Here is a 144,179-nt window from a genome sequence, read left to right as displayed (position 1 = left end):
AGAGGCCTTGTTGGTGTGCTTAAGTGTGAGGGATGTAGATGTGTTCCCCCTAAACACAACTATTGAATCTCTTGATTAATAAATGATGTGCCAATGAAATGAGTGAATCTATGCTAAAATGAGTGGAGAATTCCTTCAAGAAATGGCTATGAATGAGCCAATCCTCAAAGGATTCTAGGATGTGAAATGGAATACAAAGAACCAAACTGGTAACAAGAATCTATATGAAAGACACAAGCATAAATGCAAGAAATTTAACATCTACCAAAGGTTAGCGACAAACATGAAAATCACTAGCACAACTAGAAAGCTTCTAACTCTAAACTAGCATGATAACAATGCAAGTGAGAGAGATGATGAAATGCTTGAGACAAGGGCTCTATTTATAGGTTTGAGAGAGGCCTTGGGGAGGTGGCATCCATGTGGCATCCACATAGGTGCGAGTTAAAGGACAAAGCCATGCAAAACTTAAAACAAGCCTTTATGATTGAGAGGCTCAAGGTTTGCTCACACATGTGTGAGCACCCTTGGGGGGAGGAGTGGGGGACAAAGGTGTAATAGGTGTAAGAGGTGTAAATGAAGTCGAAGCTTTATTACATCATGAGCTTTTCACACATGTGTGAGCAAACACTTAGGAGCTAAAAGTGTTTAGAAAGGTGTTTAAGGTAAATATGTGGGATTAAGTAGTGGGTAGGCTTAGAAGGATGAGAGTGATGGGTGTAGACTAGGTTTTAGGATGGGATTAGGATTAAATTAAATAAGATTTAACTTAATCATAGGATTAGAGAATTTAATAAAGCAGAGGGAATTAAATAAATTAGAATTTATTTAAAAGGGGATTTACAGAGCACTATACATTAAATAAATTTAATACATTAGAGGGGAAATACTTAAACTAAATTTAAATACATTAGGAAATGAACCTATTTAATTAAATAAATTTAATTACATAGGTAGAATAATTTGACAAAATATAATTAATTATTAAATAATTAATTATGATGTCAAAGGAAATATTAAATGAATTAATATAGCATTTGGGACAATTTTATGCGTCTACATTTTTCCCCTCTTTGATGTGATGTTGGGACAACATTATATCAAAGAAAAGAAAATATAGGTTGCCCCAGAGAAGATAGGAGTCCTAGGAGATGTGTTGTATTGACAACAGGGGAGGAGGGTACCCCCTCGAGGAAATAGGGTGAAAAGAAATATATTTTGCCCCATTTTCTCGAAAAAAGACACAGGAAGGAAAAGGGAAACAAAAAGGCTTAAAAGAAGGTCTTGCATGAATTTTTGGTAAGAGTGGAATGAAGCAGGGTGAATTGGATAATGATTAATCTAAATGTAGCTTAACTACATCAATGCGCGGGATTCAGTTGTGTTCATATGGGAGAGCACACCCTAGTCTGATATTGCAAAAGGAGTTATGCACCAAATGTTATAGTAGCATAGATGACAAGATTCCTTTGCATGGACTAGAGTCTTTAAAAAATTAGAGACTTTAGGAACATAGATAGTAAGTTTCATAGTCATAATGGAACAAATGACATATACGCACTGAAGAGGCCTGGGCACACCCAAAGTCTTGTTAGGGATCTTGGTGGAAAGCGTGCTAACCCATTGCCCCCAGTGAGCAATGCATAACAATAACTCAAAAACTGATAGAGATGTGCTAAAGAATCATGAAAATAGATCATATTGCAAAATGACAAGTGTAATCAAGTTAAGTCATTCAAATGATACCAAGATATTGAAGATCAAGGCACACTTGAGAAGGCTATAGTTGATATATAAAGATAAATCAACAAAAGACCTTATGACCAAGTAGTCATTTAGTCCACAGTTATTGCCATGAACTTGATTCTGATAGTGAAATTTGTTAAGCTTGTGTAGGAAGGGTTCATCCTATAAGGTGAAAATTGATTGTTTGATTGAATTGAATTTAAATGTTTGCAATTGTTCATTGGCAATTCTGTGAAAGGAACAAGGTTCTCAAATCATTTAGTCTCAATGTGAATTTGTGTAAGTTTTGTTTGCAATCACTAGTTTGATAAGCTTAGTTTAATGGGTTGAAGCTCAGTGTCATGAGATAAATAGAAGAATTTGGATAAGATATGATAAGATAATGGATGAATTAAATTGGAATGGAAGGGGAATGCAAGAGAGCAAGTGATAAAAGTTCTCTAGAGGAAAGTTGGCTTAATGGAAGACTAGAAATTTGATCAAGGTATATGCAAATAGATGGAAAAATGAAGCAATTGATTATGGAAAATGGTGTGTATGAAATGATTAGAAGAAGGGAACATGATTAGATTAGAGGAGAAATGAATTGATTGAATTGATGAAAATGACTAGATTGGGACCACTGACAAGGGAGATCCAAGGAATGGTAAATGGATGAAAAGGGTGGGGATATATGAATGGAGGAATAATATGGGGGACCAAAGGATTTGGTATAGGACAATGGGGAGCCAATGACCATGTTTCAAAGGAGTGATCAAAAATTCCCCATATGAAGGATAGGAAAAATGGAAGGAAAAATGGTGGGAAAAGATGTGTGGAAATGGAAAGATGGTGCGAAGGCTATTGTCATGGAGGAAGTGAAGGCATGTGTATTTCCAAAGCATATATGAACATTTTATTTTTGTGCCTCTAGTATTGATCATGAGCATGGGCATGAAAGTGGAATGAATGTGGGATATGGGAGGGAGGGTATGAATATGATATGGATAATGATATGAAGGATATGGATGAAATGTGGAATATGAAATAGAGGAAATGGATGAGATAACCAAGACCAAGGGCATATGAAAGAAGGATGGAAGTATGTAGGAGTATGGATGGAAAATGGATGAAATGAACATGACAAGGACTATGGGATGCAAGATATGGATAGAATGTCAAGATCAAATATTAGAAAAGATGGTGGGAGTATGTAGGATAATGGATAGATATGAAAAGTGGGCATGAATGGATGAAAGGAATAGGATAGTCAAGATCAAAGATGGAAAGGATGGTGGATAACATATGTAAATATGGAAGATATGTAGGGTAATATAGTATGGATTAAGCTTGCCACTAGTTAAGAATGCAAGTGGAAGAGGAAATAAGAATGGATGGATAAGTGGAATTGGAAGATAATTGACACATGATAAGGAAACAAAGAGAGGACTCAAGTATCTAGTTACATGGATGGGATCCCTTGATATCTTTTCCCTTTTTCTTTGTTATTTTCAAGGAATTTTTACTAATTTCTTATAGATGTTGGTAGTGTAGTGAAAAGAAGGGTGAAATGGTTTGGTAAATGAAGGGTAAGGACTTATGAAAAAGTTTGGATTAAGGGGGTGGAGTGGTTGGGAGGAAGACATGGTTCATGGATGCTAGGTTGGAAGACGTGTGAATGAGTGGATGAAGGAGGTGGAAAGATCATCATTGACACACACTTGAAGGGTGATGGGAAGGAGGAAATTTCAAAGGATATGTAGGAGAAAGTATGAATTTTGGGATATAAGGACCCAAAATGGATGAAGGAGACAATGGATTTAGGATGGTGGATTTGGGTATATAAGGACCCAAAATGGATTTGGAAAATGGAAGCTTGGATGATTTATGAATGAGGGAAGCCTTTGGATTAGCAAAGTTGGATGCCCTTTTGAATCTTTCTTTGAGATTCATTGCTTCATTAAGTAGCTTTAGAATCCACAAAAAAATTTCATGTTTCATTTTTAGCCTTTGTGGCCTTTTGATTTTTTTTTTGGGTCATATTTTTCTTTTCTTGAACATGTCTTTTAGAGGGGACATATTGATCCTTGGATTTTTGTGGATTTTTGGCTTGATTCACTTTATCTTTGGCATCCAATTTGCTTCCATTGGCCATGGTATGGGTCCATGAAGATAAGTGGTATGGAGATATAGTGGATGAAGTTATGGAGGGTGAACATTGGAAGGAATTCAAGGATGTGTGCCTTTGTTGATCTTTAATAGGTATATGAGGGGATGAAGTGGAAGAATTGGATATTATGTATGGATGTATGTAAGGACCCAAAATGGATGGAAGGGATGAAGGGTTTGGTTTTGGAACATAAGAACCTAAAATGGATGGAAGTGAGGAAGGAACGGGGATATGGATATAAGGGCCCAAAATGGACTTGGAATATGGATGATGGGAACATTTAGGTTTAGATGGAGGAATTTTAGATTTGGAAGGAGTGGAAGGTGTACCAACATCTTGAGACCGTATTTCTTCAATGGGATACTTATTATTTTCAATACAAGATTGGAGTCCATGTATATGGGGTTAATGAGTGGATTGGATAGGTATGATCGGGTCATGTGGATGGTTAGGATCACAAGGGGGATTATGAGGGATAATAGGATCTTGAGATGGATTGGGATCATGAAATGCAAATGAAGGGGTACTTTGATCTTGACTTATAAGAGCATCATGTAGTGGGATGGAAGGAATGATTGGATCATCTAGTGGGATAGGATCATATAATGGAGTGGAGGGAATGGAATTATGAGATGGAACATTTTGATCTTGACATGGAGGAGTATTAGCAAATGGAGTGGAAGGAGAATCTTCATGAAGTGGAGGTTCAATGGATGTTAACTCATGAGATGGAATGGAATCATTTATGTGCACAGTACATGGAATATCTTGATCCTGATTAGGAAGGGGATCTTGAGATGGATTAAGAGGGACAAATGGATCTTGAGGGATAAGAGAATAATGGGATGGAGAAATGCTCAGATCTAGAGAAGAAAAGGAATCCATAATGGAATTCTTTGGTGGAAGGTCTTCAGATGGAATTGGGTGTATGACATTGGGTAACTAGATCACTTTATTTTGAGTTTTGTACTTAGACAAGGTTTCTAGTGACATAAACCTATTACAAGGTGGGGATGGTGTTGATTTTGAAGGATTAAGATTGTGTGAAGGTAGAGGCATGGGTAGGGTATTGGGATGATGTTTTTGGACATTAAGCTCAAAGTATGGGGAATTACATGGAGGATTTGAGTTGGATGGGACATGAGGATTATGGTCTTCAAAACATGGGGGAAGAGGACATATGTCATGGAAGGTGGACTTTTTCTTTTGATTTGCTAGGCTTAAGATATAATTCTTCAGTTCCTCAATTTGTTTGGCAATGACATTTCTATTTGAGGAATTGTGTGGGCTATGAATGAAATCATATGTGGTTGAAGGATAATGAGGTGGATTTTCCTTGTCAAAGGTCGAAGAATAATGAACATGAGATGGATTAGAATTGGATATGAAGTTTTAGGATTTATTTGATACGTAGGTTGAAAGGGAGGTATAACTCCAGATTTCCTTTGAAGATCTTCAACCATTTGGTTAATCCAATTTTTATCCATGGAACTTAGATGAGGGGTGATGAAAGATTTGATGATGGATGAAATATGAACTTGGGACTAGGATCAATTTTGGACTTTTGTGTTTGATTTGACTTGAATTGGATTTGATTTGGTTTGATATTGGATGAAGGTTTGAGATAACCTTGATAAAATTTGTGTCATTCAAGATAACTAGGATTATGATAGTGCTCCTAAGTCTAAAGTAGAAGATTTTATGAAAATTTGAATTAGAAGAAGATTTGAATAGATGAAATTAGAAAGATTGACTCTGGATGAAGATGTAAATGGATTGAATTAGGAATTGATTAGAAAATAATGAATTTGACAAGGGATTGGATTAAGAATCATGAAGATGAATCATTGAATGAGGGAATTGGATCTTGATGTGGATATCGAATCATGATTGGAATGAAGATTAGGGATTTGATTGAATGATTAAGAAGATGAGGAAATAATTCGGATAATTAGAGATGATTAAGATTTTGAGGAATGATTTGAATGATTAATACAAGAGATGCATGATGGTGATGAATTTCATGGATAGAAGAAGTGATGTGGAAAATAAGAGCTTCTTTTTGTTATTTTATTATTTTTGAAATGTTTTTGGATTTTGGATTTTTATGATGTTTTTGGATTTTCTGAAACATACCATGCAAAGCATAAAATGAAATATATACAAGAAAATTTTAGATGGTGTGTCCCCTTTCAAATTGGGGGATTTTTTGAAAACTTAGCACGTCAAACACACCAACAATACTATAAGGTTTTGACTAGGATATACAAGCTCGGCTAGGGGTGTCCTCAATATACAAAAGGCACATGAGGCCCAAATCTATAGATGAAAGAAAATAATACCACACAATCAGGAGGAGACGGTAACCCAAATCTCCACCTTCACTTCCCAAAGGTATAAAGTTCTTTGGGGCTTAGCCAAGAGTGACAAGATCTTGCTTCCAAGAGAGGTGTCTTTCGATTCACCTCTTGATATTTATACTCTATCTAAATGCTAGAGTTGAGGTCATCCCATGGGGTGGTGAAATCCCCAAGAAGACCTCCTAAAAAGTGTAAAACAAGGCCACTTATTTCTTGTGCACTCAAGTTCACCCAAAGGTGCGAGAGGAGTGAATGCATAAATGGTCTTGGGATTAAAAGATAGTTGTTCTTTGCCAATTGATGCTTAGATTTTCTATCTACTTTTGAAGACACTCATGTTTATATCATATAATGTTCTTTCCAACTTGACAACGTCGTCAACATAATAAAAAATTGAGAGTTCACCAATATAAGAAAATCGAGCATCATCAACATAAGAAATTTGATAAGGAAAGAGTCAATTCCTTTATGCATTCTAGATTGAGTGAGTGTTTTTTTTTAAACACCAAATTCAAATAATCATTGCAATGTTCTTTTAAACTCAAATTGAAATGTGTATCATAACATTATTCTTTGACCTTTATGCATTCAAGAGTGTATTTTGACTTGTAAGCATTCGTTCCAATGAAAAGCATGTCAATTCCGTAAGGCACTCAAGAGTGTATTTTGACAACATCTATTCAAATAAAATGTTTTGTTCAATTGATTATGCATTCAAGATTGGATTTGCTTGTTTTAAGTTTAGTCATTCAAGAGTGTGTTTGATTTATCTAAATAATTGCAACATACATTCAAAGACAAATAATTAAGCATTCAAGTCCATTCCCACGAGCAATAAAATATTAAGGGAAACCTACAAAAACACCTGGTTAGGTGTTTCCAAAATGCTCACATCTGCAATGTTGCAATAAACAAGTTGATTAGCTTCATCAAAATCTCAAAAAATGAAAGTTAACTATGAGAAAAATTATTTTAATTGTTATTTTTTCTATACGTAAATAAGCTTAGAATGACTCCAATCTTATGGATCCACAAAAAGTCAAATTTTATTTTATACTCAAATGACAGAATGCAGGCAGAGACAATAAAGAACAAAGATGAAAAAACACACAGCCGACAGAACACGAAGTTTCAGAGATGACATACAACAAATATTACAGCTTTACTACCACCCGCAACGTAGATGACAGACTAGGCAAGCTTCAGAGACAACAGTATACAAAATATTTTACGTTTTCAACCACCCACAATGGAGATGATAGACTAGGCAAACTTTGGAGACGACAGTTGTAATACCCCAAAATTGGCTCATTGCCATTATACCAATTCTGGTCTATTTCTAATAATTTCTAAGTCCTATTCTAATAGGCAATTCTCATTCTGCTATTCGCTACTTGACTTAATTGTCAGATACAGAAAACCCTAATCTGCATTCATCATATTTCTTATTTAATTCCTATAATACACACTCATATTAGTCGAATTAAAGCTACTTGATTTAATTATAATTTAATTATTAAGTATTTATACTTTAATTAAATTATAATTATATCCTAAGGCTAATGTACTATGGAATTAAATTTATTTAATTTAATAAATACGCCTATCTTGATTAATTAAATGTAATTATTTAATTAAATGGGAAAGGTATTTCTAATTAATTAAACAAAATTATTTAATTAAATCGAGTACTTACTTCTAGTTAATTAAACAAAGTTATTTAATTAAATGGGAAGCCATTCCTAATTAATTAAATGAAGTTATTTAATTAAATAAGAAAAGTGTCTCTAATTAATTAAAGATTATTTAATTAAATAGAAAAGGTAATTATGAGAGCATATCTCATTTTATTAAATTAAATATTTCACCAAAATCCAATGTTCATTTCAGGATGAATCTGCATACAATGACCGTGTTGAAGTGTGTGTGTGTTAGCAGAGGCCACATATTCACGCATACAACAGTATACCAAATATTGCATGTTTTCAACCACCCACAATGCAGATGATAGAATAGGTAAATAATGCAAACGACTATATAAATGACAGAGATGATAAAATAGCTCATTTGTGGTATGAAGTGGTTTTTAAAATGTTACAAGTGAAGATGCCAAACTGTAGAGATGCTAATTTTTGGAGACGCAGTTCTGTGCAGATGACACTACGTCCTAACGTAGATGATAGTGCGCAGTTTCTATGGAAAAATCTAAGTGTTTTTACCGACTTTGAATAAGGAAAAGGCACATAGGACCCACCGAGCATGCCAAAATGTATGTGTAAAAACCTAACATGTCGAGAGCACGTGTAAACAATGAAACATTAGTAGCATATGCATAAAACCATATCGAAATCAAAAAACTACTAACCAATATTGTGTTTTAAAACTAATGCAATCAATAAGAAAGAGTTCTCACACAACCTCAAAGTAGTTCAACAAGGGCACCCATAAGAGGCCTTGTTGGTGTGCTTAAGTGTGAGGGATGTAGATGCGCTCTCCCCAAACACAACTATTGAATCCCTTGATTGATAAATGATGTGCCAATGAAATGAGTGAATCTATGCTAAAATGAGTGGAGAATTATTTTAAGAAATGACTATGAATGATCCAATCCTCAAAGGATTCTAGGATTTGAAATGGAATGCAAAGAACCAAACTAGTAACAAGAATCTGTATGAAATATGCAAGCATAAATGCAAGAAATCTAACATCTACCAAAGGTTAGTAACAAACATCCAAATCACTAGCACAACTAGAAAGCTTCTAACTCTAAACTAGCATGATAACAATGCAAGTGAGTGAGATGATGAAATGCTTGAGACAAGGGCTCTATTTATAGGTTTGAGAGACGCCTTGGGGAGGTGGCATCCATGTGGCATCCACATGGGTACCAAAAGGAAGACACATGGGTTAAAGGACAAAGCCATGCAAAAGTCAAAACAAGCCTTTATGATTGAGAGGCTCAAGGTTTGCTCACACGTGTGAGCAACCTTAGGGGAAGTAGTGGGGGACAAACGTGTAATAGGTGTAAGAGGTTTAAATGAAGTGGAAGCTTTATTAGATCATGAGCTTCTCACACGTGTGAGCAAACACTTAGGAGCTAAAAGTGTTTAGAAAGGTGTTTAAGGTAAATAAGTGGGATTAAGTAGTGGGTAGGCTTAGAAGGATGAGAGTGATGGGTGTAGACTAGGTTTTAGGATGGGATTATGATTAAATTAAATAAGATTTAACTTAATCATAGGATTAGAGAATTTAATAAAGTGGAGGGAATTACATAAATTAGAATTTATTTAAAAGGGGATTTATGGAGTACCATGCATTAAATAAATTTAATACATTAGAGGGGAAATATTTAAATTAAATTTAAATACATTAGGTAATGAACCTGTTTAATTAAATAAATTTAATTAAATAGGTAGAAGAATATGACAAAATAAATTAATTATGATGTCAAAAAAAATTAAAAGAATTAATATAGCATTTGGGATGATTTTAAGCGTCTATAGGTACCGTTTGAGATAGTTTGCTTTTAGGTGATTCCTTGACTTAGATATTGGCTATGACTTGTGTTGTTGATATCCATATGGAACTTGAGTTTATCTCCTCAACATAGTGGGAGTGAACCATTTAGGTTACACGAAGTCGTGTGGTAGTGCATTTTCTTATATCATTGAGATCCAAATGTTGGATGTCGTTGCTAGAGATTCTTATGCATTTAATCTTTCTTTCTAATCTTGTATTTTTTTTGGATGGTTATTCTCTTTTGTACTACATTTTTTTATCAAAGATCTTATGAGATGTTGTATATTATTGTTGGTGTATATTCTTTCAACCTTTCATACCCTGTGATTTGTACAATTGATGATTGTGCATTTTGATTATTGTCAAGTGGCATCCTGTAATTATATATTATTTGAATGGATTTGTACTTATGATTATTCTTTAATGTGGATTTCTTGTGTATCAATTTTCTTACTTAATTAGGCTTAAATGTGATTCAACGTCATGGGACCCTTAAGAGTTTTAACCTGTATATGATGGTTGTTGTGTATGTGAGTTAATGCTTTCACTATATTTTATCTATTGTGGTTTATTATCTTTATTAAAAAAATGTTTGAAAAACTTAGTGAAACTTTAGGTTATTTTCTTTTGGGTTCCCTAGTGGGGCATTACTTCTGGTATTAGAGCCCGAGTTTCTACATTGGGAGCTCTGGGTATATTGGAACACCACTAGTTGTTAACTAGTTGAACTAAAACAAAACTTGAACTTTTACATGTATCTATTACAAACTTGAAACACTTGAACTAGTTGAACTAAAAATGAAACTTAAACAATGTTATGTATCTTTTGCAACTTGAACACTTGAAAACTTTAACTTGATTTCTTGAAACATAGAAAAAGGAAACCTTGTGAGCTAGATTTCAAAAATATTTTCTTATGAATGTGCTTTAAGATAGTATACCTTTGATTTACTTGTGAGAATTATTGTTGTCCTTACTTGGGTGTTGTAGGAAGATGGTGTCTGAGACTAGATTGGTTGTTACAGGTCGTAGTTCAAGCAGAGCTAGAGGTCATGGTAGAGGTGGGCATGATAGTCCTCCTCCAACTCATGTAGAGAGTCTTATTTAGGAGTAAAATAGGGAAGAGAGCCATCAGGAAGATCATGTTGACTTAGAGAGGACTGATTTGAGACAAATGATTAGGGTGATTATGAAGCGCCTACTTCCTCCCAAGGGTGTTGATAAGGAAGGATCACATCATGCAGGAAATAAGGAGAGGCATAGGTCTAGGAGTCCTTGGAGAGACCTTCATGGTAACAGTCAGAGGTTAGTTAAGGCCACACATATGAAGGACCTATAGAGTTACAAGGTCAAACCCTTCAATGGGGTTGGTACATGTTATGTGGCAGAGGAGTGGCTAATTACTTTAGATAGGTGTTTTATGATGTAGGAATTTGACTCTAATGTCAAAATGAGGTTTGTCATCACCCACCTAGTGTAGACACCTAAATTTGATTACACCGCTTTGGTAATCTAATTTAGCCATCTCTAAAGGCATCATTAATTAAATTCTTATTTAATTAATCATTTTCCATCCCCTAGCTGATTAATTTAATTAATCATCTATAGTCCTAATTGATCAATCAAATAACCTATCATTTATCAATTAAATCCTATTCTCCTATCTAATTCCAAAATCCCCATTTATTAAATAAATCTATTTGATAAATAAATCCCTCAAATCTAAAAGCCCCTAACTTATCCCTAATCCTCCATTTAGCCTAATCCACCCCATCCACCCATACTAACCAAGCTTAGCCACTAACTCACCCAACCTCATTAATGTCATCCACTTGCACATCTCTAACATCCCTAATCTAATCCTAAACCCAAGCCTAATACACCCCCTAATGTTGTCACATTTCCTAAACAAGTTTAAGACTTTCCTAAACCAAACCAAAGTCTCCCCTCAAAATATCCCAACCACAAACTTGATGAAGCCCACAAACCCTTAAATGCTCTTACAAGCCCACTCATGACTCTTACATCCCTCTTACATACTCAACCTCCCTCATCAAGCCTTTAACCAACCCCTTATCCTATCCTCTCACACTCATCCTCCTTGTAACAAGTGTCACCTTCCCACTGGTGCTAAACAAGTACAATCCATGTGCTCTCCTTTGAGTGCATCCTAGCCCTCCTTAAGCTTTCATCTCCCCTTGCATCTAAGCCATCCATCCCTCTACCCTTTGGCCTATAAATTGAATCCCCTCCCAAGCCATATCATCACAATCCTTTTAGTAAAGTCATAATGCTATTTTGAGAGCCAAATCCATAACCATACCCTTATAATGCCAAATTAAGAGCTCACAAAGCTACCAATTTGCCATTACCCATCTCCATCCATTGAAGCCATCTTGAGCATTTAAGCACACATACCAAATCTAAGCAAATAGACTCATCCCGAAAACAAGAAAGGCATTCATTGAGAGAACCTCTTAATGGTTCATATTCTCAATTGAGGGCTTATCTTAGTCTCTCTTATATGTTATGGTGGTTTAATGTGTGAATGCTTTTGTTTTCATTAAATTAGTGTTCTTAGCATATTAGATTAGTGTATACACCTAGAACTCTTTAGGGCCACATGGTGGAGCATCAAAGAGAAGAAACTAGGGGTGAACATGAACACCGTTACATGGGAGTTATTCTTTGAGAACTTCTATGAACGCTTCCTACTAGAGGAATGACACCAACAAAGGGTCGATGAGTTTCACAAGCTGAGACAATATACTATGCCTATGGAAAAGTATGAACAGAAGTTGTACGAGCTCATGCCTTATGTAGGGACTAGTGAGAGTTCACTATTGATGGTTCAACACTTCATTTGAGGTCTGAACAACTGTCTTATTGGGGGTGTAAAAGTTTTCCAACCTAAAACCCTTAAGGATGCAACACATCAAGCTATCCTAGTAGGGCAGAGCGTTACCCTAGGACATGGTGGTTTTGTGGGAGCACCTATAATATTAGGGTCCAAAGGTAATTAGGGTTCAGGTAGCAATAGAAAGGCTAATTCTTCAAGAGGCAATCAACAGCAGTATCAAGGAGGATCCTATCTTGTAGTACAGAGTGGTACCAATGATTCACATTCTAGGGATTCTCAGTGTAATAAGCACAACCAGTATGACCAACCATCATAGAGTACTCAGTCTTTTGCTAGTGGAGATAGTTTCCAACATTCTAGCATAGCTAGAGTGTAGAGGGGTTTTGATGGAGAATGTTTTTCATGTGGACAATGCAGACACAAGTCATCTCATTGTCCTTAATGGAAATCAGAGTTCTCAAATCAGAGACCTACAACTTCAGAACCCACGGTTGGAGATTTGGGTAGATCGCAGAGGTTATTTTCAATGGAGTCTTATCCTCCTACAAGAGGAAAGAGTCTAGTGGGACCCACACAGTGAATGCTAGAGTTTTTATCTTTCTTGTAGGATTCTAGGAATAAGCCAAGTCTAGGGGGAGTGGATGTAATGCCTACCCCTAAATTACTTTTTTGATGTATTGTTGGATTCTTTTAGGGTAATTTTTTTATTATATTTTATGATTATCGTTACTTGGTTACCAAATTGTTTAGATGTTATTTTATACTCAGTTGATTTATGTGATGAGTTATTTGGTTATTTCAGTTATTTCATGTGTTTATGCCTATCCTTTCGATGATTGATATATATATGTATGTATGTATGTATGTATGTATGTATGTATGTATGTATGTATGTATGTATGTATGTATGTATAGTTAGTGATAGCTGATATTTCATGATGTTTAGTAGATGGATTATTTATATGTCGTTCTATGGTTACTTACCCCATACTTGCATGTGTATGGTGTACTTTTCTGTTTTACTTTATGTACGATGTTTCTAATGTGGTTGAGGTAGGGAGTCGTAGTCACCTGCTAGTCAAGATTTACACGATGCATCACTTCTCTCCATTGTCTGTTTAGTTTAGAATATACGTTTATGTACATGTGTGGATTTTATGCAAATTGTAGGTACCAAGTATTAACTTCCCTAAATTGCCAGGATGAGCGTGCCCTATCGTAGTATTTCAATGGTATAAGTGGGGAGATAATTCTTGAGTCTGAATCCTAAACTCTAAGCTAATTGTCCTAGAAAGTAGGACAGATATCTGAGTTAATTTACTTGTCTAAATCCATCAAGTGATGAGAATTTGTGATTTTGACCCGGGAGTTTGATTATGTTCTTTGTCTTCAATTGAGTTGTCATATTTGGCTTTATGGGTCTATGATGATTTTCTGTTATAATTAAATCAAATTAAAAGATAATTTGTTGATTTAATTTAATGAAAATTTTATAAAGAAAATCTGATATTTAATTATATTTAATTAATTGTGAAATTAAATAATTAAATTTTAAAAGATTTGATTTAAAGTTCTAATTTTGGTGTATTTACAATTATTTAATTTAATAATAATTTATTTAGGAGTTTTATTTTAATTAATAAACTCCAAATGTTATTATTAATTAAATTAATAAATATTATATTAAAAAAAGTTGCACAATTTAATGAGAGAGAAAGCTTTAATTTAATAAATTTTACTTTAATTTAAATGCAAAAAATGTGTGCATGAAAATTAAAATATAATAAATAGTAAAAGGCAAAGAGTTTTCACATGCTTGCATTATCAAAGCCCTGATTTGGGGGAAAGCTCTTTATTAGCAAATCATAGCTCATTCCTCCATACACATGTTTGGAGGAGCCAATTTTCGAAAAGAGGGTTTTTGAAGGAAAAGGAAGATTCCTGCGTGTTTGTGCGTTCGTTGTTTTAACATCAGATCTAGGTAGGATTATGTGGGTTTGTGCAGTAGTTGCTTGTTATTTGATTTCTTTGTCTTCTCTATGTTTGTGAATCTATTTTCAGAATTCAATTGGGTTGAAACCCTTATATGTGATTTTGTCATTTTTCATTAAGAAATCTCTGTATATGAATTGAGAATCTGAAAACCATTATTTGTGTCTTTATTGCTCTTTGTTTTCAAAAGCATCTATAATGAATGGAGGATTGAAACCCTTGTTGTTAATTTGAGATTTTGTATATGGATTTGTTAAAATCGGGGTTTGGGTTTTGAAAAGAAAATACGTTTTGTTGTATAGAATTTGATTGGTTGGTTCAGATTTCTATAGCAGGATTCTATTGGAAAATTTATCAAATATATATATATAATAATATAATTACATAGTAATCTGTAATTACATTATTAAATATATTAAAAAATGCATGGGGGTTGTTTCTTTTATATATATATATATATATATTTATTTATTTATAAAATAAAAATAAAAATTTTGGGTAGGCAGGGGCCACCTCCCCCACCCCCCTTTCTCCTCCCCTTATTCTTTTTCTGGTGACATCTTTAATGCTGTTGCACAACATGTATTCCTGCAGCAATAGTATATGTACTATTGTTGCGGCAGCATTGCGAACAGGGTCAGCGGGCCATTATCACATTCTCTTTGTTTTATTTTAATGTTATTTTATTAAAGTTTATTAAATTTAATTTTATAATTTAATTTAATTTAATAAAGTTGTGTATTATTAATTTATATATATAATTATTATATAATGAAATTTTAGATATTTTTTATTATTAATAGATTAATATTAAAATATAATTTTATTAATAAAATAATAAGTATTATGATTAACAATTATTATTATTATTGATTGTTGATAATAATATTTAAATTTCATTAATGGGTTATTCTAGTTTGGTTTATTAAACATCTTATTAATTACTTTATTAATAATGTTTTTAATGAAGTAAAATGACAATGGTGATTCAAGTAGGAAAATTTGACTATTTTAAAGTAAACTCGTATTTTACTTGATGATGTAATTATGGAAACAATTTCTATTATTAGGGAAATTTATTACATCTCTTGATAATTTGAAAACTCTATCAACTCGATATACTTGGCGACGAAAATTGAATCCCTAGTTGTATATCGAATCTTGTATTTTGAAAACAAATTGAACTATGAAAATGATGTTTAAACAACTTGTTGTGATTTGTTGAGTGTTGAGACTCGTGTGGACTCAAAAACTTTAGCATATGTGTAACACCTGAAAAATGAAAACTTGAAACCTTTAGTGAAAATTGAACTATTGTGTTTTCAAAACCTAATGAATTATGAAGGTTACTTTGTATGTACATTATGTGATGTGTGGATTATTGATGTTGGGTTTGGGTTGACTTAGTGTTTGATCGATCAGGTTGTATTACTAGAGGCTTGGGAGTTTTGTTCTGTGATAATGTTATGGCTTATTTTGATTATGATCTTTTATACTCGACCATAGTAATGTGTCATGTGTGTTCTTTGAGGAATTTGTTCAGATGGTTGTTATTGCTTTCCAGTATCTCTTGTGTAGAACTAAAGTGAATAGTGTGACTTTTCTAGTATAACCTTTTGAGTCCTCAATTAGTTATCTTTGGATTGCTTCCTAGTTGCTTATATAGGATTGAGGTGATTATGTGATTTGTTCTTGGTGATGTCATGTTATGAAGTGGATTTGGTTTATGTGTACTTGATTTTGGATTAGTCCTGTTAGGATGATCGTATTGGTGAAATCTATGATTTTGATTAGTTATACTTCAGTGCTTTCCAGTTGCTTGTTTAAGAATTGATGTGTGATTTATGGTCATATGTGACCTTCTACTTTTGTTGAGCTTAGGCTAGGTTATTTGTATATCATGTTGGGAAGTGGCTTGCAATGGAGGTCGAGGCCCTAAGCAGGTTGTCGGGTAACCCATTACAGGTTATTTTAATAAGTGATAATATTTCATTAAATGAGTTTAAAATGAATTAATAAGGTATTGGTACCACATAAAGTCACTAGGGGGTCCAGAGTCTTAAAATATTGCCAAGGTAACCTTAGAGTTGACTTGTTAGTATGTTTTGTTTGTATGAAAGGATATTGATGTCGCATAGAGACACTAGGGGGTCTAGAGTCCATAGTGGCTACCAAGGTAACCTTAGAGTTGGCTCATGCAATGAAACTTGCCCACTTGCATAGTAGATTTTCTATGTGTCTTTGTCGCCTCTGGGATTAGTTGATACTTGTATCTTGGTACCCTTTGAGATAGTTTACTTTTAAGTGTTTCCTTGACTTAGATATTGGTTATGAATTGTGTTGTTGATATCCAATGGGACTTGAGTTTATCTCCTTAGCACAGTGGGAGTGAGCCATTTAGGTTCCATGAGGTCAAGTGGTAGCGCATTTTCTTCTACCATTGATATCTGACTGTTGGATGTCATTGTTGGAGGTGTTTATGTAGTTGATCCTTCTTTCTAATCTTATATTTTTGTTGGATGGTTATTCTCTTTTGTACTACATTTGTTTATTAAAGATCTTATGAGATGTTGTATATTATTGTTGATGTATATTCTTTCAGCCTTTCATACCCTGTGACTTGTACAGTGGATGATTGTGCATTCTGATTATTGCCAAGTGACATCCTATAATTATATATTATTTGAATGGATTTTTAGTTATGATTATTCTTTAATGTGGATTTATTGTGTATCGGTTTTAGTACTTAATTAGACTTAAATGTGATTCAATGTCATGGGACCCTTAAGAGTTCTAACCTATATATGATGGTTGTTGTGTATGTGAGTTAATGCTTTCGCTATATTTTATCTGTTGTTGTTGTTTATCTTTAAAAAAAAATGTTTGACAAACTTAGTGAAACTTTAGGTTATTTTCTTTTGGGTTCCCTGGTGGGGTGTTACATAAAAAGAGAGGATAAAAAAAGCAAGTACTTTATGATGTGAAAAAGATTTTTGTTGATGCTTTTTATATTCAAAATTTTGATGAAGAAGCCCCAATCATTAACCAACTTGTAAATATTGTTGAACAAGTGAATGTTGGTAATATGGAATCAAATGAAAACTTGATGGATTGGTCAACTAGAAGATTCAAGAATTAGGTTGTGGATAAAGTTTCCATAACCATTGCTGAGTAGAAAGTGCAACTACAAGAGCATGTACAAGTTATGACAAGACTTATACAATTTGTACAACATTTTGTCAGGTGTGCCAAGATTCACAAATGATATTCAGGCACAAATACACTAGATTCAGACTAAGATGAAGAGATCCAACAACATTATTTCATAATCAGCAAGATCTAGTATTGATCATTACAATAATTTTTTGAATGCTCAAGGCACATTGGCCAAGCTTCAGATAGTTGATATCAACATAAGATCTAAATTGATCTCTATTCAAGCAATGTTGATACTTCATTTGGAGGTCATGCAAAGGGAGATGCAATCAGCCCAGGATCTTATCAAAGAAGATCACAATCTTTCAATCACTGACAACTTAATTGATTTTGCTGCAAGATTATAGTTGGATAATCACATTTTGGAGGCAACAAGAACCACATGGAATCATGCATTATCCATGGTCACCTAAATTCAGAAGACATCCATTGATAAATATGGTCTGCTTCCACCCATTCAACCCCAACAATCATGACATAAGTGTTAACAAATAAGGGGGAAATGGATTTGTTAAAGAAGGAATTCATTTTACATTGTTTATTCATTATTCATTTTGGAAAAAGTCACAATACTTAGCGGGAGAGCTCAATATCAGATTATATTTGTAATGATGTAAATATGACAAAGTGTTTCTTCCACTAATGTCAAAGGGGGAGATTGTTGGTATCTCTAGCTATTTTTGTCTATTAGCATCAAACACTTAGTCATTTACAAGGTAGAGTTAGATGATCATCATTATGATCAAGCTACTCTATATAGACCAAGTCATGTACATAAGTAAGTATGTATCGAGCTCTATAGGAGCCGAGTAATTGTATGGTCACCAAGTATTTTCTATACAAATTGAGCTCAACATCGACCAAGCAGTTTCAAGAATACAAGTGTCGAGTTACATAATACACATCGAGCACAATACAAACTGAGCAACAACAGTGTCAAGTATTAGAAAATAGTAAAGGCTGAGCAATGCAAAGTTTACATAAAAGTCAGGAATGATATATATTTTGAGGTAAGTCATTTTCAAGCTGACATGGAAGGAACATTTAATATATGTAGAGGTTGTTATAGAGAGAGTTTTACACATTAATGGTGTGGATCATAGATCCTTATGTTTTGTGATCAACGATTCAGATGGAGAGGCTAATTATGGAAGCATCTAGAATTTTTTTTAAGAAACTCTTTAAATAGAGAAGATATTAACCTAGATCGAAAGGAGAAGATAATCGTCTGGCAATGAGATGAGAAGAGAAGAGTGTGCATGCGAACAAGAAGTAATATGAAAATAGTGAAGTGAAAGATTGATATCAGTTTAGAAGTCAGTAAAAGTGTTTTCTTATCTCTTAACAGAGAAAGTGACATAATCTAAGCAATGAAGAGAAAGAAAACTATTATTAGATTAGAGGACAGGATTAGATAGCAAAGAGAAGACTTGAATTCAACTTACAAAGCATGTCGAGAGTCAAGTACTGAATCAGTTCTAACAAGCTTGAATCAAGATAAATCTCTTATCAGAGTGGTCTTAACAGATCTTTGTAAATCTCCTAAAAAAGTCCTTACTTTATTATAAGTGTTAGATCCTCTAACAAGGTGAAACCTAGCAGTCTCAAATGTTTTTAACTAGGCAAACCTCTCATAGGGTAGATCATTTATTATGATGAAACATTGTAACGCTAACAGGTCAACTTTATTACTACAGTATTGAAGATTTGAGGGTGTCATCCCCACCCCAATTTTACCTTCACCTTGGAGGGTTTTTGGGTAACAAATATTGTGTTATGTATTTTTTTTTCATGCATATGATTGATCAAATTTATATGTTACAACAAGCTTATTATTACAAGTTTTACATGTACAAGTTAACTATTGGATGTGTGAATTAATTTTTGAAGAGAAAAAGTACTTAAGATTCTGATTCCGCACCCCCCCCCCCCACTTTCGTATCTTTTTATCATATTTATACCTCCATTAATCAATAAGATCTTATATGTCTCTGCTCAAAAATCTTAACTACATTGCTCGGTCTTAATACTCTGATTCACCTCCAAAACTTTGCATGCAATCAGAATCTTCACACACACACACACACACGCACGCACACGTACACACACACGCACACGCACACGCACGCACACACACACACAGAGGCGTGCGTGCATGCCCATATGCTCATACATTACAAAATATGTCATAGACCCTACTTAAATAGATGTTTGGGTGAACCTTCTAGATCTAAATCAATGATCTAAAATGAATCCTTTTTCTACTTATTCCTTGCATTTTTTTGATTGGTGGATTGCCTGACATAGGCATTAATGATCTTCCTTTCAATGTGTAATCACCTCCTTGATTACCTCCTCAATCTTAAAAACATGCTTCTAGCTTGATAAAAATGGTTTACCTTAGATTGTGTGCCATTCCAAAAAAAATGTTAAACTATGTTACTCGACACTTACATCACACTGAGGCCCACAATAAAATATTTCACCATGCTATCCCTCGACCTTAACTTTGCTTGGCTTGAACTAAATAACTTGACCTCTATATAAATGTCAATAATTACCCCTAAAAGACTCAACAATCACTGGAGTAATCAGTGACCATTAGCTCGCTCAACAATAACTACTGCTTAGTACATGACTTGGAATATGTACAACTCTTCAGTAGTTAACTCAACCTATATAGGATGACTTGGTCATAGTGATAACTGAATAACCCTACCTTATGAATGACTAAGTGTTTGACACTAATAGACAAATGACTTAGGGATCAATAGAGTCTTCCCAAAATAAGGCTTCCTCCCCTTTCCCTATGTCCCACATTTAATTGTTATTGATAATAGGGTGACATTGTAACATGAAATTTCATGATTTGGAGCATTTTAGTGGGTTTCTAGTTCTGAAGAGGGATAGAGGATCTATTTTCCAAAAGATAATTATGGTAAAGTATTTTTTCCCACTTGATTTCTTTCTCTTAATACATTCTCCAGTTTAGTTTGTCTCCCAAAGCTTCAGTTTTCCAACTAAGATTATTGATTCCTAAGCTACCTAATTCTTTTGGTTTACAAATATTTTCCCATTTGATCATGGCTAGTTTCTTCTTCCCTTCTATCCCTTTCCAAAAGAAGTTTGAGTCTATCTAATTTATTTGTTACCCCTTTTGGTAGGGGGATGCAAGACATTGGATATGTAGGTATGACTGATTTCACTGCTTTAATTTTTGTTGCTCTTCCTACCTTAGTTAGCCATTTCCCTTTCCATATGTCTATATGTTTATCTACTTTTTCTAGGATAGGGTTCCAAGTTTTGGAATCTCTAACATTGTTTTCTTGATATATTCCTAGGTATTTATAGGGGAATGAGCATTTTTTGAAACCCATAATGTTATAGATATTTCTTTCCATTTCTAGGGATGTATTAAAAAAGATCTTTGACTTTTTAGTGTTAGCCATTTTCCCTAATGCCCCCATGTAAGTTTGTATAATTTGTTTGAAATTTTGTGCTTCTTCCATTGTGCTTTCCCTAGGTAGAATTGTGTCGTCTGTGAATTCTTGGTGTGTTACATTCAGGATATCTTCTGCTACGGTTATCCCTTTAATTTTTCTCTCTTCTTGGGCTTTTTAAATTGCTCTACCAAATGCTTCAGCCATGATGCTGAATAGAAAGGGTGAGATCGAATCTCCTTGTCTTATTCTTATGGATATACTAAATAACCCTTCTGAAGAGTCGTTAATGAGAAGTGATATTTTAGTGGTGGTGATACAAGTGAGGATTAGGTTTATCCATTGATGTGAGAAACCAAATGCTTCTAAATTTTTTCATGAGAATCTCCAATCCACCTTATCATATGCATTTGGATGTCTAGCTTCATTAGCATACATGAATTCTTATTGTTTTGAGTAGAATGTATTATTTCCTAAATGACAATGATCCCATCAAAGATAGATCTTCCTGGTATAAAAATTGTTTGTTATTTCTAATATTAGTTTTGAGAGAACATTTTTAAGTCTATTTTCTAGTGCTATTGGTCAAAAGTCACCAGGTTCCTTGTGATTTTTCTTTTCTTGGCATTAGCATTAAAAAGGTATTATTAATCTCAATCAGGAGAGGTCTTGCATTTCTAGTGGCTTCTATAACTTTCCATAGGTCAACCCTTAAGATATCCCAACACTTTTGAAATAAAAAAGCTTGGAAGTCATTTGGCCCAAGTGATTTATCTAGATTAAGACTGAATAATGCTTTTTTGATTTCCTCAATTGTGAGGGGTTTACTTAATGATTTATTGTCCTTGATTGTGATGAGTTTAGGGATAACACTTTCTATAATTTTTTGTGCTATATGGTTAGAGATATCAAAGTTGTTTAGGATATTGTTATTAAAAATCACAAATACGTAAGCTATTTTACTAGGATCTTCTTCCAAGTTTCCTTCATTATTTTTTATTTTAGTAATTCTACTAATATTTCTATAATTAATAGTGCTATTATGAAAAAAAATTGTGTTGTGATCCCCCTCAGATAGCCATGTCTCTCTCAATTTTTGTTTCCAAAAAATCCTTCTTTTGCTAATAAGTTTTCTTGTTTTGCTAATAATTCATTTTCTTTGATGTATTTTTTATTGTCCATTCCTTTTATTATTATTTCTTTATTGGGTTTCTTAAGTTCTTCTTCATGATCTAGTTTCTCTTTGAATATATTATTAAAATGGTCTTTATTCCATTTAAGGATGTTTTCTTTAAGCAATTTAATTTTGGAGACAAAACATTATATTTTGGAACCCTCAAAAATACTTTCTTGCCATCATTATTTGATGTTGTTCATGAAGTTATCCATAAACCATATGTTTTCACTCTCAAATGGATTTCTTGATGACTTTTGGGCTTCTTCAAATTCTATTCTGGCTAGGAAATGATTTGAACCAGCATTTGGGAGAATTGTAGAGTGAAATGATAAATTCATAGTGCTTAGATCCCCTTTGAATATGAATCTATTTAGCCTTCTGGAAATGTAACAAAAGCCTAGTCTTTTGTTGTTCCAAGCATATATTCTATTATTTAGTGGGATGTCTGTTAAGTTGCTCCTTTCAAACCATTCTCTAAAATAAATTATGACATGTATTATTGTTTGAGATCCACTATACTTTTCTTCCAAGTTTAGGATTGTATTGAAATCTCCTCTGATACATAAGTTATCTATGTGGTTGGTTTCCATGAAATTGATTTGGTAAAGTCTATCTTTCAAGGGTTCCATATAATACCAATGCCTCCTAACACTCCAATAGATTCTACTAATTATGATTTTGAGTTACCCAATTTCTTTCCTAGTTTGATTCCTTCTTCTTTGTTTAATTTGGTCTATTTAATTAAGATTATCTCAGAGTCAAATAAGGATAAGTTGCGCTTCTTGATAGGGGCATTTATACCCCTAGCATTCCATGTTGCTATCCTCATTACTATATGGGAAGGAACTTCCCCTTCCCTGCATTCAGAATATCTCTAATTTTTATTTTTATTTTTCCTTCGCAATGACATATCACAATTTAGCAAGAGTCTTTCTTCCTCGCTTCATTTTTTGCTTTCCACATCTTGGAGCTTCTAGACCATCTTGGTTAACTGAAATACCTAATTTTTCAATGTGTTCATTGGTGATGTTAATACTACTAGATATCGTGTTATCCTCCATTGCCTCTTCATCTTCTTTCAATTCTTGCAATATCTAGTCCCCTATCATTGGTATCTCTAACTATTGTTCTATATTAGTTTCAAACACTTCATCATATACAAGGCAAAGTTAGACGGTCATCATTGCAACCAAGTTACTCTACATAAGTCAAGTCATTGATATAATTGTATATAGACATATATGTACCGAGCTCTATAGGAGGCAAGTACTATTTTGGTCGTCAAATATTTTCAATACAAGCCGAGTTCAATACCTACCAAGTGTTAAATTGTAGCTTTTGTCGGATTGAACTGTCCTAGAGTTGATCCTTTCTATGGTTATTGTTAATCATTAATTATACATACTCTAATAGATCTATATATATATATATATATATATATATATATATATATATATATATATATATATATATATATATATATTGTATGCTATATATTATATATAATATATTTCTATATCATATAGATATGTTATAATTAATAATGTTTTAATTAATGATTAATTAATATATATAACCATAGAGACATGTCTCTTTACAAGACATGCCTCTTGAAGATATATTTATATACCTTGGAAATCTGCAATTGAAACACATAGAATTACAACAAAGTTATTACATTTGCAGAGATCCGAAAACTAACATGGTATCAGAGCAAGGCTGCAAATGTAGGAAACAAGTTTGATTTGGAAAGAGAGTCACACATTGTGATTTGAATGCCTAAAATCACTCAAGATTATCACAATGAGGAGTTTGGAAAAGCAAGACCTCATTCAGATCTCTACATCTTAATACGACAGTAATGTCTAAAAAGCTTCTTGTAAGCCGTCTCAACCTGAATCTCAAGAACTACTCTGGCAGAACTCTCTGGAGGAAACTCCTTATCAAAGTAGTCTATTTTGACATAAAAGGGTGCCCCGTGTGCCTTGGTAAGCTTACTAAATTGATAAGATCCACTTCCTTGCAATGCATAATTGGGTTCCAAGAAAGGAAAATGGCTCACAAAAAAAAAAAACCAGTAGAATCTGTAACAAGAGCACCAGTAATCTGAAGCCATCTAAAGACCTAAAAATGATGTGCGGATTGTACTAGGACTGGGATTGGACCTTGTCACTTGATGAATTACCATCCCCTCCTTCTTCTTGGGGCGTTGTTCTTTTCGGGAAGAATCTTCAGCAATAACTTTCTGTATGCCTTTCGTATTTCTTGGACAGAAGAATTCTTAGCAATACCCAAAATGATGTAATGGTTTCATGTGATTATATGCAGTAACTATACAACAGCGATGAATATGGACAAATCGAATTTAAATTTGAAGCTTTCTTGCATGTTGCTAATGTCGGGTTGAGATAACTCTATTTAAAGTAACAAAACAACAAATGAAGTGCAATGATATTAAAAGAGAAACACTTCAGCATTATCACATAGTATGCTTGCTTAAAATAAAATAAAAATAAAAGAGAGACATTCAAAATCCTGATGGTAATGAAGTGCAAATGAAGGAGGGTAAATCACATCATAAAATTTCGACGTATGACTGTCACAAGGACTATAGGGTCCCACCACAAAAGTAAAGAGAAAGAGGGTGCCCTTCTCATTGACTCACCCTTCATACAAAGCATGAAAAAGTGTTAATTCCCCTACTCCACCACCATGGGAATTCTGTAGACTGCACGAAATATGGTCCCACCCACATTAAGATGTGACACCCGCGAACAATACAACATGGAAAGGGTAAATAGATTCTTGCGTACAAGGAGAAGTAATTACATGTAGGACAGGCAGGTAAGGAATAAGGTACCTATGACAACTACATATAATAGTCAATTATTTTTTAGTGCCTAGATATATCAAAGGTCTATTGGGACCTCGGGTACTAAGACATACAAAAAGGACTATTGTGTTTCGAGCACCGGTCCAACTAAGGTAAGTATACATGATAAATGATTTAATGTTTCTTCTTCATATTATTATTATGAAGTATATTGTTTAAATTTTATTTATTATTGATAGATGTATAGTAAGTATTTAATAAATATTATATGAAATATTATAATTGAGAATATGTGGCAATAAATTATATATGTATAATTATATTTGAATTATATACATTAATTCAAAATGATATTTAGTACTTTGATATAATATTTGTTAAATATAAAGAGACTCATTATAGGAGTATGAATGGTAAATATTGAGTATTTTGTTATCTTACTTCTTTTTATTAAAAATTTAAAATAAATTATGTTACAATCATTTATGTTATTGTTAGTAATAAAGATCAAGTCAAATTACTAACATCCTAATTGATGTTAACATTCTTATTTATATTTCTATACGAGCTATATCCCGTGATATTTTCCCTTGAGAATGTTCTCACAGGAAAAGAGGGAGATTGAGATTCAAAGGGAGGCTGACAATTCACGCAACCTTGAAAGAGAGGGAGTCGATAAAGGATATGATTCAGTCAACCTTTGGTGATCTCGATCATATTGATTCAGAGGGAGTAAAACTATGTTGTAAAAGAATCTTCAGTGATCGATAAATTGTAATAATCAAAGAGGACTGTAATTCATGCAACTATGTGATTTTAATGGGCCCACCCCTTGTGTACATCATAAGAAAGTGTTGACTTCACTTGAACCATCTAGGATAAATGATAAATGAAACTTGATGTATGAGTTGTAGAGTCATTCAAGCGGCACAATCATACTCATTCAAGATATTGGCATATTGTGGATGAGTTTGTGTCCACTTATACTATTAAGCTAAATGAATGTTTGGGCCTTAAATGATTAAAAGAGCAAGTTGTAAATAAATTGTCATATTTAATTCTAAATTGTTCAACAATATAAGAATGAGTGGAAATTTTACATTGAAGGGGGAATAAATAGGCAATGTTTCATTCCCACTTGAACCTTATTTAGAAAGGAAACGTTCCAATCTCTAAAGATAATTCTTGAATCTTCATGTGCAGATAAGTAATCTTATATTAGTTTAACTTCTTGTACTCTCTCCCTTATTTGTAGTTCTAGATGTACTATATGAACTAATTCCCTTAATCTTTTCCTTTGTAGATGATCTTGCAGGAAAAGTAAGATGGTACATTAGGCATATTGTGCAGACTCAATCTTATGAAGTAGCTCCAAAGAAGTTGTGATCTACAATTCATTAGTCTTATGATGATCAAGTTGGATAATGTGAGGATCTTTTTTTTTTTTTTTTTAATTTTAATTTTTTTAAATATATATATATATATATTCATAATGATTGAGATTATGAGTATCCTTCTTTATTAAGAAGGAGTCTAACATTTCTTCGAAGAAAACGTTGGAGCTTGAAAGATTTATAATCAGAGGGAGTCTAGAAATACATGTGTATGACTTCATGATTTTGATGGGCCTACTTCTATGTACATCATGAGGAAGTATTGACTTATCACCTGAAGGTTGAAAAGATTAAGATATTCAAAGGAAGTTCAAATTTTTTTATAAGTAACAAAATGATTTTAATGGGCCGCACCTTGTGAACATGACAAGAAAATGAAAAGATCCTTAAATAACTTGCATGATCATTCACTAAGTATCGAGTACGTAAAATTGATCAATGATATAAAGGTTGGAATTTCACATTGTGGGGGGTAAATTTAATAAACAATGTTCAAATTCCCACTTGAAACCATCTTTAGAGAGGAGATTTAATGATTTGACATTTATGGATTGTCATAGAAAGATGTTCTTGCAGAAAAGGAAAGTTGGTACGTTTGCTACCAGGATTGTTGTGCAGGCTCTAGAAGTGAACATCTTTATCATTAAGATTATGAAGAAGAAATTTGACATTGCTTCAGATTAAGAGGGAGCAAATAAGAACATGATTCTGTCAATTTTTTATTCAGAGGGAGTAGATCATATCACTTCAGAGGTAAACTTGACATGATTAATGATTATTGTTTCTTATGCACTTATTGACTAACATCATATGGTTGATGATTATATGCATACAATGATAAATCTACTCTTGTAGAAAATGCTTCATGACTTAATGTCACGTGACCTTGTGATACTAGTGCATTTATCACAAGGATGAATTATATTAGTATAGATGAGCAAAGTGCTGATATTTTTACCATGCCTCTTGCAAAGTTGAAATTGTGTACTTTAGAGGTAAAATTGATATGACTTTGTTGTAAATGCATTTAATTAAACTATATATTTATGAATATAAAATTATTTTTGCTTGCAAGCTTGTATTGTGAAAAGTCACGACTTTTCTTGTGAAAGGTGATGACCTTTCATGTGTTCTGATCCTATTATAAAGTGACGACTTTATTTTAGTTGATCTGTTTTCAAACAATTGTTGAATTTGGTGTTATCTTTCAGGCCAAATTTTGTCAGACACATTGATAACCTTCATGGGTCTTTTGGGCGATAGCCGGACACCATGAAAACCCATTGTTTTGAAAGTTTGGGTTATCCTTGTTCTTCAGGCCGAATTTTGCCAGACACATTGATAACCTTTATGGGTCTTTTGGGTGATAGCCGGACACCATGAAAACCCATTATTTTGAAAGTTTGGGTTATCCTTGTTCTTCGGGCCAGATTTTGCCGGACACATTGATAACCTTCATGGGTCTTTTGGGCGATAGCCAGACACCATGAAAACCCATTGTTTTGAAAGTTTGGGTTATCCTTGTTCTTCGGGCCAGATTTTGCCGGACACATTGATAACCTTCATGGGTCTTTTGGGTGATAGCCGGACACCATGAAAACCCATTGTTTTGAAAGTTTGGGTTATACTTGTTCTTCATGCTGGATTTTGCCGGACACATTGATAACCTTCATGGGTCTTTTGGGCGATAGCCGAACACCATGAAAATCCATTATGTTTTGTTTATTCTCGCTCTCTCTTAGTTTAAAACATAATGATGATTACACCTTATTGTGTAAGTTAAACTTATTTCAATTTCCTTTTGCTTAAGAGGGAGTATTGAGGATTCTAGCCTCTTAGTATATTGAAGTAAATTCCATATGTTAATTTACATATGTGTGTTGATGAATTCATATTGATATGCCATTTTAGGGATATCATAGTGAGATGATATCTCCTTATACTCAAGAACATAACATGTTATATATCAATCTTCCCAAATAAAGAGGGAGTGTTGAGATAGCTTCGATTGTATCTAAGTCATAGCTATGGTAGAAAACAATTGATATACATATCATTGTTAGAATTAGATGTTGTTGGCATGTTTGTTTTGACATATTTCGTGAAGCGATGTCTACTATAAAAAGATTTCACCTATGCTATAGACTTCTTGTTGAGACTTATATTATCTAAGGATAATGTATCTAGTGTGATATATATATTAAGGTCTTTAATATGACATTCTAAGATTATTGTGATAATGTATTCTATAACAATCCTCCTGAGCTAAGAGGGAGTGTTAAATTGTAGCTTCTGTCGGATTAAACTGTCCTAGAGTTAATCCTTTCTATGGTTATTGTTAATCATTAATTATACATACTCTAATAGATATATATATATATATATATATATATATATATATATATATATATATATATATATATATATATATATATATATATATATATATATATATTGTATGCTATATATTATATATTATATATTGTATGCTATATATTATATATTATATATTTCTATATCATATAGATATGTTATAATTAATAATGTTTTAATTAATGATTAATTAATATATATAACCATAGAGACATGTCTCTTTACAAGACATGCCTCTTGAAGATATATTTATATATCTTGGAAATCTGCAATTGAAACATATAGAATTACAACAATGTTATTACATTTGCAGAGATCCGAAAACTAACACCAAGAAGTTTAAGTATATTGATGTCGAGTTACACTGAAGGTGTTGAGCACAGTAGAGACCGAGTATCGGTAAAGTGTCAAGTATCAGAAACAGTAAGTGCCGAGGAACAAAGAGTTTACATACAAGTCAAGAATGATAAAAACTTTAAGGTAAGCCACTTTCAAGCTGACATGGAAAAAACATTTAATGTTTGTAGAGGTTGTTAGAGAAGAGGTTATGTGTTTTATGACATGGATCATAGATCCCTATGTTCTGTGATGAACAAATTAGATGAAGAGGCGAAACAAGGAAGCATCTACAAAACTCTTTATGAAACTCTTTAAATAGAGAAGATCCTAACCTAGATGAAGAGTGTGTGTGACAAACAATGCAAAGAGAGGAGTAATACACATATGGTGAAGTGAAGGATCAAAATCATAGCAGAATCAAGCATTGTTATTTCTTAACAGAGCAAGCGACCTAGTAAGAGCAGTGAAGGGGCAACAAAGCTTTACTAGATCAGAGAGAGGATCAGTTTGTAAAGAGGAGACTTAAAATCTGCTTATAGAGAAAATCGAGGGTCATGTATTGAATCAATTCCAGTTAATTGAATTGGAGTAAATCTCTTAACATAGTGGTCTTAATGAAATGTCCCTTTTCTAATTTTACATGATATTTCCAACCTTTAATCAGATCTTTAAGATCAAACAACTAATATCACAAAGATCCTCCAAATTTCTCAAGAAACCCCAAATCGGGTATGCCAGAAATTGTGCCAAAAGCTTCACAGCTTCACCAAATACTAATAAATCTGAAAATGGAAATTTTTACAGAACTTTCAGCAGCATAACAGCCTACAAATTGACATTTCCAGATCCGTATAGCCTTTACACAACAGCTCAAAAATGTAGGACCAAAACTATGCTCATCGGGCTCCCGAAATAGCACAAAATATGCCCGAAAACACCACAAGAACACTAATAATCTATCTCAGAAGTTTAATCACATCCCAATATATATATTCAGATCTATTTTAATAGCTTAAAGTCTAAAATACAGCAGCAACCAAAACTGATATGAAATACTCAACCGGAAACACCAAACTCTTACAAAAATACACCCGGAAACTCACAAATCTGCACTGTTCAGCACAAAGGCAAACTCTGTATGAGCATGCACATGGAATGGCTTCAAACTCCCGTCCTTAGCCTTCCTGGAAACCTGCAAACTCCCGTTCTTGGGTCTCCCTGGAAACCTGCAAACTCCCGTTCTTGGGTCTCCTTCTCCACAGGTTTGGCAGCCTCTGAAGAATAACAAAGAATGAGCGAAAATCAAGTCTGGAATCCCCCCAAAATGCCTCCAAACCTCTTTAAAAAGGGCATAACTGTAACTCACGTCCAAGAGAGGTTAATGAAACATATTTTAATAATAATTATCATTTATTAGTCCAACGGTTTCCAAAGATTAACTCCCTTTTTCTGAAACTTCACTTTCTTGGGCCTGCCTGCCTTAGCAAAGATTTTCTTTTTTTTAAATTATTTGAAAAGGGGACATGACAAGTCCTCCCCTCCCAATCATTGCTTGTCCTCAAGCAATGGCTGAACAATAAACCAATCAATCCACCTGGATCCCAAATGTAGTCATGAACTATACTACTACCAATTAACATAGGCTCCTGCAATATCCTTTGCAATATGACCAAGAGGAATCCATAATCAAATTGACAATTATAGCTCAACCAAACTCCGAAATCACCACTACCACAAACAAAAACCCATGAGGCACAAACTCTTAGAACATCAGAACCCAAGTAAAGTGGACAAATCAAACTACCAACACAGTAAATACCATCAACGCATCCCACTGGCCTATATGGAATGTACAATCCAACTCTGAAACAATGGTGAACCCTCTTGAATGAAACTGTACCAAGTATGGAGAATCCACACACTGTACAACTCCTACAGTCAACACAACTCTGCAAATCATCGGCCACTATCTCATAACCATAACTCCCATACACTGCTGATGGTGAAAAGACATTACAAGATAAAGAGTAAGAAATGGAATCCAAACCAAATTTGTCTACCATCAACTCCTCAGCACAAGGATCAAATGCTAACTGATGTACATACCCTGCAATATAATGTTGATAAAAAAAACCAACCTCAGTCAACAGCTCACCATGAAGAAGTGATACAACCCACTGTGACTGATCACCAGCTAAGTCAAGAGATGTCATAGCCAAAGGAGTAGAATCAATAACAACACCTGCTGAAGCATCACTCTGAAACTCCTGCTCTAAGTCATGTATTATCAAGCTGTCAACTGTAGAACCTATCGCCATGTCATGCCCATCACAACTCTCATCTTGAGGCATCAAATTGTCCCATAACTGATGATAAGCACTAGGAACCAAAGTACATCTCTGTATCATCATCTCATCAACATGGTCATCAAAGGTAGATAGATGAGCATACCTCACAGTGTAATGCCGATAGAATGCACCAATCTCAGTCAGTGGCTCAGACTGCAATCCAGATGTAACTAACTGCAATCGATCATTAACCAAATTGGAACTGACTACTACCTCTGAAGACATTGCGAAGGGAGTAGTATTACTAGTAGGAACCATGCCAACTATCAGCTCACCAATGTCACACATGGTCTTTGATACAACATCTCTAGTCTTCGTGCCATTAGTACTAGAGGTCACCACCATGTCAGGCATACAACAATCTGCTACAACACCCAACTCAATTGAACCTAACTCTAGTGGGAATGAACCTGATATTCCAATGTTAGTATCAAGAATGGATGCATCCCCATCTCCACTGTCTCTGACAATCTCGGCCATGGACATTCTCGGATCACCAAACACCACTGCTTGTGACTGTATAGAATCAGGTGAAGACTGTAGTCGCTCTAACTCCATGGTCACCTTAGCCAAATGAAACTGTGACTCCTTGAAAGCCAACTGTGTACTCTCAAGAATCTCAGAAGTCACCACAAGCTGCTCAGTAATCTCACTCACCTCATCTTCCTTGGCCAACAATGCATCATATGCTGTACTGCCCCACTTCATAAGATAATCTCTGTCGGCTACCAACTGCATATAATCCTGTCTCAGAATCTGGATAGCCTCCCATAAAGAGTGGAACTCTGTCAAGGAAAGATAACTGCCTCCCTGCTCATCACTAGTAGGAGAACCCCATCCATAAACTGCTAACAACTGACGAGCAGCATCGAAATGCTGGCAAGTGATAGCAATGTCTTGGTCACTAACTCTCAACTGATTAGACACATGATGGCACTGGCTTGACTGTCTCCTACAAACCTCCTCTGATGCACTGTCTAAAGGAGTATCCTCAAAGTTACTAGTCTCTAGAGTATTACCATCCATATCCTGTGAATCAAATCTAAAACTCATATCAACATACAGAGTATCAAAAACATTAGCATTTCTGTCCAACTCCTCTATACCCAAGGAAACTAAGTCTTCAAAATTGCCCATTGCATCCTTCTGGATGTCATCAATGCCAATATGATCCTGGGACTCATCTATACACACTGCCAAATATGAAATATCATCAACACATTCCAACAAGTATGGCCGACTGGATATATGAACAAGGCCCAACATTGGTGTATAAAAACTAATACCAACATCAGACAAGATACTGGCACAAGAAAAGACAACACCATGTAATCTGCTAATCAAATCCATGATAGCACCCAAACAAACACTGCTACCAAAAAGTGTTAAAGATATCCAGTCAACTAAATCCCAAATGCCAATATAACAATCTCGAGTCCATATCCGTAAACTAGAATCAACTGGTAACTCAAGCAAACTCCTCACCTGAGTAATATGACCAATACCAACTAACTCCACATACCTGTCATGATGAGATAATGAAGTCACAATACTATCTTGGTTCACCTTCAGCTGGCTGGACAAATCATGTGAAGTACTACCAGCCTCAACCTCATGTGATGAAGCATCTAACTGTGCCTGGTACTCTTTCTCAGCAAAGTCATGAATGCTCAATGTCTGCTCATCTCTACCAGGTATCTCACCATCCTGCACAACAACATCCTCATAATCATCATCTGAACCCACTACACTGTTGTCACTGCCTGTTGTAACTATACCATCCTGAATACCTATGGCATCACCCTTTGACAACCTGTAAACAATTGTCTCAATTTGAGTATCAAGTTGACCGTTACTATCAATCTGTGTAATATCCTTTCCCACCACCTCCTGTGGCAGAGTAGAATCTGAGACCTCTACCTGGCTATCAGCTATTTTCTCAAACTCCTCATGCAAGTTCTTGGAAATTGTGTCATCTGTCCTGTGAGAAAATCTGCCAAATAGAAATCCAGTCAACTTATCCACCTTAGCTGGGTCAGATAACATGTCATTTATACGGTGGTGCTCAACCAACTGTTTAGACATGTCATGGCTTATTTTCATAAGTTTATCTCGAATGTCTAAATAACCATCCTTTCTATTATTTTGACTCTGGCTATCAATTGTCCAAGATTGTTCCCTCTGAGACTCTGTACTATACCTGTCCATTCTGGATAAAGTAGAGTGTAACCCCAATAGGATATAACTTCTTCAAACACCAAGAACTAACATGCAAATGATTATAAGTAGCATGCAACCATAGATTTGGACATGCAACTGATTAGAAGCAACATGCAACCACCAAATTATGACATGCAAGATCTGGGTAGTTGTCAAAACTGAAATGCAAACTTCTACAACCACCAAATTCACCAAGAACTAACATGCAAATGATTAGAAGTAGCATGCAACCATAAATTTTGACATGCAACTGATTAGAAGCAACATGCAATCATAAATTATGACATGCAAGATTTGGGTAGTTCTCAAAACTGAAATGCAAGATCTGGGTAGTTGTCAAAACTGACCTGCAACTTCTACAAACCCTCAGGCTGGCAAGATCATGGCTCTGATACCACTGAAATGTCCCTTTTCTAATTTTACATGATATTTCCAACCTTTAATCAGATCTTTAAGATCAAACAACTAATATCACAAAGATCCTCCAAATTTCTCAAGAAACCCCAAATCGGGTATGCCAGAAATTGTGCCAAAAGCTTCACAGCTTCACCAAATACTAATAAATCTGAAAATGGAAATTTTTACAGAACTTTCAGCAGCATAACAGCCTACAAATTGACATTTCCAGATCCGTATAGCCTTTACACAACAGCTCAAAAATGTAGGACCAAAACTATGCTCATCGGGCTCCCGAAATAGCACAAAATATGCCCGGAAACACCACAAGAACACTAATAATCTATCTCAGAAGTTTAATCACATCCCAATATATATATTCAGATCTATTTTAATAGCTTAAAGTCTAAAATACAGCAGCAACCAAAACTGATATGAAATACTCAACCGGAAACACCAAACTCTTACAAAAATACACCCGGAAACTCACAAATCTGCACTGTTCAGCACAAAGGCAAACTCTGTATGAGCATGCACATGGAATGGCTTCAAACTCCCGTCCTTAGCCTTCCTGGAAACCTGCAAACTCCCGTTCTTGGGTCTCCCTGGAAACCTGCAAACTCCCGTTCTTGGGTCTCCTTCTCCACAGGTTTGGCAGCCTCTGAAGAATAACAAAGAATGAGCGAAAATCAAGTCTGGAATCCCCCCAAAATGCCTCCAAACCTCTTTAAAAAGGGCATAACTGTAACTCACGTCCAAGAGAGGTTAATGAAACATATTTTAATAATAATTATCATTTATTAGTCCAACGGTTTCCAAAGATTAACTCCCTTTTTCTGAAACTTCACTTTCTTGGGCCTGCCTGCCTTAGCAAAGATTTTCTTTTTTTTAAATTATTTGAAAAGGGGACATGACACTTAACAAATCTATGTAAATCTCTTAACAAAGTCCTTACTTTTTTGTAAGTGTGAAATCCTCTAATAGGGTGAGACCTAACAGTCTAAAAAGCTTTTAACAGGGTAGACCCCTCACATGGTAGATCATATTTTATGGTCAAACATTGTAACCCTAACAGGATAACTTTATTATTGTAGTAGTGAAGATTTGTGGGTGTCATCCCTACCCCACTTTTACCTTCAGCTTGGAGAGTTTCTGGGTAACCAAATATTGTGTTATGTGTTTAATTTTCATGCATGTGATAGACTAGATCTACATGTTACATCAAGTTTACTTTTACAAGTTTTACATGCATAAGACAATTGGTGAATGTGTGAAAAGTACAAGTGTTTAAGATCCTGATTAACCCCCCCTAGTATCTTTTTGTCCAATTTATACTTCCAACAATTGGTATCAGAGCAATTTTCTTGAGAAAGCAAGACAAGACTTGAAGAAATCCCTAAAAAGAAGAAAGGAATTGGTTATTTGGGATAAACAATTTTCCTATGAAGAAGTTGAGATCGAAGGACTGTTTGAAGCAATAAATCCAAATGACAAAGCATTTGTAGATCTACTTGAAAGGAACAGACTCTTGAATGAAGAAATTAGAGGATAGAAAAGGGAACATGAAATTCAATCAGTAAGGCTATGTAAAGTGACCGAGAAAAGGAAGAAAACTAAGACAAGGCAATGGTTGAGGAAGACAAAAAGGTAATGGCAACTAGACTTGAAGAAGGGATATCAAATGTGCAAAAGCTAACAAACACTCAACTGGACAAGATGAATCAATAGATGCTTGCAAATCAAGAACTAAACCAAAAGGATGTGGAAATAACATATCTCAAATCATAGAAGGACATATTGAAGAATGAACTACAAGGTGAGAAAGAACTTATGAAAAGATTCAACAAGCTAAATGAAGCAATGAAACATTTTGAAGAACTTATGAAGTCATCTAGCATTAATGATGGTTGAGGACATTCATGTACTGAGCAAGAAGAATTGTCCAAAAGTGGAGAACTAAAAAATGCAATGCCCAAAGGCAAACCAACATGTTATCACTATGGAAAACTTGGTCATACTGCAAACATATGCAGAAGTAAACATGGTATGAAAAATCCTAAACCCAAATTTACTGGTAATTATTTTTACTGCAAGAAACAAGGACATCAAATACATGAGTGTAGGTCAAGAATGAAGAATGCATCAACTACACCTAGATTTGAAGGATATTGCTATAATTGTCAAAAATATGGACATAAAGCATATGAATGCAAATCACAAATAAAATCCTATTGGAAAAATCAGAGGCAAAATTATGCACCTAAAAATGCATGTTCCAAGTGTCACAAATTTGGACATTTAAGTAAGAATTGTAGGACTTAAGCACCACCAACAAATCATAATAATAAAAAAGGCAAAAGTAAAGTGGACATTGAGCAAGTAAAGAAGGAGATGAATCAAATGTGGAATAAGAAGGAAAACAATGGAAGCAGTGGAACAAATGGAGTTAAAGTCACCCAATCCAATGGAGAAGGTGATCATGTCATCTCAAATTGAGCAAGAGAGGTATGTATGGAATTGTATATTCAATTGATATATCATACATTAGTTCCTAACACAAAATGCATGAAAGTTCATATTTACAAATGTAAAGATGCACGAGATTAAATTTGTGAAAGGACAAGTACAAAAGAAGCAGTCATAAAGTCAATACCAAACATCTATAAATTGTTTATATTGACCGAGCATTGCAATATGGATCAAGTACTTAAGAAGTAAACTGGTGCATAGGTCGAGTTAGATGGAAGAGACCAAGTTGTATAATGAAGACCGAGACAATTGGCTTCCACCTACCTGAGTACACAACAATAATGGATACCCTAAATCGATCAAAGGAAGGTATATATCAACATTTGAAGACATTATTTCATACCTTTCATATAGATTTCAAGATCACAAAATAATCTAATGATTTGAGAAACTGGCAAAGAGATTTAAAGGCGATTTGGAGTGAATATGGGAATGCAAGCCTGATCGAGTCAAGGATTGGAAGGTGTTGAGTTATCTAGTGAACTGGAGAAGTTTGAAACCCTAACGAAGCAATGACAACATCATCAACTGCAGGAATGAGCCAGGAGGTTAGTAAAATTCAATTGGTGAAGAGTTATGCTTGTCCTCCACCTAAGTTTCATGCCATTCCACAAATAGAAATGAAAGGTGACTCAATGGGCATGCTATCCTCGATACCGCCCAAGGTTATCATGAGGTAAAATTTTGTTACATTTGTAAGATTGGAGAAGTAGGAGATTATGAAATATGTGAAGCGTATGAGAAACTATGTAATGAAGGAATTTTGAAGGACGAGTTTAAAATTGTTGAAAAGAAAGGGTTAACTCATGCACAATAATTTTTAGGAATTTCAAGATCAAATGGATTGAAGTTGTTTTGAGCATAATCCATGATATGAAGTTTTTGTTACAGAATGGACCCATTAGGATTATGAAGAAAATAATTCACAAGGTTATAGGCTATCCAACCCTAGATAAGAAGAAAAACATGTGATGCCTAAGTCAGGAGGAAATTTAGGCAAACATTGGTGCCGAGTAGAATGGGCGAGGGTTGTCCATCACAAACATTTATGATCTATTGGTTGAATTTGCAGCAAGGGTTATTGATCACAAAACTTTCCAATCAAGCAGATCGAACAATATGTCGTGTATGACAATAGATTGGACATGGTAGATAGTAATGAAAGATCATGAATATGATCTTGCTGAGCTTCAATGACTACAATTGGCACAAAATCTAGCATCTATTAGGAAAACAAAGAATTCAATGTGTAAGTTTGGATCCCTCATTATGTGTATTTTCTTTTATATGTAGAATTTTTTTCCTAGTATTGGTGATATTGTTTGGGAACGAAACAAACTGGTGGTAAGACAAATAAGTGAATACATTACTCAATTAGGAGCAAATTTTGAGAATGTCATGAATGTATATTTTGAGGAGTTCAAGAAAATACTGAAGATGAGGATGAGAACACCTGAAGAGTTGGTAACAAGGTATTACAATGATGCATGTTTTCTTGCAGATATAGATAATATGTTTGTATAGGTAGTAAAGCCGAGGAAGGCTTGGTAGTGATTTGGTAAATGCAAACATTGTTGCACTATTAAAGGAAGAAATAAACAATAATGCTGAACCTTTTGGAAAATATGAAGAAGCTAAGGCTATAATAACTGTAAATATTAAGATAGCTTCTAAAGAGAAGAAAAGGAAAAGAATGATTGATGACCTAGAAGCAAAACTAGGCATTTAGGGAAAAGGCAAGGAAACCTTGCAGCTCACATAAGGTCTTGGAGAAGATGAAGAACATGATATCAGTGATGAGGAAGATGAAGAAGAAGAAGGAGACAAGGGTAAATCCCCAATTGTTGTCACTTCACCTAGCAAAAAGGCTAAAGCAACTACAAAGAAGCTAGAAGTGACACCCCTCTGTCCTCCACCACCGACCAAACCAAGGACCAGGGCATTAGCTAGTGCCAATTAGATTACAAAATAAAGAGTAGTAAAAACTATTGAGCTTGGTGGATCAAAACCAAAGAGAAGAAGATTAGTCAAAGGACCACCCACAAGAAGAACAAAATCTATTGATGAGGTATGTGCCAACATCTAGAGCTTTATAGGGTTGTCATGTTTTAGCTTTGTAAAATATGAAACTCTAGATGATGAAGATATATTAAAGGTTGAGGAGGCCATGGTAGATAGATGGCCAATAATCATCTATTTGTTACAAAAATTGAGAAGAGAATCCTGACAAGTTTATCCAATAGGCTAGACCAAAGATGGCAATAGGCCATGGTAGTAGAACAAGACATAAGGGCAGGCACATTGACAAAGGTCATGCCTGACTTATTAGATGAGAAGAAGAGAACATTTTTGGAGAAGTACATGAACAAATTTCTTCCTAAATTCACATTTTTTATGATTATGTAGAATAAGATTGAAGCTATAGTACAACAAAATGAATTACTTTGGAAAAACATTTTTGGGTTATCCACCAAGGTAATGGATACAGAAAAAGGAATTGAGGCAGTAACCATCAAATATGATCATAGCAATGGTGGAAGCTTAGGTGTGCTGAGTCTACAAGGAAACATGTCACCAGTACATGTTGACACCCCTAACACTCCAAATGTTGAGCAATCAAGTCTCACAGAAACTATTAAAGTGAAAGAGGCAGAGACAGAGATAAGGGACACAAGTGTAGAGAGTCAAAGTGTGTCAGTGCCTCACATTAAGGTAAATAAAGAGGTGAGTAAAGATGAGTCAAGTGTACATATTGTTGTCTCATGTATTGATACATTAACATGATCAAATGGTGAAACCCCCTCACCAACTCCCAAAGCAGTGTCGAGCAGCAGCACTCCTTCACCCGGTAAAGGAAAGCCAATAAAATACAACTCACTAGATATTGAAGTTAGTTTGGATGAAGTAATTGAGATGCCATAGTTGGATCTAGCAAATCTCACATTGGAGCAAACAATTTTGTTACAAGAGATTTTGGCAAAGAAAAAGAAGCAAGAAGAGCTAAGGAGAGAGCATCAACAAAAGAAGGTATTGCATGATGTAAAAGACATTTTTGTTGAAGCTTTTGATATTCAAAATGTTGATGGGGCAATCCCAATTATTACCCAGCTTGTAAATATTGTTGAACAAATAAATGCTGGAGATATTGAATCTAATGAGAAATTAATGGATTGGTCGGCGAGAAGACTTGAGAATAAGGTTGTGGATAAAGTTTCTACAATAATTACTGAGCAAAAAGTTCAATTACAAGAACATGTATAGAATACAATAGAACTTATACAGAGGATACACCATTTGTACACCATTTTGTCAATTTTGCCAAGATTCACAAGTGATCTTAAGGCATAAAGTCAACATATTCAAGCTGAGATGCAAAGATCCAGTAACATTATTTCTCAGTCAGCAAAATCTAGTATTGAACATTACAACAAGCTATTGAATGCTCAAGGCAAATTGGTCGAGCTTCAGGCAGCTGACAACAACATGAGATCCAAATTGATCTCTATATAATCAATGTTAATACCTCATTTGGAGTCATGCAACAAAAAATGAAATCAACACAAGATCTTATCCAAGAAGATCATAATCTTTCAGTGGCTAATAGTTTAATTGATTTAGCAACAATATTATAGTTGCAGAACCACATTTTGTGGGCAGCAAGAACCACTTGGGATCATGCACTTTCTATGATCACCCAAGTTCATAAAACATTTATTGACAAATATGGTTTGCTTCCACCCATTCAACCCCAACAATAGTGACATAAGTGACAAAACCAAGGGGGAATGATTGTCATGCAAAAATAATGTTAATGAAGGAAGAATTGACAAAGAATGGGCCATGAAATTCTGAAGTTCAGCAGACAACCATTGGTATGACATTGTGGTATTAGACTACTTAGAGTCACGTGTACAAGTATTCATTTATACAATGTTTATTCATTGTTTATTTGACATAAGTCAAAGTTTTGAAGTTTTTGAACTGAGTCAAAGGCTTAGGGGGAGTACTGGTATCATATTATTTGTAATGATGTAATCATGACAAAGTTTTTTTGCCACTAATGTAAAGGGGGGAGATTGTTGGTATCTCTAACTATTGTTGTCTATTAGTGTCAAACACTTAGTCATATACAAGGAAGAGTTAGACGGTCATCACTACAACCAAGCTACTCTACATAGGTCAAGTCATTGATAGAGTTGTATATAGACATGTATATATTGAGCTCTATAGGAGTCGAGTAATATTTTGGTCACCAAGTATTTTCAATACTAGCCGAGTTCAATAACTACTGAGCAGTTCAAGTATATTGATGTTGAGTTACTTTGAAGGTTCCAAGCACAATAGAGATCGAGTATCAGCAGAGTGTTGAGTATTAGAAACAATAAGTGCTGAGCAATGCAGAGTTTACAAACTTTAAGGTAAACCATTTTCAAGACGACATAGAAATAACATTTAATGTTTGTAGAGGTTGTTACAGAAGAGGTTACACATTTTATGATGTGGATCACAGATCCCTATGTTCTGAGATGAATAAATCAAATGAAGAGGTGAAACAAGGAAGCATCTAAAAAACTCTTTATTAAACTCTTTAAATAGAGAAGATCCTAACCTAGATGAAGAGTGTGTGTGACAGGAAATGCAAAGAGAGGAGTAATATAGATATGGTGAAGTGAAGGATCATGATCATATCATAATCAAGCAGAAGTGTTCTATTATTTCTCGACCTAGTGAGAGCAGTGAAGGGGCAACAAAGCTTTATCAGATCAGGGAGAGGATTGATTTGTAAAGAGGAGACCTGAAATCAGCTTATAGAGAAAATCGAGGGTTAGGTACTGAATCAATTCCAGTTAATTGAATCAAAGTAAATATATTAACAGAGTGGTCTTAACAGATCTATGTAAATCTCCTAACAGAGTCCTTACTTCATTGCAAGTGTGAAATCCTCTAATAGGGTGAGACCTAATAGTCTCAAAAGCTTTTAATGTGGTAGACCCCTCACATGGTAGATTATGTTTTATGGTCAAACATTGTAACCCTAACAAGTTAACTTTATTACTGTAGTAGTGAAGATTTGTGGGTCTCATCCCCACCCTAGTTTTACCTTCACCTTGGAGGGTTTCTAGGTAACCAAATATTGTGTTATGTGTTTAATTTTCATACATGTGATAGATTAGATCTAAATGTTACAACAAGTTTACTTTTACAAGTTTTACATGCATAAGACAATTGGTGAATGTGTGGAAAGTACAAGTGTTTAAGATCCTACTTCACCCCCCCTCAGTATCTTGGTGTCCAATTTATACTTCCAACACCTATATCAGTCTCTTTATTCTCTATTTCCTTTTCTTCTTCATTTTAAAATTCAATTATGTTTACCTTTTTATTCTCTTTGTTATGTTCCAAAATACCGAGTACCCCAAACTCCTCCATGAATGACTTTTCTCTAGCTCATTCCCTCTGATTTTTCCTTTTTCCTTACTAATTTCTTTTTCTATTGGACTTACTGCCATAAGCCTACTCATAAAGGTCTCTACCTCCAATGGTATAAGAGTTCCCCTACTATTATCTGAGTTTCCATTCTAATTGAGATTTTGACCTCCATCTATCTCCTCGAATGGATCCTTCCCATCCAAGGGGGTTTGCTAGAATTTATGGGATTTCCTTTTACCCTCTTTAGATATTTTTCTAATAGTGACATTTCCCCACTATTATGAAGATGATGGGGGATAGTAGATGGATGAAGTTGAGTCACTGCTTGTTGGGTCGGTTCTATCATTTCCTTTCTTATTTGTCCATTTATTAGTGCCAATGTTTCAAAAAATATATTTCCTTGATCTAAATATTGCACATTCATGCTATTTGTTCCTTTATGAACCTCTGGGTAGATACTTTTTGCCTTTGCTTTGATTGTGCCTTCTTGATCCTTGTCTCTTATTAATTCACTTTCTTGCTGAAATTCTTATGGTTCTCTAACTTCATCTGGATCTTGTTGTTTATCATTTTTTGAACATGTGCCTGCCATGGCATTTCCCATGTTAGACATCTTATGGACCCTAGAGATCTTCTTGTTATTGGAAGCTAGGAGTCTCAATCCTAAATTATTATCCTCTTGAGTTAAGTATGCTTCCACGTTTTCTTCACAAGTATTTGTTCTACCTTTTTCTCCAAGCGTGTTCTCTCTTAGATTTCCATTTGATGTTTGTTTAAATATTGGTATTGTTTTTTATTGCTTTGTCTGCCTCTTCTTTGTATCCTCCTATATTCTTTCTATTCTCCTGCTCATTTTCCTTTTCTGCTATCTATACCTGATTGAGATTGCTATGGAATTCTGCATGAGCTTGTTCCTCCAAAGTTGTTTGATCATGTATATCCTTTTGAATTAATAGAAGGTTGCAGGTTAACCTTTTGTGAGTCTTAATGTTGTTGCTTATGTCCTCAAAGATCAAGTTGTATTTTTGGCATTGAGTGTATTGTTGTAATCTAGATATTTTTTTTTGTTGAATGTCTCTACTAAAATCTATGCCATGACCTTCCTCTTTTGAGTTCTCCCTTCTTCCCTGACCCTCTTCTCTTTTCTTTTGTTGATGATATGTTTGATTTGTGGTCTTGTTCTCTATTTCTGGTTCTTTGAATTCTCTGTCCTCTAGTGTTTCCTTACTGTCTCCCATCTTGCTGTTAATTCTGATATGATTGTGGTTAGACTCTATTATCACTTCGGATTTCATATAAGTAGGATTATTTTCTTTTAAATGTATTATCCTGAAAGTATCTTCAAGTTTTGAAGTTCTATGGATATGGTTTAATGTTCTATTAGAGTCTGTATTAATGATGTCTTTGATTTTTCCTTCATACCTAGAGAAGGATAGTTTATCAATAGATCTATTTGTTATTATTATTTTGGTTTTGAGCTTATTTTGACCTATTTCTAGATTAAGGAGAAATTCAATGTCATTAGAAGTATTAAAATCTATTTTGATACCTATAAGATTGCCTAAATCTTTCCCAATTTTATTAAGGATTTGAATTTGGTTGAGTTCAAGAGGTCAAGTTTTGCAAACTATCCAAGTAGGAAAGAAATGTTTATCCACCATTTGTTCATTGAAGTTAGGTTCCCATTTTAGAAATTTCAGAGAGTAACCCTTGTATAAACAATAAGATACTGAAAGAAATCCATTCCTAATATATTTATTTTGGTAATGAAAGTAAATCAACCGATTAGAGAAAGTAGAGATACTTACCTATTCCCCACAAAAGTCCTGCAACCATCTTACTAGATTGGGAATTTTAGATTTGGGGCCATTCTAATAGGCATACAATCCTAATTCTTGATATGCAATCCATATGCTCTCACTGAATTCATCACTGATGATTTGCATATCTTCTGAATAGGAGTGTAGGTGTCTTGATGAGTTGGAATCTTCATTTTGGTCTGCTAATCTAATGCCAAAAGTTTTAGCTCTTTTTTCTTTTGCCTTAGGACTAGAATAGAGGGATCCAAAGTTAGGGGTGCTGATGGATTTTTGTATATGAGGATCAAGCTTATTTAGATAGGATTATGATAAAGCGTGTTTCCAATGAGGCAACATATAGGTGCTTGCACTTTTGTTTAAGGAGTTGATCTTGCTCGGCTTCTGGTATTGCCGTGGGATAATACTAGCATAATTTTAAGAAGAATGTTTGGGTCCAATTGGAATGCTATAGGCTACTAAAAGAAATTTAGGTCGAGGCTTGTTAGGGCTAAGGTTCCTACGATACTCTCCCAATTTAGATTTAGTCTAGAAGGATACCTCTTTATCCCTTGCATACTATGCATATTTTGAATTGGAGAAGTGAGTTTCTTGCTTCTTCATGCAATCTATTGCCCGATCTTCTAGAGCTCTGTGGAAATTGGTTTTTGTGATACTAGCATTTTTGGATGGAGGTCGATCTAGAAAAGTGACCTTAATTAGATGATAAGATGTGGTTTTTGGCCCTTTTTTATACTTTTTTGTTGTGAACAGATTGTCATCCTTCTTCTTGCCCTTCCATTGTAGAGGAGTTTCGTGAAATTTTGGGAGAAAACTTTACCTTGGATTCGTTATTTGCTTTGAGCATCTAATTGCCTTTGTTAGGAATGTCCTCTACTTTCTATGCCCTAGAGATTTATTTTCCTCTGATTTCATGAAGTTTGGCTAGGGCTGCAAAGCTATTGGAACACTGGATAGAAAATTCTGATCGATGTTTGGCCTTGGTAAAATGTTTGGAAGCAATTTCCTAAGAGAATGCAGACCTCCATGGATTTGAATTTATCTACACCTTAGCTTGGTCAGAAGGTTGCCATTTGGAGATCACACTAATTGTTGTGCCCTTGCCCTGGTAATGGGATTTTTTGTTTGGAACATGTAAATCTTTTAGAGTCATTTGTGAAATTGCAAACGTGTTTGAGGTTGCAAGATGGTTCTGGATGGCATATTTGTGTTGCTGAAGAATGATTTTGCATCAATTTTTGAGTTTCCAGTGCGTGATTCTTTGCTAGATTCACATTATTTGTAGGGTTGGTCGACTTCAAATTGTTTGCGTTACATACAAAACATAAAACTCCATTTTTTTTCTAAATATTAGTGTTAGTATATTTATATACAATTAATTTCTTCAATGAATATAATTTATGTTTTTTTTTAATATAGCCCCAAAAAATGAAATATATATAATAAATTTATTCCTCTACAAAATCAATAGAATCTTTAATATAGCCTTGAAAAATGAAATATATAGCCGAAAATATGAAATGAATAATTTTTTTTGAAATGTTCTGAAAAATAAGATAGAGCAACTAATCAAATTACGTGTAATTGTGGCCTATAAAAAACACTTACAAAACAGTACTAATTGAGTCTATATTTGGGCCCTGTTATCCCATGCAGATATCGGTCTGCCGTCATATATTGTGTGTGGGAAAGTGTGCTAAAGGTTGCGACCGATTGAATGAAAACATAGCTGAAGGGTGAGATTGACAATGGTGAACTAAAGTTCTTAGATTTTCGGGTATGTTTACACGTCTCTGGATCGTGAAACGAAATGATGGTTTACTGGGTCTGAAGATATACAAATCAGTCGAACGTCACTAAAATTAGTCTAACTCGTAGATACCCATGAAAAGCAACGGGAATGGCAATTTTCGACAAGAGTGCTCAGATCTAAATACAAACCAAATGCTCTTTGCCCACACAGATGCTCAAAAACTGAACGTGGGTGAGTGACAGGGAAGAGAAGGGCATGGAGGCATACAAGCAATGGGTGAGAGCCAACAGGCAATTCATATCTTCAATAGAAACTTGTGCAAATGTAAGGCGACTCCTCTGCATGATTTGTCAGTTGTTTATTAATTGATGCCCACATATTCTATTTGGGTTTTTGCACCTTTGGTATTCTCAAAACATTTATAAGGCTTTCAAATTTGATTTGGGCTTGTGTCTGATTTATGTGACACATGGTCAAGGTGCAGCACAAATACTTACCCTGTTCGTATGCAGCGACTGTTTGATATGAGAGTAATTTTGTCTTCCTAATTATGATGTGCAGGCCATGACTTGGTTTCTTCCCGAGAGATTTTCTTCCTCTGAGATTGGGGCAGAAGCTGGTATTCGTTATGCTATTTACTTTCTTAATCAAATATTATATATTTTTTTCTCATATATATTTTCCACTATATGCAATCACAAGATACCATATTAATATACAGTTGAAATAAAACATAAGTTCAGGATAAATGGAATCCGGATTTTAACTAGCTCAAAGCTTACTTAATGCAGATGACTGGAATTTTCATTATTCTACCTGGATTTTGCTCCATGGAAGTTAAATTATCCACTAATTTGAATCAAAAGATACTTATAAATTGTGGTCTTTACACATCACTTTGTACACAGCTGAAATGAAGAATGAGTTCAGAAGTATTTGAATTTGAATTTTTCCAAGCTAATAGCTTAGGTTAAGCAGACTACTGGAATTTTCTTTAAACTAGCTTGACTTGTCCCTGATGAAACTCAAATTCCTGGAAATTTTAAAATAGACAATCTTGATTTTGTTTAAATGTAAACTATAGATGACAGCCTACGTTTATCAATTGCTGAATTGGGTCCACTTACCTTCACATAATTTTTTAAAATTAAGATCTTCTCAGAGTATTGAATTGTGGACTCTGAGCTTAAATTTAGCAATTAGCTAATATGTTTTAGGGCTTATGCTTGACTTCCTTATGTTTTCCAGTATCTGCATTTGTTGGTCTAATTGCGGCCATTAATCAACATATTATCGAGAACCCACCCACGCTTCCTCCCAGGATTGTTGGCTGGGATTCACAAGGACATGTCCAACATCCGCACGTTGGTCAACCACGATTCCCCTGGTCCTTATGCATATCTGCAGTAAAAGAGACAGAGGTTTTCTTTGAGGTTGTTGCAGAGCAGTACCTTGGAAAAGATAAGATCTGGTCTTTTTTGACTGGAATGGAAGGTGTCAAGTAAGTAGATCTCCTTTATTGTGTCACTGCACTGGATATATGATTTGTAGGACTAAATTATTGGGCACAGTGTTAAATTCTTATTGGCTTATGCAACTGTTAGCTTGTCGTACTTTGAAACCAAAGTGATGTAACGTCCATCAATTAAATAAGTGTAAAATCCTAATGTTTATCTGTAAAGATAGGGTTTGTGAGGATGGATATTTTCCCTTCGCTGTTTGACTTATTGTATACCTGGATGATAATGCAGGGCATTCCTTCGATTGATTTTGTTACATAAAAGTGGCTACAAAATGCTAATAGATGGAGGAGCAACAGTTAATGTAGACAAGGTTGTTGGGCCACCCAATTACCCTCGCTGGAGTGCAGGTGGCAGAGGTTTGGAAGGCAGAGCGATGCGGGCATTTCAGAAGTTTGGAGAAAATGTTCAGAGATCTCATTTGTCCTCACAGCAACCCTCTTGTAAGTTATAATCTGGTGGCATATTTTATTTTATTTTCATTCCGAACCATCAATAGAATCTCACAGATCATCTTGATTTGAAATTTTATGATATCTCTTAAGGACCACTGATTTTCAACACATATGGAAAGAAACATATTCATAGTTGCACAAGCTTTGAGAAACAAACGTACTAGACCACTCATTTGAATATAAGAACTCCAAAATATGCAACAGTGGCATCCTGGTGTGCATACATGGTATGGAAATTCTATGCTCTAGTAGGAAAAATAAATTTAATATTGACATCAATCATTTTGGTAATTTGTTTAATGAGTTTTTCTTTAGTTAATGTTCAAGGCAATGACAGTGATGTGCTAGCTATTTGAAATGGGGATTATTGTTATTTTTCCATAAGAAATGTGTGGAAAATTCCAGAGACACTTAGTAGTGCTTCAGCAGCTGCAATTAACTACTTGCATTACCATATTTTTGCATTTGTGCTACATTGTTTGAATAATGGCATATTTAAGGTGGGTATAATGTAATTGGAGTAGTAAAGAAGTCATTATTCCAGCTTTGAAACACTCTATCCTGCTATAACCTTTATTTGTGCAGTGAGAAATAGTACCTGAAGTTCTAGGCTCATGAAAGAACTTCTGGTTGTTTCAGATGTTATTCTTTTGAGTCACAGCATGCACTATAACCTTTCAAAGCAATTGTTAATCAAACTTCTTAGGAATTTATGAATACGTTCAATATATTCCTATTTTATACATCATGGTGATGTAGACTTTTGTCAGTCTGCTTATGTAATCCGTTATTTATAATTCTAAAAATTTCAACTTTCAAGCAATTTTTGCTTAATCATTTTCAAGTGAAACTGTTTTATATTTGTGTTTAACTCATAAAGAGATTCATCAACAGCAAAATTGACTTGTCATTATACATCACAAGCTCTCAAGCAATAGGATTTTCATTGAATCTAAGCTTGAATTTATGGAAATATGATGAGATAAAAATCATACTATCTTCAAATGTTAAGGGTGGCAAGTTTTCTAGTTTCCTGTCATGAAATAAACTTCATGGAGCTGTGCAACGGTATTAGAATATATATGCTTAGGAAGATTTTATCAGGTATGTAATTGTAGGTCTGGCAGTAATGTGTATTCTCTGCATAAATTAGTTGAAGGTGACTTGTTAGAAGGCATTGTGATGCCTCTGCAGCAGTTGAGATTGGAGCTATTAGAGATATTGCTAACAGTTTTGATAACCTTAGTTTCTTCACTGTTCCTAGTTTAATATCAATAATGCATTTTGAGGCTTCATTGACCAGCTTTGAGATGAAGTGTATGAAGTTGCTCATAGGCAATGCCCTACTAATGCATAGTATGCGGTAGAGACATTGCTAATCTTGTTTTTAAATGACAGTTTATCTTGTTTATAAAAAGTGATTTGTAACACAGGCAGATGTTTAGGCATTGTGATAGTTGCATTGTCATGATGGCGTTTCTTTTCTTTTTATTTGATAAATATGCTCTGTGCTGAAGTAAATAAATACAGAAATACATGTGTATTATTATTACAACTGGTTAGAACAAAGAGTTAGTGCGTTTAAAGGGCAGAAAATTTGGAATTATAACTAGACTCTAGGTTGATTACTTCCTTCTTTCAGCTTGTTCCAGCCACTGGAGGGTCAGTGTCTAGTCAGTACTGCAATCGCTAATGCAGATGCTGATGGATCTGTGCATGTCATCCCCTTTGCAAGCATCCTCTGGGGCACATTAAACCACATATTCTTTCTTGTTAAGAGCTTCAGCCACTTTCCGCTATTTAATTTCCAAACCACAGGGGCACATATGTTCTAGTGTTTAATTTCACTATGTTGCAGGATTAGTGTCTATGCATGATAACCGACACTGGGTGCCCTACTCTGCTTACTCAGATTGTACAGCCATGCCTTGTTATCCTAGGGTATGTCCTTGAGGAGATCATCAAATTGGTCTTGTATGGTAATCTGTGAGAATGCTGACCCATCTCTTGACGAACATGAAAACTATAGCTTTGTTCTCTACTCACCCTTTTGTTGGCTATATCAACAGTTCTTCTTAACTTGGGGACTTCTGAAGGGTTGATTTGTAATTGATGACTTTCCTATGGTTTACTAGGTGCCTAATGAGGGTTGGTCCTTTCATAGCGTTTCTTTTCTTTTTTATTTAATAAATATTCTCTATGCTGAAGTAAATAAATACAGAAGTACAAGTGTATTATAATTACAACTGGTTAGAACAAAGAGTTAGTGCATTTAAAGGGCAGAAAATTTGGAATTATAACGAGACTTTATGTTGATTACTTCCTCCTTTCAGCTTGTTCCAGCCATTGGAGGGTCAGTGTCTGGTGAGTACTGCAATCGCTAATGCAGATGCTGATGGATCTGTGCATGTCATCCTTTTGCAAGCATCCTCTGGGGCACATCAAACCACATATTCTTTCTTGTTAAGAGCATCAGCCAGTTTCCTCTATTTAATTTCCAAACCACAGGGGCACATATGTTCTAGTGTTTAATTTCACTATGTTTGCAGGATTAGTGTCTATGCATGTTAACCGACACTGGGTGGACTACTCTGCTTACTCAGATTGTACGGCCATGCCTTGTTATCCTAGGGTATGTCCTTGAGGAGATCATTCGAATTGGTCTTGTATGGACCATGGTAATCTGTGAGAATGCTGACCCATCTCTTGACGAATATGAAAACTATAGCTTTGTTCTCTACGCACCCTTTTGTTGGCTATATCAATAGTTCTTCTTAACTTGGGGACTTCTGAAGGGTTGATTTGTAATTGATGACTTCCCTATGGTTTACTAGGTGCGTAATGAGGGTTCGTCCTCTCATATGAGATCTCTGTTATCTAGATTTAGATTTAGTAGTCTGCACTTTATTTCCAGGGTCTGTTTGGTACTCATGGTTTGCTATTATAAGTGGATCATTCATTAAAATGGAAATAATTCCTTTTTCCGTTACAATTTCATCCTTTCCAGGCAAGTTATTTGATCGTAGTTTTTGCCCAAGTTAACGTTATGGTAAATTGATGATGGTGTAGTTGTATTAAACAAAGGAATCATATAGATTTACAAAGACGATGGTTCTAAAAGAAACAATCGTGAACTAAAGATGGAAATAGAAACTACCTAATAAACTAAAAACTATCTAAAATGACCATTAAAGAAATATTCTAATATTCTAATACCCTCCCTTAATGGTCATTGTCTAACTGCTGTCTTTTGGTCACAAATGCTTCAAAACATTTTGTTGTTGCTGAGACCTTCCCTGGATCTGCAAATTGTTAATGACCAATAAGCCAAAATTCGTCCATAAAAGAACATAATAGGGTGTCCCTTCTTTAGAATGCTTTGCAACAAGAGACATGAGCTTGCCATTGACTCTTCCACTGAGATGAGTTTTCCAATAACCCTCCTAGAATCAACTAAACTTTAACCATAAATCATCATAAAATATCCAACTTGATGTTGGATAACAGAGCTGCTCTTCCGTGGAGACAGAGACAAACACTGAGAACAACTAGCATGATTTTGAGAAAAAAATGACAAACCCTCCGAACTTTGCAGATGAGCATAATGCCCCAAAATAGACTGCAAAAAGGCACAATTGTTTAGGAGAAAAAATGGAAAAATCAAACATGATTTTTGAGGTGAAAAATCGATCAACATCCAACATATTCTTTGAGCTGAAAAATCAATCAAAACCAGACAATACAAAGCTTTATTTTTTAGGAAAAAAGTAAAACCCACTAGATAAATTTTGAGGAAAAATTTATAAATCCACAAAGGAATCCCACACAACTTTTCAAATTACATAAACAAAATTTTTTCGAGGGGAAAAAATAATGAAAACCTATTAGAAATTATTTTTAAGGGAAAAATTTATGAAAACCCATCAGAATTTTTTTAAGGGAAAAATCTAAAACCCATGAGAATTTTTTAAAGGCGACAAAAGATGAGACTTTGCATGGTAAACTAGCACATGCAAGCGACATGCAAGCACATACATGTACATGCAACCCTAAAAACAGAGACTTTTGCTCCAACCAAGAAATTGTGGGATCAAAACCCTTAACTAGTCTTACAATTTCTAGCAAAAAACCTCGAAGTCGAACCTCAAAAGTTTCATAAAATATCTCGCACGATTTTTATTTCTAAAAATTGAAAAGCAAGCTTTTGGAAAAAATTCGAGATCAAAAGAGGCTTGAATTTTCCTTAAAAAATTTGCCAAATATTATAAAATCCCATCAACCTGCTTGGATACCATGTTATGGTAAATCGATGATGGTGTAGTTGTATTAAACAAAGGAGATTAAAGCTCCTTATATAGGTTTACAAAGACGACCTTTCTAAAGAAACAATCATGAACTAAAGACGAAAATAGAAACTACCTCATAATCTAAACACTAACTAAGATGACCACCAAAGCAACATAATAATATTCTAATAGTTAATCCTGCCTTCCATGTATGCAATTTACTTGTTTTATCTATGTTGGTTGCCAGCCTTGTCTTGCGTATTATTTACATGCCATTATTCATGTGTCTTTGTCAACTATATTTATAGTATATGAGTGCCTTATCTAGGGCACAAAGTAAAACTACTCTATAAAAACTACAGATTATTAGACAGTTCCTAAGTTGCTGGTTCAGATTTGGCTTGTAAATTTTTTCTTTTTTTTTTTGGGTGGGTTCAAACCTGTTTTGGGTTCATTCGTTATATATGCAGCAGCAAATAAGTTCACACACCACCAATCTAATAGTAAACTAACATAGTGAAATGCAACCACCATATATATTAACATTTCCATTGGTCTATCGGTGAAGTTAGGTTCTTAAAGAGCCCACCAGAGATCAAGTTTTGCTGACTGCATGGCTCTGACATTGAAAAGGGATGAGGCGGGGAACGTGCCCCAGGCAAATTTGGCAGAATGGATACCCCTTAGTCCTTGGTTCTTAGCCAAAGAGGTTCAGCCGTAAGGCTCTTGCCCCCGTATCGAGTAGCTACAAATATTTCGTGGAGGACCTCCATAAATAAAACAAAAAAATGTTTCAGTCCAAATGACGTAAAACATCGTTTTTGACCTTTGTAGGGCTAGAGGGTTGAATAGACTATATTAAACAAAACAAACTTTAGAAGGTCCAAAAAGTCATTTTTTGCCCAAAGTCAACCCCAGTTCTCTTGCTGGGTTTCAAATTCGCTTGAAATTCTTCCTGGGTTTTGCTGATAGACTTGTTGATGTCATTTTTGTACCACTACATAACATATAGCAATTGAATACTTGATATGGAATTTCAAACACTCAACTCTCTCTTGAAAAGTAAATACTCATGAAGAACATGAGAAAAACTCCAAGATTCCTTACACCTGTGGATACTAACTCAGTTATATTAATGTGATTTGCTGATTAATCACGTAGGCGGGCTTACATTGTTCTTTCAAAGATGTTGAACTTTTGCGGTGATGATGATGAAATCTAGCTTTGTAATGTATATGAGCGCCAAATAATGTTGATGGCGATGATGGAGGGTATGTCCACCAATAGTGCTTCTAATTTTTAGAGTTGTTCCAAGAATGAATTCCAACTACTACACTACTCGCTGCTTTACTTCTACTCCTATGAATGGAAAGATTAGCAAATGGACGGGAATCAAATCTGATGAAAGCTTACCAGCGGCGCTACCTCCATAGATGCAATGATTCGAGGGAAAAAAAGACTAGATTACCACGCAAGGCTTCCTAACAAGTTGTTAGGATGCTAGTGGCCTAGTTTATGGATCCCTATCAAACATCCACTAATATCATCATACAACTATCCATCTATTCTTACTCTTGCTTAACAACTTTCTTAAAATAAAATCTACTTTAACAACTAAAATGGAATTTAACTCGAACTATTGGAAGTAGAAACCATGCAATAACACCAAGTGTTCTTAATCACCATGCAAGACACAACAATGAAAAGACAAGTAATTTTGGTATTATCTTAAGCAACAATTTTCTTCAACCCTTTACAAATGAGAGCAAATGTCCTTATATAGGGGCCAAAATTACAACCAACGGTAGAGATTAAGAGGCAAAATCAACAATCCAGATCAAATCCCAGAAACCCTAACTAGGGTTGCCACCCCATCGGCCAATGAGAAGACGACACCTCATCAATGGACCAATGAAAAAAAGAAAAAGTGGCAACCAATGAGAAGGTACCAAAATGGTAGCTAATCAGAATCAGACACCTATCCTACCCAAGAAGAAAGGAGAATTTGCCACTTGGGCTTACATCAAATGATCCTGTAGTATAATTCTACCCTTTTCTTTCATCTTCTTAGCCAAGGCAATGAACTTGGCTAGCCTGTTGTTGACTTCCTTCATGGGAGGGCAAGGCGTGTGCTTCATCTTGAGCTCAACTGAATCCATCATGTTGCTCGTTGCTTGCAGTCTTCTCATGATCCTTCTCATATTCTTTCACATATTCGATAAAGGCACTGAGGGAGGCAAGGCTGCCCAAATGCTTATTCCTGATGGCAACTTTCGCCAACTCATCCAATCTCGACCCAAACTCTGTCTCATTAATGCTCTCCTTGATATCTTCAAAATCAAGTCCAAACCCAACATCACTCATCATGGTTGAAATGGAAGTGTCAATGCCTAGGCTGTGCTATGCAATCTCATTATGTATCTCTTCAAGTATCCTCAATTTGATGGTCAAGGCAACATACCAAGACTCCACCGTACTCATTCCTTCTTCATCCACCAACTTGTTTCTTTCTAAATATCTCTCCAATAGTCCAATAAATGCCCGTAGCCTGGGAATGGCTAAGTCTTTGACAGGAAGGAAATCCTTCCACTCCCTTGCAAATGTTCTGAATTTGTCTCTAATAGCCACCAATGACTTGAATGTCGAGATAAAGGAAGGCAAGAAATTTTGCCCATCTTGAATTATATCACTGATCCAATCTTTGATTTCGTGTAGCTGAGCCGATATCTCTTCTATGTTGCTCCCGCTGTCTTGCAGAAGGGCTGCCTGATGTAACTGTTGGATAGGCTGGCAATCTCTTCAATACTTGTTTTCGGCCTCCAACTTTACAATCCTCTCGTTTGCCTTCCTCAACCTTTCTCTAATTGAAACCATGTCTTCCTGGATCTCCTCACATTCCATGTCATCTGGGATTCTTCCTAAGTTATATTCTACTATCTCATGCTCCTGGGCTACAATCTCATCCACTGCCTTGTTAACCTTTGGTATAGCAATCTGAACTTTTCAGTGACCCTCATCATCACTCCTGATTACCTTTGCCACCATTTTTGCAATTTGTTTCTATTTCTCACTATCTTCCTTTTCCACTAACCCTTGAATATCTTCAACTGTTCGGATAGTCGCCACTTCGCCTCTTGGCATAAGCATTTTCCTTAACCATAGTGGTGTAGTGCATCTCTCCAAATTTGGATTCGGTTTGACTAGCAAAGTATCACCGACGGCCTCAGGCGCTTGGCTTATTTCGTCAATATTGATTGGCCCATCCTCTTCTTCACTAGTGCCTGTCATATCATCTCCATGTTGGTTCTCCGAGAGAGGAGATTATTCGGTACTGTCACTGTAACCACTTGATTCCGAAACATAGCTCACCTCTACTGAAACCCTTTGTCCAATTGTATTATCCTCTTGGCTCCTGGCCTCAATTATGCTCTCCCTTGACAGTGCTGCACTCTGTCTCTTTGTTGGAGGCTCCTGATGTTCTTTACTTTTCTCAACGTCCAAATTTCTCTTCTTGCTCTTAACTGCTCTTTGTTGCTGGCTACTGCCTCCACCTTTCTGTCCGATTGACTCCACTGGACCCTCTTCCTCCGATTTCATCATCTCATAAGTAAGGCGTACCTTCCAACTTTGTAATTGCCTTAACTTCTCATTGTACCATGACTCAGTGTGTAGATGAATTGTCCTTGTAACTGCCTCTAAGGAAAGTTCTTGATGATCATCCCAATCCATTGGACCCAACTCTGTTCCATCCATTGTATCATAATCTTCTCTTAGCACATTTTCATCATCTTCTAGCTGATCGGGAATATTAAGGCCTCTCCATTTGATTGCCCTCATCATGCCCACTGACAATCTTGAGAAAGCTAGATTCCTCACATAAAAGTCATCCAGTGCATTGGCCCAAAAATCTTCTATAGTAGGAATATGTTTGAATGTGTTTTCGTGAGATGCCTTATAAGACCATTAGTATCAAATCCCTGTCTTGCTCTATACCGTCCTAGATGATACCATTCTAACTCCTCCTCCGCAGTTGCAAAGGCGACAAGATCGGGGCAAGTATCATTGCCTATTCCAAATGAGAAGGTAATCCCTGTCTCACCTTTAAATTTCATCATCTTGTCATAATGCTCAAGTTGTCTGGCCAACTCCATCAAAACTATTCTGTTGGGTGGGTACCTTGGAAGTCTCTTGGGACAAACTGTACTTCCTGCTACTCTGATATATATGAATTGTGGAAATTGGATGAACCAACTCTCGTACTTCTTAACTTTTGCTTCCGCTTCCGATGAGAGCCTCCTAGCAGGTGTCCCTTGTAATATTCTTACCGTCTTCATGGAAAAGGCGTCATAAAACATCTTATAATCTTTGGTGTTGTCCAAATGAAGTTGTGGATAGCCCTCGTGCACCAAACATTGCCCTAGCCCATTGCCAATCACTCCTAAGTTCTTAAGTCCAGGATATTCATATAGTTTTGCAATCAGATAGAAAAGATAGGACCCCATGTAGAATTGCTTTTGAATTTGTATTGTCCTTAGTTGCAACTCTAAATTTTCACTTATAATTCTAGCCCAATTAGATTTTCTCTTTTCATTTTCAATTTCATCAATAAAATAGTACATCCAATTCTTGAATTACATACCTTGAGCCACACCCATGATTCAGTTGAGAAGCACAATAAGGTCGTCATATTCCGATTTTAAATCTGACTTGGTGAGCTTTGATGACTTGGTAACTCCATGCCTTCGTGTAACCAATTCTGCTTTAGATGAATGAAGTAGGCCTCCTGATTATCCTGGAAGAACTTGGTTGTTTGATCCATCATTACCACTGTCATGCCTTTATGCTAGGGAATATTGAATACTTCTTCGACCACTTGTCTGCTGATGTTAACCAACACTCTCTTCCCTTCATAAAAAATGGACTTGGTCACAATATCAAATCGGGATGCACACTCCATTACTAATTCCGGACAAGGCAAGGTAGGCGGGAAAGCTGCTGTGTGCACAATTCCGCTCTTGTAGATCTTCTTCGCTATGGGAGATTGTCCTTCCTTCATTCTATCCTTCAATTGTATCATGTTCACCGTGCCGATATTGGTATCACTTATTCGCCTTACTTTCGAGAAGAAGGTGGTCTTAGGTATCATGTTTTCCTTGTCTTTTTTGGTATTTGTTCCCTTTGGGTTCTTGCTTGCACTAACATCCACCATCCTAAACACTTATTTGTGCCCCTTCATTCTAAATGATATGGACTACACTTATCAATCGCCAAACTTCTTTCTATCGATGGCATTAGCTTATTTTTGCCTCTCCAAATCCTATCTCTACACTAATCAATCTCCAAATTTCAATCCTAGGAGTGGGACTACCACTTATATCTGCCTCTTCGTTACTTTAAGATGGACTACACTTATATCTCCCAACTTCAATTCTAGGGTGGTCTAGCTTATTTCTGCCTCTCCAAGTGTCCTATCATGAAATCTACACTTATATCTCCCAACTTCAGCCTATCAATGGAAATGATGAAGTGGTGGATGAAAAGTGCAAGAAGAAGATAAGGGAAACGAGCCAAGCAAGAATAAAGAATAAAATCTGCCTTTAAAACCAATCTTCACCTCAAAAGATAAATGAAAATCTTACCTTAAATCTACCTTCTACCAACAATCAGGCCTCTTCAAATTCAAATCTGCTCTCAGAAATTTCAATCCTCCTACAAAATATGATGCCCTAGCAAATGAATTGCTTGCAAAAATCTGCTCCTTTCACCAAATTTCGACCTCCTTGCCAAAATCACCCAACTTGAAGGAAAATTGCTGCCCTAGGGCAGAAAAGTTTGCTCCAAATCAGAATTTTGACCTTCTAAATTTGCCCATAATTGCAAAAAATCAGATCTCAAATCGCCTTGCCTCTTCACAAAATAAAATTGCCATAGCTAGAAAAAAAACGTTGCCCATGGAGGAAAAATCAAACCCCAAAATCGCTACCAATCTTGCAAAAATCAGATCCTTTCCTTGCAAATTCGCCCTAGGGCAGAAATCGCCCAACCAAGGAAGAAAAAATTGCTGCCAAGGAGAAGAAAAATCAGACATCCAAAAATTGCTGCCAAGGACAAATTTGCCCCTTTGGAAGAAAATCGCTCAACCTCTAGCAAAGGAAGTGGAAAGAATGAGGAAATAAGAGGGGAGGAAGCCCCTTCTTATATCCTCCTGTTGATCTCCAGAGTGGGCTGACTTGCTTGGAGGGAAACAAAATTTAAGTTAGACCTCCAAAGATGGCCCAGTTTTAAATAAAACATGAAAATAACTAAGCCTCATAGCGAAATTGACCCTTTTAATTGCCAGTTTGATCCATAATTGCAAAATAGAAATAAGCTAAGCCTAGGAGATGTCAAAATTTTCATTTAACAACATTTTAGCAATTAAAATATCATTCAAATCAAATCTAGCAAGCCAAAATCAATTTTTAATTCCAAATTACCAATTTCCTTTAACATTTCTAAAATCCTCTAGGCAAAATTTCAACCAAATTAATGAGATTTTGCAATACACTTTAAATTTTTTTTAACAAAATAAAACCTTTTCCTGGCAATCGAAATTCAAACTCTAAATTCAATTTCACTATCGAAATCTCTTTTCATCGAAATTTTTTCAAGATTTCCAAAACGACTAAATCTGGAAAGTTCATTTTGAAAATGCTCAAGCTTATACAATTATATCAAATTTTCAAAAATCCATCTAAGTCCAAAATTTGCAAATTTATCTTGCTAGATATTATTTTAACCATTGAAAAAAAATTGTTGAATTTTGCTTGGCCTAAGGACGAAATTACATGTCCTGGAAAATCTAGTTTCCCACTAGGTGAAAAACAAACCAAATTCCCCTTCCTGGTCCGAAGGTGTCCGAGGTTTTAAAAAAAAAACTGCCAATTCAGAAAACCTTTGGACAACTCCAAATTTTGCTAAGGCAACTGAAAAGTTTCTAACACCCACGAAAATTGCCAAGGCTTGCCCAAAAAAGGGGGTCCCCAAAAATTTTGGGGCGATGGTGTGAAAACCTCACAACAAGACTTTGCAATGAATTTGGCCACATGTGGTTGTAGTGAATTTGACAAGACTTTGAAGTTGCTGCAAATTGAACTCGACTTTGAGCTTGCTAGAGGCGAATTTGGCAACTTAGGACAATTCTGTAGCACATGCTTATTGTTGAGATAAGCATGTGTTGGTGATTTGGCTAAGGGAGACATTGAATGCTGTCATTTATGGCAACATATCTTCAGTATGAAGAAGGCAAACCTTGAAGATGAAGTTATGGCATTCATACTCAGAAAAATGTCTAAGTATTAGCTAGTTTATTTGGCAGAGTAGATAGAATTTTGATGTGCGCAGTTGACAAATGCATTATTGGTACGTGCGCAGTTAGGTACGGATAGGACAGGATGTTAGCATGATGTGTTCAAGTGCGCAAGTTAGTATGGTCAGTACGGAAGAAGATATAACAATTTTACTAGTTACGGTAGTATATAGATAGGAACAAAACATAACAGAAAATGGGTAATCACGGATTAAGGAATTATTTTGTTTACAAATAATTAATTAATTAGGGATGACATCCTAGATGTTAACCCTATGATAGCAAGTTGCAACAATATATTTTGTCAAGCGTGTGAAAGCTTGAAGGCCGACTGGATATTATTTTGAGAATTACAAAGGTATAAAGGAAAGTTTGTAAATGTGAAGTTAAGTGTGCTTCTAAGGAAGACTATGTGAACTTTATGTGATGCCAATTATGATGTATGATTAGTGGATTATGAGTTTTCTGAAGAGCAACAAGTGTTATATCAGATATTGAAGATATCAGCAGCAAGCAAGAGGTTTTTGTATCTATCTTTTGTATCAAGAATTTACGTTGTATATTGCATGTTTGTGCAATGGGTTCTTCTTGCATACATTCTGTATATGTATATAACAACTCCTAACAGGGTTGAGGCTTCTAACAAGGCCTAAGTCCTCTAACAAGGATTGAGACACTATATGCATGTAACAGACTCCTAACAGGGTCAATATCTTAACCAAATGCTTTTGATTAGTGGATCATTTTGTGGCTACCATCCCCATCGGGGTTTTCCCTTGACCAGGTTTCCCCTAGTTAACAAAATATGGTGTTATGAGTTCTCTTATTGTATGGTTATGTTTACTGTTCAGTATAATTAGTTTGCTTTCATATCCAAGGTATAAGGCAAATCCAGTTTTGGGCTAAATTTTGTAAAATACTGATTCAACCCCCCACCCCCCCCCCCCCCGCTCTCAGTATCCCCTATTTCTAACAGCATGACCATTTAATTTGCTATCTTGGGTTGATGGTGACAAAATCTTATGAGACAAATTAAACGTGAAGGAAAAATTTAAAGCATCTTAAGCTGTTGCAATTTTGTTCTTTTTTGTTCTTCTAATTGGATCATCTAAATGGATTTAATAACAAGTTCTTGAACAATTATTTATATGCAAGAAACTGTCATTTTGTGCAGTCTTTTTCCATTTAATAAATTTCTCCATTGGTTCACAAGTTGAAGAATCCACTTGTCTTTTCACAGTTAATCTAAGAGGCAGTGAGGTAAAATATTAAAGTAAAATATGCAACTTACTTTAGAGGAAGAAACCCGTGTTAGGCATAGACAACAATTTAATCAACTTTTATCAGCCTTTTAACACGTTGCAGACTGTTACATGACTGCTGCACATTTAACTCAACCTAAGTAATCTATTGGAGGAATCCAGTTTTTATTACAAAATGATTTGTAATCACCCAAAGGAAAGCCATTTTTATTCCATATTCCATGGGAATGATGCCTTAACAGTTTTCATGCTTCAATAAACTAATCTTGAATATTTTTTCTTTGTTCCTAGGATGGCAAGGAAGTTGGTTAACTGGGTTCTCAATCTCAAGTACTGTCACTTCTTTCTAGCTCTTCCACATTGCTGCCCATTTGTGTCTGTTTTATACTGTTTGTTCATCTGTTTCATTTTATATGAAACTATGTTACTGGAAATTTGACAGGACCTCCATTTAAGCATTTGCAAATAATTATTATTGTACTGAAAATCATGAAAATGACTCAGAAACATCCACATGCTTTTCCCAGCCATTTCCTAAGATGGAAACATTCCAGAAATGTTTCCAGGTTTTTTCGTTGCGTTCACATATGAAAAGGACCATTCCCAGTATTTTTGGGGATTGCATTTCAGTGAAGATCATAGAAATTACAGTACTTTTCATAATGCTTTTGCTCCTTCAAAAATGTTATATCCATAAAGCCAACAAAAATGTGTACCACAAAACCCATTGATGAGAATGACTTCGTGATGCTGAGAAAGATGTTGACTCATAAACAGATGGCAGTCAAAGATGTCTATAAACTTACAAAGTATAGTGACATTTATATGATTAAATGTAATGTTCTTTTTTTGGTTTCTTTTTTAGGTAATTCTTTATCTGAATTACAAGAATTATATGATTTGGAACACCTTGCATTTATAGCTTTACAGTGCTCATGACAGGAAAAAAAGGTTGAAGGGTCATATTTGTGCTTGTCTATGCTATTTGATTGTTGTTTTCCTCCTGCTTTGTTTCATGATGGTGTATCACACTTGTACCTAAAAAGAAAATTTATTTATTTGGAAATTTTAATTGTGTTTCATTGATGTACTTCTTTTCATGTTTAATAACCTTGATTTGATATCTAATTGCTTAATATAGCTTGACTCTGTTTTTTTTGTTAGTTCTGTTTCAGCCACCAAAAGATCAACAGTGGTGTCTATCTGGCATGAGAAGGGACTCAGTGGTGAATGCTTTGTACTGGGGGAGGTTCTTCTTATTTTAAGACCATTTCTTTATGCATTATTTACAAGAAAATATGGGTCAGGGTCTTGGAAGCCTTGGTTTGTGTCATTAGCCGTGGACTTAGCTGGAATGGGTATTATATATAGGGTCACATTGCCAGGCCTGTCAAGGATTGGAAGAGGCTCTTCATTATCTACGATCGAGAAACAAGAGGTAAACTTTTTATATTTGAAACTTTTAGAAATCAGTTACTTATGTCTCCGATACACAGATTTATTTGGAGGTACTATGGATGCAGAAGACATGGTTTTAAAACTCTTTTAAGATGGAAAGCAATATGCGTACTGAGTTTGAGCACTACCATTAGCTGATAGATTGAATCTTATGCCCATAAAATGACCTGTTCATTCGTGATGCTGTTAGAATATTTGCAATAACTGGGGGGGGTGGTGAATCAGTTATCCCCAGGTGTAGATGTACAAAACAACCATTTAAAACTTCAACAAACTTAACCCAATAACTCTCGGAGTAAAATTGTTAACAATAAACCAACTTATCCATTCCATTTTAGCTCTTTGTTCTATATGTGCCAAATTGCAGAAACTTAGCACAGTGAACAATAAACTTTAACTAAAAAACATTAAGTAGCATAAACACACAACAAACATCCACACAATGTTTGACACCAGGATTTAACGTGGACACCCAATTACCAGTAACATGCTACCACTTTTTCACTCTTTTGAAGTGAGCTCTGTTAGGAGCCAACCTTGTTAAAGGTTACAAAATTTACTGTTAGGTGTGATCCTGTTAAAGAATTTAATAACCTTGTTAAAAGTGGCTTTGTTAAAGGACTTAAGAACATTCCATTAGAACGTCACCTTGATTAAAGGATTTACAAATGACTATTAGGTCAACCTTATCAAAAGGATTTTACAACTGCCACAATAGTTAGAAAGTAATAGTGAAACTTTGATCTGATAAACTACAACTCACTTTGCAGATTCAAATCTCTGTTCGGCTCATCTCTTGCTCATTGAGTGGACTCCATCGTTCTCATTATCTCAGATCTGCTTGGCAACTCTTCAAGCAATCCTTCACCTTACAAACTTCGCACAACTCCTTGCAATTTTGTCTACCACTTGTCTTCGCAGGTTTCCAATCCAACCTCCCCAAAAACATACTAGATAACTCCTTATATAGGTAGCTTTGATCTTTTGCCACTTAATCACAATCGAAGATCTTAGGGTTACAATCAGATTCAAAACATTCAATGAATCTGCCCATCTTCTTGGTCTTCTTCTCTTCTTAACACTTCTAGAAACATCTCCTCAAATCTGAGCCTTTGATCGCTCAACTAATCCTTTCCTTTAAATAATACAACTCATCAATCCTTATTGTCAACACGTTTTGCTTATTCCAAGATTTCAACTATGTCAGCGACAAATTTTGATTCTTTCACAAATTGTTGTTTTGCTGTCACTCGGCCATCACTGTGCCTATATGCTCGGTCTTCACTGGATAACTCGGTCATTACTGCATTGTCTCACTCAGTCATCACTATTCAACTCGGTCAATACTGTCACTCGACAATCTTTGTCATTGGACAATCATTATCATTCGACAGTCTCTGATACTTGGCCAACACTGCTCTTCTTGACAATGCTTAAGTTCCTTAATCTTCTGCTTCAACTCCTTCATTGATTGTGCAACACTGATACTTGGTCAAGCTTAGCATTATGGCTTGCTTCAACTCTGAACTTCATCCAACTATTTCCTATACTTCATGTATTGATTTGAACAACACATTAGCTTGTCAAGTACTAACTTATCAAGTGCCCATTGTAATTACACATGTCAACTCAACCTTTCACTAGGTCATCTCATGATCTCTTCTTTTAAAATCCTGTTCATCAATCAAATGATATGGCACTCTACACTGTTAGTGAATGTGTCTCCAATAGGTTTGACATCAATGACAATATAACAATTGCTCCAATCAAACTCTTAACAATTGTAGATCCAACAAATGCTTCTATAAATACTCTTCTATGTGTTGCCAACCATTCATTTTATATGTTTTGTTTCTAAATGAATAGCGCAATACATAAGATTTTTTTAGAGAATTATGGAAGTTACCGTAGGAGTAGAATTAGAAAGTGGTGAAGAAGTTTAGAGCACTGAAACATCAGTGAAAGACTGCCATTGATAGGCCAATGGTTTAGCTGCACGAAATGTTGGAAGATTATAAGTAAAATATAGAAAACTTAAGGATATTGATTATGAAACCATTAATTCATTGGATAATCATGAAACTTTCTATTGTCTGGCAATGGTTTAGAACTTAGGGTTAGTAGGAAATCTGGAATTTGTAAGGAGACAATTCTGATAAGTTTCCATACAGGTAAAAAGAAGGCAATTTCTATGGGCATTCTATATCATGAGAGATCCTTTCTTTAGCAAGTATACAAGGTAAAAATTGAGTATGATCCATATACTAAAGTTAAAATTAGACATTGTGTTCATTGCGTTGACGCAACATAACTATTTCAGGCATCAACTGGAACGTACTGAGCAGCTTTTGAAGCCTGTTCCAATTGTAGGAAACTTAACAGGTATGGCTCATTGTGATGAACTTTATGGGAGTTATCTTGCATAAATGTATGTTTGTCATCATTTATCACTGAATGTTTTTTAAATAGCATTTGGACTTTAGACTCAAAGTGCAGTAAATTTGGCTTCTGAAAGTTATCTTGTAAATCTTCTCTATGGCCGCAGCAAAAGCAGTGGAGCTTCTTATAGGTGTTCAAACGCGCTATTCATACATTTCAGCATCATGAACGCGATGGACAGTTTGACTGATGTCATACTTGGTGTATCCTTTTAACCCACAGTGAGTGTTAGGCTGAAGCTACTGAGCATCTTAAATTGAATTTTGATGCAAAATACCTTATGGGGTTTTGTGTGCACTTTAAAGATCCGTTATTTTTCTTCGTTCTTCCCATATGCATCATATTTCTCATACAGGTTAATTTATCTTTTTAAAGTTTTTGTATGTGGCTAGATTTTAGGCACATGGCTGCGAATTTTGAAATCACCATCAGCTGTTATAGGCTTTCCTGGCCGCATGGATATTAAATGCAATCCTAGCAATGCCAGCCATTTTGTCAATCTAGGCTTGGGATCTGAGTGTGGCTTTAAGTGTATAAGAACATGTTGCAGCTAAATATTTTGTTTCCGGTATCTTCTCTGTGTGAAGTTTCTAATTTTGAAAGACTTAAATATGACATTGACTTTAGTTGCAACAAGGTACAGGTTAATTGTGAATGCTAGAAGAAATTGGTGGTTGTTTTATATTAGGCATTGCAAGGATTCCCAAGCATCTTCCATATTAACCCACATATATCAGCAGTAGAGCACGGGACTCGCAACCCCCCTGCCCCCGCACCCATCCCCCCAAAACCTCAAAGTACCCATCCCCAAAACATCCCTGCACTAGGTACTTGGAGTACCTGAGTACCTCCTCCTCCGCCATTTTGCAGCCCTGCCACAGCTGGGACGGGTACTTGAATTTCTATTTGAATTATGATTTTTGAATGTTGCTATTGGGCATGTACTATGTTACTATGTTAAATGTTCAATGGTTTTGGTTAGTATTTCAATTTTTCTATGTTAAGTAGTTCAATTTGGTATGTTATACTGAAACATCATTTCATAACTAGCACTTAATGTTCCATGTGTATAGTATACAACACCCCCCGCTGTCCCACCACCTTCCCAAAATTGAGTCCCTTTGTCTCCCATCCTGGAAACTCTTTCCAGCATCCTGACATACCCCAGTACTGGTGTTACACTGAATATATGTGAAGATTGCATGTCATGAGAGCTTCTTAATACTGTGAACATGTAGTTATATATAATGTTGTGGATAAAAATTATTTGGTTCTCTTAAAAGTTTAAAACATAGGAGTATCTTTACATACACAACCTTTTGTCTTTGCAGCATTTTTTGTCCCTTCACGATATGGCATAAAGCACCTAGTGTTACATGCTCATTTGCACGTGAAAAAATATGGGTAAGTAAGAATAGCCTTTCCTTTTAGTGTTAAGGGTACAACTTTTGATGGAAATGGGAGGTAGTGGGTAGCAAGGGGTCACATTTTATAGGCAATCATTATCTTCCATAGGCTCTTTAATTTCTTTAATTAGCCATGGGGGAACTTGCAGCAGGATTTAGAATATATTTGTATTTCTGCATTTTGCTAGGTAACCATATTAAGCATTGAAGGCCTCCTTTATGTTCTCATCGAGTTCATCCCTAAGGTTTACACTAAATTGTTTTTGCCTGTTAGGTAGGAGAGACCAATTTCATGATGTGAGTGTGTAACAACCACTTTTCCCAGGTCTTAACTAACAACTAACATATCAAAGAAATATTGTTTATTACTTAATATTCATAGGAAGATAGTTATATTAGTTATGTTCATGTGAATGAGATTAACGGTTTCAATCACTTAAACAGAAATCTCATAACTAACAATTGAAGATACCATCAATGGATCTACCAAGGAATTTAAAATCTACATATCGTAGAATTCAAAACCAAAAACTGTCTAGGGATGCTTTTGCAAAAACCCAGGTTAGTTCATAAAATACCTCTTAAGGAACAAATAGCTATACTACTTTATCGTAATGACAAATACCAATATATCATTTAGGGCATCAAATACCACTGTATTAATTAGGGCATCAATTACCATTGGATCATTTAGGGCATCACATACCACTGTATCAATTAGGGCATCTATTACCATTGGATCATTTAGGGCATCACATACTACTGTATCAATTAGGGCATCAATTACCATTGGATCATTTAGGGCATCACATACCACTGTATCAATTAGGGCAATAACATTTAGTTTGGAAAATACGCTCATATTCATTATTCAAATGAATGAAGACAGAGATAACAATCCATCAGATAAACCTATCTCATGCATATAGTTATATTTCATGTTCAGTTGGAAGATCAACCGATCTAACTGTTACCAATTATATTGACGAGAAAGGTTGCTTTCAATAAAGGAAAATAACTGAAACGATGATATAAATCAAATCCATCTTATCTTCTTACTTGATTAAACATCATAAAAGTAAATTACCTGTAACCAATAAATGTTTGAATGTTTAACTTGTCTTTGTCTGATGCACGTCTTGACATCTTGTGGAGAGGGGAAACATTGTCAAGGGCTTAACCTCCCAACCACGGACCTTAAACTTATCCCCACACTTTCTCTAACTAGAAAGACCCTCTCTACTCGGACTAGACATGGAACACCTTGTCAGCCATTGAGCATCCGGGTACTTAATCACACCACTCGTCTTGACAATAGAGAATGAATTGGACATGCATGAGCTATTAAATGATTCTTTAAAAGTAATAAATTTGTTGAATCAATTTTTGATTCTGTTTTACTTGTTCTTGTAGAGCTTTCTCTCACCTCTTCACCCTCTTTCTTGGCCATCTGGTCGGGTGAGTCCTAGGTGTCAAATCTTAGAGTAATCCAACTCTCTTGCTGAACCTTAGCTGGTGTAAAGAATAATATATTTTCAGAACTATCATAATACAATTTTTATGACCTAAGAACTTCTCTTTAAAGACTTCAAGGAAATAGTTTGGTTCTGGAATCCGACTGTAACAGAGACGTCTGTGCATATCATATACGATTGATCTCGATTTAACATGGAAAGAATGGACTTATCAAATGTCTATTCGATTTTGTAATTCAACAATGATTTATGGAATTTATTGACACATATCTTACTGCCGTAAATTCGATTGCAAATATGTATATAACAAAATATGACTTGGGATGGCTGACAACATAACTTGATCAGGGAGACATGAGTTTGGCTTGACTCTATGTAGTCGGCTCCTCTTGATGTGAGTAATCCAAAGTGTAGAGCTCAGAGTAAACAGTAACTGCGATTTGTCTTCAATCATTCGCAACAAATAATGATAAAAGAAAACACAAGGGAGAGAGGTATAAAATGCAGAACACGGGTTATTGGTTCTCCTCACCTGTATATAAAAGGAGGCATTCAAAAATAATAAAAGCTTCCAAGAAGTCGTGACTCTTGAGCAGTTATAAAAAGAAGAAGAATCATCTTCTTGAGTCACCGATGAAAATGCCAAGTGTACATTCTTGCCTCTTATAAGGAAGTAAATAAATATGGAAGAGAACTCGAAGGTTACTTATTCAAAAGGATAATTTATAAAGTTATATAAACATATATATATTATTATAATGGCATAATATTTAATATTTATCCAAGGTTGTACCTACTAAGGTATGCATATCTAAATACGTGTATCACTTGGAAGATTATTTATTTCCATATCTTCTCCAGGTGTATGCATATTTAGATATACAATATTTTAATAGATATAAGCTTTGTATAAATTAATACTATGGTGTCACCTTATTTTTATATCTATGTGCACGTACATATATATGTATTATATTGAAGTGATGAGGATGTCAATCATAAACCATTAAAGGTATGTACTTTGATTAAGTTAAAATGTTAAAATGTTTTAAAGATTATCCAATAACTCATGCGTGTCCAATGATTGTATCCTGTTATACAAGTTGCTAGGTCCTTAACTATGGCAATTCAAGATTCATACCCATTTGCCCAGTGATGGTGATGCCTCTGTGCTCAATTCTTTTCCAACAATGCATCCACCCCTTTGACGTGCTCCCTACAAGGAAATTCTCTACAGTTAAATCATATTACCATAACAAGTTATTATTCATAAATGATCATAACGGCTAACCACCTTTTCAATTCCCATGAATTCATGATAAATAGCTAACTATCCGCAATCGCTTTAAAATATCATCATAACGGTAATGAGCATGTCATCTTCATATGAAACCTCAACTATCAACTTTCAATTGTCAACTTACCATTCCATAGAATTATAACAAATTTCAATTGTCAACTGACTTCACGTGAAACCTCAACGGCTATATGAACATTTTAAATTGTGTCAAAAATTGGGATGTAACAGAGTGAAAGCTTCTTTCTTTTCCTTGGCTTTTGGATGTTAAATCTAGAGCCCAGAAATCAATGAAGATAATTAGCAAAAGAAAAGATAAAACTAAAACAAAGACACTAGAAATATCCTGGGAAAACCCTTCTAGAATGAAGGGAAAAACCTAGCCACACAACGAACTTATCATTTATTGATAATAAAATGTTCAAGTGTACAATAGCCTTTGCTTGATGTAAATATATAACAATAGGAGAGACTCTTCACATTATAGCTAAAGGTCTCTTGAGATTCCCATAACTCCTATAATTAATAATAACTCTTCAGATATTCATGCCTTAATACATGTGAATGACACATGTTATTTACATTTAATATTACAAATTAAACTTAAGTGACCTTTTCAGCTGAAGATGATAATAATAGTAATAACGTCCATATTTTCAGAGATAGAGATCTCTATCGCAGCTACCATCTTCAACACTCCCTCTTAGCCAGAGAGAGATCTTTAGATAAACAATCGTACAAGATTGCAACCAAAATGTCAATGATAAACTCTCATCCCATATATCCTATAAGATTCATTAAAAAAACTGTGCCAATTTCTCATATTCATGGAATCACTCAACATGAAAACCTGTAACAAACACTCATATTCATGGAATCACTCAACATGAAAACTTGTAACAAATACTCATTACCATGGAATCACTCAACATGAAAAGATTTTGCAAGACTCACAGCTAAGCCTTTATTCGCGGACACTCTCAACGTGAATTGTCATAGAATCTCTCAACATGACATCCAACTCCCATCATGAAATCTCTCAACGTGATGACATCATGGATTCTCTCAACATGATGTTCACTATCGCATAGTGAAAGAGTTATCATAGATGATCTTACAATCTTATTTATTCACACAAGCATAAAAACAAAACTTAGTTCCATTTAAGTCTCAAATTTTACAAATACCATAAGCATCACAAGCAATATATGAGAGTTAAGGGGATTCCATAAACACTCCCTCTTAACTATGAAACCTCCCTCTGAAGCACAAGCTCCCACTGAAGTTAAAATCTCCCTCTAAAGCTCAACATCTCCCTTTTGGAGCTATTATTCTTATCTTGTTGCATCCTGCAATCGAGAGAGATAAATCTAGCATAAATATCAATACTATTTCTAGTAGGATAAAATTAATGAACTATACAAAACTAGAATACATATCTTTATGTAGGTTAATCTTCCTCAAGAAGAATCTCAGCACACAGAGTCATGCATCAACACCTCCAATCATTTTCAAATATCCAGAGAAAGGTTTCAAAGTTCAATCCACCATTGCAGAATTAAAATGCCCTTTACAAGATAACTGATGTAGCTCCATAATAGATTCTGTCAGACATGAGTGATAGTTAACGTTCATGTTCACTAGCAGTTATCACATCACTGCAATTTTCGCTAAGATAAGGCTTGCCGATGAACCCACTAGTGAATGGAGAACTAAAGCCATCCTGCAGCAAATCAAATTATTCTGCAGAACTCTTTCCAAGTTGCTGAAGTAAAGTATATTTTTTACATTGAGAATCAACATCATTAATCCCCATCTCCTTTGACGATAAGGTGAGAAAATGCAATACATCCATGTCAACCTCATGTATCTCAAAAATTTGAGCATATCTATTAAGTCCAATCCCATTCAACCATGTTTTACATCATTTCCCTTATTGTCGGTTCCATGTCTTCCACTGCTAGGAACATCCTTCACATCCTGGCATGCCCCTTTCACTATTTGTTGACCATGAGATAGACTTGCACTCGCAACCCTCCCTCCAACTAGGTTTCTTGAACTATCAAATGTTTCTCCTTCATATCTCTAGGGCTATTAGAAGTTTCTAGATCAGAATGCCCGAAACCTTTGGGTGTATAGATATCATATGAAGCTTTTAGACAAAGGTTCCCCAAAGCCATCCTCCACTAACCTCTTGATTTCTTTTGTTGCGAGAAAGGCAAGACTAATGCTCCTTATGCGCAAAAGCTCCATCAAGAAAGGTAAAATGACATGACCATTTGAAGAGACAATATAGCGTTTAAAACCTACAAATGCCCGACAGTGCAGGCACAAATTCTATATCTGGAGCAGATAGATAACGTCTTTAGATTTTTCGCCAAAATATTTGCTTGTTCCTTTTAAAATGGTATGCCCATTTGTCATAAAGAATCGATGCACACAACTATTCCAATAACATCCGACAACACAAAAGACAAGCATATTAAAATGAATATGATAGGGAATGTGAGCGATGTCATTTGAACATTATTACAAATGGCATGGTGAACTCAATACAACGTTACCAAGTATGTTATAAAGTGAAGCCCTGATTGGTTCAAAAAATAATAATAATTACCATAAAGTCGATGCCAGGACAGAACAATAACAAATGGTTATAAATAACAACTCCTACATGCATCGCACATAATTGAAGCGATGTGAAGAAATAGCAGATCCCGAGACATGCACGAGAAGGAAATAATGACCCAAGTAAGTGAAAGGTTCCCATTGTGATATAGAGAGAAGGCTGAACTATGACACGAAACCGGTGACAGTTATATAGAAGCCTTAAAAGAATTTATTAAAATATAAATGATCCTTGACAAGAGTCACCATAACATAAAAATTTAAAAAAAAAATTGAGACAAGCGTAACCGAAGCTGGAGCTAAATTAAAGCCATGGAGAAAACAAGAAGAAAGTCTGATGACATGAAATTTGATGCCTTCAAACGGACATAAGACAAAATTGATATAATGCCAAAAATAAGAGCATATCTAAGTCAAATCAGATGCCAACATCAAATACGACGCTCTGACTGCTTCACAATGATCTGCAATAATGAATAACACAAATACATCCCTTCACACAAATACTCAAAAAAAATGTGATGGAAGCATCACATAAATTGAAGGAGAATATCGAACCATAGGAAACAAACACATAGCTTCCAACAGAACGATGATACGTAAATCACAAAACATCAGAATATCAGATCTCTAAAGCATAACACTCTCAAATTGCTAAGGAATAGAGATAATGGACAAAAAATGACTTCTTTTAATGCTGATATCTAAACTAGGCTCTGATACCATGTTAAATCTAGAGCCCAGAAATCAATGAAGATAATCAACAAAAGAAAAGACAAAACTAAAACAAAGACACCAGAAATATCCTGGGAAAACCCTTCTAGAATGAAGGGAAAAACCCAGCCACACAACGAAACTTATCATTTATTGATAATAAAATGTTCAAATGTACAATAGCCTTTGCTTGATGCAAATATATAACAATAGGAGAGACTCTTCACATTATAACCGAAGGTCTCTTAAGATTCCCATAACTCCTATAATTAATAATAACTCTTCGGATATTCATGCCTTAATGCATGTGAATGACACATGTTATTTACATTTAATATTACAAATTAAATTTAAGTGACCTTTTCAGCTGAAGATGATAATAACAGTAATAACGTGCATATTTTCAAAGATAAAGATCTCTATCGCAGCTACCATCTTCATCATTGGACACCTTGAGGTTGCCATGAGAGCACTTGGAGTGATAGATTGTTCTTATGGAAATGCTCACATACATAATATAAACACACATGGAAACAATATGAAGAATTCAAAATGAGCAAGAAGATAAATGTTGGCGAAGAGCAGTTCTATGCTGTATTGTCAAAACCATAGTTGGCATACTTTCGGTTTACTCCAGGAGTTTCTAACACTTGTCGAGTTTCTTAGTCAGGCGAGTTTTTCCATCATTAAATTGCAGATTTGAAAACTTGGGTGTTGCCAACAAATCGCTGATTAATCGGCGCGATTTTTAAAAGAAAACTTGTCGGCGCGTGCAGGCCAACTATATAGGCCAAAATTGTTGATTTTTTGAACACCAGTTTTCTATTGTGCGATGAGCATTCCTTATGAGAATGCGATTTTGTACCCACTATGCATTTATATAGTTTTTCCCGAATAAACTTTTAGGGAGCTTGGTGAGTTGCTGTTGAGTTTGAGTTTTCCAACTATGGTCAAAACAACAAGCTTGATGTAGATGCTATGAAGTGGTACTCAAACTCTCATTTCCATTTAAAATTTTCAACCCATATGGACCTACTCTTTGACCTAGCACATGGGGAAAGGGAATGATGCTTATGTGAGAGCTTCACTCCTGCTTTTGTGCTCTGCTTGTTTTGAAGTTTAAACATGTTATGGTGCAATCAGAAATTTTTTGTATTGAGGGAGCCATTAGAGAGATGATTTATGGTCCCATTGATAGAATTATGGTAGATTATATAAGGCCTACTCTTTACATGATCTAAACGTTACCCAAAATTGTGTTTCACACAACAAAAATAAATGAACTGGCAGCCACAAATGTTTTGTGATGTTTCCATTAGATTTGTAGACTTCACCACGAGTTGTTGCCTCCTCAAAAAGTATACAACTAGAAGCTCGAGTTGGGAAGGTTGTGTCACTGCCGAGTTTTGAATCAAAAGTACACCACCCATTTGGAAGATGGTTGCAATTATCCTAAGTTACCTGTTCGAGTTCGGGTTCGAAGAACCGGTTCGTTGGTATGTCAAAATCTTGAAATGGGGTTTGGGTTCGTTAGTAAAAAAACATGTAATGCACACACATATATAATATGCAGCCTAGAAAAATGAATTAAGATTAGAATGCCACATATTATTATAAAAACAACAAAAACACTATAAACTTGTAATCTTAGCATCATATCTATAAGCAACACCAAACTATTAAAATAATATTGAGTTCAAGTATCATTGTTTAGACTTTCAACAATTTGATCTTTATGCTAAGTTTCAATTATCTAAATCTTTATCTTCTTCTTCATCAAAGGCATTAGTTGGTTCACAAACATTGTCAATGTTACTGGGATCAACTGCACTAATAACATTCTTGCCTTCCAAGTTGTCCAATGCTTATTACTTTTTCATTGTACAAAGGGCTAGTTTACTTTAATTAACATCCTACTTGAAAAATGTTATATAAGTAGCTTGCAACTTCTTTTACCTATTGAAGATGTTTAATGTTTCAAATATGATTTATCACTATACAGAGCTTCCAATTATTCGGACAGGGGCCATTATCAACAATTGGATATAAAATTTTTATTGGAAGAAATCTTGAGGGCTAGTTTAATTTGATGTAATAAATATTTGAACTTCGGAAAATTTTGTTTGTATTGCTAAAAATCTTTATTCAAATTCTTTAATAATTGTTTTCTGCACTAAATTATAGAATGTTCCCGATAGAATTGTACTTGGTTCACACTCAGTCTACCCTTAGTTCAACCTAGGTTTGGTTCAAACCCAAGTGGAACCCAAAAGAGAACCGGGACGAAGACTAAGAATCGGTTCGAAATTCGCCTGGTTCGAAGGTCCAAGGGGAGAACTGGGTAACTAAGCAATTATCATATTATGCATGAGATTTGGGAGTCTAGGACCTTAGGGAACTGAGCTGATATTACTTCTTTCCACTTGGACAGAAGAAATTCTAAAATTGGAGGGAATGGTTTCTCTATGTCTTCTTGCTTTGGAGATTGTATGCATGCTTAATGCAAGTGAATGGGACACTCTTTTTTGATTGGAGTTTCACACAAGCCCATCCATGCTCATATTGTTGTTCTGTATGAGCATAGGTATTTACCTATGTTACCTTGGGTATCTGGAATGAGGGAATGTGGAAATAGGTTTCAAGGATAGATTTTTTTCCCCGGAGTAAGGGACGACAGTGGGGATGACAATATATATATATATATATATATATATATATATATATAAAGAAGAAATTCTAAAATCAGAGGGAATGGTTTCTCTATGTCTTCTTGCTTTGGAGATTGTATGCATGCTTAATGCAAGTAAATGGGACACTCTTTCTTGATTGGAGTTTCACGCAAGCCCATCCATGCTCATTGTTGTTCTGTATGAGCATAGGTATTTACCTATGTTATCTTGGGTATCTGGAATGAGGGAATGTGGAAATAGGTTTCAAGGATAGATTTTTTTCCCCGGAGTAAGGGACGACAGTGGGGATGACAATATATATATATATATATATATATATATATAAGGAAGTTTTAATTATTCATATGTAAACATGGATAAAGCATGCTTATATACATCATAGAACCTTAACATATAACATTTGTCTTAATAATTTAAATTGAGAGCTCACATGAACATGGAAGTCAAAAAAATTATTCAAATTTGAATGTTATTTACCTTAATTTTACAAGACAAACAGGGGACAAGTTTCCAAGTTTTTGGGATGTCCCAATTTTCGAGATGGGTCAAGTTATGCCGGAAATGCATGCTTGTGTAATATTGATATTTACTATTTACTAAAGTACATAAATAAAGCGGCAGCTACAAATGTTTTGGGTAATATTTTTGTTAGATCAAGATGTGTAGGCTTCACCACCAATTGTCGGCCCCTCCCCCCCTCCACTCCCAAAAAAAGAAGTATACAACTAGAAGCTCTATGTGCGAAGGTTATGGCACTACTGAGTAGACTTATGAATCAAAAGAGTACCATTGTTATGGAAGATGGTTCCTATGGTGCATTTGGTGTGGAAGTCTAGGACCTTTGTGAATTGGATTGATATAGGATGAATAATTATCGGTGAGGAAATGTAACTAGGAAAACAAATAGTTAACACGATGAGAGACAAAATTTAATTTTCAAACAATGTGGTAGACAAGGAAGTCATGAAGCTTACAAATGTAGAACTTCACGGGATAAGATTGAGGTGTATCAAAAACAATATGAAGCAAAGAAGCAAAGAAGAGAATTACAGAATTAGGTTCCTCACAGTTGCAAGTGAATGTGTGCTATTCATATTGCATGATGACCTAAATAGTAATTTGGAGACGAGCAGATTAGTCACATTGTTGCTAAATATGTATGTGCATTCCATCTCATTTGAATGTATGCATACAATATTTGGGTTTGTATTTCAATTTCATTTTTATTTTCACAGTCCATTTCCTAGCCTGATGGACCTGACAGGGACCCATCCTCAAGATTGTATTTCGACTGAGACCTATTTCGGTCATGAATTGGGGTAGGGGCAAGTGAACTTGACTGCATGGTAAAAAAGGTGACAGAATTAAATTGCAGTTTAAGATTATCAAAAAAGATCTCAGGACCAATAAGTTATTTGTGGAGTTGGGGGGGGGAGGACAAGTTGAAGGGGGTGTATGTTTAAGGAAACGAGTGATTGAGAAAAGGAGGGATATGCATAAAGCAAAAATTAAAGGGCTTTGGTACACGATCTATTAAAAATAGAGGGCTAGAAGAAAAAATAAATAAAAATAAAACCTTTAAATAACACCGGGTACTATTGTGTTTATGTAAGTTGATGATAGGTTGCCACAAGTAAATAGCTCAAAACTACCTCTTATCTTTGTTGAGGTTCAATGAGTGTTTGCTAATTTTAATAGCTTCCCTTAACTTGTTCTTGCAATAAAGTTCCTTTTTCCACAGGACATTGGCGACGATTGAGTGGATGTCGTGTTTGGTATTGAACAAGTGTTTTGCAAGTGTGAATTTCTTAGTGTATTCATATTTGAATTTTGTACCATGCATCTTGATCATAGTGCCAATGGAGCAACCTATTTCACCAATGTAGGAAGCTCCACAAGAAAACTAAATTAGTTTCCATTTTTATTTAATCAATCTTGTTAGTTGGCCCACTTGATAATCGAATCAGCATGACTTGATACTTAGAAAGTGTAAAAATACTATCATGTTGTATTATTAAATGCGCTTTCTTTGGGGTCCTCTCCTTTGAACTTTGTTGTCTTTTGGAACAAAAGTTCTTGGAGGTAAACTGGTAAGTCTAAAAAAAATGTGTTTCTTGTGTTTTCATTACATAAGGGGACCTTCTTGATATGGGTAAAAAATCTTATAATGCCATTGTGCTCCTTGTTGTGACCCACTTTATTTTTTTTTATCTACCCTTAATAGCTTTCCAGCTGCCCATCTACCTTTTAATTAATTGATAGCCATTTTTGTTGTTTTTACAATCGTTTTCCTCACATTTCTCTCGTCTTTACAACTGTTTAAGCTGTCAACTACTATATATGTGGCTACCTATGCATTGGCCTAACTTTTATATTGAATGTATCAACCCACCTGCTTGTGGACCATAGTTAATAAATAGATTGTATGAAATTATTATTTTGTCCTTGCTCAAAATAAATCGCCTCCACTTTCTGAATGATATTTAGGTTTTTTTTTTTGGGATAGCTGTCTTGGAACCATTTAGCCTGTTTTGGTTGAGTTCTTTTCTCACCGACAATGTATGCAGTGGGTTTGTTCTTATGAATCTGGAAGAGAATCTACCAGGAAATTTTCTCATACTAGAGTAATATTTATTATTTTAGCTTACTGATGTTTTGTGACACTTTGCATATAATCAAATTCTGAGTGTACAATGTTGTGGGTTACCCATTACAAAAAATTGTATTGCTGAATAAAGTCCAGATGATTGAAAAAACAGTGAATTACTGTTGCAGGTACACACACACAATCAAATACCGAGTGTAAAATTTTGTGGGTCACCCATGATAAAATTATGCATTATTGAATAAATTCCAGATGTTTGTCAAATCAGTAAATTACTGTTACAGGTACAGACATAGATACAGACAGATACACACACTCACACCATAGCAGCTAATGCTATTTGGGGGAAAAATTGACAAGCCAAAATATAATATTAGGAAGAATCAGATTTTGGGAAAAGATTGGGGAAAATCAGATTTAGGAAAAAAACAAAAAAATTGTAGAAAAAAGGAGACTTTTTATTTTCTGAACATAAGGGCATTTCCATAGGGGGCAGGCTAATCTCTAGACAAAATGCACTAAAGACAAAACAAAGTCAAACTTTTTTTTTTCCAGGTTCACGAAAACGTAGTGATTTTTTTCCAATTTTTTGTTGTTTTCGACTACAAACAATGCAGATCATGAAGATCAAATGCTGAATTATTTAGAAAAATCCATGATGTTTTTGATTTTTTGAAAATTGATCAAACTGTGTAGGGAGGATAGCTGTGTCCTTTCCATAGGATAGAAATACAGAGAGCATATGCAATAAAGTTTACCCTATGAATTGTAGCAAATAGATTCTTGTTGTTATAATATTGTTCGTTACATAGGCAAATATCCAGTTGACTTTAAAGAGGGTAACATACTCATCAAATAGTTGTCTAAGTTTGAGATCAAATTTCAGCTAATTCTATGAAGTAACCAAGATCAACATTTATCAGGTTCTAGAAGAGGTCATTCACCAAATAGTTGTCCATGTCTTAGATCAAATATTAGTTGTCTATGAAGTAACTGGGATCAACATATATAAGACTTCTTAAGAGGGGAGTCACCAAATAGCTGTCTATGTCTGAGATCAAATATTAGTTGTCTATGAAGCAACTGAGATCAACATTTATCAGTCTAATTAAGAGGGCAGTTGTCAAATAGTCTGAGATCAAATATTAGCTAAGTCTATGAAGTAACTGAGATCAAAATTTATCAGACAGGGATCTAGTTACTGTCAGGAATCTAGTAAAAGTGGAATCCATTTTGAATTGATCCAAGACATCCATTGAGATTGAGGCAAGGAGTTTTTAGGGGTAGTTCAATATTTGAGAAAGCTATCAAATCATATTCCACAATTGCAATGTCATATTCAACAGTTGCAATGATTTGTATTCCATAATGGCAATTCACAAATCCTTTACATGGAGTAGAATTCAACAAAAGGCATTTGTTTAGTTGAAGTAGAAGATTAGGAAGCCATTGGTTTTGGCAATACCTAGCTTGCACCTATTATTTTTGACGGAGACAAATGTTAATCATTTATTATTAAATTACACACACAACTATAAATATAACTTTGCAGTCATTAATAATTTAAATTTAGAACTATTTTATGATAGAAAATATAAACTATATAAGTTCACTCCTTACCTGTCAAAGTGCCATCTATAATAGACTAATAGTGCAGCTATAATTTTAATATTAGTTAATCTTTAACTAGTTTACATCAGAATCCATGGGGTGGGTATGCAGTGAGCTAGGCTCATATCGAAGCCATTATTTAAAGCAGTTTCATCAGCTGCTTCGACAGTTTCATTATTCACATGCTCCCCTGCGATTCAGGATGATTGAAGCCCTTTCAGATTTGGCCACCATTGCTTCTACGACTCCTCTATATAGGGTTTTCCAGAGATCAGAAAGAAAACTAAGGGACAAAATAACAAACTGTTTCTACATTGATTCTGCACTGACTTTGATTTCATCCCAAAATTGGTCCTATCTCTGAGTGATTTGGTAATTGTATGAGTTTTTCTAGGACTTTGCGGGTCTCTGCAACAATTTCTTCAATTTATTTGTCATTTTTAGAGATTTTAATGCACTTTAAATGCAAAAAATCATCGAAAAAACTGGGTCAGCAACTGGTCAATGATTTCTTCATGAATTGGGATTTTTTTGGCACTCAATATTGAGCCCTTTTTGCAATGGTATTGCATCATATAGCCACGATTTCAACCTGGACGCTGCAGCAGTATTAAGCCAGCCTATATAGGTTGTGCTGAATAGGAAATAAGGTGTTAAAAAATGTGTGAGTCAATCCTTTGTTCTTTGCCTTTGGTACGTGTACAACCTCTTTAGGTGGATAATGTGGTACTTCAAGGAGAATATGGCTTGGGGAACTCAACTTATAAAGTATATGACTTTTAATTCACTTCTTTCTTTGCACGCACTTTACTATTACTTTCTGCTCCTTCCAGTTGCACACAAAACACAACTACCTCTGATAATATATTCATCTACACACAACAGTTGAACATATGATCTCTGCTCTCTCTCACCCTTGCAGGCACAACACAGTTATATTTTTTTCTCAAATCTTCAATAAACTTGACTACACATCTTCATGAGAACAAGCACTAAATAATTGTAAAATGGTGTAACTCTTCAGCTCGATCTTCTTCAATACACCACTATTCTTTACGCCTGTGAATTCTAATTAAATCCACCAAGGATTAGCTAGGAGGGTTTTTGCCAATGAAAGCAATATTTTTGTCCTAGGCTGAATAGCTGAACAATAGCTCGGACTTGCAAACATGGTTTCATCAAAATTAATAACCAGAGAACGCCCTTAGTGAATCTCCTCAACCTCCTTTAAGGAAACTTTGATGGAACTTTCCAAATTTTTTTTTATCACTTTTTGCTCCAAAAGATGACTTTATACTCCAATGAAATAATTACCGTTAGTTGTCTTTTAATTTTGCTTTGCAAGCAGCATAACGCTTAAAAATTTAATAATAAAATTATTTTATTAACCTCCAGCCAAAGTTACAGAAAATATTATAATGGACCAAAAGTGAATTCCAACCACGCCAAAAGATTCTTAAATGATCAGGAAATTGTACCTGATAAAAATGGTTGCTTTCCATAAATAGAAAGCTTTTCCAAGAAGTGTGAAGAGTTCCCCAAAAGTCAAAACTAAACCCAAAAACTACCATGGGACTCACCTTGAAATCCAAAAACTCAGCTCCACTAGTGAAGTTTTGTCTGGAAAAGTTTAGTGCTCTCCAAGAAAGCTGGAGTTAGCGAGGTTATTTGAAAGGCCACAAAAAGGGGACATTACAGTATTACACAAATCTGAATATTGAGCAAAGCATCTTTGTCTAATAGTTGTTGAATCTCAAGAATGGTAGCCCCAAAATGAGTAAGAGAAAACTCCTCCCTAAAGTGAGATGGTTCATACAACTTGAGCGGTCACATTGATAACATCATGAATGCCAAGCTGCACTGGAAGATGAAGTTGAAAGGCATAAGTCTGATTCCTTGGAGAGTGTTTTAAGATATACTTGATGGGCTTTAACATTTGATGTTTATATTGAAAAATTTCTTTATTCAACTGGAAACCTAACATGTTCTCCAACATGAAATGAATGAGGAATTTGACGTCGACCATGAGTGCCTTGAACACTGTTGTGTAAGGTACTAAATTTTTGCGTTCAGCTTGTCCAAATTTTGCTCAAAGGTAGAAACTTTGTCTTACTCTTTTTGCTGGTCGGACAAATTTGGAATTTTGGAGTTACAAGGGCAATTGGAATTTCGTAAGGTGCTCAAGACTGGAAACCAGAACACAGTTTGAAAGGGGAATATTCTATATAAATACAGCTAGTTCAGTCAAGGTTATAGTGGTTGAAATGTAAATAGGTATCCTATATCCCACTCTTTTGAGTAGCAATGCTGAGAGCATGGAATAAAGTGCAATTCACAGTCAAATTTTGACAGTTGGTCTGTGGATGAAAGGAACTAGAGTACAATTAATGACCAAGAAGTTTCCTCAACGATTCCGAAAAGCGACTGGAAATGTGAATCAGGATCGTAAATGATAGTGAGTGGTAACCTGGATAGTTTCAACTGTCCTTGGATAAGAGGTCTGCAACTTGTGAAGTGTCTGAATGGCCTTGGAGATGCCATAGAAAGCATTCATGGAAAGCAAGAAAATGCCAGAAATATGAAATATGTTGTTGAGCGCTGAGAAAACCACTAATGAAGTCTTTGGAAATGGATTCCTATGGTTGAAAAGTTTCTGAAAATATTTGATATATTCCAATCTTAGATTGGCTATAAATAAAACACTGATGTATATAATCCTCAGCTTGCCTCTACAGACGAGGCCTATAAGTTATGGTTGAAGGTGCTGCAACGTCTCCTGGATCCCAAAATGCATATCACTGGAGGAAGATTGAACTTCCTTTAGCAGAAGTTGCCAGGAGGACCTGTGTGAGCACAAAGTTGATTGATTTTATACAACCTCTCTTCAAAATTATAGTCAGGAAAGGTGATCAGTTCATCGCTATTGGATGATGTATCTTGTGAAAAATGTGGCAAAACTGATTATCTGTGGAGTATAGAGATTTCCACCATCACACTGCAAATTGAATTTTTAAATGCTAATGTACCTTAGATTGAGGTCAGCTAAAAAGATAGAAGACTTTGATGGTAAGACTTCTCTTATATTTTGTTATCAGATGAAACTAAAATGCTCACTTTAAAAGCTGATTTTCTCTAATGTTTAGATCAAGAGTTCAAAAACTGAAGAGGTTGGTGATCAATACGTGAGCTAGGGTACTGAATGCCCTTGCTTAATTAATAGAACTCTGGCATATTAGGAGCATTAATCTCAATCTCAACTGGCTCTTGCAAGGCAGTGAGATCAAGCACTAGAGCATCTTGCAAAAAGAAAAATGCTTGAGCAGGTTGTGGACTTCAAGTAAGACCCTCTTGATTAGTGCGCTAATGAAGAGGATGGGTAACATGTGAGTAATTAGGAATGGCCCTTTCGAGGAAGTTGATACATGTTGGATGGATTGGGTTACACTTGAAGAACCTTTACTTTATCTAGATTTCCATGTATATCATGCTTGTTAATGAAGAATCCTAAGTATTTGATATAAAAATGATGAAAGAACCCCCCATCTTTTTTAGACATTTGATGAAGAAGATATATAATTGTCTACACTTTGACCATGTGGTCATTCCATAACTAATTTAAACCAAGATCTTGTTGATGTGAGTTTGTGAGTTGTATTCCATAGCAACATGCATAATTGAATACTCAATATTCCAAATGGAATACCAAATCGTCAACTCTCTCTTGAACAAAGACACCTTGTATGCTAAAGATTGCAAAAGAAGATCATGAAGGCAACTCCAAGGTTCCTTCAAATGATGGATACTCAATAATAATAAAGTGATATGCTGGTAGCATGAGGGGACTCACGTTGTTCACCAAGGCTTATCAATTTGACTTTGAATGATATGGCTTCACAATGTGCAATGAAGATATAATGACTTCTCACTTGCTACGAACTTAAACTTGTGAATTTAAACTACTTATACTTCTATGCTAGAATGCTAGGCCTTGTGAATATCTCTGTGGCTCTACTAGGTGTAGTCTTGTCATCAACTCCACCCACTTAGTGCAATCTTCTAAAAGATACTTAAATTACTACTATTTTATCAAATTTTGCAAATCAGTGGTAAACACTAATCAAAGTTAAGCTTATGATTTTATGCCATTTGACCATGCAAGGCATACTTACAAGCAAAAAGCAGTTAGTGGTTTGGTCTAAATGAGTGTACTATTGATGATTCCACAATAACTTTTATCCACTCTAAACTAATTTAAACAAATACTAAGTGCTTGAAAGGAAATCCTATTCTAATTTAGAGATGTCAAAAACTATAGCATACTCCAAAATGATTACAATTATCCAACTTGCAAACACAAAAATGAACAAAGAACAATTTTAGTAGCACTTCGGCAACAATTCTCTAACATAACTCCTTAATAATCGAAGAGAGCAAATCTTTATATAGGGAGCTCAATTACCAAGAATGACCAAGATTGAATTAGAATCAATGGTCCTCATCAATCCACAAGAGTCCTAATTAGAGTCTCCATAACTAGTGCTAACAAATGTTAAATGCTAACTCAATTACAATTAAGCACCATGTGGGCCAATAGAAAAATCACATTGCTTCTCAAGGACCAATGAGAAAATAGAATAGGAATAAACATTAGATAAAGTGCACCAATAAATGGGCTAATAGAATGAAGCACCACCCTATGGGTCAATGAGAAAATTGTAATGTTTTTATTGGCCAATAAGAAAATACATTAGGTAGATGATTACGAGAGAAGACACCAATAAATGGGCCAATGAGAAAATTACACGACCTTTATTAACCAATTAGAAAAGAGTGTATGTAGAAGCTTGTAGAAGAAGGAAACTTATAGGAGAAGACACCATTTAATGAACCAATGAGATGACGCCACTTGTATTTACACCAAGTCATTTTCAAGAATATTCTTTTTTTATCGTTTTCTCCCTTGGCATATTCAATGAATCTAGACACACTATGAGGAACTTCTTCCACTAGAACACTTGGTGCATTTTGATTGGTTAAACGGTGGGTGCCACCTCAGCTTGTTCATCTCATAACCTTGATAAATACCCCTTGTCCTCGTCATAAAATTCTTTTACTCTTGGGAATCTTCTCATTGCCTTGGCTTGTAAACTTGATTCTTTCTCCCTCACTACTTGTTCCTTGAATTCTTGCACCTTGACTTGCCTTCATTTGCATTTTTTTGATCTTTGGTTTGCAGTTGTCTTGTTTGTATTTGACCTTTGAACTTCTTGCAACTTGCTGGCCTGAAACTTTCACATCATAGTTTCTTTGAAATCCTAGCCATCTTTAGCTTTGGTCTTGGACTTCGAGGTTTTCTCCTTTTCCACCCATGATGACTAACTTGCCATACAAAATTCTAGTTAGATCTTTATTTATTTTTATCAAAGTGGCAACATAGTATATCAAATCTTAAATTTCTATTTGCTGATAGATCAAAACCAGTCACCAAGAAAACTAAATCAGACTGGTAAGACAGTGAATTATAGTTCTTAATTACATGGAAATGATTGTAAATTTAACCATAATTGACTTTTCAAACATTATACAACTCTTTGTAAGTTGGTTTCACCTTGCTGCTATAAAAAGTATGTGATTGTAATCTTCCTTTTGGTGACTGGTAAGAGGTTTTGAAACCTTGAAAATGAGTCTAGATCCCTGTTTTTAAGTTGCAACAGTGTTGTTTAAAGATGGAAATTGAAGCACTTGGTGGTCTTACGATTGTTTGAAGTGACTGAAATCAGTATGACAGTCCCTCATAATTGCCTCAACCAGTCTTTTAGCATGAAACATGGTTGAAATTTGGAGAAGACTGCCCTGTTATCAGCTTCTATCTTATCCCTTTCACCAAAATGCAAAAAAGCTCCTTACTTTGCCTCTTTGATGGATCAAACTGCTCTGCATATACCTGTAACGAGATTTTTGGAATGATTTCTCTAATTTTGGGTGGTTGGAGTTCATCCAAGCTTATATAGTTCTCTCTCAAATCGATTTTCTCTTTAGGCTGACTTTGTCTCCATGATTTTGAATTCAAATAATAAAAAATTAATGGCCACCTAAAAAAATTTGATGCCCATGGCTCCTCCCATTAAATTTGATCTTTCATTTTGAATCCATCTTCCTTATGATTGGATCGAATCCTATGTGGTGCTTAGGTTGATGCAATTACTCATAAATTAGAGCCTTCTTGATCGTTAAGTTCAAAGCCATTGGAGATAGATCCAAGGGTAATGGCTTAATTAATAAGTAGGAGATATTTTTCACAACAAGTCAAATTGTGATATTGCTATCAGGATTCAACTTTCTAGTTTTTTAAGTCAAACTCATTAGCCCATGTTTCACGAGTAATGGTCACACAAACCCATCTTTCATGAGAATGAATGGAACGCTTAGCACTCATTGCATCTAAGTGATGCTCATAAAGGTGAAGCAACCGAGACTTCCTAGGGGGTCACCTATCCCAGTATTACTCCAGCTTGAGCGCGCTTAACTACAGAGTTTCCTCAATGGTTAAACCCACTCAACTTGCAACCCCATTCACAATACCTCCAGCAATGAACAATTCATTATAAGGCCTCTTAAGTTCATTAATTGATAAGTAAAAGATGTTTTTCACAAGTCAAGTTGTGATATTACTATCAGGATTCAATTGTGTAATTTTTTGAGTCAAACTCATTGACCCATATTTTATGAGCAGTGATTCACATGAACTCATCTCTCATGAGATTGAATGAAACACTTAACACTCATTGCAGCTAGGTGATGCTCACAAATGTGTAGCATCGGGACTTCTCTATAGGTCACCCATCCCAAGACTACTCTAGCTGAAGTGCCCTTAACTTTAGAGTTTTCTCCATGATTAAACCGACTTTTCTTGCAACCCTATTTGTAAAACTTTCAGCAAGTGTTGTGCCTTATGAACCTTTTATTAGAAAGCCTCTTAAGCTTATCAATTGATAAGTATGAGATGTTTTCCACAAGTCAAATTGTGATATTGTTATCAGGATTCAATTGTGTAGTTTTTTGAGTGAAACTTATTGACTCATGTTTCATGAGTAGTGCTTCACATGAACCCCTCTCTCATGAGAATGAATGAAAGACTTGGCGCTCATTGCATCTAGGTGATGCTCATAGAGATGAAGCACTCGGGGAGGTCACCCATCCCAATACTACTCCACCTCGAGCACTCTTAACTAGGAAGTTTCCTCCATAGTCAAGCCCACTATACTTGCAACCCCATTTGCAAAACCTTTAGCAAGTGTTGTGCCTTACCATTCATTAGTAAGTCCCTTAGGCTCATTGATTGATAAGTAGGAGATATTTTCCACAACAAGTCAAATTGTGATATTTCTATCATGATTCAACTTTGCAGTTTTTTGAGTTAAACTCATTAACCCATGTTTCACGAGTAGTGGTTCACATGAACCCATCTCTCATGAGAATGAATGGGACACTTAGTACCCATTGCATCTAGGTGATACTCATTGAGGTGAAGCACTAAGACTTTTCAGGAGGTCACACATCCTAGTACTACTCCAGCTCGAGTGCACTTCACTATGGAGTTTCCTCCATGGTTATACACACTCTACATGCAACCCCGTTTGCAAAATCTTCAACAAGTGTTTTGCCTTATGAACCATTCATTTGAAAGCCTCTTATGCTCATCAAGTAGGAGATATTTTCCACAGCAAGTCAAATTGTGATATTTCTATCATTACTTAGCTGTGTAGTTTTTTGAGTTTTGAGGCCCATGGTCATTAAATTAAAGGCCATTCGATCAGATTAAGGACCTGCACTGTATGTATGAGGTCTTGCGTTGAATTTGAAACCATGGTGATTAAATATAGACCCTTACAAAACTTGTGCCCTATGAACTATTCATTTGAAAGCCTCTTAAGCTCATGAAGTAGGAGATATTTTCCGCAGCAAGCCAAATTGTGATATTTCTATCAGGATTCAACCATGTAGTTTTTTGAGTTTTGAGGCCCATGGCCATTAACTTAAAGGCCATTCAATCAGATTAAGGACCTGCACTACATTTATGAGGTTTTGCATTGAATTTGAAACCATGATTTTTTAATATAGGCCCATACATTTCAGATCTGGGCCTTATCATTGGCAGCTTATGGGCCATATGTTTGAATTCAAGCTCCCATTTAGGACTTGAGCCCACACGTTTCATTAGTAGACTTTAGTTTATTGAATTCTGGGCCACATGTTTCATCAAGAAGTCCATATGTTTTCTATAGGGCCAGGCCTTTTAGGATTTAGGCCTTGCTGATTGGAGATTAATGTCCATATGGTACTGATCTGAGGCACCTTGCATTTTATTTTAGCCCACACGCTATCCATTATAGGTTCACATGTTTCAGATTTGAGGCCTCATCCTTGAATTTATGCTCAGATTTGGGTTTGTCTTATGGAATTAAGGCCCATATGTTACTGATTTAGAGTACTACAAGTTTCAATTTAGGGGCCTCGTATAGAATTTTAAGCCACACAACATCCATTGGGGCCTGATTTAGGACCTTGCAATTAAGTCGACACCACATGCTTCATTTAAGACTGGCCCTATTCTTTTTCAGCCCACACGTTTCCTCATAAGGCTCATGTATCTGAAAATTAGAGCCACACATTACCCATCATAGGGCCTGATTTTATGGAACTTGCCCTCATAGGGTTTGGCTATAAGGCTAGACGTTTAAAGATTTGAGCCACATGTTTCACTATAGGGCTTGCCCCATTGCATATATGCCCAGATTTTGGGCTGCATTCATCGATTTCAATGTCTGGCTTACAGGTTTAAGCCCAAATGTTTCGTTTATTGGGCTACATACTTAGAGTTGTGGGCCATATGTTTGTATTGTAGGTCTGATTTAGGCCATGCCTTCATCGAATCTAGGTACAGATTTGGGACTCAAGCCCTCGCACTCAACTATAAGGGGCTGCACGCTTAGAGTTTTGAGCCCATACGTTTCCTTCATTGGCCCTTAGTAACTTAAATCAAGGCCAACCGAATAGCCTTAAGGACTTCCTGATTGGTCTTTGGTTTTTCTTACCTTGCTTTAAATCATTTCCGCATCCCATTAATTCACAGCCTCTTATAAAATTGAACCTTGCAATTTTTCCTTCCTCCATGAAATTTGAACCACTAGAATTTGATTCTAACCTTAATTACAATGTTGATCCTCCAATAGGCTTCACAATTTCAAGGCATTTTTGTTAAACTTGAGGCTAATTGGGTTGAAATCAATGCTTAAGCATGGAGTAGAAGCCATCACTTAGGCAAAACCATTAATCACTAGCGGAAATCACCCTACACTCGGGCAAAGGTTAAAATCTCACAAGTAGAAACCACTATACACTTAGGTGAAACTGTCAAATGTCAAGTAGAAGCCACTAGAGAGTCAGGTGAAACCACTAATCAACAAGTGGAAACCACTACCCAATTAGGAGAAACCTCTATGCATGAATTGGAAATTACTCATGAATTTATAATTGCTTGGTGGAAATTCACACCAACATAGGCATGCTGCAGTTGACGTGCAATGGAAATCAAGGGTGGCTTAGGCAAAGTGAAACCAATGTGATGTGGAAATCAAGGGCGACTTAAGCAAAGTGCAACCAACGTGCAGTGGGTATCAAAGGTAACTTAGGCAAAGAACAACCAATATTCAGTGGAAATCAAGGGTGACTTTGATGAGGGCACAACCCAAGACAAAACGAACACAACAGGAAAAGGAGAATATTATTATTAGAAGTGATATGCTATTACATTCAGTACAATGAAAATAGACTCAATGACATGCCCTAGGGGCTTACAATGTTGTCTAATTCTGGAGAAAAACACGCCTCACAGTACCTTCTCCTGAACTCCACCGAAAACTGTGTTTACAATGCCAGAAATGACCTTAAGTAACCCGAATTAGGTTTAGGGTTAGGAATACATTTTAGAATATGCCATTTGGCATCCACCGCCAAAACAGAAGGTTCTAGAAAACACGTCAAAAGTCGGTGCAAAATTAGAAGACTCCAAAAATGGTAGTCCAACTTTCGGGAGGCTTAACGTCTGATCCGGGACTCCGATTGACGAACGTTTACATTTTCGGAAAGCTCTCCAAGCGCTCTATAGCCTTATGGACCAGCTTTGTTCGTTCCCCATTTTTCGGGCCTGTACGAGGCCATTTAGTGCCTCAAATCTGACTTTGAAGTGCTCTTAGGGGGTCTCCAAGCAACTTAAAACTGCAATAACTTTCAAACCGTAAAACCTTTTGACCTGATTCTTTTTCCCTAGTGCTTTAAATTACACGTATAATTATCACTCCAACTTACACCCTCTAACTCATCATAATTATGGCTCAATTACAAAATAACCTATTTTTTGCATTGGCACATATCCCACGGCACTCAAAAACACTAACCCAGAAAACCAATAGTGGAACTAAGAGTTGGAATCTCTATTTGACCCAAATGGGTATCCAAAAATAACAACACATTAAACAAAAACTAACACTAAGCATATTTTTGGGTGATATAGGATTGCCCTTACACTATTGGATGCTCCTGCATTAGACTTAGGCAAAGTGCAACCGATGTGAAGTGAAAATCAAGGGTGACTAAGGCAAAGCATAACCAATGTGTAGTGGAAATCAAGAGCGACTTAGGCAAAGTGCAATCGATGTGTAGTGGAAATCAAGGGCAACTTGGGAAAATTTAGATCATAAGGTGGAAATTTATCCCTACTTAGGCAAAATTTACTTCAACTCACCATGACTTAATGATTTGAAACTGATGTTTATCTCTTCAAGTTGACTCAAATTTACACTCCAGATGGTCTCACATTCATTAATTGCCACTCGTTTTTTGCACTTTCAATCTATTGGATCAACATTTTGCCAAGTCCGGTTACCCTTCGTTAAGCCCAATTCCACTAAGTCTAGTTTTGGCTGGTGCTTTGAATGTTGCTTGTCTTCCTTGCCCATCATGACTAACACCTCATCTTGCTCTCACTCAAATTCAAAGTCTGGAAATGTGCCAATCTACCCAACACTAACACTTACAGCCAACTGCCAAAAGCACCTGCTAAAAGGAAACGAAAAGAGGGGGCCCCTATGTTACATGGGGTGATGGTGTGAAAACCTCACAACAGATCTCATGGAGGTAGAGGGCGACAAATTTGTGAAGATGGGATTGGGAAGAATGCATTGATAATGTTCAGAATGCGGTTGCATTGATAAGGCGAAAAGTTATGGCCAATCCGGTATACAGTCCAAAGTTGATCTGGACATCCATCTTCCAAACTGTAACAATCCACCCTAGATATGATTTTTTTTTTTGCAATATAGAAATGAATATGAAATGCCTCCATACATTCTATCACTTAGATCCCAGGGTTGGCAAGATGAGAGTATACAGTGCTTAAAATACCCCTTATCTATGATGCATGCAACAAGATGAACGATAGTATGCCAACAATGGTTTGCAAGCATCTGAGCTGGCCTAATCAACACCTTGTCAGTGGATTGCATAAATGCATTGTAAGCCACTGGTAAAATGTCTAAGCTTGACTCCCAAAATGATCAGTAGTGCTAGCATGTTCAATGGCAAGACAAGTTGAGTGATATGCTATAATAACTGGCAGTAAACCATCCAGTTTTACAATATGAAATGCATTACAAATAAAAATGTATAAAGTAACCTGCTGAAGCAATACTACCATATTATTCTGATTTATAATTTTAGTCACTGCAACCTCACAATTTACTACAGTAAACATGTGTAATGGAATAGCATTCCAATAATGACAAAGATCCCAAACTTATAAAGTAAATCTTTAATGAAGATATACAAGGCTGAGCCTGAATTGTTAACACTTATAGCTGCTGTATCACTGACATATTAGTATTGAAGCATGCTGCAGTCACACGAAATCATCTCTATATGCTTAAATTAACAGTACTTAAATACATGCAACCAAAATTGCATGAATATGGATATGGGTGCAGATTCAGATATGGTATCCGATATGGATACGTCTATTTTGTAAGACCCACTGATAATTAATCTGGTTAATTTAACCAAGCCACAACTGTAACTGTGATATCTATAATTTTTGTGAGATCGGTCAAATTGAAGAGATTAGCAGATTTCTGGCAAGCTATACGCTGAAATTAACACTCCTTAAATGCATGCAACCAAAGTTGCATGGACCCAGATACGGGTGCAGATTTGGATAGAGCATGGATATGGAAACGGCTACAACACAGCTCAGATAAGGACTGGAAACTGTGCCCACCCATATCTAGACTTAAGTTAATTTTACAGCCATGCCAGATACATCTGGATTCAGTTTTCTGAAGAATTGCATCTTTTCTAGGTGAACACGAGCTTGGTGATTTTGTAATTTTTTCAAACATATAATATTAAAATAAAATAAATAAAATATAAATTACAAATATATTAACACACATGTATGTATGTATGTATACACACACACACACACACACACCTACCTATGTGTGTGTTTAAACTTTACACACACATTTGCATGCGGACACAGTTTATGTGCCCACCCATATCTAGACTTAAGTTAATTTTACAGCCATGCCAGATACATCTGGATTCAGTTTTCTGAAGAATTGCATCTTTTCTAGGTGAACACGAGCTTGGTGATTTTGTAATTTTTTCAAACATATAATATTAAAATAAAATAAATAAAATATAAATTACAAATATATTAACACACATGTATGTATGTATGTATACACACACACACACCTACCTATGTGTGTGTTTAAACTTTACACACACATTTGCATGCGGACATAGTTTATAATTGATCGATCTGCATTCATATTCCTGAATAGCTGCATAGTAAATAACAAATAGCCAGATAGATGATATTTAGCTCCTTTGAGCTTTGTTTGGTTGATCTTTCTACTAAACATCAGATATTAACAGTTTACAATTTCATGGATTTTGATGCACTGGTCAATGCTTGAATTGCTATCATTTTGGGTCTCAAGAGGGAATTAAGATCTGTTGTTTTCAATGTCTGGTGATGGGGCTTATATCTCACATATTTTGTGAATTCTTGTATATGGGGCTCATATATTGAGTGAATTCTAGTACTGTTAATTATCTCAAAATTAAAGATAATTATTGCATAATTTGTGACCCAAGTAGGAAGCAGCTCCTAGTTTCTTGCTTTCTGGATACCCATTGTCCTTCCCACCAAAAAAGCTGTAATTTATAATTTTGTTTCCTTGTGGAAAAGTGTCAACACTATCCCAAACCTGATAATATTAAACTCTATGTACATCGTTTTCCATGAAAGGGAAATTGAATCCTTAAAATAATCTCCAGAAAGTTTCATAACACTCAAAATATCTGTTTATTTTATTACTAGTCTAGATATCTTAAAGACACCACGAAGTTATCAGTGTTGAGGTGTCTATATTAAATTTATGACATAAGTTAGATAGGCATCTCCAAACTAATGTATATCGATGGTTTCTAGATAATTGTATTTGGCAAATTATGTTATTTTTCCATATGAATATTATATGCTAATATATGTTTTATTTAACATTTTTTTTTTCCTACAAGAAAATAAATGTTAATAGTTATTTGAATGTTGTACTACTATAGATACAAATAGATGAAAAAATGGGTTGCAATGCTATTTTATTTACCGTATACATGGACACATATTATTTTTGTTCAAGAATTATTTTATTATTTGAAAGGCTATAGTTTCTAGAAATACATGTTTCACTTTTGTAGGTAACTATTAATTTTACTTTTGGACCTTGGGTAGCTCTTTTGTTTTGTTTTTAGTTCAAATAGTGTAATAAACCTTACATACTTGTATTACTTTTAAAGGTTTAATAGATTTATTTGTAGGTATTGATATATAGCTTAAAATTTTGATGTCTTTATATTTTAAAATCGACATTGGTTCTAAATAGTTAAATTCTTTAATTTTTCTTTCATGGTCATGACATCAGTCACTTCTCCCACTTTTGCCACAATTGTTTATACCTCTTGGTGAACAAAAATATTATAATTAATTTTTATTTCTTTATTTTTATTAATATTAGTTATTAAGAAAATAATAATATTTTAAGAAAATTCAATTTTTAAAATCTTTAATATATATTTGGTGAGTTTCACCAATTCCTCAGTCTTCTAAAATTGGGCATGGCTACTGAGATGATTATGTGTTATTGAACGCTTGATTCACGGGAAAAACATAGTTTTTGGTAATTATCTTGCTTGTTTTGATTAGTAGATATTTGAAGATTAATAGCTACCATCATATTAATGCACTATCCTGTCTGTCTTAGAAGCCAAGTAAGAGGGCTACTCAGTCAAGAAAAATATTGGGACATACGGAAACTCTTGTTTGACTGGGCTATATCATCACGATTGCTTTAACATGAGCACCATACCCTTTGGAATCTATCTTCCCTATCTCTAGACTTTAGCACCTTTGACCATGTAATTGTCTTGTTGCATACATTTTACTTTTTACCCTTAATCCTTAGTGATATTTACAATTTCATAAATTTCATCACTATAACCTTTTCCAAAACTTTCTGAGGTTTATACAATCCTAAACTTTATTGAGCCTTATTCTCTATAGAATTTTCAAGATAAAACCTAGGAAGACGAGGAGGAACAACATAATCATGGAAGGCAATCATCTACCCACTCCAAGTAGAGACAACTGACAAGAGTGCTCTAATACAAGCAGTCATGTCTTGGAGAGGGTGGGAGACATAGTATGTTCATGGCAAGGCAACCATTGACCTACTCACACAAAAATGCATGCGTATTGACATAATATAATGATATTTTGCAGAGGTGGTGGATACTTGCATAGAAACATGTGTTGGCATATCAGATATTGGATATGATACTCTTTGTATATGAATATAATACCATTTTCAAAATTTCAAACATACCCATGTAGAAGTCCATATTATGGCTGTCTAATAAACTTGGATATGATATTGCTCCTTTTGCAAATATGTATACTGGGTTGTCATTGATGCAAACTTTTGTCATTTATGCCTACTATGGTCCAGAATGAGTGTTCTGTAGCGTTCTTGTATGTTCTAGAGTGGTGTAGTGACAGTAGTGCACATATCTATTGAGATGGATAAATGGAGATTGATGGAGATGGTTGTAGGAGGTGCATCTGAATGAATCAGATCCTATCTGATGTTTTGGAGAAGGTTTGGAATGTTGGCTTATGAAGATGGCTAAGCATGACTATTCTAGGGAATATTCTGACAGATTGTGTTTTGCCTTTAGTCTGCATCTTGGTGCATTGATCTGTTTCCCCTTGTGGCTGGAGAATGTTGTTAGTAGATATTAAAGGATGATCCATCTTAGGTTTCATGATCTGATTTTGACTGCAACAAAAGATGCAGTGTTTTGAGTCTGGACATAACAATGACAAAGTAACTGCTTGCAAGAATACTTTGCATTTCTCTGCCTTAAGGTTGTCTGTTGTTGCGGCTCTTAAATATTATTTTACTGATGTCAAGTGATGATATATTTTGCATCCACAGCAGTTGAGGAGGGTCACACTACTTTTTATGTGTTTGGCTGATATGCATTGTCCGTTTTAATCTTTAGGGTCAACTCAAAATGTTTTTGTTCATGCGGAGGCATGCTATGATGATTGCGATGAAGTTGGATTAAGAGAAAAGTGTGTTGACACGGTATGGTGCCTCACACGTCTTATTTCCCTTCCACATGCCTTGGAAATTGAATTTGGGTTCGACGGTTTATATATCAGTGCTAGGTGATTTCCACAATCCATTGAATCAGGAGAATGTTGTTTCCGGATTCAACAGTGCGTGAGATTTTAGCATCAAGATCAAATCATACTTCATGATCCATCATCAGGTTTATATGTTGCACACTACATCTTATTAGGATGACCTAATGAATTTTTTTTTCTGTTGTGGTGGATATATAAAAGTGGATTTCCTTTGGAGATGGATTTATTAGTGATATACGACTTTGTATGGTATATAGTGAAATGAAAGGTGCGAATGGACATACTAGTAGAGATGAAATTAGTCTTTGATTCATGAGCTATGAAATGATCAATGAACCATAATCTACATTTTAGAGAATGCACTTCTATTCACTTCTATCAGTATAATTTGTTATTACTGTATTGTACCTTGCCTTGAAGAAAGTGATCTTCAGTGATTTGCAAGTCCTTTATATCTTTCCCGAAGGTTGTGTGCCTTAGTTTGCAAGTCCACTTTATGAGCAATGAGCTCCTTGACCTCTAGCTTAAAGCATTGTAATATGTTCTTCATATAGTGAGTGTGATTCTCTCCCTGGTTTTTCCCACATTGAGCTTCCCATATAAAATCCTGGTGTTTTGTGTGTCGATCATTTAGTTTTGTACATACGTTGAATGGAATGAATTGTTATTATTTGGTTAAGTTTTTATACATGCTGATTCACTCCTCACTCTTAGCATTAGGAAGTGTTAAATAGCACCATCGGTTGCAATATCCAGTTTACCTTTGCCAAATGTGGAACTGTTTGAGCTGGGTTATGATCCTGGTCCACATTGGGCTTGGGTCTAGCTACTTAGACATGCCAAAATCAAATGGTCAGGTTCAGGGCTATTCCCAATGTATGCCTAGGGAGAACCCATGCAAATTTTAAAAATAAACCATATATAGTATGACTTAACCCAGCTGCAACAAACCTGATGATAAAAGTGAACTGCCAAACCCAAACTCAAATCTGAACCAGCTTCATACTAAAAAAGCTACATTATTGGTTTGGGTGAAGATGTGGATGTAGGTATGAGAACCTGGTACATGGATACATGAAAACTTTTTTTTTGGGTTTTGGGTGCATTTGGTTATGTTTCTATATATATATATACAAAAAAAAAATGCAAGAAATATAGAATCAAATCACTTGATTGTATGATACTTCCATCATTGATCAAGATATATATTAAATGCCAATTGGTAGTTTACAAATATTCAAATAAGCTATATCATATATATCTATGTTCACAATTCCAATGAAAATTAGAAAATTGCTACAATTACAAAATCAAAATTTGTTCATGATTCATTAGTCAGGATTCACTAATCAGAACCATAAGGATTATATAAAAAATAACATCTTCATCTTCAGCTGCTGCAAGTTAAAGATCATTTAATCCCAAAGTGGTTCCACTTGCACTAGATGTGCCATGTAGTGAGATGTAATCATCATCATCATAAGCTGCAGTGAGTCTAGTAAGATCCTCAATGGTTGCTTCCAAGTTGGCACACTCAGGGGCTACATTCCAAAGGTTTTCTGTCCCATCCTTGCAGTTTTAATCCTTACATGACACAAGATGTAAGTTGCAATGAATATAAACCAAGTCTTCAACATTTTTTTGAACTCAATCAGTTATGCTACGCTGAGTGGATAAAAGAGTATGTACTCCAATTCCGTTCAACAGCAAAAGAACTTGCAACGTGGACAATGTTCACAAAAATAAAAGTAAAATGCAAAGTAAATTTAAAATTAAATTATGTTATGTACTAAATTGTAGAATACAAGTGATAAGAAAAAACAAAAAAAATTGTGATAGGATCTTGATTGCAAGAGGTTGTAGATACATTGAAATGGTTGACCATGGAGGTACTACCATGTGGTAGATTCTGTGTCGTATTGGTTATAATAGCTATTGAATGTTATTTCTTCTTGAGGCAAACTTGCCAAACTTTGTCCTAACCTTTTTCTGTACTTATTCATCTGAGAAGAGTCTTTCAAAAGCTTTCTTGTGCTAATTAGTAATTAGTGACTTCTTCATCTGTATATGGTGCTAATCTCCCTAGCATAGAAAGTACTTCCTTGCTATAGTACCTCAGAGATAGGGCATATGCAAGGAGGTGCAATGGGGTGGTCATCTTTTCCCAGTGATGATGAATGATTAATAATACCTCATTGCATAAGCTTTCACATTCTGGGGTCATTCTCACATTTTTGTATGGCAATTGTTACTTTCTCTACCATTGTGTACATGCCATTATTGGCATCCCCCAAATAAGGTGCATCTGTATCAACAAATTGGAGCATAACAATGATAGGTTCGGTGAAATCCGATACATATTGCACACAAGACCACCAATTGTCATCGAAGACCAATGTCTTGACCTTTAGGACCCTTTTTGAATGTGAAGCCTTTCATATACCCCATTGGTTGGAAATAAACATTTGTCTCAATGCTTCTTGCACCTTGAGAAGTCGTCTCATAACAATGGTATGAGATGCAAATTGGGTCTTGAAAATCTAAGTTAATGACAATATGTCAATAAATATTAAGCAAATTTATGTACAAATTGATAATTGAACATGACATCAAATTAATTAAAATTAATTAAATTAATTAAATTTAGTAATTTCAATTTACCTTCAACAACTCCAATTTTGATAAAGTTCTGAATATTGATTGTGACATTTGGTGGTTCGTCCCAAACATCTTGATTTCCTCCCTCTCTTGGTATATTTGTTTTAAGTGCCAATTTGTTGCATCGCCAAGTTAAGGGGGTGTACAGTGCATGATGTCCAAAAAATGTGGTCATATCAGCCCTCAACCAAAGCACTTGCACTCCAACAATTTTTTGCATTGTCTTTGATTACTTGGACCACATTCCCACTACCCACCATGTCTGTAGTTTCAGTGAGAATTCTGCAAATGTATTGTGCATCTTTCATTTCCCCTTTACAATCAGCTGCCCTAAAAAACATTGCCCCTTTGGGGGACACTGCATTTACATTAATTAGTGGACGGTTTCTAGTATCTTTCCATACATCGGAAATAATAGAAACACCCAAATTAATCGAAGAACCTCTAAATTAGTTGTAAGAGTTATCTCTATACCAGTCCTCTCTTTTTGCAATAGGGTGGTACACACCTTTTCAAACCTTGGATGTAATCAAATGTTGCACTATTGATGGCCGACATCATTTTCTTCCAATATGGTGATCCCCAAGTTGAAAGGAAGACCATTGGCATAGGAGCAACATCCAATGGCTTGATCAACAATGTCTCTTGCCTCCATTTTAAATGTCATGTCCAATGGACTCTTTTGTGGGTAATAATTTGTACTCCTTCATCTTCCACTTCTAGTATAGGCAAGAATGAATGCTTGGAGTCTGCAACTGATTCAGTTGGTACCTTCATTATTTTCTTTCCGTGTGGACCTGATGGAGCCCAAATTTTGGACATCCATTTTTGACATAGACAGAGAGGAAATTGACATATTAAATGCTTACACTCAATTCAAGCTTGGAATATCTTGAGATTGGCACAATTTTACTTAATCAAATATTCAGAATGGGGTATGGTCTGTGAACTAAGGCTCCCCCACAAGATGTCACCATAACAACAAAGTGCCCAAGAAGATAAGAAAGCAATATCTTCAAACAACTCATCAGATTAATGGAACCAGTTTCCTTGACAAGGAAAATAAAAGCCTTGCATCTGGATGTCTGGACAGTGACCACAATATAGGAAGAGTCACAAAATGATTATCACTACTACTCACTTCAATCTCAATTTGAAATTCATATCTACCACAGGAATCAGTTTTATCAAAATCAGCATATATATCCATCACATCTGTAGTTTCTGAATTCATCGTTCTCTTCATTTTGGTAAAGCCATGTCAGACCTGCTTTAACCGGACCTTCAGAAATGTTGCATGAAATGGTAACGTTATACAGTCAACTTTGAAACATATACCAATGGGGGACCGTGCCATAAGCAAGAGAATACACAGCAGGAATGTAAAATAGAGCTCTGATATTCTGGAGATATCACTGACATACAACAGAACTGATAATACTGCATATTTAGGGACTGTACATACTTAAAATTCCATGTGATGTGCACAGTAGTTCATAAAGACACCCAGTAACTCGAGGAATTCATGTTGAAGCATAGACGTGTAACAGTGAGAGACTACGTCAGAAGGGAATATATGCACCCAGTGATGTCCTCTGATCATACATCAATAATAATAAATGAATTGAAGATATGGAGCAACAACCCGAACGCCTGGAGATGATGGAATGGTATTTGTCGGCAAACACCAAAAATAATAAAGATTCAATTTATTACAAGTGCATTAATATTTATGATGTGTGCATAGAAAAAACACATTCAGCGGTTGAAAATTGTGGAAAGAGGAAAGGCCAGTTGAACCCAAAATCTCGATGAAGCACAAACGGAATGAAGGAACCGTAGTTGATGAGGACCATAGGAAAACTTCAAAAACACCGCAGAATTCATGGATATTGCTTGGACGATATGATGCCAGTATTTGATGGCTTATCGTGCAACCTGCACAACTTTGTTTTGGAGAAAGATACGACAATATTTAAAAGAATGAGAGATAATATTGTCCCTTTTAACTCACGGGCAGTGAAAGCTAAAGATGAGGCAGAATGCCGCTATGACATGATTTGATTCACCAGAGCACACTGCATATCGAATGAAGATGAAGGGATATCTATTATACGATGAAGACTTTGAAACAAATAAAGCTATTAAAACTAAAGTCCATTAATGCACAGAAACTGTGATTATTAAATCAAATTTTAAATTAAAAATATTTCAATTAAGAGGAGACATAACTTATGTCTACAAGGGGTATGACCTTATGCCTTTGAAAAGTCACGCCTCATAAAGGATAAGATATAAATTAAGTTAAAAATTTGGAAGACATCCATATCCAAGATTCAAACTTTCACATTCTAAAAGAGGAAGCATTTTATATTATTTTGTATGGAGGGATAAGGAGCTTAATATGGCTTTTCTAATGTAAATTCTATTATTTTATTTTAATAATAAAATAAAATGTTCTTTGTTTATTATTAAAGGCGTGGAGATTTAAACTACAGATGAATCGTCCTTTGTAAATTTTTTTTTTGGAATCTTGTATACAAGTTAAATGTTAGATAAGTGGACATGGTCATTTAGCATTTTAAATTGGATCATCACAAATATTGTGAAATATATAGTTGCTTCCGTATTTGTGTCCAGTTTGTCTCCCTGCCAGAGGAGTTAAAATTCAATCTGGACTAATTTAAGATTACATAAATATTTGATCTGTCGCATCTTGATTATTTAATTGTTGGCAGTATAATCGAATAAAAACTTTATGAAGGTGTACGTGAAAATTCACTGAAGTTGACTCTATTGCCCAGATGAGCAGAGGCATTGGTATTTTTATTATTGAAGTCAGAAAATCTGTAACTTCCTTCCTACAAGCATCAAATTTATTATTATTCAATTATATAAAACGTTCAACCATTATCTAGCGTCCAATTTTCATTTTAATTGAGTTTGAGGACTTTGCTAGCCGAAGAACTCCAAAGCTTAAATTCACTTTAGAAAAGCTTTGAACCAAGTGATCAGGTTCGAGGAGAAGGTCTACCCGCCTAGGTGTAGCGGAGCCTGAACTGTAGGGGAATCAAGGTATTCTCATTTGTTGGCCAGAATTGATTGAGAAGTCCTATCGGAGAAGTGGCAGGCTCTTGGATTTTCAATCTGCGATTTTGGGAACCAACAGGACCAACATAAGAAGTTTGTTTTGATCTTTGAACCAATCTGTTAGCCTCTTGTTCTTTTACAAATTCTGCTATTCGTGCAGGAGACAACACCTTATCTTTGCCTTTGCACATTCCCATCCCTTTACTAGTAGGGCCCATAAGTGAAGTTTAACTTAAGAATATGAGCTATTTTTTGGTTTAGTATAGCATATGTTACACTTCCAAATATACAACCCACCTTCCTGTGGTATGTCTCCATATAGGGGATCCTCATCATTCATGTAATCTGATTTCTTGCTATTATTAGAAATTAAACAAATTAAAATTATAAAAAACCTATGAAATTTAAGCATGCAAATGTAAAAAACTAAGATGCTGATTTGGGTTCGAGAATCGGATTCAATGATTGATGATTTTTCCCCAATATGATTCGTAAGGGTTCGTGAGTATATATATGTATAATAGTATATATGAACATGTATGCATTATATATTCAAAAAAATAAGAAAACTATACATAATTGTAAAACTAAATCATTTCGTCTAATGAACCTATTATGCTTGATCATTGATCAATGCCAAATGTCAAAAATAAACATTATGATTCAACTAAGATAAGATAAAATAAATTTATTAATATCCAACAAGAGACTACGAGGGTGTAAGGGACTAAAACCATACAACAAGGCAACCGTCAGCAGTGGGAGCACCAAACAGTGTCCATGGAAAGAACAAGACAAGGAAGCAAGAGAACATAAACCGAAAGAAGACTAAATACTCATAGGCGAGAAGTAGTCCAAAATTGAGGGGTATTGTTCTGGGGCAAGGGTGTGCCCCGAACCATCTTTATGAGCTGCTAGAGAAAGGTTGGTGCTGCAGAGTGTACCCTTTGTGAGGTCTCAAATCAAATTCATGACAATACTTATAGTTTATTTGAAACACGATAATCGTGAAAGTGTTCTCAATCTTTAGATGGAGTATCTAAAGATGTGGATCATTAGGGTCTTGAGTGGTTACAAGTAATAGATCCTCATCATCATTGGAACCAAAATTGGTTCTACTAGCACTATATGGTGCAATGTCATCCTCATCGTCTACATCAAGCAATGTGGCTCTAGCAAGTTCTTGAATCATCATATCCAAGTCAGTTGACTCAAGTGCCACATCGCAAAGCTTCTCTGCCCCTTTCTTGTATTTAGGATCCTTACGTGATAGAGGTGTAAGTTGTTGTTAGAAAACACCAAGTCTTATGTTTTGTAGCACAATCGGTTACACTTCACTGAGTGGATTAAGGAGTATGTACTCCAATTCCACTCAGCGACAAAAGAGCTAGCAACCTTGAGAGAAAACAAAGTTAAGTGTTTAAATCTACATTGCAAGTGGCCAAAAAAAATTTAAGAACATACTTGTGATAGGATCTTTATGGAAAGAGGCTGGAGGTACATGTAATCTTGCCCACAGAGGTACCGCCATGTAATACTATCTGTTGATGCGAGTTTTGTGTCACTACATAACATATTAGTAATTGGATGCTTGATACAGAATATCAAATACACAATTCCTCTCTTGAAAAGTTATCTCTCATGGGACATGAGTATAACTCCAATGTTCCTTACACCGTTGGATACTCGCTCAGTTTTATCAATGTGATTTGCTGGTAATCACGTAGGCGGCCTTACGTTTTCTTGTTTGAGAAAAATTTGGATCTTGGTGAGAAAATGGAGATGGTGGTTCGGTGTGAATGCTAGATGATGTTGATGGCGCGATGATGGCAATGTAGGGTGAATGGCGATGGAAGGTGAGAATGCCGATGTTTTGGTTTACTTCTCTAACTAACCTCTTCTAAGCATGAAATTTGGCTACTCAACTACTCCTACTCCTAAGAATGGAAGGTTAGCAGATGGAGGGGGATCGAATCTAATGAAGGCTAACCAGCGGCCCAACCTCCATAGATGCAATGCTTCAAAGGAAAGTAAACTAGATCACCACACAAAGCCTCCCAACCAGCCGCTAGGATGCTAGTGGCCTAGTGTTGACCCCTATCAAACATCTACCAAAGCTACCATGCAACTATCCATTTTATTTTACTCTTACTCTAACAACTTGAAATGAAATTGCTTCAACTTGAAAAGAAAATTTAACTATTGTGGAAGTAGAAAACATGCAATAACACCCAATGTTCTTAGTCAACATGCAATGAAAAAGAGAGCACTTTGGTATTATTTTCGCAACAATTTCTCCAACCCCTCCCTTTACAAATGAGAGCCAATGGCCTTATATAGAGGTCCAAAATACAATGGACGGTAGAGATCAAAACAAGATCGACGATCCAGATTGGATCCAAAAACCCTAATTAGGGTTGCCACCCCATCGGCCAATGAGAAGATGCCACCTCATCAATGGACCAATGAGAAAAGTGCAAAAGTGGCAACCAATGAGAAGGCACCAAAATGGTGGCCAATCAGAAACAAACACTTGTCCTATTCTAGAAGAAAGAGAAAGTTGCCACTTGGGCTTTACATAAGATGATCTTCTAATATAATTCTTCCTTTTTCTTTTGTTCTTTTAGCTAAGGCAATGAACTTAGCTAGCCTTTCGTTAACTTCTTCCATAGGAGGACAAGGTGTGTGCTTCGCTCGGAGTTCTGCTGACTTTGCCACGCTGTTTGCTGCTTGTAGTATCCTTTCGTGATCCTTCTCATATTCCTTTGCAAACCCAATAAAAGCATTGAGTGAGGAAAGGGTGTTCAGATGTTTCCTTTTGACGGCAGCCTTTCCTAACTCATCCAATCTCGATCCAAATCCTGTCTCACTGACATCCTCCTCTCTAATACCCTCAAAATCAAGTGCCACCCCAACGTTGCTCATCATGGTCGAAATGGAAGTGTCGACGCTTGGGCCGTGTTGTGCAATCTCATCATGAATTTCTTCAAGTGTTCTAAATCTGGTAGTCAATGCGACATACCAAGATTCAACTATGCTCAATCCTCTCTCATCAACCAATCGGGCTCTTTCCAAATATGCCTCCGGTAGCCTAATGAACACCTGCAGCCTAGGAATAACCAAATCCTTGATGGGAAGAAAATTCTTCCATTCCTCTTCAAATAATCTGAATTTGTTTCTAACAGTCACCAATGACTGGAATGTTGAGATGAAGGAGGGCAAGAAATTTCACAAGGATGGCGAATCCTGCTCCTACAACGCTAACTGAGGCTTACACTAAAGCAATTAAGATTGGGAGGCAATTAGGCCAACAAGGAATAGAACCTCAAGGTGTAAGGTATCCGAACAATCCAGTTCCACAACTTGCTTACCAAGCTCCTACAAATCAATTGGTGGTACACCCGGGACCTCCATTATCTCAAGCACCACCCTCAGTACCAGTTTATCTACAAGGTGCAGGTTCCTCCACGAGGACACAAGAAGAGAAGGATGAGATGAAAGAGTTGATTGACCAAGTCAAGAAGCTATCCACGGAAGTCACCTATTTGAGAAATCAGAACAATCAACTCCAAAGTTCCCATAGAAACAACCAAGGAAGCAATTATCAGAACCAAGGGAATAATTACTAGAATCAAGGTGGAAGTTATCAAGGAGGGTATCAAAGAAACCATCAAGAAGGGGGATACCAAAGAAATTATCAGGATAGAGACTACCAAAGAAACAATCAAGGTGGTGGTTATCAAAGGAACTATCAAAACAACAACTATCAAGGTAACAATCAGTCACAAGACCAAGGATATAGCAATCAGTCTAACCAAAGGAAGACTTGGAACACAGGCCCAAACAATGGAAATGTGGTGTCGCCACTTGATAATCAGGCCTCAGCGGACAGTAGATCGGTAGATAGAATATTTCTAGCTGAGTCCGCTATGTCCAAATATTGCAGATTTCATGAGACTGATTTACATTCGGAGTTAGGATGTGCTGAGTTCAAGAGGGCATCTAACCTGTTTCAAAACATAATAGATGAGTCAAATAGTCAGGAAGATGTGAAGGTCACGGGGTATGAGATTGTTCCATCCCCGGGATATGATCAGTGTTTGACTTTTGAGGAGTTTTCATTCCCGCCAGAATTTGAAGCATATAAAGAGCACCAAGGAAGATTTCCACCCGAATCAGCCAATGGGCCAGTTAGCGAGGTGATAAATCAAAATGAATATAACAATGAGTCGGATTTTTCTTTCCCACCTTTGGAGGATACTGTTCTAGTTCAAGGAACAGGTGGGAATCAAACATTTCAACAACCGGCTAGCAACGCAAGATTTTATCAGAGAAACAACAGGAGGAATGACGGACCCTTCACATCCTCCATTCCCCCGAATAATTTCAATACACCTCCACACCCCAATGCGAGCAATGTACCAAATGCTTCAAGGGATGCTCCTGAATACAGACAGAGTAACCATAGCAATGGGAATGGACAACAGAATTTTCAACAGGGTACACAAAAGAACAATCAAGATGTTCAAAGATCATAGAATGTCCAGTCGACACAAGAAACAAATAGAGGAAGAACGGGAAACAACACTGTCAATAACGAAGAATTGAAGAAGTTGGGACAAAGTGTGACAGAGGAGATGAGGAAGATCAAGATCAGTCTCCCTTTGTTCGAATTACTGAAGATAGCAGAGGTTAGGGATACGTTCCTTAACAATTTGAAGGATAACAAACCACAAGGATCTCAAACTCAAAGTACAGTAACACATACTCAAGGGAGGTCTCCTCCTAATTCGGTGCATGTAATCCAAGACGCTCTAGGAGCGAATATGACAAATTCATCTCAAGAAATTTCGTATGGTGAGGGGGAGAACCCTACACAAGAGGTTGCATATGGTGACATTAGCAGTTTCAATGGCCAGTTAGGGCCTCAACCAATTTATGTGGCTCAAGGATCGACGCCTATAGAACAACAAACTCAAAAGAGTCAAAATCCGGTGAACAATAAAGAAAAGGTGAAGAAGGAAGAGATTACTCAAACAATAGATTTCAGAGTGAAGCCAAAGCAAGCACATAAGACACCTGTGGTATATTATCAAGGGAAAGAGGAACCAGCCCCATTCTTGTTGTCAGTAAGGATGTTCGGGAAGTTGCTTCACAATTGTTTGATAGATTCAGGAGCATCAAGCAACGTCATGCCTTTGAACATTTGCAGAAGGTTAGGAATCACGCCTTTGGACTCCAACAGAAGAGTTACTCAATTGGATAAAACGGAAGTGCCAGTGGTAGGAGAATTACACAATATACATATGCAGTTGGCATCTGATCCGAGGATGGAACACATGGTAGACATTTCAGTAGTGGATGTAGCCGATACCTACGGATTGATCCTAGGGAGAGATTGGGCTAGAAAATTGAATGGATATATGGCTACTGACTTCTCCCACATGTGGCTCCCATGGAAAGGTTTGGCGAATCAAATTAGAATTGATAGCACCCCAAGGTTGAGATTGACAGTGACCGAAAATGGGGAGTCAAACGAAATATTGTTTGTGGAGACAAATATGAGCACCTACAGACCAAAGAAAGTAGAAGTATTGACAATGAATATCATAAGCAAAGGAAGGGATTCCACTGAGATCCTGATTGAGTCAGATCCAGATGCTTCGTCCGATGAGGGTGAAGGCATGTTTGAAAATTTCAAGAATTTCGTGACTAGGACCGTGCAACAAGGAATGGAGTTGGGTAACCGAACACCAGTAAGAGACTTATTATTACCCAATTGGTGCAGAATTCACAATGCATTCCACTTGGAGTTATCTTGCTCTCTGTGTACAGTAGCCTTAGAACAAGTGGAAAAGAGAATACCAGGGGCTCTAAAACGAGAAGATCAACATGGTAAACAAAAGGTTGAGATTCAACAAGTTGATGAAGCAGAAAGCAACAGGATGGGTGAAACAAAGAACCAAATTACACCACCTAGTGCGGAAATAAAAGAAGATGATGAAATAGACGAGTCGGAGAGTCTCCAAAAGGAGAAGCATCTAGAAAGAAATGGAGTATGGACTCTAAGATTCGATGGTTCCAGAACCAAACAAGGAGCTGGAGCCGGATTTGAGTTAGTCAGCCCAACAGGGACAACATATTTAGAGGCACATAGATTGCAATTCTCATGCACTAACAATGTGGCAGAATATGAAGCTTTGATTTTAGGATTGTTATGCGCTATCAAGAAAGGTGCCAAAATACTACATGTTCTTGGGGACTCATATTTGATAATTGAGCAGATAAAACAGAAGTTCGCCTGCTATGACAAGAGATTGAAGAGATATAGAAACAGGGTTTGGGATTTGATAGAGGACTTCGATGCCTTCAATATCAAGTTTAGCTATAGAGCGAACAATCAGGTGGCAAATGCCCTCGCACAGACTGCAAGCTCGCTGGCACCAATTAAGTTGGATGGTTTGAAGAAATTCAGAGTTGAGTTGGCATCGGTTCCATTAGTACCAGACAATGTCAAGAATTTCCAAGTGTTTGAAGATGATAGACATATCCTCAAATTCTTGACCAATTCAGATGTTTTCACAGCGCAAATCATAGATGGTGAAGTGGATGAAGAAGCAGAGATTGATGCAGAAGGAATTATGAGCTTAAAAGAAAATACTATTCCAAAGGGGATTATTGAGTTAGAAAGGATATTTGACATGGACCAGTTCCACAAAATGCAGTATCAACCCACAGGGGGCGATGAGTGTGAAAAGGTTAATTTGGGGACAAAAGATTGTCCCAAAATAGTTCACATTGGGAAAGTTTGCACACCTAAGGAGAAGGCAGATATATTGAGTTTGATGAAGGAATTCCCAGATGTAATTGCTTGGGGATATGGAGATTTGAAAACATATGATCCTTCTATCATCACACATACAATTCCACTGAAGGAAGGGAGTAAGCCATTCAGGCAGCGGCAGAGGCCAGTCAATCCTTTGTTAGAACCATTGATATATCAAGAAGTAAAGAAGTTGCTAGATGCGCGGATCATTTTCCCAGTGAGACATTCAACGTGGGTCGCCAATCTTGTCCCAGTAAGGAAGAAGAACGGAGAGATAAGACTATGTGTAGATTTCAGAAATTTGAACAGAGCCTCAGAAAAAGACAATTATCCATTGCCATCACTAGACGAGGTTTTGCAAATTGTAAATGGAGCCCAAATGATGTCATTTATGGATGGATACTCGGGATACAATCAAGTGATAGTCGAAGAAGAAGATAGGTTAAAAACGGCTTTCACCACGAAGTGGGGAACATTTGCATACAGAAGGATGCCTTTTGGCTTGATCAATGCAGGCGCAACATTTCAAAGAGCCATGGATTATGCTTTCAAGGACTTAAAAGACAAGTGCATTATAATCTACATGGATGACATAACCGTATTTTCAAAGAACAGAGAAGATCACATTCTGGATTTGAGGAAAGTTTTCAGGAAATGTAGTAGGTATGGAATTTCTCTGAACCCGAAGAAATGTATGTTTGGAGTCACCGAGGGTAAATTGCTAGGACATATAATTTCAGAAAGAGGTATCATGATAGATCCAGAGAGGGTGGAAGCAATTTCCAAACTTGGCATGCCAGGAAGTAAGAAGGAGCTCAAATCGTTCTTTGGAAAGATCAACTTTGTGAGAAAGTTCATATCTGCATTTGCTGAGATCGTGAAGCCAATGAATGACATGTTGAAAAAGGATGCAAAAGTGGATTGGACTCCAGTAGCTAAGAAGGCATTTGAAGAGATAAAACATGCTATCATCAATGCACCAGTTCTAGTGAGTCCAGATTATGAGAGGCCATTCAATATATATTCTTTCGCCTCTGATCATGCATGCGCGGCTATTTTAACACAGAAGAATGAAGAAGATGAAGAGCACCCGATAGCCTTCATGAGTGCACCTTTCAGAGAAGCTGAATTGAATTATCCAAATGTGGAGAAGCAAGCTTATGCCTTGGTGAAGGCAATGAAGAAATTCAGGCACTACATCTTGAGAAGTAAAGTACGTGCAATTGTACCTGATATAGCAGTGAAGACGCTACTGATGCAGAGTGAGCTTGGAGAAAGAAGAGGCAAGTGGGTCGCTACTATCCAAGAATATGACATAGAAATCCTACCAATGAAATTGGTTAGAGGACAACAATTGGCACAGACCATGGCATCAGAGGGGCCTGGACTTGTGCAACAAGTTTATGAATTGGAGGATGTACATCCCGATGAATGGTACCAGGACATAACCAACTATTTGTTAAATCATCGGTGCCCTTCACATTTGAATCCAGTACAGAAGCGAGCATTGAGATTCAAGAGCAGAAGATATATGTTACAAGGAGCAGTATTATACAAGCAAAATCATGAAGGGATATATTTGAGATGTGTCGGAAAGGAAGAAGCCAGAAATATTTTGGAACATTTTCATGATAAATGGGGAACAGGACACGGATCAGACTTGGCCACAGCACATTGGATACTAAGAGCAGGATATTATTGGCCAACTTTGTTCAAGGATACTCACGAGCACGTAAAGATTTGTCATGTTTGCCAAACTTCGGCAAAACGACAAAGGAATCCGGCAATGCCTCTGCGGCCAATCATCGAGGTGAGACCTTTCGCGATGTGGGGACTTGACTTCATCGGTCCTATCAATCCACCTTCCTCAGCACAACACAAGTATATTCTAACCGCAACTGACTACTGTACTCGGTGGTCAGAAGCCCAAGCTTTCAAGAATTGCACTGCTGAGATTGTTATCAAATTTTTAGAGGAAAGAATCACTACCAGGTTTGGGTGTCCTTCTGCTTTTGTTTGTGATAATGGTTCTTCTTTCACTTCTTTGAAATTTCATACATGGGCATTTGATCACGGGATTATTTTAAAATTTTCATCAGGTTACTATCCCCAGGGAAATGGCCTAGCAGAATCCACAAACAAGAACCTTTTGACTGTGATTGGAAAACTTTTAGATAGGAACCCAAAAGATTGGCACACACAACTGAGATACGCTTTGTGGGCAGATAGAACAAGAGTTAAAGAGTCCATAGGGATCACTCCTTTTCATATGGTTTATGGACAAGACCCTGTATTCCCAATTCAATTGAAAATTCCAACTTTAAGGTTCATACAGGAATACTATGATGAGAACGAAGACAGAGTCCAAGTCAGGTTGACTCAACTGATGCAGTTAGATGAGAAAAGAGACGAAGCCCTGGAAAAATTTGCAAAACATCAAGGGGTAGTAAAACGTTGGTTTGACAGAAAAGCACAAAACAAGGCCTTCAGGATTTCTGACTTGGTCTTATATTGGGACAAAGCCCATGAAAAGAAAGGACAACATAATAAATTCGACAAACTTTGGAAAGGTCCTTTCCAGATTGCTGAGATCATCGGAGATAATGCATTTAGACTCAAGACACTCACTGGAGGAGATGTCCCATTGCCCGTCAATGGGCAATTCCTCAAGCATTATTTCCAAGCCTAGGACTCTGTCCGGAGCCCTTTGTACATAGTTAGTTTAGGTTTGCTTTCAGTTGTTAGTTTAGGTTTGCTTTCAGTTGTTAGTTTAGGTTTGTCTTGGACCATTTGGCCCAAGGGTTAGAGTAGTTTCCCTTTCAATTGTTTAGAGTAGTTTTCTTTTAGTTGCTTAGTTTAGGTGTTTTGAGGGAGCTTGAATTTGATTTGCATCAAGTCATTTGACTTGAGATCTTTTTGCTTCCCTTAGTCGGAGAGTAGTTTTGGTTTTGGACCTTTGCAAGTGCAAAGGAGGGTTCCATGTTATCACTCATGGACGAGGTGTGTAGATTTTATATTTTTTTGGGACAAAACGGAGTCTGTCTTGTTCATTTCTCGAATGCATTTAACAAGGTTCAGAGATTAAAGGATGTGTTTAGTCGTTGGTCTATGGTAGGACTTGTACTAAATTTGGGTTAGACTCTATAGAGGTTCTTAAGTTATCTTTTGACATGGTTACAACATTCTACTCACACTTAATTGCTCTGAGTTCTTGGTGTTTTAAAGTGAAGTTGGACTTAGTAAAAATCATACACCTGCTTCAGCGCCACTGTGGTCTTCCAAACCCTCCACAAGCTTCATTGCCTGCAAACCAAACAAAAGATTGAAAAGAGAGAAGAAAGAGAGAAAATATCAGGAGAAAAGAGAAAAGGCAATATTAAAGTGAAAATAAAGATAAAATTTGGTTAAAGGGTGTGCAGTCATCTCTGTCGGTGCTATAAAGATAATCACTAAAGGCAGAACCGTGATTGTGGTGCCACAGCGATAACTCCGTCGGGGCTATAGACGCCTGACTGGCAGCGGAGCTCTATTCGGGTTGCTTTTGAAGTAAGGATATTTATAATAGCTAAGTTTAATGGATCTGAGAGACTATCAACTTCTTGTCGAGCGGGGAATAAATCATTTGCACACACGTGAGTAACTTATGGTCAGAGTGCTTAGGTTCAACTTGAGAGTCCTTTCCCTTGTTGAGTGCTCGTCCTTAAGTGATTTGCGGATAGGCCATCTTGAGATTTTGTTCTAAGTTACTTGTTTCTCGAAATGTTCAGGAACATTTCACCCGTGGAGTCGCCAGATGTTGTGAGGTTTTCACACATCGCCCCAAAATCTTGGGGACCCCCTTTTTAATCGCCTTTAGGGCCAGTGGAGAAGGTTAGATGTATTTTTCACCCGGTTTCAACTTGATTTTCCAGAGCTATTAGTTCTATCCTTAGGCCGAATAAGTTCAAAATTGATTTCAACTTGGCAGGATAAGATTGTGAATTTTGTACTTAGACGATTTCTTTTGAAAATTTGGATTTAATTGTAAATTTGAATGATTTTCAAATAAGGAAATTTTTCGTTAGACTTAGGTTCTTGGAAAATCTTATTTTTTTTGGTGAAATAGAATTTAATTTTGTAAGATGAAGTTAAATTGCAAAATCGATTTTTACTCTAGAGGCAATTTTATTTTTTGTCATAAAATTTTAATTATTTAGCAAAATCGATTTAGAGGAAAATTGCAAAAATTGGCTTTAATAGATTAAATTTGCCTTGAAAGCTTTTGGTATTTAATGAAATTGGTAAATTAATATTAAGAAATGGCTTTTGGTTAGCCAAAATTCAACTTCAAGGATGTATTAATTAGCAAACCCTCATTAAATAGAAATTTTTAGCATCCCCAAGGCACCATTCAATTTCGTTTTGCAATTTGTGGTTAATTAGCAAATTAAAAGTGCAGTTTTCATTTTAGAAAATTAAAATTTTGGCAAAGTATTTAAAGTGGGCCACTAACTTAGCTTTAATTTTGGTTTTTTTTCCTCTATAGGACCAAGTCGGCTAGCCTGGGAGGAAGGTGAAAGCTGCTATAAAGGGAGTCCCCTCCCATTTCATTTTCATCAATTCATTTGCTCCTCATGCTTGGGCGAATTTGAAGCAAGGGCAGATTTCCAGACTTGGGTGAAATTGGTGGAAGGCAGTTTTTTGGCGATTTTTGGGCAATTTCTCCATTGCCATTGTTGGGTGATTTGTCTAAGGGCCAGATTTTTTGCGTTTTTGGGGATTTTTGCTCCACTTTGTGGGCTGCGATTTGTGCCCTAGGTGGCAGATTTTATAGATTTTGCTCCTTCTTTGCTTGGGCGAATTTTGTGGAAGGGCAGATTTTTTTCATGCTTGGGCGAATTTTGTGGGAGTCGAATTTTGTGGGAGCCGAATTTTGTGGGGGCCGAAATTTGTGGAAGACAAAATTCTGATTTTCTAGAGGGGCTGCAATTTTTATATCAGATTTGGGCAATTTTGTTGGGAGAAGAGATACATATGAAAGTTTGATTTTTGCATAGAAGGCAAGTGTTGGATAAGCTTAGAGGCTTTGTTTTCTAATTTGCAAAGGGATTTGTAATTCTTTGATGTCATATCCCGGGTTCCGAAAAGTTGCTGTAAGATTATTAGTTAAAGTGAAAGTCATCATCTAGAGTTGCAAGGAGTGCTTAAGCTGACATCCATTCTTTCGCTCTTTTCTAAGAATTGCACTACTTGGTTCTTCTTGCCTTTTGGTCCACCACTCTACCATCCCGTAATAGGGCGACGAGCATGGAGGATGATAGTGCAAGTAAGAATCCCAAGCGGGCAAACGCTAAGAAAGACAAAGAGGATATGACGCCCAAAACTTCCTTCTTCTCGAAAATGAAGAAAATAACCGATACTAATATCGCTACAGTGGACATGATACGGATGAGGGACAGACTAAAGGAAGGACAATCCCCCTTGGCAAAGAGGATATACAAGAGCGGAATTGTACATGCAGCAGCTTTTCCTCCTACTTTGCCTTGTCCGGAATTGATTATGGAGTGTGCATCCAGATTTGATCTAGACAGTAAATCCATCATTTTTGGCGAAGGGAAGAGAGTGTTGGCCAACATTGGCGAACAAGCAATTGAAGAGACATTTAATATTCCCCAGAGCAAGGGCATGACAGTTGTAATGGTGGATCAGGCGGCCAAATCATTTCAAGGTAGCCAAGAGGCCTACTTCTCACATTTAAAGCGGAATTGGATACACGAAGGAAGGAAAGGAGTTAACAAATCAACAAGGCTTACAGTGGCAGATTTCAAGCCGAAATATGGCGATCTCATTGTTCTTCTCAGCCGGATCATGGGCCTAGCTCAAGCTATGCAATTCGAAAACTGGATGTACTTCTTCATTGATGAAATTGAAAAGGGAAAAGGAAAATTTGATTGGGCTAGGATCATAAGTGAAAATTTAGAGTTGCAACTTAGAACAGTTCAAAACCAAAGGCAATTCTACATGGGATCCTATCTGTTTTACTTAATTGCTAGATTGTATGAGAGTCTGGGACTTAGGGCCTTAGGAGAGATTGGTAATGGGCCGGGGCAATATTTGGTGCATGAATACTATCCGCAGCTTCATTTGCACAATAACAAGGATTACAAGATGTTTTGCGATGCATTCGCCATGAAGACAGTAAGGGTATTACAAGGGGCGCCTGCTAAGAGACTTTCATCGGAAGCAGAAGCAAGGATTAAGAAGTTTGGGAGTTGGTTCATCCAATTCCCGCAATTCACATACATTAGAGTGGCAGGAAGTACAGTTTGTCCCAAGAGGCTTCCAAGATACCCGCCCGACAAGGTAGTTTTGATGGAATTGGCTAGGCAGCTTGAGCACTATGATAGAGTAATGAGGAATGAGGGGAAAACAGGCGTTTCCTTCTCAATTATAATTGGCAATGATAGTTGCCCAAATCGGGCCACCTTTGAGGCTGCGGAAAAGGAATTGGAGTGGTATCATCTAGGATGGTACAGAGCAAGGCAAGGATTCGACCCTGTTGGTCTTATCAAGGCATCTCATGGAAGCGAATTTAAGCATGTTCCCACTATAGAGGACTTTTGGGCCAATGCAAAGGATGATTTTCACGTGAGAAAGCTAGCTTTCTCGAGATTGTCGGTGAACATGATGAGAGATATCAGATGGAGAGGCCTTGATATTCCCGATCAATTGGAGGATGATCGTAGTGTGTTGAGAGAAGACTATGAGACAGTAGTTGGAACAGAGTTGAATCCAGTGGATTGGGACGATCATCAGGATCCTTCCTTGGAGGCAGTCACAAGGACAGTAGATTTGCATACCGAGTTGTGGTATAATGCCAAGTTGAGAAAGCTACAAAGACAAAAGGTTCTCCTTACTTATGAGATGATGAAACCGAAGGAAGGTCTAGTAGAATCAATCGGACAGAAGGGTGAAGGAAGTGGCCGGCAATCGGAGACAGTTAGAAATAGCAAGAAGAGGGCTTTGGAGGTAGAGAAAAGCCAAGAACGTTCGGAACCTCCAGCCAAGAGACAGTGGACAGCGCCGTCAAGGGAGAGTATAACTAAGGCTAGAAGCCAAGAGGTCAATTCGAGTGATAAAGGGGCCGTAGTGGAGGTGAGCTCTGATTCGGAATCAAGTGGCTACAGTGAAAGTACGGAGTACTCCCCTCTCTCGGAGAACCAGCAAGGAAATATGGCAGAAACTAGTAGAGAAGAAGATGGGCCGATTGATATTGAAGAGATAAGTCAGGCGTCTAAGGCCGTTGGTGATGCTTTGTTGGTCGAACCGAATCCGGATTTGGGGAGATGCACTGCACCACTATGGTTAAGGCAAATGCTTATGCCGAGAGGCGAGGTGGTAATGGCTCACGCAGTTGATGATATCCAAGGACTAATAGAAAAGGATGGTAGCGAGAACCAAAAACAGATGGCAAATACGGTGGCAAGGGTAATCAGAAGCGACAATGATGGTCACCGAAGGGTTCAGATTGCTATACCAACAGTCAATAAGGCAGCGGATGAGATTGCAGCCCAGGAGTACGAAATAGTAGAACATAATTTGGGAAGAAATACAGATGATATGGAATGTGAGGAGGTTCAGGAAGGCATACCATCAATCAGAGAAAGATTGAGGAAGGCAAACGAAAAGATAGTAAAGTTGGAGGCCGAAAACAAATATTGGAGAGATTGCCAGCCAATCCAACAGCTGCATCAGGCAGCCCTTCCTCAAGACAGCGGGAGCAATTCAGAAGAGGTATCAGCTCAGTTACATGAAGTAAGGGGTTGGATCTATGATACAATCCAAGATGGGCGAAATTTCTTGCCCTCCTTCATCTCAACATTCCAGTCATTGGTGACTATTAGAAACAAATTCAGATTATTTGAAGAGGAATGGAAGAATTTTCTTCCCATCAAGGATTTGGTTATTCCTAGGCTGCAGGCGTTCATTAGGCTACCGGAGGCATATTTGGAAAGAGCCCGGTTGGTTGATGAGAGAGGATTGAGCATAGTTGAATCTTGGTATGTCGCATTGACTACCAGATTTAGAACACTTGAAGAAATTCATGATGAGATTGCACAACACGGCCCAAGCGTCGACACTTCCATTTCGACCATGATGAGCGATGTTGGGGTGGCGCTTGATTTTGAGGGTATTAGAGAGGAGGATGTCAGTGAGACAGGATTTGGATCGAGATTGGATGAGTTAGGAAAGGCTGCCGTCAAAAGGAAACATCTGAACACCCTTTCCTCACTCAATGCTTTTATTGGGTTTGCAAAGGAATATGAGAAGGATCACGAAAGGATACTACAAGCAGCAAACAGCGTGGCAAAGTCAGCAGAACTCCGAGCGAAGCACACACCTTGTCCTCCTATGGAAGAAGTTAACGAAAGGCTAGCTAAGTTCATTGCCTTAGCTAAAAGAACAAAAGAAAAAGGAAGAATTATATTAGAAGATCATCTTATGTAAGCCCAAGTGGCAACTTTCTCTTTCTTCTAGAATAGGACAAGTGTTTGTTTCTGATTGGCCACCATTTTGGTGCCTTCTCATTGGTTGCCACTTTTGCACTTTTTTCATTGGTCCATTGATGAGGTGGCATCTTCTCATTGGCCGATGGGGTGGCAACCCTAATTAGGGTTTTTGGATCCAATCTGGATCGTCGATCTTGTTTTGATCTCTACCGTCCATTGTATTTTGGACCTCTATATAAGGCCATTGGCTCTCATTTGTAAAGGGAGGGGGTTGGAGAAATTGTTGCGAAAATAATACCAAAGTGCTCTCTTTTTCATTGCATGTTGACTAAGAACATTGGGTGTTATTGCATGTTTTCTACTTCCACATAGTTAAATTTTCTTTTCAAGTTGAAGCAATTTCATTTCAAGTTGTTAGAGTAAGAGTAAAATAAAATGGATAGTTGCATGGTAGCTTTGGTAGATGTTTGATAGGGGTCAACACTAGGCCACTAGCATCCTAGCGGCTGGTTGGGAGGCTTTGTGTGGTGATCTAGTTTACTTTCCTTTGAAGCGTTGCATCTATGGAGGTAGGGCCGCTGGTTAGCCTTCATTAGATTCGATCCCCGTCCATCTGCTAACCTTCCATTCTTAGGAGTAGGAGTAGTTGAGTAGCCAAATTTCATGCTTAGAAGAGGTTAGTTAGAGAAGTAAACCAAAACATCGGCATTCTCACCTTCCATCGCCATTCACCCTACATTGCCATCATCGCGCCATCAACATCATCTAGCATTCACACCGAACCACCATCTCCATTTTCTCACCAAGATCCAAATTTTTCTCAAACAAGAAAACGTAAGGCCGCCTACGTGATTACCAGCAAATCACATTGATAAAACTGAGCGAGTATCCAACGGTGTAAGGAACATTGGAGTTATACTCATGTCCCATGAGAGATAACTTTTCAAGAGAGGAATTGTGTATTTGATATTCTGTATCAAGCATCCAATTACTAATATGTTATGTAGTGACACAAAACTCGCATCAACACTATCCATATTGCTTTGATCATTCACAACAATAGGATCCACATCTTTTTTTGAGATGAATAATCCAAATTCTGACCTAACATTTGCCCCCACCTCTAGACCATTGAAGATCCTATCGAAGGCCCCTTATACCCACTAGCAACTTTAGCATCTCTATAAAGTGCCACTCTACCTAGAATAGAAGGTACCTCTATAATTGGGGGAGAAAGCATAAGCTAGTAGAGATGCAAAGATATCGTCATATTCTAGCAGTGAAGAACAATTTCTTCCACCTTTATGTATAAGGTCTCTGCAGGGTCATTCTCTCTCCTTTGTATGATCTATGATATGAATAACAAATGATGTTCGTGTAAGTTATCTTGATGTAAGTTCTGTAAATTAAAACTTTCTAAATTTTAGCTATCTCTTTATAATAATAAGCTAGGATAGAGGATTGTATTACCAATTTGACTTGCTCCATCATGGTGTCCATGGCATCATAGATGTCCCCCAAGGGATGATTTGTGTTAGAAAACCTAATCATAGACACGATAGGCTTGGTGAGTTCCAATAAGTAATCCGCCCAAGCCCACCAATTATCATCCAATATCATTGCCTTGACCTTTTCAGCCCATCTTGTATTGCATTGTTTCCAAATGCCCTATTGGTTACTAATTAGCATTTGTGACAATGATCTCTCATCCTCACAAGTCGTCTGAGGACGATTGTGTGTGATGCAAAGTGGGTTTCGGCCACCGGAAATTTGCACGGATCCATAGGGTCATTTATAGACCCTACGCGAATCTGGTACGTACCAATTCGTGAAAGTGGGTTTCAACCACCTAAAAACTTGTTTCTTTATTTCTTTAAAAAAATGATGCTTGTTTTTTGAAAAATTTCATCCCAAACTTGATTTTTTTATATCAAAATCTATAAAATATCATTAAAAGAATCAAGAAAGGGCCAGGTCAAATGCTTGCTTTAGATGCTTAGATCTCCTTTGTGGAAGCTCTCTGGCACCCCATGAATGATCCTCTTTGAAACGCCAAAATGGAGACCAAATGAGAAGAGAGCAAAATAGCAAACAAAATGATATGCTATAACATGGAATAACCTCTTTTAGAGTCCTGTAGGGTTTATTGGGAAAAGTAATAATAAAAAACTCAATTAAAGACATGCTTCAAGTGAGAACTATTATTTTTTAAAGGTTTTGTGGCTTTTTTTTGGGACTGGGTGTCCGGGGTGCATCTAGATGTGCCTGGATGCACGTGGAAGCGCACAGGATGCATTAAAACTCTATGTGGATGTACATCCCTGTGCATCCACAAGGACGTTTGATGCTTGTTGTGTGCTTCCATCTGAATCAGCTTCTGCGTGCACCTAAATCCGCTTCTAGCCCCTTACTGAGCACACTTGATAACTTAGTAAAAAAGCATTAGAATATTGTAGAAGAAATATAATAAAAGATAAGTTGTTCACATAAGCATAAATACACTAAAGACAAATATAATATAACAAAATAACTATTTTTTTAGTGTCTTATGCCTTGAGAATCTTAGATGTATAAATAATTGAATATATATGTACTTATATAATTGCTGCGAGTAGTATCTATCTATTTGTGTTAAGGAATCTTGAAACTGATATATATCCATATCTGATATTGTATCCATAACCCTATCCGTTTCTGTGCAATTCTTATTAATTTGTTTTCGTTATGGTTGACACTTTTCCAGATAGGAATGAACAAAATTGATTTAGTTACAAAGTTATAAACATGGGCAAGTCTTATTACAATATGAATTAGTATTAACTTTTGTTTGGTTTTGAACTTTTGAGTTATCGATGTTATCATTCTACAGGGTTCTATATAGCCTACTTCCCACAAAAAGAATAAACATATATAGTAAAGTTATGGTTCTACAGGTTTGTTAGAAAGTAAAGTCCACCGAGTGAGGGTGGGGGGAGCCAATGAAATACATTTGGTACATATTAGACCCTGTTAGGAGATTCCAACCCTGTAAAGAGTTGTAGAAGGCAGATGGACCCACTGTTCAAACAACTTTAGGGACAAGAGCACCGAACACATTGTCCAACTGGTCTCTGTATTATTCCTCGTAGAATAATAGAAATGAATCATCTCGAGCTCCTCTATCCTCTTGACCGGACCAATCCTCTTTCTGATCCCAATACCTTATCACCAACTTCGCATCCAAATAATCCCTTGGATTGCTTACACGCATTTACCAAGTACTTTGCATATCACACTTGAATACACACTTGCTTACATGTCACACTTCACCACAAGGAAAATAATCTTCCTTTATACCATATCCTCAAAATAATTCCTTGAGTCGGCCTTGAGGCTTTCCTAATTAATTATAATAGGACCTCATTAAAATAATGCAATTATTTTACAATTACACAACACTGTCAGTTCGCAGTCTTCACAACTTCTCACATGTGCAATCTCTGACCTTGCGCACTCACTGACGTCATCATTAGGCTGTCTGCTATCACTATCTAACTTCGCTCATCACGATTCTATCCATGTTAAGAGATACAATCCAAACATTAGAAACCACTTATCAGGTACTTTGTTTGCTAACAGTCCTCTGTAATTCTTGAATGAATTTTGCATGTTTTTGACTCTTTGTTCGCGCACTTGTCCACTTCCTCAATTGCGCATGACCTCATCATCAATATGCAATCCATATGACCTTGTTCTCTGTCTGCTACTCTACTAGTCTTCATAGAAACAATATTATGTTGACATCAATGACAAACACAATCATGAATGCAACTTGTCAATTATGCTATCCATCTCTCTAATGCTTAGGATACTCCCCTAAAGGAATACCATCAGCATTCATGCTAAAAATATCCATAGCTGATATTGTATCTATAACTCTATCCATTTCTATGCAATTCTTATTAATTTATTTTCGTTATGGTTGACACTTTTCCGGATAGGAATGAACAAAATTGATTTACTTACAAAGTTATAAACATAGGTAAGTCTTATTACAGTATGAATTAGTATTAATTTTTGTTTGGTTTTGAACTTTTGAGTTATCAATGTTATGGTTCTACAGGGTTCTATATAGCCTACTTTTTTCATATCAATTTCTCACAAAAAGAATAAACATATAGATATGCTAGTGTAAGATTCCAAAAAAATGTCTGAGCCATGTTTTTAGATTTGGCTAACAAATACTAATAACACGTTTCTTGTTTCTCCTTAAATATTGACCTCTGATATGTTTATTAAAATTATTGATTAATGTTTGAAATGAAATGATTTGCCAACTATATATACTCCTAATAAAAAATTTCCATTTCCAAATTTTTTCCCTTTTGTGTAGATCTGGATAGTTTGGATTTTCACTTTTCGACCATCCGAAATGGGTCAGTTGAAGCTTCATGCTATATTCTCACTTTTGTAAATGATCAGCAAGGAACTTGGAAGTTAGCTGGTTTGATGCAAGCAACCTGAACGAATGTGTTTGCAAAATTGTGTCAACAAGGTCATTTGGGTGCTATATGAAATTTAAGGTAGACAAATACTCTACAGAGAGAGAGCAAATGACTTCACTATTTTTTTTTTTGGTAAGCTTCCAGTTTCCTGCTTTTTGTTTGAGCTCAAATATTTGTCATAAGGAATAAGACTATGGCAGAGCAGGTCTAAGCCCCAGTTAACTTGAGGGTGGCATGTTTTAAATGCCAGCATGAGTTACTATTATGTCTGCTTTTATGGGCATCTCCTCTATAGCCAAAACAAAGAAAATGTAAATTGAGCTTCTGCAGTGGTAGCCTACAGTGTAAGATTAATTGTCAATCAATGTGTCAGATGAATTGCTAGCACTAGCAATCAATGTGTTAAGATTAGTTTCTATTTTCTGCCTTTGCATAGCGAGGTTCTGCAAAAATCATTACTCCAAGTGCATTTTGCAGAAAATAACTTGATATTTTACAACCTATGATATTAGCCCTGATAGTCTTATTTGTGCCCTCAAGTTTTGGGTGATTTAATTTCGATGGCCCATATTGAATCCTTGTTCTTTTCAATTCTCGTCTCATTTCCTATCAGATTTTGGAGGATATGTATGCAAAAGAAAATCCGAAAGAATCATTATGTGTTTTATAATTGTAACACATTTGGATACTATTTGATTCAAATAGGACTTCATTTTACATTAAGTTGCACAAATATTATTGCATGGAAGCTATTTGCGTTTGACAGGTTAGCGATTGATTTGGCCCTCTAAATTTGTGTCTTCTCTCTACATGTCTTGGTTAATTAAAACTGTAGTGTATCTTACCAAGGATCTGCTAGGATTTAGCTAGAACAGATTTATTGGCAAATTTATGCCATGTGGATATTTTTGACTGACAATACTAAAACAATTTTGTATAATTGCAAAATTTTGTTTTAAAATGTTTCTGAATTTATTTATATTTCTTACAAATTTCTGCTAGGATTTAGCTAGAACAGATTTATTGGCAAATTTATGCCATGTGGATATTTTTGACTGACAATGCTAAAACAATTTTGTATAATTGCAAAATTTTGTTTTAAATTGTTTCTGAATTTATTTATATTTCTTATGAATAAACTATATTTTCGGTATATCTAATATGTTAAATATAATTTCCCAGTCATACATTTGTGCATAAGAGCAATTTGCAATGCGTCTGTTGAATGACCTACATTTTCTGGTGCATAACTAATTTTTTTTGTTTAAGGGACACTACCTATTCATGTCTGCCAAAAAATGTGCTGCAAGTATTGAGAGTTAAAATTCTTAAATTAAATAGGCTATTTCTAAATATTTATGTGTAAAAATTACTAGGCCTCTCGTAAGATATATTAAATCATATGCAGGGGCTTCAATGTAACAACGGTTGGTAGTTGGGGATAAGGAATTGGTTCTGTTGTCCTTGATCTATTGATTGAGCATAACCATGCAGGATGAGCACCAACCATATATTGTACAACCTCATCCTATCTCCATCTATACATAAGGCGAGATACTTAATCAGATGCTAAAACCAACCCCACCTTTCAATGTAAGGCTGGGATCAATCCATCCAGTTTGAAGAGGGGGTGGTAATGTTCGTTGGGTATTATAATGGTTCAGTTAGGCTCTCCCCAGTAGGGATAGGTGAAGTCAGAAAGGATTTTTTCTTGTACTTAAGAGTTTCTACCTCATATGACGTGGACCTCAACAATAACAACATAGTATTGTAAAGCATCAATAGGGGAAGTCCTGACTATCGAATAATGTAAATCAGACATCATTTACAACTAGGTACCAAATATCACAGTTTTAACGCTCAAATGAATAATAGAAACCATCTTTATTGAAACATGGTTGGGATGAGGACACTTGATACTCACATGATAATGACCTTATCTTTACCACCACATTCAGTGGGAGCCAATATTGTGTGAATAGTTTTGTATACATTTTCTATGCAATCAATATTTCATGCAACGTAGAAGGTGCACACAAAAAAATAAAAATAAATTTTATTGTATAATTTCCAATGGATTTAAAACTCGAAAAATTTCTTTCTATAGTTTACAATGCAGTTTTCTTAGATTTGAGAAAAGAGAGAATATAGTTCAATTGAGCTACGGTGATATCAAGTTGTAATATAATCAGAGGATGACCAAAATGACCAAAATGATATCAAGAAAAATGACCAAAATGCTCATCCCCCAGGAGCAGCAGAGGATCAAGCTCCAAACAGACAAAATGGAGGAGCAGTTATGAAGAGTATCACGAGTTTCCGGACCAATAAGAAGTCTTTGCACAATAGGAAATGGCTAGATGGCAGAGCTATATCCAAACCAAAAGATTTAAGTTGATGAGCAAAATTTGTTACTGAACATCTAGCTATTGCCTCATGGGCAACGGATAGATAAGAATCAGTATTAAAAGGTGAGTTGCATAAGAAACCAAATGTGCCGAGTGTGAAAACTACCAGTAAATCTTCTATCCTCCTGATCAAATCTGACAGCGCCTTTTAACACATTGAACATCATGTGCCTTTGAAGTGTACTCTTGAACTTTTTCAAACTGATTACTGATTTCTACAGGAATTAGACAGCTAGCTACCTCAGCCAATGTGTTGTCTAGACTAATAGGAACAAACTCAATCTGCTGAGAGACGTGAGGGAAACCAACATTACAATCCGTAGGCTTAATCAATGCAGAGTTATTGAAGGAACTCGGTCTTCAATCTATTTAAGTGACCAACCATCACTATCATATGCAGTCTGCTACCATTTTTATGAGAGCACCATTATTGGAAGGAACTAGATCTTCAATCTATTTAAGTGGCCAACAATCACTATCATATGTCTGCTACCATTTTTATGAGAGCACCGTCTGTGGCCTTGAAGATTATAAAGCCATACTGGGTGGTTTTTTTAACTAATTCATGAATTTGCTTTGATCAGTCTGTCAAACCATTCAGTAACATTTTTATGGACAGACTGATCTAGACAAGTAAGAAACAATTCCACATACAATAGCATAGAAACAATAAAAAATATTGAGAGCCGTCTTATAATTACATCAAACAAGACATTCAGCGATAATAGGAACACATCAAGCTCCCCGAGTACAAGTGTTTGCGATGCATTTGAAGTTCAACACATGCAACTCAAATTTTCTCTAGATTTCTCAACCTATATCTAATGGAAATTGTTGGTATAAAACCATTTTAAATTTATATTGTGTTCAAAGAATGAGTAAAAATTGTGATTTTTGGAAAAAGGGGGGTAAAAATTTGTCAAGACAGAAAGGATTACAACAAGGAGAGCTCAACAAGGAGCTCTGTCTTGAGCAACAAGTTCATCAAATTCTTGTACCAGCTCAAAGGGAAGCTGCCCCCTATCCATAATATTCCAGCCCGGAGCATGACCAGGAGCCTATTTGGCCAAACAATTAGCAGCTCTATTCCATTCACGAGGAATGTAAGTAAACCTAATGAACTCAAAGAGAGGTACAAAAGAAAAGAGTTTGATTAACAACAGTGACTAGCCGCCAACTAACATCCTCGAACCCCTACGAGGAAAGCATTCACCACCACTATTTTAGAAATATTTATATATAATTTGTATAGACCATGAAGCTTGTTTTAGTCTTCCTTTAATTCATCTTTTATAAACAAAGATTTTTAAAAATGTATGTATGATAACGAACATTTTAAATTATTAATATATAACAAGAAAGAATAATAGTTAAGCGAACTAATACTTTCTAATATATTGGAATATAGTTAGATATTTTCTGTCTTGACTAATTAACTTTGTATACGATGTTTATATTAGTCTTGTACTAATGAATGTTGCCACTTAATTTATACAAAGAATGAATTACAAAGTTATCTAAACTATTGATTTGGAGTATGGTGGCATTCCATCCAACTCTTTTGAATAATATTCAAGTGGATGTGAGTATTGGTACCATTTTAATTGCATGGTTGTAGAAATATTCAAGCAACATTTCTAATGATTGAATGCTTTTGATAATTAAAAGCAAACAAAAAAGGGTGTTGTCCCTTCACTAGTCTTAAGACGAAAGTAAAACAATTAAATACAACAAGGCTTGGATCAAACCATTAACATTTAACTAACAACACAAGCAACCCACATCACAACACCCCTATTTCATGTCGCGGTTGGGGGTGGCGGGGAGGATGGCGAACTAGTAGGCCTCTTTTTCCTTCGTTGATGACTAACATTGCAGGCAATACCTTATTAATGGTCCCCAACAACAAGGGGAGGTGGTGGAACCCCTTCTCAAGACCATTAACACCAAGAACAAAGTGTTGCCAATGCTATGTCTCCACAACCAAAGGTTGAAGAAGATCAAGAGCAACTGTGTGGGGGAGTTTACACAACTAGAAAGAATTGCACTAGCAAAAGAGATGGAGTTGGGTACATCAGGTCTACAAAAACAATAAGAGCATCACATTGAAGGGAGTCATCATCATTCGGTGAATAATTATTTGAGGAAGAATCAATAATCAAGATGGTCAAATGATAATCATTTCCATCCTTCCACCAAGTGTCAACACCTTTATGGCGTGAGAGAGAACAATCAATAACCAAGTGACTAGAGATGCACCATCAACATCGAAATTGGAGACCCTCATAATGCAACGATTGAGTCCAAGGCTTATCCCTAGCCATGAGAACAACATCCCCTAGAAAGGTTGTGAAGATGTCAATGTCCACTAGATTATAAATGAAGGTAGATAGGCCCATAGTTGTCATAGCTTGCTCCACCTTTAAGAAATGACAAAAAGAGTTTATAATGGCCTCAAAGCAAAAATTCTCCCAATAATGAAGGGGAGAATTGGGAGACAAATACATATTGGATGCTCCCTGAGTGGGTCAGTAAGAGGTTTAAAGGAATATGTCCAAGGTTTGATTGATAAAGAGTGATTCCCCAATCCCACATCTTGCTCAACATCAAATCATGATCTTCAGTAGAAATGCAAAGAGCAATAAAAAGCCCCTTTGCACAAGGGAGAAAATCAATGCTACTTGAGATTAAGGATCTCCAAGAATCAGAAACCCAATGCTACAAATTTGGAAGGGAAGGTCAATAACCAACAAATCTATATACTTGCCTATATTGTTGGTTAAAATCCACTTTCTCCACTACATTTAGACCACACACCACCACAAGGGAGGTCTTGGCACATATAAGAAGTTAACATTCTCATTTGAAGGAATAGTTGCAACAAATATGACAAAGCGAGCAAAATTCCTCCACTAATTGGAACTCTTGAAATCGACAATTGGGTATAGAGTAGACAACCACCCCATATATAGGATGAGCCCTAGATAACCCATTAGAAATGGTCACAAGAAAGTGTACCACAACGACTGAAGCAATAAAAAAACCCACAACACTAGAGGGTAAAGTAGCCATCCCAAGAAACACAATGACTTTGGAATTCTTAAAATTTCCTAGGTGGGAATACCTATTGGCACAATAGTGGACACATATGACATTGTGAGGATGTAATGCACTCTAACAATTGAATGTTATAGAAAAAGCTTTAAAATATTATTGGATTGAAGTCAACGATCGTTGAAATATGGATGGTTATATGTAGAAGGCCTTTGTCTAACTTCATGGACATCTATCATCTATTAGTTTATTGGCTTTTGGGAGTATAGGGATATTATCACTAATTAATAGACCAACTAGTATATGAGCTAACAATACTTATTTGCAAGGTTGTTAGTTGATTTTTTTGTGAGAGCATTTTGTGTCCTTGTATAATGATATTATGCTACAAATATATGTATATGCTGCAGTAGTATAATTGTAATATTTTATTTTATTATGTATAGGAGCACATAGATGAACATGCAACATATAGAGAATCCCTGGGAGTATTCTTGGAGCCGCTTGATGAGTTGTAATGTAACAATATAATATTATTTGATGTAACTATTTAATATCAGGGAAATAACTAAATAAAACACCCAACACTAAATGTGGGGTCACTACTACATTTGAGGTCAATTTTCAACCTTTAATTTTGACCAAGGCCTTTTTGGCTTGTTCAATACTTTTTTTTTTTTTTTTCTGTTTATGAGTCCGATTTGGTAAAATTTTGACCGAATTTGGCTCATAAACAAAAGAAAAAAAGAAAAGAAAAAGGAGCATGCAAGATTTATTTCACAATTTGGGCATTTTGGGCGGGAGCTAATTTGGAGGTCTGCATTCTGAGAAACTGGACTTGGACATAGGGGAAGGCTTTTGATTCTGGGGGGGTGAAGAAGTTGATGGGTCACGGGGCATTTCGGCCTTGTTGGTGTGAATTTCTAATGTTCCACCCATAATCACATCAATGCCAAAATCTTCCACCGGATCCAGATTATTGTTCATATATTGAAGAGTGTGAGATTCAACCGTGTTAATCGGTCCCGGCGGAGAAGACGTGAATGTGCTTTTGGATGTCTGCGAGTGTGAGATTCAAATGTGTTAATTCCAGAGAAGACGTGAATGCGCACTTTGGAGGTCTATGAGTGTGAGATTCAAATGTGTTAATTCCAACATAGAAGACGTGAATGCGCACTTTGTAGCTAGGTCTGTGAGTGACGTGAGTTTGAAGAAGTTGATGGGTCACGGGGCATTTCAGCCTTGTTGGGGTGAATTTCTAATTTTCCACCCATAATCACATCAATGCCAAAATTTCCACCGGATTTGGATTATTGTTCATATATCGAAGAGTGTGAGGTTCAACTATGTTAATTGATCTCGATGGAGAAGACATGAATGTGCACTTTGGAGGTCTGTGAGTGTGAGATTAAAATGTTATAATTCCAGCGAAGAAGACATGAATGCGCGCTTTGGAGGTCTATGAGTGTGAGATTCAAATGTATTTATTCCAGCGGAGAAGACGTGAATGCATGCTTTGTAGCTAGGTCTGTGAGTGACATGAGTTTGAAGACATTTGCCTTCACACATTTGTTGCACATTTCTTCAGTATTCTTGTCTATTCACGCAGGTAGAGTTTTATTCTTGTTCTTTCTATAACATTAGAAATCTCATTAAATGGATTTAGTTATTTTTCAAGTGCTTCACGTGATTGAGAACTTGCTATAGTCAAGACTTTTTTTATCTCCCCACACTATTACAAGTTTATACTTGGAATACCATGTTTTGTTCTATGTTTTATCATCATCACCAAATGTCAATTTATGGGCATATAAGGTCACATGAAGTTGTCATAAAAGTCACAAGTAGGTTTAAAGGTGTCGCTTTTGGCTAGTGGGCAGGGGTATGAGATTCCTAAACCCTAGCTAAGAAGGTTCAATGACAAAGTGAACCTAGATTATGAAGACAATAAGGAAAACCTTCATCATTGTAAACCAATACGACAAAAGGCAGAGTGTGTAGATCTGTTTGGCTTTTTGTTAACTGTTATGTCACTTCAATATTGTAAAGTCATGTTCAGATTGTGGTTTCACTCCGAGCATACAAAAAGGTACACAAATATGCATGATAACATTGAATTTCTATGAAATCATTTCTTCAGTACATTCTGGAAGATTCAAATAAAATAGAAGTTGATATACATGTAAGGTTCAATTCCAGAGCATAACTTATATTCTAGTCATATTTGAGCACTTGGTCATTTGGTTGTGTTTTGTGCCTGAAGAGAAACTCACTCTACATCTAATAAAAATATAACCAGAATTCACAACAATAAGTGGAAGAGAAAGTCAAAAGTTGTATGATTGTTCAACTCAAAAGGGTTGAAGAAAGACTCTATGACCTTGCTGGAGGATATTTCTAAAAGGGGAAAAGTTCAAAACACAATTCCATTTGTTTTTTAAAATCATCTTCTCAGGTTGTCTACTTTCACCATGATGCAGAGTGCGCACAACAAAAACTTGGGTGACCTTGGTAAATCTTCCAACATGCACTGATATGTTGTTCAATGCTGATTCAATCTTTCACTCTTCCTTTCCTATGTTTACTCCTTACTCCTAGGGTCTAGCTTCCTTTGAAGACATAACAACTCACAAGGTGATTATTCAAGTCCTAGGGCACTCAAGACTTGTTCAAATGATGGATTTATCCTAAATATCAACAATCAAAATACCTTATGAGGTTTGGACACACAAACTACAATTTTGTGGCTTTTAGCCTTCTTGCAAACTAGGTCCCTCCTAGCAGTTTTCCTCTAAACCAAGGGTAAGGCTATGGACTTAGGAACTTTTGAGATGGATTTAGTCTACTCAAATGTAACACTTTCACTTCCCCAAACACTAAGTACCAATCTTACTCTTGCAACACAAACACTTGCAAACAACACTTTAGCCTAATTGATCAAGTTAGACTAGGGCTTGATAGAAATGCGTCAATTTGGGTGCATGAGATTGATCCAATGGTTTGGTGGCCTTCTATAGACTAAGTTTTATCCAACATATCAGAATATTAGGAACACCAACCTCCCTATGCTGTTACCATGCTCAAACAATTCATTTTCAGGCTAAATACATGGGCTTATTTAGTCTAGGGCATCAAATTACAACCAACAAACAAGCTTCCCATGTCTCGGCCTTTTGGAATCATGATTTATAGTGTCCTAAATTGCATTTCACCAAATGGCATTGAATTCCAATGGTGAGCTTGCAAGTTAGGGCCACATCTTTGTTTCAAACCTTGAATTTGAGGGTTTCAGATCTACGTTCAAACAAAATGTTGTAACTTCCTCTACACAAAACCAAATTGATCAAAGACCATATGAAAATGAAAGATGATTCACAACTCCAACTTCACATAAACTTTATTTGCTTCAACCAATCCATACAATTCTGTACAGAACAAGTTCCTTCTAGAAAATAGGTTTTTCTTTCATAAAATGTTGCTACAATCCATACAATTTGATGATCTTCTTATGGAAAGATGTTGCATGCCTTAAATATCTTCAACCAACTGATTCAAACCAACTCTTGGTGGTTATGAATGTTGGGAAGTTAAAATGCCTTTTCATGACTACTTTTCAAAAAGTTGCATTAGCAATTTTTGCCAAATATGACAACTTTTTGCATTTTGACTCCTAATTGATGCCAAATGATTCCAAACCCTCAAGAATGGTGGAAAATACATATCTAAGGCAAAAATAACTTGTTTGCAATTATTAGACTCCAAAATACACAAAACAACAAAACACATCCTAGTGCACTAAGAACTCTTTTGGTTTATAAGATGACCACACAGATCCTTGTCCACACAAAAGGATAAAAACAACACACAATGGATGGTGTCAACACATCACATCCTTATTACATCAACAACAAATGAAAAGACAACTCTTCAAGGAGATAGGTATAGGTGTCCTGTATCACACCAACTTAGGTTAAGGAATGCTACTTATATATTCAATGTGTTGGGCCTTGTTCTGAACTTTGTAAGCTTGTGACGTCAGAAGTTTATTTGGCTGGAACATCAGGCACATCTTGAACCATAGCATGTAGATTAAGAGAAGTTCGATCTACTTGAGGCCTTTGACATTCATTCTTGGTTCTTTATTTTGTCTTCTTTATCTTTTAACCCTTGTGCCTCTTTGAATTGTCTTCCTTATTCCCATCAATTAATGTTGCTTCACTTGTCTTTCTTTTTTCAAAAATACACATTTAGTACATATGTCCAATATTTTTGTAGATATGCACATTAAATAGACCAAATTTTTCTTTCCAAACCATATGTGTAAATATAAACATTAGGTACAACATGCCCAATTTTTTTGCAGATATACACATTAATTACACCAAATTATTCTTTCAAAACCATATGGGCAGATATAAACATTAAGTATAACATGTCCAATATTTTTGGAGATATATTTTCCTATGAAGGAAGACCACGCTTGGCAATATGAACCTAGAACAAAATAATGAGACAATTGCTAAATTGTGGTCTTAGTTTTGAAGAAAAGTTGATAAAGATGCAAAGGGATCATCGAGTAAAGATGCCAATAATTATAGAGTATGGTTAGGTTGCAGACCTTATCGAGCGAGGTCGGGTTGTAAGACCCTACCGAGAAAGGTCGAGAGTAACTAAGCTTTTTATGGTTACTGAGTCATGAATGACTTTGCCAAGCATTCAATGCAAGCAAAGTGGATGACAGTCTGTCATTTGAGTGAACAATCGTACTAGGTATTTATGAAAAATTTTGATGAAAAAGGGAAAAATTGAAGTCATTTCTCACTGCTAATTTTTGAAAACTATTTGTGCAAGGCGATCTTTAGAGCATTCAAGTGATTTGAGTGAGTTATTTTCATATTCTCTCAAACCCTACCAAGCAAAGATGACATCCACCAACAACAAATTGAAGAAAGGATCTGACATGTTAGTTTGAGGCGTGGAGTGGAAGGCACCAGATTTTAAGCTGAGTCCTGCTGTCGCTGAAACCCTAGATCCGAGTGGAGCTTAGTCGCAAATTCCACCAAAGGTAGTGTTAATCAACGATATTTGTTCACATTTTAAATATGCTATTCAAGATATTGGAACATTAGAAATGGATGTATCGTTAAAGGAGTTATGTGTGAATGGCGTGTTGAAACCCAAGCATCAACATCTTGAAACAGAAGGTTTAACCCATATTTTGCATATGCCATGGGATTTTTAAATCAAATGGATAAGATATATTCTTAGTTGTGTAAACAATGGTCAACTATGGTTGGAACAACCCATTTTGATAACCAAAAAGATGATCCAAGGATCACTGGTCTTCCTATGTTGACAAAAGCGAAAATGACCAAAACCCTAAGTCGAGTCAAACTGGAGAAGAAAACCCTTGCCGATTGGGATGGAAGGGGAATGAAGATCAGCTATGTCACAGACATGGAACTCAAGTTTGGGATACATGTCATCGCTCATAAGATTTACAGCTCGAACAGACTAAACAACGTGTCATGTGAAGCAGTGGATTTAGCATACAAAGTGGTCAAGAATAACCTGTCACTTGACCTTGCCGAGTTAATGCTAAACTAGTTCAACAAGAACACGGAGAGTATAAGAACTTCCAAGAACAATCCTTGTAAGTTCGGTTCACTTTTGACTTGTCTATTTTTCTATGTACAAACATTTTTTCCATCTAAAGGTGTAGTAGTAGGGAGGAAGGATGTACTTGTTCTTTATCAGATTAATGAGTATATAGCTAAAATGGGAGAGAAATATGTAAGTATTATGGACAACTACTTTGATGCATTCAAAGAGAAGATGAATAACAGACTCAGGATTCCCAAGAAACTAGTTGATGATTACAAGGATAATGTTTGTTTCATGGTTGATAGTGACAAAGTATATATTCAGGTAGTTAGATTGAGAACAGTATGGGTAAAACCTCTTGGTTATGAGGTAAACATAGATGAAACCAAGGACATAATTGAGGTACTGATTAATGAGCCTGTAGACTCTAAAGCTGCATACTTTGGCACTTATGATGAGGCAAAGGCTAGAATTGAACTTGAAATCAAACTCCCTCATGCAATCAACAAAGGAAAGAAGAGAATTGCCAAACTAAAAACTAGTTCCACTCTTCTATTGATTGAAGGAAAAGGTGAAGATATAGAGGAAGGTGAAGAGAAATCAGAGGATGAAGAGCCATTGAAGAAGAAATATAAGGTAATTATAATTAAGCCTGCCAAGACATCTACTGTTGTGTTTACAAGAAGATCATCTAGGAAGAAAGTGGATAAAGAAGGAGGATATATAATCTTTAAGAGGCCTCCACCTACTTTTGAGGAAAGGATGAAAGAATTAGAATCAGGAGTTGGCATAACAAACTTCAAGGCACTGAAGTATGAAACTAGGACTACAGAGGTGCAAAAGCAAATAGAGGGCTTGATGATGTCCAAAATGGGTAATTGAAAGTATTCTCCAAACCAGCTTGCTCAATAGATTCCTAATGTTTTAATGGATAAGATCAAGCCAACATGGGAGAATGCCATGAAAACTGCACAAGACATATATGAGAAAATCGAGGCAACTCATGTCGAGTTTGAATGACAAGGAGATAAAGGAATCTCCAAAGAAAAGCTAAAGTGGCTGCCTCTAGTTTACATTTTTGCTATCATTGCCAAACTCTTTTAGGCCAATTTTATGTTTGATGATTAGTAGCATTGTTTTGAGATTATTAGAAATTGTTTCAGATTCACTTGATTTTATGAGGAGATTACTTGGCACTCTATACTTCATGTATGCATGATGATTATTACAGTGTTTTCAGTTATTGATGATGGTTAGTTAGGTGGATTATCATATGTGTTTTCTTATGGATACTTATCCCATACTACATGTGTATGGTATGCGTGTATGTTTTCTTTGTGTATGGCATTTTTGATGTGGTTAAGGAAGAGAGTCATAGTCACCTGCTAGTCAGGATCTACACGATGCACCACTTCCTACCATTGCCTGTTTAGCTTAGAATATTGTGTTTGTACATGTGTGAATTTTATGCAAGTTGTAGGTAGCGGGAATCGACTTTCTTGGATTGCTAGGATGAGCGTACCCTATCGCATTATCTCAATGGTAAGAGAGGGGAGATAAATTCTTAAATCCAAATCCTAAACCTTTAAGCCATTTGTCTTAGAAAATTAGGACAAGTATATGAGTTGACTACCTTCCGAATGCATCGAATGATGTTAATTCATGATTATAACCCATTAGTTTGATCTTGTATGTGTTTTTCTATGATGAGTTTTCGTATTTTATTTTATGAGTCTTTGGTGAATTTTCTATTAATTAAATCTGATTAAAAGATTAAAATAATGATTTAATGTAATGAAAAATTATTATGATATTTTAATATTTAATTAATTAGAAAATTAATTAAATAAAAAGAATTAAATTTGAAGATAAAAGTTATAAGAATAATTTTAGAACGTGATGATATTTATTTAATTTAATAATAATATATTTAGAGTTCATTTTTAAATAAATGCTAAATAATATTATCATTTAACTTAATAAATAGTTTACCAAATTAAACGTTCAAAAATAAATTAAGAAGTGGAAAAAGAAATTAATTTATTAAAAGTTTTATGATTGCATGATGTTTGCATGAGATTAAATTTAATAAATTAATTAAAAGAGAAGTCAAGTGAAAATTAAATAAAATTACCTAATAATTCAATAAACATGCATGGAAAAGAAAAAGAAAAGGAAAAGGAAAGATAAAGAAAAAGTTAATAAAGAGTTGAAGTTGGGTGAGTAGAGAGTTCTCTCGAGTGAATGCACAATTAGTGCCCCGATTTTAGGAGAAAACTCCATATCACAATTTGGGGGTTCATTTTCAAAGAGACTGCGAATTTTGGAGGAGCAAAGGATTTCGAAAGAGAGAAGGTTTTGAGAGGATAAATTTCTCTCACAATCTTCTTGGGCATAGCAATTAGCATCAGAGTCTAGGTAGATGCTTGTGATTATTCACACAATTTATTACGTTTTTCTTCTCTTTCCTGTCTTCTTCGTGATTTGGAGGAATTTTGAAAGAAAAGAAAAATTTAAATCAGAAAATTGAATGGTTAATTGTATCCTTCCTATATATATATAAAGATAATATTGTCTAAATTCGATTTTATAAATTTTAATATATATATATAATTTTATGTGGGGCAGTTATTGTTTTATCAAACTTGAACAAAATAAATTTTAAAGCATAAATTTAAAAAAAAAAAAAAAAAAAAAAATATATATATATATATATATATATATATATATATATATATATATATATATAAAATAATATTAAAATATATTTAAGGGAGGGGGTGGGGCTATCAAACCCCACTCCCCATCCCCCCTAATTGCGGCCTTAAGGGCTGCGCGCGATAGGTAATACTGTTGCGCAACATCAGTACTATGTATTGCTGCTTGCGGTAGCAATAATTACCTCATGCCACTAGATGATAGGTCGACGAGCCTCTAAAAATGCATAATGAATTTTTATTAAAGTTTATTATTATTATTTGATTTATTAAATTTTTAATTCATGTCAATTATAATTTATTTAAATTTTAATATAATAAAAATTTAAAGTTTTAGATATTTAAGATTTGATGTATTAAATTTGTATTTTATGTATATTTAAATTTTAAGATAATTTAAAGTTTTAAGATATTTAAAACTTAAAATAATTAATATGTATTTAATTAAAAAATAATTTTAATAAGGTGTCATCAATATGGTTATCAATAATTTTTTTCTCAAATTATTAAAAATATGAGAAATCATTAAGGGTTTTATTGGGAATTAGTGATAAACAATTAATTTAATTAATTCAATTATTATTATTAATTGTCGAAAGGACATTATAATGGAGCATGGAGATTTTTTATTTAAAATTTAATAATATTAAATAATTGTCAACTAATTATTTAATAATTATTATTTAAAATTTAAGGAAAATCTTTATAGAGATTATGCTCGTTTTAAGAGCTGAGGGTAATAAGACGTTCATATTCAATCATAAGAAATGGATTAATTTGTAAGGGTTAAAATGCAAAATTTAGGTATTCATAAACTCACATTGAACGAAAACCTGAAACCCTTCAACATGTTTTCAAAAGCAAACCAGTTTATAAGACTACTCTGTTTTATGTGTGTTGTATATATGTTGGGGTTTGGGTTGACTAGAGTGTTGACTAGTTTAGGATGTCTACCAGAAGCTTGGGAGTTATGTGATTGTGATGTTATGATGTTTGATCTCGATCTTTTTAACCCAACCATGGTAATGCTTTGGTATGCTCTATGATGGGTGTTGATCTATTGATTGTTATTGCTTTCCAGTGTTCATGTGACATTGAGGTGTTTGGTATGATTTGTTTTGATGATGTTATGTTATGACATATTTGACTTAAACATTTTGAGTCTTCAATCAATACCTTTGGGATGCTTTCTAGTTGCTTGTAGAGAACTGATGTGGTTATTGTGAATTATCTTTTGATGCTTTCCAGTCACTTGTATAGGACCAAGGTGATTTTATATGGTTATTGATTTGTGCTTTTATGAGCCTAGGGCAGGTTATCTATATGTAATGTCGGGAAGTGTCTTGCAATGGAGGCCGGGGCCCTCAGTGGTTCCTAGGGTAACCCATTGTAAGTTGTTTAATAAGTGAAAACACTACACTAAATGAGAGTAAAATGAACCTAATAAGAGTCTTTGTATGTTCTTGCCCATGCTTTGAGTGCTAGTACAGACTAGTATGAGAGTAGAGAGAATGCTTGGTTGTGACCTTGCATCCGTAGTATGTCTTGTCAGTACGAGAGGATACTAGTGGCCGCATAGGGATCATTAGGGGGCCGAGGTCCTGAGAGACTGCCAGGGTAACTCTAGCATGATTCGTGCGATGACACTTGCTCGCTTACATAGTAGGTTTCCTACGGGTTTTGTATGCCTTTGGGTCTAGATGTCGACCTATTTTGGAACCTTTTTAGTTAGAATACTTTTAGGATTTCCTGGACTTAGAGAGTACTTTTGATATTTGGTTTGATATCCTGTTTGGGACTTGAGACTATCTCCTCAGCGCAGTGGGAGTGGGCCATTTAGGTTCCATGCGGTTGGGTGGTAGTGCCTTTTACTCTTACCATTGAGATCCATCTGTTGCTACTATGGCTAGAGCTTTCTTGTTTGTATTTCCTTTCATTCTATCTCTGTGTATTATGATGGATGGTTATATCTTTATGATGGATAGTTGTATCTTTATGATAGATGGTTTTACTTATTGCATTGTATTTTGTAACATGGTTCCAAAAAGGATGATGTAATCTATCTTAATACATGTATATTCTTTTAACCTTTCATAACCTGTGACATGTACATTGGATGATTTAGCAGTCCGAATTTTATTTGCCAAGGGGCATTCAAAACAAATGTATATTATATTCAGGACTTTGGACTTTTAATTATTCTTTCATGTGGATGTGTTATTTATTAGACTTAGTATTAATTAAATTTAAATGCGATTCAACGTCTTGGAATCCTTAAGGAATGTAACCTGTTATGTATACTTATAGTTGATTGTATGTTATTGCTTCCGCTACTTTATGTTTGATGTGTATGTTATTCTTTTTAAAAAAAAAATTTGTTTGGCAAACTTAGTAAAACTTTAGGTTAATTCTTTTGGATCCCTTGGCAAGGCGTTGCAAAAGCTTACTTTGAGATTCAACACTTGTCTTGTGCTGTTGAAAGACATTGAACATGTAGTGAAGAATGCTACAAACACATGGAAGAACATTTATCTTCTTCACAAGCCGAGTGATGTTGTGGTTAGTGTTAGTGACAAAGATGAAGATGATGAAGAACAAGAAAAAGATGAGGAAATTGATAATGAAGAAGTTACACATTTTGACAATGTAGATGATGAGGAAGAAGATTAGGGACATGAAGTTACTGAGGAAGATTTACCAGATGTTTAAGATATTGAGGAGTCTGACCTAGAGAAATTTGTTGCAATGGTCATAGCCTCACTTCTTCATTCTCCAAGAAAAGCACTAAAAACATCAAGCCCAGAGAAAGCTTCAACATGATTGATTGTGACAAACACAATTAGCACAAGCACTCAATCAATTTTTGCACCTGTCTAGCTTAGTACTTCATTGACTAAAGTGGCAAGCACTTCATCTACCGAGCAACCAACCTCTACATCAATTTTGGTAACTCCAGGTATTTCTACTATTGGTATTTAGGCAATAAGTGCACTATCGACCTTTTTAGCGAGTCCTACTATTTCTACAACTGTTTCCATTCTTGACATGCAATTAATAAGTGCAAAGATAGTTGAGACCAAGTCTCAATCGAGTACAAAATATTTGGGTAAAGGAAAAGAGAAGGAAGAAGACATAGATCTTGATGAGGAGATTTTTATTCCTAATTGGGATATCTCAAATCTCAATCCTGAACAAATGAAAACATTTGGAGAACTTCTGCAAAAGAAAGCTACACAACAAAGGCTTAGAGAAGAAAGGAACAAGGAATTCCAAATAATTGAAGATGCTAAGAACATTTTAACCGAGGCATTAAATATAGAGGTTGACACTTCTCAACCAATTTTGATTCAACTAGTAGAGGCAGTTCACAAATTTAATGAAGATTTAAATGGACAAGGAAAATTGTTGTAGAGAGTTGAGAAGAAATTCAACAATAAAGTTTTGGAACTCATTGCTTAGCAAATTGCCATCCATCAAGTAAAATTATCTACTATTCTAGGCTCACTAGAGACCTCTTGCAACAATGTGTCTTTACTATTCGGTAAACTCTGTAATATTTCAAATTTCACTAAGGAAATAAAAGATAAACTATCAAAGATTGATGAGGATCTGAAGGCAAGTGCACAATAGTTGCAACTTGACCCAAGCTACAACTCTACCCATTATAACAAGATTAGATTCCTAATTGATATGCAGGCAGAATTGTTGAGAGAAGAAGCCAGAATATGATCTACATTGATAAATATATAGGGCATGATTCTCCCAAACATGAATGCAATGTAGAAACACATTGCATATGCTAAAACACTCATCCATGACAACAACTTCTCAATTGCAGACCACATGATAGAACTGTCAACAGAAGTGCAAATTGCATTGCACACATGTAAGGTGTTGCAAGAGAATTGGGACAAGACAATGGCATTAATTTTGAAGGTACATTCAAATTTCTTGTCACATTTTGGCATTACTGTATAGTATATATACCATACATCTTTGGCATTAATGTCAAAAAGGGGAGAAGATTGTAAAAAGATAATATCTATTATGTAAAGGGGAGCAAATGTACAGAAAATGCATATATCAGATGTGAAAAGATGTATAGTATATTGAATATTATGTATGGAGGAGCATTATCATATCATTCATGTATAGATACCAAGAGGTACATCTCTTACAAAACCAATTAAAAAAAATCTCAAAAACAGTATACTCTACCGAGTCAGAGACATAAGGTGATGGATAAAAGATGTTCTTGAATATTTTTGAATTCAATTTTGACTAATAAGTGTTTTTGTCACTAATGCCAAAGGGGGAGATTGTTGACATTACAGTCATGTTTGTCATTAGTGACACACACTTATTCAGATTATAAGTATCTACCAAGCATATAGTTGCTACCAAATCCAAAAGATAGTTTTTAGTTTGCGTTGAGCAGTTACTACAAAGGTGATGATCAAAAGTGTAAATCGAGCATCTCAGTGTATGCTGAGTTCATCAGTGCAAACCAAGCTATGTAGTGGTTATCAAGTTCGCAGTTACTGTGATATGAGTCTAGCGTTAACCAAGCTACTCAGTGTTAACCAAGTGACTCAGCCTATACCAAGCTCGTACTAATTCAATTTATATGCTGAGTTTCACAGTATTTGCCAAGTCACTAGTGAAAATCGAGTTCAAGACTACTTGAAGGTGATTAGTATGGACCAATCTTCTACTTCTACTAAGTGCATGATGATGCCGAGTATTGACAGTGGATGCCGAGTATCAAAACCTCACCAAGCTAGTCTTCAGAACTCGAGTTTCTTCATTTGGGCCGACTTTGTGTATTTTGTGTAAACTTGTATTATGGTTGACTTTGTAATTTATAAATTGGATTGGTATATATGTAATGTATTGTATCACATCCAATGTAATGAATAGAAGAAATTTAACAAGTAGAGAAGAGTGAAAGAGTGAATTACAAAGGCTACAACAGGATAAGGAGCAACAAAGATTTATCTATCACAACAAGGTGATTTCTACACTCAGAGGAATCTCATTCAGCAAACCAAGTTGTAGATTAGAGATCAACTACTGTTTCATCCTAACAAGTGGATCAGTCAAATCCTTTAACAAGGTAGACCTAACAATCTTGTGTAAACCTCTTTACCAAGTGCATACTTCATTATATGTTTGAAAATCCTTTTGTAAGGTGGATCTAGCCATCCTTATTGCTCCTAATAGGGTAGATCATCAGGAGTGATCATCGCAAGCCTTAATAGGCCAACTTTATATTGCAGTACTAAAGCTTGTGGGTATCATCCCCACCCCAGTTTTACTTTCTATTTGGAAGGTTTTTGGGTCACCAAATTATGCATCAAAAGAATTATGTATGCTTTAATATTTTTATTTTCTCATGCATGCAATTAGATCATAATACACATGAAGGATTAATTGCTAATTAAGGATTAAGTTTTGTTGGTTATTGATTCACCCCTCCTTTCTCAGTAACTTAGCCTATCATAATATTTCCAACAAATGGGCTCTTGGTCTACTGGTGAAGTTGAATGGTTCACAAAGAGCCCACCAGGGATCAAGTCCTGTATTGAGTTCCTAAGTCTTCAAGTGGTAGCCTTCGTTGGTTGGTAGCTTGCAAGCGTTGTGGCTCGCTGGGTTGCCTTGCAGGTTTGAACCCTCCATCAAAAACAAAATATGGAAGAAAAAAAATTATGTTTAATTTGGATAGGACTAGGTCACACGAGTATTAACCATAACCTAAAGGTAATGGTTTTGTTGAAACAATACAAATAAATGGAAATAGTTGGTATAGAGTCATATCCATCAAAGCATAAAGAAATAACATTTTCAAAATTATAATTGGAAATGTTATGTTAGATATGTTTGAAAAACGTAGACAATAAAATAAGGCTGCTAACTCTTTGATATTTGAATACCTCAAAAGTATGCATTCTTACAGTTCTTTAAATTTAAAACAACATATTTTTTTCTTCCAAAATATCTCTATAAAAGTTATTTGAAGAGTTTTATGTTATGTTCCATGAATGACTACATTTTTGTGTGTGGATTGTTCTCCTTTTTTAATCCTATAATAAAAAAATTGCATAATTTGGAACTATTAATATAGATAGATAAATCTATGGCTTTGATCTAAAATAAAATATGTATTTTTATTCTTATTGATTTATCATCACATGAAATTTCTATGTGAACTTGTTTCTACATTTTGGTATGGTGAACTATATATGAATTCATTATCACAATAGTTAGGGCGTAACCATATATATTTGCAAGTGAGCTCTCACAACAATAATAACTTATGTCATTTGAGATGACATTTTAAGATAGAGTGTAATGGTGTTTTTTACATTTTAACATTGATTTATTTCTTACTTCAAAACGTTTATTGATAACCATAAATTAATCTTGCATGAGACAAGTACATCTTAATGTATTTAAATTAATGATTTCAAATATCAAGGAGTTTAATTTTATATAGAAATCATACTACACAACTTTCAAGGGCTCACACTAAAAAAAGAAATAGTGGATATTGGCATATTTGACCTGCTTTCACCTTTGGCACACTCAAAAATGCAAATTAATTCAGATACAATTATACCAAAAAAAGATGACGCTCACCTAAATCATTTTACACTTCAAACGAAAGGTAAAATTTCAGACAACGTAAAAGAATAAAAGTGGAAATGTTCTATCAAATGTTTTATTCAAACTACAAAACTTAATTATAATGACAAATTTAGTAATAATTACTTAAGAACATGAAGAGTATATAAGACTATTGGCTTAACCCTTGCATCCTTTAAAGATGCAAGTGCTAGTATCAATATCTATTGACATCTACAAGACAAGATAAAATTTATCCCAGAGGAAAATGTTTTATCATTAAAATAAATAAAAAACACTTTGTTCAAATTCTAGATAATAAGACCTTTTAATATTTATAATGTAACAAAATTGGAATACTATATCCTTAGGGCTCGTTTGTTTGCTGGAAAAGGAATAGGAAAATTGGAATTAGAAATGTATTCTTTGTTTGGTACCCCAAATTAGAATAGGGAACAGGTAAACAATTCCAATTCTGCCCCTAAAAAGAGCATATGTCCATTCCAAAAAATAGTTGTTTTTGGAATAGGCCATTCCTATTCCCAATTTGATTTATTTTTGCTAATTTTTTATAACACTTTTTAATTATATCTACTTATTTTAAAAAAGAAATAAATTATATTTCTTATTAACTTGAATGAATAAAATATAAAATGAAAATAAATTAACCGTTTTACCATTATTGAAAAAATTAACCAAAAAAAATTAAAACAAAAAATTGAAGAGAATTTTAAAAAGAAATACAAAACTTATCCTTATTCTTATTCCATTTTTGTACAAATCATAGCACTCAAAAAATTCATATCAACAACCTTCGTGGAATTTGGGAGATTCAACATTGTGAAGGTATATGCTTAGACCATGTAACATTTGGGAAAAGAAATGTTTAATGACATTAAATTTGTATTTATGTGAGTTGTTGGCTTACCTTTCAAACAACACTCAACTTTGGATTTAGAACACTCACCTCCCAAACAATGGTTTAGACAACCAGTAATAAACTGCAAAAAGACTTTTGTCAGCATTGGTGTGAATTACTCCATGAAATTTTAGGTAAAAAAAGAGATGTTAGGGTATTTCAAATATAGGGTAATTAGTTTCAAAAATTAAAAAGAAATAAAAACACACTAAAAATTGAAACATAAAAGTTAGGAATGAAATACTCACATCTAGTGCGAAATGGTATTGAAATGTATACCTGTAGTCAAATTTGATGTGATGCCTTAGCATTTTATCCTGCCAAAACGTTTTATGTTTCAAAGCCCAAACATTGATATACAATGTAATACATAAAAATCAATTAAATTGCTTCATGCTCACCTCCCTTAAGTTAGGAGTTTCTAATTCCTCTTCTAAAAATAACTCAAAGTAAGATGAAAAATTAGAATCTTGTTGCTTGATGATGATGGTAAAATTAGTAAAATCATTTAAAAAAAGGAAAGTTTATTAGTGGAAAAGAATAAAGTTTACTTTTTATTAAAAATTCTTTAAAAATATGTTTTAATCAGAAAATCAAATAGAAATTCTCAAAATATCTAATAAAAAAAAAAAAAAAGGAGCAAAGCTCCCACAATAAGCCTATCAACTTAATAAATATAACATCTTATAAATCTATATTACATCTACGAAACACGAATAAAATTTATCCTAAAAAAATGTTTTATCACTAAAATAAATAAAACTCTTTGTTCAAATTCTAGACAATAAGGCCTTTAAATATTTATAATCCCAAATTTATAATGTAGCAAAATTGGAACACTATATCCTTAATGCCATGCGCCATAAAAGTGGTCGAAAATATAATGTATTTATTATACAATGAAAGCAAAATATATTATCCTTATTGTGTCATTTCAACGCGTTTCATTAGTGCGCTCCCCCAACAGAAAGGCTATAACTCTGCCCATCTGATCAAAGGTAGTCTTTCTCCAATTCACATTGAAAGTCGAACACCACGACACAAAATCCTGCTGCAATTGACCATCCAATACTCACCGCATACCATGGAAATGCTTCCTTGCTCTCTTTATTGGCATCAATGGCAGGAGGAGAGAGTGGCGAATGACGGGGAGAACACATCCAGCTTTCCACACGGCATCCCTGCAGATTTGGATTTCCTGAAAACGCCGATTCTTCAAATGCTGTCATATGAAGACCTTGCTGTGGTATTACCCCTGACAAATTGTTGTGAGACAGATTGAAATATCCCAAATAATCCAGAGAACCTAGCTGGAATGGAATTTTTCCTGAAAATGTATTGAATGAAAGATCCAGCGATTCCAACTGACTCTGATTGCCCATGGTGCCTGGGATCTCTCCAGTGAAGATGTTCCTCGAAAGATTTAGAAACATCAATCCTTTCAGATTTCCAATTTCCGCTGGAAGATGGACCCATAATCTGTTGTTTGAAAAATCAATGGATGTCATACTTGAAAAGACATAAGCGTAATGCCTTTCTGATCCCTTAGTAATTATATCTAAGCCCTCTATGAAGTATTTGTTTTCTTTATCATGTTCATGCTTTGATGTGCCACAATTATAATATGACCTATCTGAGCAGGGAACTGAATTTGATCGAAGAGCGCTATAAGAAATATAGGGTGTTGAATTTCCTTTTGCAGGGGAATCAGAGGGGCTAGGGAGCGGCGGAGGCAGAGGGTCTTCTCCAAGCACGGTCATATATTCCTTTACATCCACCATGGCTGAAAAATTGAAATAGGTATTTGGGATTTCACCATACAAAAGATTAGAAGAAATGTCCAGGAGCCGGAGCTGGGGCATTTTGCCGATCTGTGGAGGGAGTTTACCCTTGAAATTGTTTGATCTCATCAGAAGAACTTGTAGACTCGAACAGTTAGCAATCCAAGCTGGAACGTTTCCCGTCAAATTATTTTGTCCTATATCAAGCACCTGCAGCTCTGAAAGTTGTGCTAAAGAAGAAGGAAGAAGCCCTTGCAGATTGTTCTTCTCAAGATGCAGAGACGCAAGTCCTGCTAATCCTCCAAGCTCCTCAGGGATCTCACCGTCCAATTCGTTACTTCCTAGGTTGAGGATTATAAGTTCCAAGAGGTTGGCCAGGCCGACAGGGATCTGTCCATTTAAATGGTTCTTCCCCAACCGCAACACTTGAAGAGATGACAATTCACCCAAGCTATTAGGGATTTCGCCCCATAGCTGATTATTGGACAAATCTAGAATGACTAGAGATTTCAGAGCCCCTAATGAAGCTGGTATTGGTCCTTCAATCTTGTTGTCTGCAAATAGAAGAATCTCCAAACTTAGTAATCCAGGCATACGAACATCTAGCA

General features: G+C 35.7%; 1 protein-coding gene and 1 pseudogene across 1 annotated transcript; one reads left to right on the top strand and one right to left on the bottom strand.

Annotated features, from left to right (window-relative positions):
* Positions 1–24,244: 24,244 nt before the first annotated feature.
* On the bottom strand, positions 24,245–24,769 carry LOC149575405 (chaperone protein dnaJ 49-like; annotated as a pseudogene).
* Positions 24,770–45,762: 20,993 nt separating this feature from the next.
* On the top strand, positions 45,763–121,055 carry SSE1 (shrunken seed protein (SSE1)). Its single transcript, XM_089815143.1, has 9 exons — positions 45,763–46,215; positions 46,453–46,510; positions 47,140–47,392; positions 47,643–47,854; positions 61,938–62,200; positions 64,392–64,459; positions 64,541–64,602; positions 64,766–64,880; positions 120,353–121,055. Exons 1-8 carry the CDS (start codon positions 46,147–46,149, stop codon positions 64,825–64,827), a joined length of 1,047 nt encoding a protein of 348 aa, XP_089671269.1. The 5' UTR covers positions 45,763–46,146; the 3' UTR covers positions 64,828–64,880; positions 120,353–121,055.
* Positions 121,056–144,179: the final 23,124 nt, after the last annotated feature.

This window comes from Cupressus sempervirens, chromosome 2, assembly GCF_028749045.1.
Source record: "Cupressus sempervirens isolate cs-2001-9-10 chromosome 2, ASM2874904v1, whole genome shotgun sequence".
NCBI classification, from domain to species: Eukaryota; Viridiplantae; Streptophyta; class Pinopsida; order Cupressales; family Cupressaceae; genus Cupressus; species Cupressus sempervirens.
Note: the sequence above shows the minus strand (reverse complement) of the source record. Positions and strands in the feature narration are given on the sequence as shown.

Coding starts and splice junctions, on each gene's coding strand:
- SSE1 (XM_089815143.1), top strand. CDS start 46,147: ATGGAGGCATACAAGCAATGGGTGAGAGCCAACAGGCAATTCATATCT. Junction 46,511..47,139: donor TGAGATTGGGGCAGAAGCTG/GTATTCGTTATG, acceptor TATGTTTTCCAG/TATCTGCATTTGTTGGTCTA. Junction 47,393..47,642: donor ACTGGAATGGAAGGTGTCAA/GTAAGTAGATCT, acceptor ATGATAATGCAG/GGCATTCCTTCGATTGATTT.